This window comes from Bos indicus, chromosome 6, assembly GCF_029378745.1.
Source record: "Bos indicus isolate NIAB-ARS_2022 breed Sahiwal x Tharparkar chromosome 6, NIAB-ARS_B.indTharparkar_mat_pri_1.0, whole genome shotgun sequence".
Classification (NCBI taxonomy): Eukaryota; Metazoa; Chordata; class Mammalia; order Artiodactyla; family Bovidae; genus Bos; species Bos indicus.
The window spans coordinates 111,633,437-111,777,615 of NC_091765.1; the positions used below are offsets into that span (position 1 = coordinate 111,633,437).

Here is a 144,179-nt window from a genome sequence, read left to right on the forward strand (position 1 = left end):
GAGCTTACTCAAACTCATGTCCACTGAGACAGTGATGCCATCCAACCATCTCATCATCTGTCATCCCCTTCTGCTGCCTTCAATCTTTCCCAGCATCAGGGTCTTTTCAAATGAGTCAGTTCTTTACATCAAGTGGCCAAAGTATTGGCCATTCATTCCTTCCAATGAATATTTAGCACCACAGTTCAAAAGCATCAATTCTTTGGCACTCAGCTTCCTTTACAGTTCAACTCTCACATCCATACATGACCACTGGAAAAACCATAGCCTTGACTAGACGAACCTTTGTTGGCAAAGTAATGTCTCTGTTTTTTAATATGCTGTCTAGGTTGGTCATGGAGAAGGCGATGGCACCCCCACCATCGCCACCATTTCCATTTTGCCTGGAAAATCCCATGGATGGAGGAGCCTGGTAGGCTGTAGTCCATGGGGTCACAAAGAGTCGGACATGACTGAGCGACTTCACTTTCACGCATTGGAGAAGGAAATGGCAATCCATTCCAGTGTTCTTGCCTGGAGAATCCCAGTGACGGGGGAGCGGGGTGAGCTGCCGTCTATGGGGTCGAAAAGAGTCAGACACGACTGAAGCAACTTAGTAGCAGCAGCAGCAGCAGCAGCAATTTGGTCATAACTTTTTTTTCCAAAGAGCAAGCATCTTGTAATTTCATGGCTGCAATCACCATCTGCAGTGATTTTGGAACCCCTCAGAATAAAATCTGTCACTGTTTCCACTGTTTCCCCATCTATCTGCCACGAAGTGATGGGACCAGATGCCATGATCTTAGTTTTCTGAATGTTGAGCTTTAGGCCAACTTTTTCACTCTCCTCTTTCACTTTCATCAAGAGGCTCTTTAGTTCTTCTTCACTTTCTGCCATAGGGTGGTGTCATCTGCATATCTGAGGTTATTGATATTTCTCCTGGCAATCTTGATTCCAGCTTATGCTTCTTCCAGCCCAGCATTTCTCATGATATACTCTGCATATAAGCTAAATAAGCAGGGTGACAATATACAGCCTTGACACACTCCTTTCCTGATTTGGAACCTGTCTGTTGTACCACGTCCAGTTCTGACTGTTGCTTCTTGACCTGCATACAGAATTCTCAGGAGTCAGGTCAGGTGGTCTGGTGTTCCCATCTTTCAGAATTTTCCACAGTTTATTGTGATCCACACAGTCAAAGGCTTTGGCATAGTCAATAAAGCAGAAATAGATGTTTTTCTGGAACTCTCTTGTTTTTTCCATGACCCAGCACATGTTGGCAGTTTGATCTCTGGTTCCTCTGCCTTTTCTAAAACTAGCTTGAACATCTGGAAGTTCATGGTTCAGATACTTTTGAAGCCCGGCTTGGAGAATTTTGAGCATTACTTTGCTAGTGTGTGAGATGAGTGCAATTGTGCAGTAGTTTGAACATTCTTTGGCATTGCCTTTCTTTGGGATTGGAATGAAAACTGACCTTTTCCAGTCCTGTGGCCACTGCTGAGTTTTCCAAATTTGCTGGCATATTGAGTGCAGCACTTTTACAGCATCACCTTTTAGGATTTGGAATAGCTCAACTGGAATTCCATCACCTCCACTAGCTTTGTTTGTACTGATGCTTCCTAAGGCCCACTTGAATTCACATTCCAGGATGTCTGGCTCTAGGTGAGTGATCACACCATCATGGTTATCTGGGTCATGAAGATCTTTTTTGCATAGTTCTTCTGTGTATTCTTGCCACCTCTTCTTAATATCTTCTGCTTCTGTTAGATCCATACCATTTCTGTCCTTTAATGTGGCCATCTTTGCATGAAATGTTCCCTTGGGATCTGAAATTTTCTTGAAGAGATCTCTAGTCTTTCCCATTCTATTGTTTTCCTCTATTTCTTTGCATTGATCACTGAGGAAGGCTTTCTTATCTCTCCTTGCTATTGTTTGGAACTCTGCATTCAAATGGGTATATCTCTCCTTTTCTCCTTTGCCTTTTACTTCTTTTCACAGGTATGTGTAAGGCCTCTTCAGATAACCATTTTGCCTTTTTACATTTCTTTTTCTTGGGGATGGTCTTGATCACTGCCTCCTGTACAATGTCATGAACCTCAGTTCATAGTTCTTCAGGCACTCTGCCTATCAGATCTCATTCCTTGAATCTATTTGTCACTTTCACTGTATAATTGTAGGGGTCTTGACTTAGGTCATACCTGAATGGTCTAGTGGTTTTCCCTACTTTTTTCAAGTTAAGTCTGAATTTTGAAATGAGTTCATGATCTGAGCCACAGTCAGCTCCGGGTCTTGTTTTTGCTGACTGTATAGAGGTTCTCCATCTTTGGCTGCAAAGAATATAATCCATCAGATCCAGTCCATTTTAGTTCGTTGATTCCTAAAATGTCAATATTCACTCTTGCCGTTTAGGAAGTGAACGGCTCTAGGCTTTTTAAGACCTTGAGATCCTTACTGGTCTAGCGATCGCCACTGAGGGACTTCGAAGGAGGGGGGAGGAGTAGGAAAGGAAGCGAGAGAAAAGGCGAGCGAGCGCTAAAGGGGAAGTGCAGTTTGAGAAACGGGCTAGCGCTCTCCTCCCCGGCCGCTCAGACTCCAGCGGCCGCTTCTACAAATTGGTCCGGGAGACCCTCATCGGACCCCATGGCCGACTGCTGCACGCCGAGAAAGAAGCTTTGCTGGTGCGTTCTTCTGTTCTTCCTGGTGGCGGGGATCACCGGGGGGGCGATCGGCATCTACAAGTGGCACTACTCCGGGCTCAACAGGTGGCACGGGGCAGGCAGCACCGCCGATTTTCAGAAAATCATCCAGGAGCGATGCGACACCTACACCCAGACGATCCGGCCGGGTTCCAGGTGAGTGGGAGTCTTAGGCGCCCTACGGGGCCCCACGCGCGGTGGGGACGGCACTCGGCGGGGCGCGCTGGGCACAGCTGGGCACAGCTGGGCACAGCTGGACGCCGCGCGCCACACAGCAGCCGTCTGGATTTGCTGGCAACAAGGCACCTACTGTCCCGAGTCAGCTGAGAGCCCGCCGGGCGGTGCCGAGTAGGCAGTGCAGGCGCGCGTTTGCGCGCGCCACTCCCAAGAGGTGCGGGCGGCCGGTGGTCTCAGGGAGCCCGCCGACAGCACGCGGCTACTGGCGCGTCCGCTCGGCGGGTGAAAGTTGTCCGAGACGCCCTGGGCTTCCATTTGGGGCCGCAGCTCCCCTGGGCGCCCACCGCCCGGCGACTGGTTCGGAAAGTCAACGGGAGGCCGGTGAGTTGCGCGGGGTTTCTGTTCGCCATGTCTTGCCTCCCAAGTCCCCAGAGTGTTGCAGATGACACTGGATTAAATGGTTTGCGGAGCCTGGGGCCGGGGAGGACAGTGTCTGGGGGGCCGGATCACCGACATTCATTTCATTCATTAATATACCAGCCTCGAGATTCTTGTGCGCCCTGAAATAAATGTGACCAGAGCTCCCAGTAACGACAGAAAACAAAGTAACAGCAAGGTTAAAAATTAAGATTCTAACAGCCGCAAAAGTGCATCTGCTTTATGAATCTGTAGGGACCCTGGGAACACCCAGTCTATGGAGACTTTTGTGAAGGTTTCTCCGTCCCTATCCCAGCTAGCCACTAATCTCTCCCCAAAGTGAACAGATTTCCTGACTTCCATTACCAGGGCTTAGTTTCACCCGGAAAACTCAGTTTTGAAAGTGTACATGAAGTAGAATAAGCTGGGAAGTGAAAAGGTGCTGGCTGGCTGGCTTGCTGCCTTTTCCAGGCTGCCAAGGGCGGGCAAGCTAGCTGCGATGTTCACCTGTGTGATTCAAACCAGTTCTGCCTCCAAACACACTTGACCCCGGGCTGGGGAGAGAGGAAGTGGGCAGAGAGACTCCCCCACTTTCCTGCCCCCCAGCCTCCCTGCGGGTGCCCATGAGTTCAGGTTCTAGCACAGCGACTGAAGTTTCTTATTTGCAAATTGTTCTAGTCCAAAGATTGCCATGGTGTCAAATGTTTTGCTTACAATTAGTTAATTGAGAGAAAATGTAGAAGTTGAGCCATTCCTTTAGATTTCAATTAATGTATCACTTAAATCAAGTGATGTGCTGTGCTTAGTTGCTCATTCATGTCCGACCTTTTGCAACCCCATGGACTGTAGCCCACCAGGCTCCCCTGTCCATGGGGATTCTCCAAATAAGAATACTGGAGTGGGTTGCCATGCCCTCCTCCAGAGGATCTTCCCAACCCAGGGATTGAACCCAGGTCTCCCAAGTTGCAGGCAGATTCTTTACCATCTGAGCCATCAGGAAAGCCCATGAACACAGGAGGGGGTAGCCTATCCCTTCTCCAGGGGATCTTTCCCACCCAAGAATCAAACGAGGGTCTCCTGCATTGCAGGCAGATTCTTTACCAGCTAAGCTACCCTGGAAGCTCAAATCAAGTGATATGCAATCTGAAATGGTAATGATAAAAGCGATCATTTTATTTTCAGTTAATTTAATAGTCTTTAAATTGCTGTTGTTTGATCATCTTTGGGGCGTTCATATCCATATAGCAAGCAAGATGCCATAGAGACCAGGTGGCTTTTTAGTGCTTGTCAGGACACCTAGTCAATGTTAAATACACACTCAGTATTCAAAACACACAATATCAAAAAGACATATCCGTTGGCGAATGTGTATGTGAATATATATATATACTTAAAATATTAATGGGGATATCTCCTGTTACTATTTTTTGAACATCTTTCGAGATATCTCACAATACACATACACTCACACTTTGCATAAACAGGTTAATAATTAATCTGGTACTTCCTGTGTGCCAGGCACTTAAAAAATGGCAAACCATTTAGCCCTTTCACAGCAATCTGAGGCATTACCAGTGCTATCTCCATGTTACATATAAGCAAACTGAACTGGAGAGTTTGAGCAAACTGCCCCAAATCTAGCTCCAGAAACTGAACTCTTAACACTCTGCTACCTATGTACGTTCTGTAGGTAGAGGGACCATAATGCACTGACTGTGTCTGGAACTTTTTGGAAAGAAAGGGGATACTACCAGTATGAGGTACCATTTCACGCCGGTCAGAATGGCTGCGATCCATAAGTCTACAAGCAATAAACGCTGGAGAGGGTGTGGAGAAAAGGGAACCCTCTTACACTGTTGGTGGGAATGCAAACTAGTACAGCCACTATGGAGAACAGTGTGGAGATTCCTTAAAAAACTGGAAACAGAACTGCCTTATGATCCAGCAACCCCACTGCTGGGCATACACACTGAGGAAACCAGAAGAGAAAGAGACACGTGTACCCCAATGTTCATCGCAGCACTGTTTATAATAGCCAGGACATGGAAGCAACCTAGATGCCCATCAGCAGATGAATGGATAAGAAAGCTGTGGTACATATACACAAAGGAGTATTACTCAGCCGTTAAAAAGAATACATTTGAATCAGTTCTAATGAGATGGATGAAACTGGAACCTATTATACAGACTGAAGTAAGACAGAAGGAAAAACACCAATACAGTATACTAACACATATATATGGAATTTAGAAAGATGGTAACAATAACCCTGTGTACGAGACAGCAAAAGAGACACTGATGTATAGAGCAGTCTTATGGACTCTGTGGGAGAGGGAAAGGGTGGGAAGATTTGGGAGAATGTCATTGAAACATGTATAATATCATGTATGAAACGAGTTGCCAGTCCAGGTTCGATGCACGGTACTGGATGCTTGGGGCTGGTGCACTGGGACGACCCAGAGGGAGGGTAGGGGAGGGAGGAGGGAGGAGGGTTCAGGATGGGGAACACGGGTATACCTGTGGCGGATTCATTTCGATATTTGGCAAAACTAATACAATATTGTAAAGTTTAAAAATAAAATCAAATTAAAAAAAAAAAAAGAAAGGGGATACTATTAATAATTATGCTGGGCTTAAACAGAATATACGGTCACTTTATCCTTGGGTAGTTTAAGAGCAGGAACTCTGCACACTGGGTTCAAATCCCAGCTCTGTCACAGTGTAACTCTGGGCAAATTACTTTCTTTGAGCTTCAATGTTCTCAGCTATGGAATGGAATGGCAGTACTTACCACATGGGGGGAATGATGAGAATAAGGAGGAAAGATCCTGAAGTATTCTAAACGTTCAACATGCTATTTTTGAGGGAAGTGCAATATCACAGGCATCTTTCAGTGATAATAAACATGGACCAAGGCCAGCATCAAAACAGATGTTCCTTTGCCGTAATCAGCCTAAAGGTGACCTCTAAAAACCATTTGCTGCTGGTGCAGGACTTGCAGAGCTCATGGTCAGATCAACCCATACATGAGTTCTCCCAGCCACACTGAGATGATCTTCACTGAAAAAGAACAGATTATTCCTAAATCAGAAGAGGAGGTTGCACGAAAGAAAAAGATATCCCAGAAGAAACAAAAACTTATGGCCTGGGAATAAATGCCGCCAAAAAAAACATCCAAATAAAAGTAAAAGCAGAAAACAAAAAAAGAGGTGCCTAAGATTACATTTATTTAAATCACAATCCACTAAATCGGTCCTCCAATGATGAAAAAGCTTTTCTACTGTAATTATCATTATTATTATTTTTAATTTATAATTGGTCCTGGAGATCTCTCAGTGTCATTCACTACACAGGTTGTGCAGGTTAAGTCGCTTCAGTCATATCCGACTCTTTTGAGACCCCGTGGACTGTAGCCCGCCTGGCTCCTTCGTCCATGGGATTCTTCAGGCAAGAATACTGGAGTGGATTGCCATGCCCTCCTCTAGGGGCTCTTAAGGACACAGGGATCAAACCCCCATCTCTTATGTCTCCTGCATTGGAAGGCAGGTTCTTTACTACTAGTACCATCTAACAGCTAACAGTATTCTGTAGAGTGGATGTAAACATTTCCTCTGTGTGTGTGTGTGTGTGTTAGTCACTCAGTTGTGTCTGACTTTGTGACCCCATGGACTATAGCCTGCCAGGCTCCACTGTCCATGGGATTTTCCAGGGAAGAATACTGGAGTGGGTTGCCATTTCCTTCTCCAGGGGATCTTCCCAATCAAGGAATCAAACCTAGGTCTCCTGCATTGCAGGCAGATTCTTTACTCTCTGAGCCACTGGGGAAACCACCCTTCTGTAGGATGGATGTGGATATTTCCTACTGATAGAAAATTAGTTTCCAGTGCTCATTCAATAAATATTTGTTGAGCATCTTCTATGTTTCAGAAAGTGATCTAGTTCTGACAATACAGGATTGAAGGATAAAGTGCCCACTCTCATGAAGCTACCATGCTGGTTGGGGAGAAACATGCTGCAATGAATATTTTTGTCAAATATATAATTTTTGTTATATATATATATATATATATATATATATAGTTGTTATATGTATATGTAGCTACCCAGGTGTCTCAGTGATAAAGAATCTATCTGCAATGCAGGAGACACAGGAGACAAAGTTTCGATCCCTGGGTCAGAAAGATCTCTGCGAGGAGAAAATGGCAATCCAATATCTACCTGGAGCATCCCAAGAACAGAGCCTGGGGCCCTACAGTCCATAGGGTTGTAAAGAGTTGGACACAACTTAGAGACTAAACAACAACATATATTTGTGTACATATGGGAGTGTTTCTATAGGATAGATTTCTACTGGGCCAAAGGGAGAATTAGGCATATTTTAAAATTTGATAAATATTTCTGAATTCTCTCCAAAGTAACTGTATCATTGTATACCCCCATCACCATCCATCAGAGGTCATACTTCCCCACAATCTTGTCATTGCTAACTAGAACAACAATAGCAACTAGAAAAACAATGGCAACTAATTGTTCCCTGACTGTTGATGATTCTCAGTATATTGTGTATGGTTATTGGCTGTTTATATTTTTTCCTGTGAGTTTCCTATTCAGATCCTTGTTAATTTCTACTGAGTTGCTTGTTTATTTCTTTCTGTGAGAATTCTCCATATATTGTAGATTATATATGTGATGTTTTCTTTCTCTCTTCCTGTTGTTCTTGTAGCTCTTCTACCTTCTGTTCCCCCAGAGACTTTAACTTCAAGGTCATGGTTCTTTGATTAATAACTTCCTCCTTCTATGTTGTCGAAAGTCTAGCAGGCTATTTCCCTGGTAGTCATACCCTCTTCTCCCTGATGAAAGCTGAGACCATTTCTGCGATCCTCCTTTGCACCCATCTCTTGCCTAGACTGCTCTCTCCTGCCTTGGTCATTGATAGTGGGCCGAAGCAGCGATTTATGCCAACTGTTCACCTTGGGATTTCTACTCTGATCTAGCTCTTCCTACCCCTGCAGTACTTTATTCAAACTATGTCTAACATACAAAAATGTGATAAGTAATATCATGCAAAACAAAACCATCATAAAAATTATGAGTATAATAATTGCAGCTATGTAAAATTGAGTGTCGAGGAAGAAAGAATGTGGCAGTGCTAGGTAAAGGGACTTGTTAGCCACTGGTAATTATTACTGCCATCAGTAGGTTTATGGTAGGTCTCTTGCCTTACAACTCTTCAGTTTCAAATGATCTGTAATTGGTATCTTGCTTATCTATTACCATGTAACAAACCACCCCCAAACTTCGTGTCTTAAAACATAAGCCATTTTACTATTTTGCATGACTCTGAGGATTGATGGGGCTTAGCTAGGTGGTTCTTCTGTTCCTTGTGATGTCGGCTAGAGCTGAAGTCACTGGGGGGCTTAGCTAAGCTGGAGCACCCCAAACAGCTCAGACATCACTTCCATGAATGGCACAGCGGCGGGGTCAGCTGAAAGGCTGGTGTCGCCTGGGGTGCTGGACATGCTGAGTTTCTTCTTCTCCATGACGTCTCAGAGCCTCCCAGTCACACCTCTGACGTCTTGACCCTGTGAAGGTGTTTTATTGGCAGTGCCCTGGGCGTGATCATTGCCTTGAGGCCATTTCTTGCTTTGAAATTCTTTTACTAGGAAAGACTGGGAATGAAAAGCAGTTTTATTTCAAACCTAACAAATCTTGACTTGGAAATGCTTGCTCTTGAATCTGCTTAGAAATGAACAGTTCTCTTTTGGTTTATTTCTTTCTCCCTGAATCTTTCTCACAGACAGCTAGAAGAAATGAGTTGGCACTTCCAACATTCTGCCTGGAAATCTCCTTAGCCAAAACCCGAAGTTCACTAGGTCTGCTTCTGTTAGCTCCATTTTGGCAGATGACAGGTCTTCAGAGCACAGATTTCATTTTCCCAGCCTCCAATAACAATTTCTGTCCTGTCTGTTCAGCCTTCACAAATAGTCTTCTTGAGGCCTTTCTATTAATAACTGTAGCTTGTCACCCAGCGCTAAATGCTAAAGCTATGTTGTAATCAGGAAGAGAGAAAGACAGAGATAGAGAGATAGCGACAGAGGGAGAGAAAGAGAGAAAGTGCTCATTTAACCTATTATTGACTGGAGACGTGGCAATGTGCTTTTAAGAGTGATACAATTTACATCACCGTGCAAAGTTGTTAGAGCTAAAAATTGATCAAGGGTTCATCATACACCCTGTGTTTGTTATCATTCACATTTTGCTCCATTAAGCTTTTGTTCCAACCTTATGTATGTCATAAGCAAGTGTATTACCATAAAATTAAAAAAAAAGACACATCATGAAATTTTAAGTGAAGAGGCATTTTTTGGTGAATTTTATGCAGATACTTTCTCTGATTGTCCAAGCAACATAAATACTAGGATCTCAGAAGATGATAGTTCTTCAGAATATACTTCTGATTCAGACGATGTGACTATTAGGCCAACAAAAAAGAATAAAATCCTTCGTGATTCAGTATTCACTTACATAACAAATCGCTGGCCATAGGCATTAGTTTCTGCAAAAATCCTCCAGTCAATAATGTTTGAGGAATTGGCTCACGTGATTTGGCGTCTGACAAGGCAAAATCTTCAGGGTGGGCAGGCAGGCTAGAGATCCAGGGAAGAGTTGATGCTGCAGCTCTAATCTGAAGGCCTCTGCTGGCAGAATTCCCTTTTCCCTGGAGGAAGTCAGTCTTTTTCTTAAGGCTTTCAGCTCACTGAATGAGGCCCACCTAGACCGTGGATGGTCACCTGCTTTACTCAGAGTGCATCCATTTAAATGCAACACATATCCAGATGCATCTGACTCAATCTCTGGGTACCATGGGCTAGCCAAGCTGACACAGAAAAGGAACCATTGTACACATGGTGGACTACAAGGAGGTCCAACCAGTCCATCCTAAAGGAAATCAGTCCCGAATATTCATTGGAAGGACTGATGTTGAAGCTGAAACTCCAATACTTTGGCCACCTCATGTGAAGAGCTGACTCATTTGAAAAGATCCTGATGCTGGGAAAGATTGAAGGTAGGAGAAGGGGATGACAGAGGGTGAGGTGGTTGGATGGCATTACTGACTCAATGGACATGGGTTTGGGTGGACTCTGGGAGTTGGTGATGGACAGGGAGGCCTGGCGTGCTGCAGTTCATGGGGTCGCAAAGAGTCGGACAGACTGAGCGACCGAACTGAACTGAACTGAACGTGTGTTCTAGGTTTCCATCAGGCCATGCCTCGCTTCCAGGTGCGCTTTCTGTTTTGGTTATATTTTGCTGCATCAAAAATTACTCTAACACATAGGGGCTTAAAGACTCAGCCATTTGTTATCTTTCCCAATTGAGTGGCTTGTCTGGGATCAGCTGGATGGCCTGCTTCACACGGTGCCAGCTAGGGCTGTAGTCAGGAGCGACTGACTTGGAGGGAACGTCCAAAACGTGGCGCTTGCAAGATGGCGCCATGGCACGTGGTGTCAGCTGGGGTGGTGGCCTCGCTTTCTCTCTCTATTCTTCTCAGGGCCCCTCTTCACCTCGTGGTGTCACCATACGATCTTTTTGTGGTGTGGCTGGAGTTCTTCCAAGTTCCCAAACTTTCAGAAGAGCCCTTCCTAAAGCTTTAGACCTGTAACCAGCACAGCATCACTTCTACATTGGTTAAGTCACCCCTTCAACCCAGATTCGGGAGGCAGAGAAACAACACCGCCCACTCCATGCAAGGAGTGACAGAGGTATTGTGGGCAGCTGCACCCTTTGTGTATCTTTGTGTTAGCTTTTAAATGTTCGTTTCGTTATCATCTTTTTTGTTCTTCTGTTACATCTCTTTCTACTTTATTGCTTTTTTTAAAAAAAAACTAGATTTTAAAATGTTAAAAATCTAGCAGATGCTTCATGAAATATACGGTCATTTAGTCTAGAGACATTCTGTTGAGGGATATATCTCGAGGATCTAAAAGAGTGCCTGTTATATAATAAGCAAAAGTATTTAGCTGGATTAAATGAGTGACGTACAAGCTATCAAGGGCTACTCAGGTGGCTCAGTGGCGAAGAATCTGCCTGGAATGCAGAAGACATAGGTTGGATCCTGGTCCGGGAAGATTCCCCTGGGGAAGAAAATAGCACCCTTTCCAGGATTCCTGCCTGGGAAATCCCATGGACAGAGGAGCCTGGTGGGCTACAGTCCATGGGGTTGCAAAAGAGTCAGACATGACTTAGTGACTAAATAACAACAATATACAAGCCAGTATATTACAAATAATAGAAATGAACAAAATCGTAATAAATGCCTTTTTTTGTCCCTGTCCCGAGACAAGCTAGGGTCCTGGCTGGAGGCTTGTTTGCTTGCTCATGCTGTCGTGTCCAACTTTTTGCAACCCTGTGGACTGTAGCCCACCAGGTTCCTCTGTCCATGGGATTTTTCAGGCAAGAATACTGGAGTGGGTTGCCATTCCCCTTGGATGGAGCTGTTACTGTTAAGTCGCTTCAGTCGTGTCCGACTCTGTGCGACCCCATAGATGGCAGCCCACCAGGCTCCCCCGTCCCTGGGATTCTCCAGGCAAGAACACTGGAGTGGGTTGCCATTTCCTTCTCCAATGCAGGAAAGTGAAAGTGAAGTCGCTCGGTTGTGTCCAAGTCTTCAGGACCCCATGGACTGCAGCCCACCAGGCTCCTCTGCCCATGGGATTTTCCAGGCAAGGGCACTGGAGTGGGGTGCCATTCCCCATGGATGGAGAGGGGCTGTTTAATTCATCTCTGCATTCCCTGTGCTCCAGCACGTCCTTCATCCCTTTACAGAGTCTTAGTCCGTGCTTGCTGAATTGAACCTGCTTAAGTCCACACTGTGCTTGTTGATACAGAAGCAATGAGAGCCTTAATCAGAGAAGATTCTTCTTTGATCTTTTCCCAGCTGCTAATGATCCCTTCTGTGACCGCATCCACTGTCTTTTCTGATACCTTTATCTCTAGTTCATCATTTGTTTTGGCTTCTCTTTCCTTTTCAAAATTTCCAATAAGATTTCTCAGGGCCAGCGCTTCATTTTTACTTCCCCATGCCTCCCATTTTAATGACTTTAGCATTTCTTTAACTTCCACTTCCCATAAAATGTATGACAAAAAATTGTACCCAATAGCAGATTCATACAAACTCTTAGTCAAGGCTTTCATGTATGTGTGTGTATACCTGGGGCGAGACGTGGAGGATTCAGGGAGGAAGAAAACATGGGTCCTGCTCTCTGGGTCCTACAAGGCAGGTTTAGGACGACTGGCCTGGAAACAGTAACGCAAGACAGGTACAGCAGCTAAGAGAATTGTACCCAGACGAGAGGGGCCCTGAGCAGGGAGGGGCCGCTTCTCTGCTATTAGCCATTTGCTGGATTCTCCAGGGCCATGTGGGATGTACTCAGGTGCCCATCAAACGAGAAAATATCAGTACATGAATTGCCATGTACCAAGGGTCACAGCAGCACCACCGAGATTCAGCAAACTGAACCCACCTGGAGCGGCTGAATCGGGAAGGGCTTGATGAAAGAGGTCATGCATGAAGTCTTCCTTCAGTGGTAGGGTTTCCACAAAAGGCTGTTCCCAAGAGTGTGTATCAACCCTGTTGAACAAAGTCTGGGAGATAGATAAGATGCTACTGCTTGCGGCAGATTGGTCAATCCGTGGACCAAAACTCTTTGACGGCTGTGGGCCCTCTGGAGGATCTTGCTGGTTAGAGGGTCATGTTGGCCCGTGTACAACCTGAACTTTCTCAGCACACGAGACTGTGAGAGGGTGACCGTCCTTGCATGGGCCAGAATGGCAGTGTGGTTTCCCTTTGCAGTGATGGAATGGCCACCTGCTCATCGTCCCTCTTCCCTCTTCAGGTCCAGTTGGACCTTGAACTTCATCAGCGCACCGCAGGGCCTTGGGTTCACCCATGTGCTCTCTGTGATTATCAGGTTTCCTTCACGCCTGTCTTTCTTTCTGGGCTTCTGAGGCCGGGACCAGTGGCCAGAGAGTCTCAGGTGAACCCTACTGAATGTGGAAAGTGGAACAAGGATCCAAGCTGCTGCTATGGTTACGAGGAGGGAAGTCAGACCCTGCAGCTGAGTTATCTGTGGAAGGAAGGGTGGAATGGAGTACATATGCAAATAAGCTGAGTGTGGGGCCTGTGGGGCTTGGGGTGCTCCCAGCATATCTGGGGAAAGGTAGCTGGGGGTGGGTAGAATCTTCTAGAAGGAGGGGTTAATTGGATGCTCTGGGAGCCCATTAGATGGCTGAGTGAGAGAGGACAGGAACAGAGGAGAGAGAGAAGGAGAGAGGTCACTTCCAGGCTCTTTGGCCTCAGGCTTTGCTTCTGTTGTTCTCAGAAAGGTTGGTGCTGTTTGCATCTGCCTGCCGGCCAAGCTCCCGCCCTGGTATTGTTATTAATAACCCAAGGAAGTGGCCATGAAAAAGGAAACCTTTATTCAGTACCACAGTGAGCGCTCACGGCCTCTCTGCTTCCTCCTTTCCTCTTTGGAGGGAAAAACCCTTGGAAAACAGCCCAAAAGCCTGTTTAGAAATTTCGATGGAATAAAGGTTGGGAATCCATGTGTATGGGTTGTCTGCGTGCACTAGGAGCTTTATCTCGGGTGTTCTTTCTCAACTTATCAGCATCCTGTTGGGGAAGTCTCAGGACACACATTATAGGGATGGAGCCAAGACAGTTATTACAATCAATCAAGTGATTTCTGACAGTTAGAGCTTGCAAGGTAACTTGTGGGGTCCTCGTACAAATAAAGATGACTTGCTCGTTGTTCAAAAAGCAGGAGGAAGATTTCCTTTTATTCTGTGGTCTTGAGCTTCCTAGGTGGCACTAGTGGTAAGAATTCCCGTCGATGCAGGAGACATAAGAGACATGGATTCCATCCTGGATGGGGAAGATCCTCTGGAGGAGGGCATGGCGACCCACTCCAGTATTCTTGCCTGGAGAATTCCATGGACAGAGGAGCCTGGCAGGGTGCAGTCCATGGAGTCGCACAGAGTCAGACAAGGTGGTTTATCATTATTATTTTATGTGATTTTTCTGGCTGCGCTGGAAAGTGTAGCTTGGTTGCTACACTTGGGCTTTCTCTAGCTGCGGCCAGAGGAGGCTCCTCTCCAGTTGTGGTGCCAGGGCTTCTCGTTGCAGTGGCTCCTCCTGTCAGGGACCATGAGCTCCAGAGTGCTGGCTCAGGAATTGTGGAAAATGAGTTTAGTTGCCCCCAGCGTGTCGGATCTTCCCAGACCAAGGATGGAAGTCATTTCTTCTGCATTGGCAGGCGGATTCTTAACCACTAGACCACCAGGGAAGCCCTTCCAGGTGGTCTTTGCCTGCTCTTGGAAGTCGGGTTGTTACCGAGTCCAAGCTCACCGTGATGAATCCGAGATAAGGCCCTGCAATCAGGACTTTATCTGGGAGGCAGCTGACCGAGAAGATGGCAGGCTAGCTCCTCAAAAGAACCATATTGTGGGGACTGGAAGCCAGGTTCTTTAATGGATCAGAGATGAAGGGAGGTGAGGAAACTAAATAAAAAGACTATTAGTCCTTACAAATGTCCCCCACAATGGCAAGTCTCAGGCAGGGAGATGTGTTAGTTTCACTTCCTTGCAGACCTTCACAGGTGGGTGGCTCAGCTCATCTCCCTGAGGCCGGCCATTGTGCATGCAGATAATAACAAAATGGGCAAGATGCGGGTTCCAGTCACAGAAACAGATCCAGCAGAAATTCAAAATTAACCTTTCCTGGTTGCAGGGTCCCCTTGAGCATAGGGGTTACTGGCAGGGAGAGTTCAGACCCTCACAGGTGCTGGACTGCTCCCCACAACTTGGTACACAGGGAAGGGGCGCCTGACTCCACTGGACACTCCTGCTGGTGGGCAGAGCGAGGAAGGGTCCTCACAGGCAAGATCCTGCCCCAGGGAGGTGGAGAAGCAGCGGATGGGGAACAATATGTGAGCCAAGGCTTCAAGGCCCTGGCGCCCCTTCCAGTGTCCTATCGGGCTTCTCTTGTAGAAACACGAAAGCAAAGGTAAAGTTTTTAAAAGTTTCCAGACAGTGACTTCAGAGCATTAAACTCTAGGTGCAGTCTTTCTGAGCCCCGGGCTCTCTGTGACTGTATCAGTGCATGAAGACAATCTTGAAGTTAGTCCACGGCAGAGTGGGGATCGAAACTCATCTCTTTCTACCCTTGGAATCATCAGGCCCATTCAAACGAAGAGGAAACAGAGACAGAGAGAGCTTTTCCCATGGTCGGTGGTAGAACTGCTTTTGAACTGACTGCGTTCCCATTCAATGGTTTCCAAAAGAGGCTGTTCTAAGCAAGTCTGAGGCCAGAGGCAACCCGTTCCCAGTGTGTTAGCGTTTCTGCTGTCTCTAGACGGAGGTGTTCTCCTCCGTCATCTCAAGGTGAGTCATTAAGCTGCTGGGTGAGGTCACAGGTCTCCATTTAGTGAGGCAAGGTCCTAATGTTTGTGCTTTGGGACATACTGCAAATTTCTGCAGGAAAGGCAGCGGAGTGCCACGCCTGCGCTAGTTATCAGCCGCAGGCTTTGTGGTTTATTTCACGTCTTGAACCATCACCTCTTGGAACTGGGTCAAGAAGGATGTGGTTCACACCAAGCACTCTAATCCTGGGTACCTGGAAGCCACTGCCGACTGATCACAGCACGTTAGGGCGAGCCTGGGTTCAACCTCAGCCTGCCCTGTAGATAGATAGCAATTGGTTAGAATAGTCCGGAGAGATGACGTCTATTTGTGATTCTGCAGCAGAATCACGTTGCTTATAGGTAGATAAGTATAAAATATTATTTATTTCACCTGGGGATATTCTTCCCCTTCACTTTCAGATATGGACTTTCAGATATGGATGCTTAAGTGCACTAGTGAGTAACAAATGAGAGCGGTCCTGGAGTAGGGGCAGCTGGAGGGGACACAGGATAAAGGGCCTAAAGTTGTGCAGTTAAGACAAATCTGATGGGAGGGACCGTAGGTGACCAGATGTCCTCTACCAGTTGAAAAAGAATCTTGAGTGAATGGACCAGATGTGTGTTGTATAGCTCAGCAAGGCAGAATCAGAGCCTCAAGAGGCAAAAAAAAAAAAAAAAAAAAAAGCCAAGAATATCTGCCAAGATTTGCACAGCTCATCACAACCTTTTTGTTGAGCATTTTTTGTTGTTATTGTTGTTGTAGTTGCTGCTACCACATGGCATGAGGGATCTTAGTTCCCCAAGCAGGAATTGAACCTGTGCCCCCTGTAGTAGAAGCCCACGAGTCTTAACCACTGGACCACCTTGGAAGTCCCACAACTTATTTGAACTGAATAATTTATTTGAATTCATTTGTCAAAGCAGGAGTTTCAAAATGCTTAGAGTATGACTTTTATAATGTACAGAATCAACACATGTCAAAGATTTATTTATTCATTTATGAGGGAATCTGCAAAATGATAAAGTCCACTCAGAGAACACTGGGAAGCACTGGATCACTTATAAGTATTTTAAAGGAAATATTAGAATAGATTGGCAGGTTAGATATAAACTGATCAATGTTCTGCAAGGCAATAAGAAGCCATAACCTTTGGGAATATCTTTTCTATCAGACAGAAATTATTTGCAACTCTAACGGACAAGATCTATAAGTTACCATCAAACTTCATAAGATTTGAGAGTCAGTAGAAAGGACAAAGACACAACCTGCTAGATAATTAACTCATTCTGGAGTAAACGTGTCAAGAAAGAGGAAAGTGAGAAAGCTGGTTCAAAACTCAACATTAATAAATTAAGATCATGGTATCTGGTCCCATCACTTCATGGCAAATAGAAGGGAAAAAAGTAAAAGCAGTGGCAGATTTTATTTTCTTGGGCTCCAAAATCACTGCAGATGGTGACTGCAGCCATGAAATTAAAAGACGCTTGCTCTTTGGAAGGAAAGCTATGACAAACCTAGACAGCCTATTAAAAAGCAGAGACATTACTTTGCCAACAAAGGTCCGTATAGTCAAAGCTGTGGTTTTTCCAGTAGTCATGTACGAATGTGAGATTTGGTCCATTAAGAAGGCTGAGTACTGAAGAAATGATGCTTTCAAATTGTGATGCCAAAGAAGACTCTTCAGAGTCTCTTGGACTGCAAGAGATCAAACCAGTCAATCCTAAAGGATATCAACCCTGAATATTCATTGGAAGGACTGATGCTGAAGCTCCAACACTTTGGCCACCTGATGCAAAAAGCCAATTAATTGGAAAAGACCCTGATGCTGGGAAGGATTGAGGGCAGGGGGAGAAGGGAGAGGCAGAGGATGAGATGGTCGGATAGCATCACCAATGTAATGGATGTGAATTTGAGCAAACTCTGGGAGATGGTGGAAGACAGATGAGCCTGGCTCCAGAGGGTTGCAAAAAGTTGGATATGACTTAGCAACTGAATAACAACAAGCTTGTTGAACAGTGACCCCAAAGGACAATGAAAGGATGTGTGCCCACCTTTTGGCTTTATTTCCAAATTGTGTCTACTTTTCGTAACACAGTTATTCAGTAAGTTTTTATTGAGATTCTGTTATGTCTCATAAACTCTGCTAGGTCCTGGGGATATAGCAGTGAACAAAACAGACTAAATTCTTGCTCAGATGCAACAGATATTGTAGTGGGAGGTGGGGCACAGACTAGAAAGCAAAAAATATGTCGTGGGACGGGTGGTGACAAGTGCTGGAAGGAGTGCTTAGAGTTTTAAGTACGGTAATAAAATAAGGAAGGCTTTGGTGAAAGATGACAGGTTTGTAAAGACCTGAAGAAAGAGGGACAGCAAAAACTAGAAATGTCTGCAGAAGAACATTCTAGGCAAAAGAAAGGACATGTGCAAAGGCACTGAGGCAGCAAGGACATGCATAGGATCAGAACTTTTTGTTACAGAAATCTTTAAACATTTATAAAACTAGAGAAAATAATAATCAACCCCCTTTTGACCATTCAGTTCAGTTCAGTTCAGTCACTCAGTCGTGTCCGACTCTTTGCAACCCCATGAATTGCAGCACACCAGGCCTCCCTGTCCATCACCATCTCCTGGAGTTCACTCAAACTCATGTCCATTGAGTCAGTGATGCCATCCAGCCATCTCTTCCTCTGTCGTCCCCTTCTCCTCCTGCCCCCAATCCCTCCCAGCATCAGGGTCTTTTCCAATGAGCCAACTCTTCGCATGAGGTGGCCAAAGTATTGGAGTTTCAGCTTCACCATCAGTCCTTCCAATGAACACCCAGGACTGATCTCCTTCAGAATGGACTGGTTGGATCTCCTTGCAGTCCAAGGAACTCTCAAGAGTCTTCTCCAACACCACAGTTCAGAAGCATCAATTCTTCGGTGCTCAGCTTTCTTCACAGTCCAACTCCCACATCCATACCTAACCACAGGAAAAACCATAGCCTTGACTAGATGGACCTTTGTTGGCAAAGTAATGTCTCTGCTTTTGAATATGCTGTCTAGGTTGTTCATAACTTTCCTTCAAAGGAGTAAGCGTCTTTTAATTTCATGGCTGCAACCACCCATTACTCAACCTCAAAAATTATCAACATTCTGCTATTCTTCTTTAATCTGTCTTCTCAAATTTTTTTTTCCCCTAAAGCAGAGGTCCTCAACCTCTGGGATCTAATGCCTGATAATCTGAAGTGGAGCTGATGTAATAATAAAAGACAAAGTGCACAATAAATGTAATTCACTCAAATCATCCTGAAACACCCCACTTCCACCTGTCCATGGAAAAATTGTCTTCCATGAAACCCATCCCGAGTGCTAAAAAGTTTGGGGACTGCAGCCCTAAAACACTTTCTTTAAAGCAAATTCCAGACTTCACATTACTGTGTCTGTAAATACTTCAGTCTGAATCTTGAATGAAAAATAACATTAAAAAAATTCAATGTAATACCATACTCTCATGTAACAAAATAAAGAGCATTTTTTCAGTGTTATCCAATATCCAACTTGCATTCAGTTTTCTATGATTTTCTTAAAAATCATGTAGTTTATGATTGATTTGTTCAAGTAAGGATTCACTCATTACATTCAGCTATCTGAAGTATCCTCTAAGTATCTTCAAGAATGGATTATTAGTATCCTTTAATTCATAATCATTTTTAAGAGCCTGTTACTGTGTTGAAGAGATTCGGTGATTTGTCTTGTAGAATTTCCTACCTGCTGGATTTGGCTCCTGGTTTCATTTTATGTTTTCCTCTAGTCCCTGTGGGCTTCCCTAGTGGCTCAGATGGTAAAGCATCTGCCTGAAATGCAGGAGACCCTGATTCAATCCCTGGGTCAGGAAGATCCCCTGGAGAAGGAAATGGCACCCACTCCATTATTCTTGCCCGGAAAATTCCATGGACTGAAAAGCCTGGTAGGCTACAGTCCATGAGGTCGCAAAGCGTTGGACACAACTGAGCAACTTCACTTTTCACTAATCCCTGTGGTGAGTGGGCTCAGTCACTTAGCTGTTTCCAGCTCTTTGTGACCCCATGGACTGTAATCAGGCTCCTCCACCCATGGGATTTTCCAGGCAAGAATACTGGAGTGGGTTGCCATGCTCTCCTCTAGGGGATCTTCTGGACTCAGGGATTGAACCCACGCCTCTTACATCTCCTGTCCCTGTATGACCTGCAGACAGAGTGCTAGATTAGAGTCAGATTACATTTGGGAGTGGTCAGGAATGCTTCATAGAGGGAGCTGTAGAATTCCTTGGGCATCACCTCAGGAGACACATAATGTCACGCTGTCTCTCATTTAGGGGCGTTAACAAGATTGGCCATTAACCGCCTAATTCATTCATTATAAAGTTCCACAACAACTTTTCATTGAATTAGTTTAGCAGCATTTGATGAGTGTTGCCAAGATTGATTATTTCCATAGGAGCTGTAAATGGATGTTTCCTTTTGAGAGAGTCAGTTCCTAGGCAGGTTGATAGGGAGTCTAGGGGTCCCCAAAGAGAGAGGGGTCTGGAATTCTCAAGGAGGAAAAAAGGACAAACTTTTTTTCTTTCTCCACATTCCTTAGGATTATATACCAATAATGTATCCTGCCTAAGGACAGTCTTTGGATTCAACCTTCTGTTATTTTAAAATGTTAATTATGGGAGTATACCTGGTCTTTACAAGGATGTATCTTGCCTGAGGACAGTGTTATCTTAAAATGTAAATTATGGGAGTAGGTCGGAGGAGGTCTTTACAACCTCCAGACATTCTTTGGATTATATAACCTCATTATTAACACTAGCAAGCGGGTACTCTTTCTGCCCCCTTCTGATGCCTATGTCAGAAGCTTTCTCTATCTCCTTTATACTTTAATAAAACTTTACTACACAAAAGCTCTGAGCGATCAAGCCTCGTCTCTGGCCCCGGATTGAATTCTTCTCCTCCGGGGGCCAAGAATCCCGGTGTATTCGCGTGATTCAACAACAACCTTTCACTTTCCTTTCTGTCAAAATGCTTTTACTTAGATCCATAGAAAATGTCCTATTTACTGTTCATCAGTTTCTCAACCTTAAAAAACTTAGCAAGTACAAACTAAACAGAAGAGTCTACAATGATGAATGTAATTTGAACAACAAAAACTAGAAATGGACAGAAAAGAAGATGAAAATTATAAATTTGAAAATACAATGTAATTTTTTGAAATTAAAAAATCTTAGGCTAGATATTATGTATACAATCACCAAGTAGCATTAAAAAATAAAAACATGTGCATTTAATAGTGATGAGTAAAATGGATATTATCCAATTGTAAAATTTCTTCTGCACTTATTCTGATTCTTACAAACAGAAGGCTATCTTTCACCAACCATTTGGTTGTCCTGAAATAGAGTCCATGAAAGAAAAACAGGATAGATGTTTGTTTCTTTACCTTTAAAAAAAAATCAATTTATGGAATAACAAATTGGTTAATGCTCTATCAACTTCTAGAGGTGACCTTTGAGTTTTTTAAAGTATCATTTTGAACTCATGATTTCTTATATGTTTAATGAGTATCATGACAGAAAGTGAAGAAGAACTAAAGAGCCTCATGATGAAAGTGAAAGAGGAGAGTGAAAAATTTGGCTTAAAGCTCAACATTCAGAAAACTAAGATCATGGCATCTGGTCCCATCACTTCATGGCAAATAGATGGGGAAACAGTGAAAACAGTGGCTGACTTTATTTTCCTGGGCTCCAAAATCACTGCAGATGGTGACTGCAGCCATGTAATTAAAAGATGCTTACTCCTTGGAAGGAAAGTTGTGACCAACCTAGACAGCATATTAAAAAGCAGAGACATTATTTTGCCAACAAAGGTCCGTCTAGTCAAGGCTATGGTTTTTCCAGTGGTCATGTATGGATGTGAGAGTTGGACTGTAAAGAAAGCTGAATGCTGAAGAATTGATGGTTTTGAACTGTGGTGTTGGAGAAGACTCTTGAGAGTCCCTTGGACTGCAAGGAGATACAAGCAGTCCATCCTAAAGGAGATCAGTCCTGGGTGTTCATTGGAAGGACTGATGTTGAAGCTGAAACTCCAATACTTTGGCCACGTCATGCGAAGAGCTGACTCATTGGAAAAGACCCTGATGCTGGGAAAGATTGAAGGTGGGAGGAGAAGGGGACAACAGAGGATGAGATGGTTGGATGGCATCACCAACTCAATGGACATGGGTTTGGGTGGACTCTGGGAGTTGGTGATGGACAGGGAGGCCTGGTGTGCTGTGGTTCATAGGGTGGCAAAGAGTTGGACACGACTGAGCGACTGAACTGAACTGAATTGAATGAGTATCAGTTACTTAGATCACTATTCAAACTACATCAGAGTGCTAATTGCCACTGGATAATCATTAACTATTTGGCCTTTTTAATAGATGATGCTAGAAAATATATCCTTTTCAAGAAAGAGAAGTTAAGAGCTCATACTGATTATTCCAATGTAAAGGATGCAAGGTTTTTAATCTAATATTTTTAAATTTATGTTTATATCTTTCTCTGATACTAAAAATCTTGGTTCCTAATAGCATTAACATAATCATGTATTTTATTTCATATGTATATAAGAAATAATTAAATAATTATATGTGTATTATTATTGTTATTAGCAAAATGTGTAAATATCTTTATGATTCTTTTGGTCCTTAGGATACAGGATGCATCCCACTAGTGATGAATAGTGATGTATAGAATGATGAATAGTGGTGTACAAGTGTCTGACACAGTACTAAAGGGATCCCTCTGGTTGCTGGGTTGAGAATAGATGGTAGGAAGAGTCATGGAAGCCATGGAGAAGTTCATGTAGTTGTTGAGGTGAGAAGTGATTGCGGAGTTGGTCTTGATGGATGGGGGTAAGAAGGGGATATATTCTGAAAACAGATTTCGTGTGATTTGCCATGGACTTGAATATAGGATATTAGAAAAAACGAATAAAAAAAAAAACAAAAAAACCTCTGAGGTTTGTGGGCTGAGTTACCAGAAAAATGCATTTCCCTATATTAACAAGGGAAAGACTCAGGTGAAGCAAGTTGGGCCAGGAACCACCAGCTTGGTTCTGTATGTATTAGCTTTGCATTGTCCGTTGTCACTGAAGTGCAGACATTGAATAGGATGCTGGTTGCTATGAATGAGGGTACTGGGGAGAGGTCTGGGCGAAGATATGAATGTGAAAGTCAACTGTGCATAGAAATTCAAGCTGATGTTTCATGTGGAGGAAGTGTCACTGGTCTTCTTCAAGTAATTCTGACTGGCTAAACAAGATGAAAACTGAAAATTGACCAATGGATCAATGACTTGACAAGATGGGTTTTAGAGGAGTGGTCATGGTGAAAGCCTGTCATACTGGACTGAAGAAGAAGAAGGGAAAAGAGGAATTGGAAATTGTAACTAGACAGCTCTCCCTAGGAGTCTTGCCGGAAAGGAGAGCAGAAGTGACATGGTGCTTGGATGGATAAGGGGGGGATCCAAGATGGGAGAAATTGGGGCTAGTTTGAGAGACAGCTTCTTTGAAGTGGACGGAGAAATTGTCTAGGTAAAGAATGCGTCTAAATTTCTACGGTTTTCTAAGGTCTTTGACAACTGACCTACCGATATCAAACTCAGCAACATTTTTAAAGTGACTCATCTTGGTCGTTTTTACCCAAAACTTCAACTTAGTTTTCACAGGAAAAAAGTTTTTCTTTTTTCATGCATCCAATTTATTTGCGAACAATTTAATGAAAGGGTATAATTAAAGCAAAAAGAATAGGCATACACCTACTTAAGAATAGGTAAATAAAGAACCAAATGAGTAAAAATGGAAGCTCTTGGGTATCCTAGGAAGTAGCCTAGTAATTGTGTAGAAGGCAAGCAACTTGTATAGAGGGAGTGAAAAATGCTGGTGGGTAACGCAGAGACTCAGTTAAATATGGGTCAGTTAAGAGTTTCTTTTTTCATTTTTGCAATGAATGATTTTAGAAATGGTCAGGCATTGCATTTTTTTTTTTTTTTTGCAATTAAATATCTTTTTCTTGCCTCAGTTCAGAAAACTACCAGGACAAACTTTTCCTTAAATGAATTGTGGTGTAAAGATCTGCCTGCAATGCAGGAGACCTGGGTTCGATCCCTGGATCGGGAAGATCCCCTGGAGAAGGCAAAGGCAACCTACTCCAGTACTCTTGCCTGGAAAACCCCAAGGACAGAGGAGCCTGGCGGGCTACAGTCCATGGGGTCACAAAGAGTCAGACACGACTGAGCGACTGTCACACACACACACACTCACGGTGTAAAGAACAGATGCAAGATGGTGAGACTGAAACATGAAACTCAGTGCTAGATGAAATCAAGAATTGCTTCCGTGTGTGCCTGGAAGGGAACGAGTGATTATATTCACAAGTTTTGTAGTTGATCTGAGTGGAGAGTAGTGACAGCTTATGGTGAACGATGCTGGATTCGTGATCTCTGAAGAAGATTTAGCTTCGGGACCAGGGACCAGGCTTGATCACTCAAGAGCTTTTGTGTAGCAGAGTTTTATTCAAGTTAAGAAAAGGCTCGGAGAAAGCTTCTGACATAGACATCAGAAGGGCGTGGAGGATGCCCCCTTGCTGGTGTTTGCAAGGGAGTCGTATATTTTTTAATTAATTATTACAATAAATCAAAAGAATGTCTCAAGGTTGTAAAAATTTTACTAGACCCACTCCCATAATTTACATTTTAAGATAACAGGATTAGCCAGAAGGTTTTCAGGAAGGAGAAACTGTCCTCAAGCAGGATACATTGCTGTTATATAATCCTTAGGACAGAGTTTAAACTGAGTCGTTTGTTGTGTAATCATCAGTTCCAGGCTTAAAGAAAAAATGTTTTATGTGACTAAGACCAAGGAATGTAGAGGAAAAAAAGTTTGTTCTTTCCTCCTCCTTGAGAATTCCAGACTCTTATCTCCTCCTTGGGAACCCTGAACTTCTTATCAACCTGCCTAGGAATTGACTCTCTCAGTAGGAGATCATGGTTTGTTTGTTTGTTTGGTTTAATATCACCAGTAAATACCTGCTCTGAAACTGGGAGGGATCATGAGAAGGTTGTTTTTAAAGATAAAAGAGAACGTGAAACCTGAGGTCAGAAGCTTGAATAAGTGGTGCATGAGAATGACATTCTTTCTCCTTGCAGTGACTTTTCTTCTAATTTTAAAAATAAAACATGCCCTTTTTAGAACACTTGGAAAAAAAAATTTTTTTTAATGTAGAGAAGAATACAAAATCACTTAACCCCCAAGTGAAGTCGCTTAGTCGTGTTCGACTCTGTGACCCCATGAACTATAGCCTGCCAGGCTCCTCCATCCATGGAATTTTCCCAGGCAAGAATACTGGAGTGGGTTGCCATTTCCTTCTTCAGGGGATCGTCCCAACCCAGGGATTGAACCCAGGTCTCCTGCATTGTAGGCTTTACCGTCTGAGCCACCAGGGAAGCCCCAAAGTGGAATTCTAAATACTAGTGGGGCATACCAGAAAAATTAAGGAGATTCAGAAAAGGAAGCTGTATACCTGCTTAAATGGGTGGCTTCAGCTAAGTAGTTTTATAGATAAAATTCAAATTTCCCCCATAATATGACATTGAAAAAATTGCTAATCTACATTCTACCTGAATGCATTTATATAGCAGAAAGCTATCTACCTCTTGAGTCTCTGGATGTTTTGAAGCAGTTAGGAAAGCTTGATTTGAAGTGATGTTAACAATTCCGCCCATGCTTTTACTTAGCCATGATCCACACTCGCCTTGCCATGGTTAAGATGTTTCTTTTCTCTTATTGTGACTATCAAACAAAGATTATAAAGTGGTTTCTGTCTTTGGCACCCCACAGTTTAAACATTGTAAAATGCATAATAAAATTTCTTCCTTCATTATCTTAGTTTTTCGGAGTAAAAGTCTGTGTATGAATTAGCTTGTCTACAGCAGTAATAAAATCTCCTTGGGGATTCTTTAAGAGTAAAGAAAGATGGAAAACATGCAGTTTTGTATGGAAACTTGGAGAGATTTAAAACTACAGAGGAATGTGTGAGACTGAGATCAAAGGTAACTGTATTTGGGGGATCTGATTTCATGTTTAAATACTTCTTGGTAAAAATTTTAAAAGGCTTGCATTTTTTTTTTCTTGTCTAGTGTAACTTCTTTGTTCCCACTCATATTTCATTTTGTGCAGCTTTTTGGAGCTCCTTTCTGTCTGCTAAATTGGGTGCTGTTCCATTCATGAATTGTTGATCTTTAAAATAAAAAATAATTTTAAAGGTTCGGAAACCAAGATTATGAACGTATCTGTTTATGCTGAACGTTGTACGTTTTGCATTTGACAGGTCCAGTTTTCTTCATGCTTCTCTTTGTTCAATATTCCTTACTCCTCGGTTCATATATCCTCTCAAGTCTTTTCTTTTAAACACGTTAAATCATGATAATGTTAAACACACTGAAATATCTGTGGAACAAACATGCAGAATTAACTGACAATAAAACTTTTGTCATACTTCCTTCCGATCTTTCCCCCCTAGTTTTCAAAGAAACAACATGTTAGAGATAAAAATCAAAGTACGTCTTCCCTCAGTTTTCTTCTTTCTCAGATGCAAGAAATACTTGATTCACCTATATCTTTCTAGAAATATCTTCTGAATATATGAGCGCATATGCATGTATTCTTTTTTTCTGCACACAGTCTTTCATCTGTGTCTCACTTTTTTTTTCACTTAATAGTGTATCTTGATTATCAATGTAGTTCTGTCTCATTCTATAATAGTGTTCCACTTTATAGATTTACCAAATTCTAGGAGAAGGCAATGGCACCCCACTTCAGTACTCTTGCCTGGAAAATCCCATGGACGGAAGAGCCTGGTAGGCTACAGTCCATGGGGTCGCTAAGAGTCGGACACGACTGAGCGACTTCCCTTTCACTTTTCACTTTCATGCATTGGAGAAGGAAATGGCAACCCACTCCAGTGTTCTTTCCTGGAGAATCCCAGGGACAGGGGAGCCTGGTGGGATGCCATCTCTGGGGTCGCACAGAGTCGGACATGACTGAAGCGACTTAGCAACAGCAGCAGCAGCAACAGACTTGTATTGATGGACATTTAGGTTGTTTTAAAACTTCCCTGGTGGCTCAGATGGTAAAGCGTCTGCCTCCAATGCGGGAGACCTGGGTTCAATTCCTGGGTCGGGAAGATCTCCTGGAGAAAGAAATGGCAACCCACTCCAGTATTTTTGCCTGAAAAATCTCATGGACGGAGGAGCCTGGTAGGCTATAGTCCATGGGGTCGCAAAGAGTCGGACACAGCTGAGCGACTTCACTTTAAACTTTTTAAACTTTTGCAATAGATTGCAAACTATGCTGCAATAAAATCCTTGGGTTTGTGAGACAGAATCCTAGAAGTCAAAATATTTACCACGCTACATTTTGAAAACATGGACACACTTCTCTTGATGAAGCAATCCTCTTCATGAGGCAGAAAGCTTTATTTCCCCATATGCCAACTACGCAGGATGTTTTAAAAACTTTCTGATTTTTGTCAATCTGATAAGGGAAGATGATACTACATTTGAAATCTAGTTTGTATTTGTTTTGTGTTTTTGCCCTGTAGAATGACCTCTGCTTTTTTCCACTTACCAATATGTTTTGGTGATTTCAATTACATTATTTTAATGATTTATTCATGTTGCTATATGAACACTAGTTCATTCATTTTAACTGTTGCATAGTAGCCTAGTGAATGACTGTATCCTACATTTATGAATAGATTTCCTTTTTCTAAAGGTATACATTTAATATATTTATTTTAAAATTTTTTCTTTCTTTTTTAACTATCACAGATTGTAATTGTACAGCATTGAGAAGTGTAGAACAAAATACAGTTATTGGAGGAGAGTTGCTCTACGGTGTTTTGTGTTGGTCTCTGCCCCAGATCAACATGAGTCAGCACAGGTACACACACGCCTTCCTCTGAGCCTGCCTCGGACTTCTCTTCCCATCCCGCCGCTCTAGGTGGTCGCAGAACACTGGGTTGAGCGCTCTGTTTTACACAGCAAATTCTCCCTTATTCTCAGTTTTCGCTGACCTAAACCATGCTGAAACACTCACGTCTACTTGTGCCTGTGTTTTTTCTCAGATGTTTAGCTAGAGACAGAGTTCCTAAGCCACAGACTGCCGTTTTCCCCCTTCCTGGGTGCATTAGCTTGCTAGAGCCACCCTAACAAACCACCACAAACTGGGTGGCTTGAACAATGGGAATTTCTTGCCCCACAGTTCTGGAGGCCAGAAGTCCGAAGTCAGAGTGTTAGAAGGCTTGGCTCTTTCCGAGGACCATGAGGAAGCCTCTGTTCCGGGCTTCTCTCCAGTTTCTAGACGCCTCAAGCATTCCTTGTCTAGCAGATGGCATTCTCCCTGGGTCTCCACATTTTCTTCCTTCTGTGTGTGTCTGTTTCTAGGTCCAAATTTTCCACCCTCTCTGAGGACCCTGGTCATACTGAGTAAAGGATCACCCTTATGCTCACCTCTACTTGATCATCTGCAAAGATCCTATTTCCAAATAAGGTCACCTTCTGAGGGACTGGCAGTTAGAACTTAAACATCTTTTAGGGAACACAGTTTAGCTCATAACAGTGGGTGTATCAGTGAAGATACTTTTGGTGACAAGAAAAAGCATACTCAACTATAAGAGGTCTAAAACAAGAGGTTTTTAATAGACACACATAATAGGACATACAGAAGTGGGGTGGTCCTTGGGTAGGTTCAGCAGCTCACGCATCACTTGGGACCTTCCATTCCTCCATCTCCCTAGGGTGGCTTTCATCCTTGTGCTTATTGTCACAAGACGGCTGCTGCGGTTCCAGGCATTATGTCCTTACACCATGATGCCCAGGAGAAGAGAGCAGGGGGATGGCAAGTCTGCCTTCCTTGCAAGTCTCCTTATCAAGGAATAGCATCCTTCCCAGAGCCCTCCTTCAATTGCCTCTGTGCTTCCTCCTTGAACTTCATTAGCCAGAATTGGTGTACATGGCTCCCCAAACTGCAGAGGAGGCTTGCAAAGTGAGTGTTTGATATTTGGAATCTCTATGATAGGAGACACGCTTTGTCAGTAGGGAAGAAGAGTGAAGGATATCTATTCGGGTTGGAAAGCAAAGTTGTCTGCTACATCACATATGGTCAAACTGGCCTCCAAATTTGTGGCATCAATTTCCCTTCACAAAAGTAGTGTGAATTTGCTTGTTACGGTGCATCCTCACCAGCACTTGGAAACTGTCAAAATGTTTTGCTCATCTTTTGTGGCTCTAATTTTTGTTCCCCTGATTACTAACACAATTGATCACTTTCCAATGTGTGTATCAGTCATTCTGGTTTCTTCTGTGAAATGCCTATTTTTATCTTTTGCCTGTTTTTCATATTGAATTTTTCCCTTCATACTGAATGTATAAAGATTCTAAACGTTTATCAGTTATGTGGCTTGCAAATAACTTCTCCCTATCTGTGGTCTGACCTGACTTTATTTATCAGGTCCCTTGTCTTACTGAAGATTTTAATATACTCATATTATCTTTTATGGTTGTGCATTTTTGCATCTTTAAAAAAAATGTTCATTTTTGAACAGTATGTTCAAAAGGCCATACTGCAGGGCATGTGGGATCTTAATTCCCTGACCAGGGATCGAACCCATACCCTCTGCATTGGAAGCTTGGAATTTTAACCACTGGACCACCAAGGAGGTCCCTCGTATCTTATTTAAGAACTTATTTTCTACCAGAGGCCCCAAAATGTCACATATAGTAAAAAAAATTTAAATATTTGATTTTATTAGTGTGTTATACTTTTGGAATATATTTTTGTGTGTGATATAATGTAGGAACCTAATTCATTTTTTTCCCTATAGTTGGATAGTCAGTTCTGTGAGTTCCATCTATTAAATGATCTATTATTTATGAAGGGCTTTATAATGCCACTTTGGTTGCATATCAGGTTTATTAGTTCATTTCTGGGCTCTAATATGTTTTATGATCTTTTTATCTCTAAACCACTGCACATTGTTTAAATTACTAATGTCTTGATATGGAGTAGGGTACCTCTACTTTCTGTTAGTTTACTTTTTTTCTTTGAAGTTTATGCATGCAGAATTACATACTCCACATCTTTGTCCCTGGTGTCCTTCGCGGCTGTGGCGTGGTGTTTTTTAATTCATCCGTGTTGTACTAATAGTTCCTTCCCTATTATTGCTGCACTGTGGTCGCTTGCGTGGTTATACCACACTGTGCTTATCCGTTCATCTGTTGATGGTATTTGACTTGGATTCACTTTTTGGATATTATGAGTAAAATTTCTATGAATATTAGTATACAAGTTACTGTGTAGACATGCGGTTTCATTTTTCTTGGGTAAGTTTCCAGAAATAAAATAGCTGAGCCATTGTGGTTCAGCTGTTTAAGAAACCGCTGCACTGTTTCACAAGGTAATGGCATAGTTTTATGTGTTCACTATCAGGCTGTGAATATTCTTGCTAGCACTCTTATTGTCGGGCTTTTATGTGTTAGCCATTCTAGCGGGCTTGCAGTGGTATTTAAATGGTGGTTTAAATTTGCATTTCCCTCATGACTAGTAACATTGAACATCATCTCATAGACTTATTGAAGTATGTATTCAAGTCTTTTGCCAATTTTTTAAAAATCAGATTTTTGTTCTTACTATTGAGTTGTAGGTGCTTTATTTATACTGAATACAAGTCCATTATCACTTCAGTTCAGTCGATCAGTCGTGTCTGACTGCTTGCAACTCCATGGACTGCAGCACGCCAGGCCTCCCTGTCCATCACCAACTCCCAGAGTTTACTCAAACTCATGTCCACTGAGTCGGTGATGCCATCCAGCCATCTCATGCTCTGTCGTCCCCTTCTCCTCCTGCCTTCAATCTTTCCCAGCATCAGGGTCTCTTCAAATGAGTCCTTTATCAGATGTGTCCTAAGCATGTTTTCTTTCACTTTGTAACTTGCCTTTTCATCTTCTTTAATGGAGTGTTTTAAGGACCAAAATTTTCTTTAAAAAAACCTTTATAAGATCCAATTTGTTCATTTTCTTTTATACAACTTGTGCTTTAGGTCTTTGATCAATTTCTAGTTAATTTTGTGTATGGTGTGAAGTGAGAGTCAGTTTTTTTTTTTTTTTTTCATATGAAAACTTCTTTGCTAAAGTATCATTTGGGCTTCCCAGGTGGTGCTAGTGGTAAAGAATCTGCCTGCCAAGCAGGAGACTCCGGTTCAATCCCTGGGTCAGGAAGATCCCCTGGAGGAGGGCATGGCTACCCCCTCCAGTATTCTTGCCTGGAGAATCTCCATGGACAGAGGAGCCTGGAAGGCTACAATCCATAGGGATGCAAGAGTCGGACACAACTGTAGTATCATTTATGGAAAAAGCTTTCCCTTGCCTTCTTTGACTCCCTTCCTGAAAGTCAGTTGACCATGTCTTAGTCAATTTCAGAGGCTATAACAGAATAGCATAGACTGGGTGGCTTATGGGCAAGAGAAATTTATTTCTCACAGTTCTGGAGGCTGAACATCCAAGACCAAGATGTCAGCAGATTCAGTGTGTGCTGAGAACCCACTTCCTGGTTCAAAGAAGGCCCCTTCTCACTGTGTCCTCACAGGGATTAAGGAGGGAGTTCTCTGGGTGTCTTTTATGAGGATGTTAATTCCATTCAAATGCCCCACTGCCAAATACTATCACCTTGGGAAACAGGTTTAACTTATGAATTTTGGGGGGACACAAACATTCACTCTATAGCATCAAGTATGTATGGGTTTCTTTCTGCCCTCTCTTCTACTTCTTTGATTTATATAAATTCTTTCATGGTTCCTACATTGTCTAGATCATTGAAGCTCTTTAGTAAATCTTGAAATCAAATAATGTAAGTCCTCCAGCTTTTTCCCTTTGATTGGTTTGGCTAGCTTGTATAATAACATTTAGACTCAAGTTGTCAATATTTTTAACAAAACATGCTGAATTTGTTACCAACTTAATATTGAGCCTTCCACCCCATAAATATGGTATATCTATTTCCTTGAAATGTTAATCACTCAGTTGTGTCTGACTCTTTGCAACACCAAGGACTGTAGCCTGCCAGACTCCTCTGTCCATGGGATTCTCCAGGCAAGAATACTGGAGAGGGTAGACAGTCCCTTCTCCAGGGAATCGTCCCTACCCAGGGAACCCAGGTCTTCTGCATTGCAGGCAGATTCTTTAATATCTGAGCTACCAGGGAAGCCCTTAGGCATTTGAAAATTTCTCACAGCAATGTTTTGTTTTCAGAGTACAAGTTGCATGCATATATTTTGTTAAATTTGTTAATATTTCCAATTTTTGCATTCCTATAGTTTAATATACATGTATATGTTCTACTTTGATATAATATGTGGTATATAGTTTTCATATAGTACATAATGTGTGGTATTTAATATATAGTTTATAGCATAATAGGGGACGACAGGGGATGAGATGGTTGGATGGCATCATTGACTTGATGGAATTGAGTTTGAGCAATCTCCAGGGTTGGTGATGGACAGGGAAGCCTGGCATGCAGTAGTCCATGGGGTCACAAAGAGTCAGACACGACTGAGCGACTGAACTGAACTGAACCGATACAATATATTACATATCCTGATCAATACCACCTCGACCCAAGGACTTCTCCATCCTAGTTCATGGCAACTCCATCCTTCCAGCGTCTCAGGCCCCAGACCCTGGAATTATTGACTCCTATTTCTCTAACACCACTTATCCTGTCTGTTAGGAATGGCAACTCCATCCTTCCAGCGTCTCAGGCCCCAGACCCTGGAATTATTGACTCCTACTTCTCTAACACCACTTATCCTATCTGTTAGGAACTCTGCAGTGAATCAAGAATTCATCACGTCTGCCACCCTGGTGCAAATCACCATTGGTACTTGTCCAGATTACTGGTCTGGGAGCGCAGCTCAGCCCAGAAAGCTGCCAACCTCTCTCTGCCTCTTCCGATTTTCAGACTATATTTAACAGAGCAGTCAGAGAAATGCTGTGAAACCTAAGTACCGTCACACGCCTCCTCCCCTGCTCAGCATCCAGTATGCCTCCTCAGTTCACCATGAGGAGACATACTCATGGCCCAGTGGGATCGCCTTTCTGACCTCGCTTCCGTCCACTGTCCACCTTGCTCGCTGCTCCAGCCACACTGGCTTCTCTGCTGTTTCTGGAACAACCAGGCACCAGGGCTATTGTGAACGCGGTCCCTTTTGCCCAGAGTGTGGTGGGTGTCTGTGCGACTAACTTCCTTTTTTCCTTTGATCTTTTGCTCAAATGTTATCTACTGTCCTCCCTGTTTAACACCCAACACAGACACTTCTTCCCCATGACTTCTGACTCTCTTCTCCTGTTCTATTTTCCCTTTCCCCCCCCCATAGAATTTATAAATTGCTAGGATACTCTGTAATACTCATTATCTTTATTGTCTATTATCAGTCTTGCTTTGGTAGAATGGAATTCACCCAGGACAGAGGGTCTTGTCTATTTTGTTCACTGGTGTATTCATAAATGTGCCTGGAACATAGCAGATGCTCAATAAATATTTGCCAGGTGACTGAATGAGTGATTTCTGAGCTTACCTTCCGCCTGAAGAGCCTTCTGATTTTGAGATTCTGCTGAGAAAATCCTCACCACCTCAGTGAATGCGGTCAATCTTTCTCCTCCCAGTAGGTGGCGGTCTTCACCTTCAATGCAGGCTTCCAAAAGCCTCAAATTTGAGAATCCACTGACTCCTGCATTGCAGGCAGGTTCTTTACCATCTGAGCCACCGGATCCTAATTTCTGTTAGGACTCAACTTCATTCTGGGGATAAGTTGTTATTGTTGTTCAGTCACTCAGTCGTGTCCGACTCTTTGCGACCCCATGGACTGCAGCACACCAGGCCTCCCTGTCCATCACCAACTCCCGGAGCTTGCTCAAGCTCATGTCCGTTGAGTCAGTGATGCTGTCCAACCATCTCATCCTCTGTCATCCCCTTCTCCTCCTGCCCTCAGTCTTTCCCAGCATCAGGGTCTTTTCCAATGAGTTGTCTCTCCTTGTCAGGTGGCCAAAGTATTGGAGCTTCAGCTTCAGTCCTTCCAATTTCCTTTAGGATTGACTGGGGATAAGTATGGAGAAGGCAATGGCACCCCACTCCAGTACTCTTGCCTGGAAAATCCCATGGATGGAGGAGCCTGGTAGGCTGCAGTCCATGGGGTCGCTAAGAGTCGGACACGACTGAGCGACTTCCCTTTCACTTTTCACTTTCATGCATTGGAGAAGGAAATGGCAACCCACTCCAGTGTTCTTGCCTGGAAAATCCCAGGGACGGGGGAGCCTGGTGGGCTTCCTTCTATGGGGTCGCACAGAGTCAGACACGACTGAAGCGACTTAGCAGCAGCAGCAGCAGGGGATAAGTAGGGACATGATTTAAAATTTCCTGAAGGGGGCAGCATTGTTTAGCAGAAAGAGAGAAGTTTGGCGGTAAGGCGCCTGTCCTGCCTGCTGTCTGTTGTTTGGCTTTGGGCAGGTGACTAAGCTCTGAGACTGCTGCTGCTGTCACTACATTCGAGTCCGACTCTGTGCGACACCATAGACGGCAGCCCACCAGGCTCACCCGCCCCTGGGATTCTTCAGGCAAGAACACTGAAGTGGGTTGCCATTTCCTTCTCCAATGCATGAAAGTGAAAAGTAAAAGGGAAGTCGCTCAGTCGTGTCCGACTCCTAGCGACCCCTTGGACTGCAGCCTACTAGGCTCCTCCGTCCATGGGATTTTCCAGACAAGAGTACTGGAGTGGGGTGCCATTGCCTTCTCCTAGGTAGCTCCAAAGCAGGGAAGAGGGTAGTCCCCCCGCCTCCCCCCGGCCCCCATACACACACAAGGAGGGCTGGTGTAAGAGTTAAATCGGATGCGTCCACGATGAGCAGTGGTGGTGCTGCGGTGTTCACACCCTCTCCTTGCTCCTTCTAACACTCGCCTGCCTCTGGGCACTGGAGAGACCTGTGTGAGTGGGTCAGAGGTAGGAAGAAGGGGCAAGCGATGAACAGGAGGGAATACTCATGGTGGGAGGGAAGCTGGTGGGAGTCTGTGGGAAGGAGCTGAGTGATACGAAGGAGGAGGACATCTTGGTGACCTTGAATCCTGACATTGGTGCCCAGCCTGCATGCATCAAGACTCCAGGTCAGCAATTAAGGAAGCAAATAGCAAACTGTTATCAGCCTGGGAGCCCAGCTCAACCCAGAAAGTTGCTTATGACAAATCACTTTTTTTAGAAGCTGCTCCTGGAACTTGTCAGGCATGAACACTGATGAAGCATGCTGATTTTTCATAGCCTTCCCTGGTGGCTCAGATGGTAAAGAATCTGCCTGCAGTGCAGGAAACGCAGGTTAGATCCCTGGGTTGGGAAGATCTGGTGAAGGGAATGGCTACCCACTCCAGTATTCTTGCCTGGAGAATCCCATGGACAGAGGAGCCTGGTGGGCTACAGTCCATGGGGTTGTAAAGAGTTGGACACAAATTAGTGACTGAACAACAACAAAAAAATACAGTTCAGATTGCTGGTTACCGTCAGTGCTTGCCCACCTACCCCCATCCCCCAAGAACACCCACACAAGAACACCTGTGTTGAACAAGGTGGGTTTATTGCTCTTTGCAAAACAACTGGACGCTTACCCTAGGGACCCACAGGGCAGGAGAGGGCTCCATCTAAGGATGTTGTGTGTTAGTTGCTTAGTCGTGTCCGACTCTTTGCAACCCCATAAACCACAGCCCATCAGGCCCCTTGGTCCATGGGATTCACCAGGCAAGAACACTGGAGTGGGTTGCCATTTACTTCTCTATCTAAGGATGTTAGAAGGGACTTAAAGGATTCGGACTTGTTTTATGAGATTTTGAGCAAGTTTCAAGGAGGCTGGTTTTCCCTGGATGCTGCCAGGAGGCAAAGGGAATGGGGTTAATCCTTCATGTGCTAAGTCTCTTCAGTCGTGTTCCATTCTTGCAACCCCATGGACTGTTGCCCGCCAGGGTCCTCTGTCCATGAGATTTCCCATGAGGCAAGAATATTGGAGCGGGTTGTCATTTGCTTCGCCAGGGGATCTTCCCAACCCAGGGATCAGACCCACGTCTGTTACATCTTCTGCATTGGCAGGTGGTTTCTTTACCACTGAGCCACCAGGGAAGGCCATAGGGGCTGGGCCTCACTGATATTCCCCGATTCCTGGGCTCATCAGGAGGAATGAGCCACTCGACTTGATATTCCCCGATTCCTGGGCTTATCAGGAGGAACGAGCCACTCGATTTGGCCAGCCTGAGTCAAGAAGGCAGAAGACCCTTGGAATGACTGCTTGGCTAGTGCCCTGCAGGGACAAAGCAGGCTCAGAGGGAATAAGAAACTGGAGGCTCGTCCTCACTCCCCTGGGTCCAGCTGTCTGATCTGATATTATACTTGGGATGCCAAGTCCAAAGGCCAGAGTTTGTCCTAATGACGATAGCTGAGCTCTGCCAATGGAAACCCACTCCCTGCCCCCCTGAAGGGCTCAGGTTCACTTGCAACACAAACTCACAAGGGAAGGTTCAGTTCCGTCTCCTTCAGCAGCAGCCCCCCCTCCATTTCTGCTGCCTTGCCTGCCTGCCTGCTCTCCACCAGGGGCTGTTTGGAGTGGGCCATGGGGTTCGAGTTTCTATTTCAAAGACTTCTCTCCATCTTTGAGGCCGGCACAGATTTTTTTCAAAATGATTTTTCAAAAAAAAAAAAAAAAAGAGTCAGCAGAGGCCACCTCCCTGCTTCCACCTATCCACCATCTTCCCCTAGTAATTAGGCAAGATTCAGAACCGTTTCCTTGGTCTAAAAGGCCTGCATGATCTCCTCTCAATTACTTTTCTGACTTGACTTCTCCCCTCTGCTCCCCTTGTTCTTCGCTTACTTTCTCAAAATCAGCAAGTTCTTTTCTGCCTCAGGGCCTTTGCACTTGCAGAGCCCTCTGCCTGGACCACACCCCTTCCCAACATCTAGTCTTAGGGAGCCATCTCCTGACCAGCCTTCCTAAGGTGGTCATTGCACCAAAATTTCCCACTGATTCCCTACACTCCTATCATCACCTGTACTTATTTTGTTAGCTTATTGCTTGTTTGTGTCCGATCTGTCTCTCTGACCAGAGAGGAACCTCATGAGGGCAGGGACCTTGTAGGGCGGGGAGGCTGTTGCTCATCCCAGAAGGATGCTGTACGCATGAGACGCAATGGTGTGGGTGAACCACTTGGCACAGAGTGACTCTCAGTGAAACTTCTTTGGTGTGTGTGTGCGCTCAGTCGTGTCCAACCATTTGTGCCCACCAGGCTTCTCTGTGCATGGGATTCTCCAGGCAAGAATACTGGAGTGGGTTGCCATGCCCTCCTCCAGGGGACCTTCCCTACCCAGGGATGGAACCCGTGCCTCCTGCATCTCTTGCATTCGCAGGCAGATTCATTACCGCTAGTACCACCTGGGAGGCTTTGTGCTCTAAACATATGTTTGAAATCGAATTATTCATCGTTTACTTTGCTTCTTGTCTTATCCCACAGAAGCAGAAACTGCCAAGCGATCAGGCAGGCATTCATGAGTGCCTTCATTTCCAAGGATCCCTGCAAAGCGACAAAGGAAGACTACAACTCCCTGATCAACCTGGCACCTCCCACTGTGCCTTGTGGCCAGGTAACTGGGGCCAAGTTATGGATTTAAAAACTGAGCATAAAAGCCAAAAGGAAGAGGTCATGATCAGGGTGAGGGAAGAGGAAAATTGGACATTAGGATGTAGGCTTTACTGGTGGGGAGGGAGCTTGTGGGCCTTTGGGAGAACAGGATGTCACCGGGATTCAGGACACCCCGGGGCATAAGAGATGAGAGAGAGGACTGGGGATGTAGAAAGAGGAAAGGAAAGTTGGCCAAAAATCAGGCAAAACAAACCTAGCGTAAATCCCAACCCAATCCAAACAAAAGTAATCCACCTGATAAAATTCAAAACTCTCCCTAACCTCTGGTGATAGTGATGATGGTAACAGCAATGCCTTTTTGAATTTTCTGAGTGTCCTTTTTGCTTATAAAGGACTCTCTGAGCCTTATCCTGTTAGGTTTTCACTGTGAACCTGTGAAATAGGCAGGTTAGGCACCAGTATCTCCATTTAACCAGAAAGAATACCGAGACTTCATGAGTTGGGGGACCAGTGATGACTGAGTTTGATGGTCTTGAGAGTGCTCAGCTTAAATGTACAGGGTTCAAGATTTAGAGCCAGACAGGCCTGAATTTTAATACACTAATTATACTGGAAAAGGTCTCTAACGGAGTGCATCTTTTCTTTTTGAAAAACTTTATTTAATTTTAGGATAATTACAGTATTGTGATGGTTTGTGCCATAAATCAATATGACTCGGTCATAGGTATACTTGTGTCCCCTCCATCATAAACCCCCCGCACCCATGGAGTGTATCTTTTCTACAATCGGCGTTTAAGGTGAAAATTCAGTGTGCCCCAAATCATCTTCATGTAGCCCTGAAGCCTTAAAGCCACAAATTACAGCGTCTCCTCCCATTGCTAGAGCTGCGGTCACTGTGGCACTCTGGCTGGCACAACATGCACGAGGCCTTTCATAGAGTAGATTAGCACCCAGGAGACGCTGGCTGAATTAGTGACGGGGCCGCTGACAGGGACAAGCACTTGGCCTGCATTGTCTCCTTTCATCTCAGCGTCTCAGAGCTTTCTCACCATCATTATGGATGGTGGCTAAGAGGTCAAGAATCCACCTGCCAATGCAAGAGAGGTAAGAGACCAGGGTCTCAGTGCAGGAGATGTAAGAGACCAAGGTCTGATCCCTGGGTTGGGAAGACCCCCTGGAGGAAGGCATGGCAAGTGTTGGTCAGTCAGTCATGTCCAGTTCTTTGTGACCCCATGGACTGTAGCCCACCAGGCTCCTCTGTCCATGGGATTCTTCAGGCAAGAATACAGGAGTGGGTTGCCATTCCCTTCTCCAGGGGATCTTCCTGACCCAGGGATCAAACCCGGGTCTCCTGCATCACAGGTGCACTTGTTACCATCTGAGCCACCAAGGAAGCCCCTAAGGCATGGCTGCCCATTCCAGTATTCTTGCCTGGAGAATCCCATGGACAGAGGAGCCTGGTGGACTACAGTCCACGGGGTCACAAAAAGTCAGATACGACTGAAGCGACTAAGTGCACACACACCATTTTACGGATGGGGAATGCAAGGCTTAGAGATACTTTAGTCGCCGGAGGTCAGAGAGCTAGTGAGCAGTGATGTTGGGTTTTATAAAGGCAGTGAGACTCCAGGGCCTGGCTGCAAAGTGCACCCTCCACTGCCTCCTACTGAGAACAAACAGATCCATCGAACAGAAGAAGGTTCTGACATTGAACTTTACAAGCGTCCCTGACAGAGTTCACTGTGTTCTTTTCCTTTGTTTGTAAGGGGCTAGGGGAGATTTGAGGGGGAAATCGGGGATTGTAGAGCTCTTTAAGAACCAACAAACACTTCTCCCAGAAAATGGCATGTAGAAAAAATTGTTTTGCCAAGAACTTTAGGAATTTGGAACTTCTTAATGCCTTCCCCAGATGTGTTTGGAGCTTTAAAAATTCTAAGATTTTTAAAACTTTTTTATTTATTTAACTTTGGCTGAACTTTTAAATTTATTTTATTTTTATTTATTTGATTTTGGGTCTTTGTTGCTGAGCTCAGGCTTTTCTCTAGTGCAGTGACTTTTCTTGTTGCAGAGCAGGGAGTCTGGGAGGTGCGGGCTTTAGTAGTCGTGATTCACGGGCTTCATTGTCCCTTGACGTGTGGGATCTTCCCACATCGGGGATCAGACCTGTGTCCCCGGTGTTGGCAGGCAGTTTCTTAACCATTGGACCAGCAGGGAAGTCCTATTATAAGATACCAATTAGTGGCTTTCAGGCTTTTTTCCTGCAGTCCAGAAAAACCACTTCACTTTACATTGTGACCTAGAGAACACACACACACACATGCACACGCACACACGCATACATATGCGCCCTCTCACTCACACACAGAAATTGATGATGCCCGCTGTCCTTATAGAGGTGATTTACGTGATGTTTCCCATGTTTTCTTTAATTTAAAAAAGATGCAGATTTGGTGTTTTTATTCAACTTAGTAAGTTGATCTCAATAATAGATTGTGTTTATTCTTTCCTAGCAAGTCTTCTGGAGCAAAACGAAGGAGCTGGCTCATGAATACGCGAAAAGGCGGCGCCTGATGACTCTGGAGGACACGCTGCTGGGTTACCTTGCGGATGGCCTCAGGTGGTGTGGAGAGCCAGGCTCTTCTGGTGAGATCTGGGGCCGCGTGGGGTGGCCCTGGGGAAGTGCAGGGCACAGGAGCCTGGTGCTCTGTGAGTGCTCCTTGGGCCGATGGAAGACAGCATTCTGTAGGCCAGTTCATGTTTTCTAGGAAAAAAAAATGACTTCAGGATTTGGGACTGTCCAAGCTTCCTGATTCTCTCCTTCCTGAGGGAAGGTTAGCCTGCTTTGGAGTGGTTGGTGGTCTGCTTTCTCTAAGGGCGTCATTCAGGACCAAAGAATTCTTGGGCAGGAGGAGCCTCCAAGAGAACCAGGCAGAAGTCCTTGATTTGCAGAACAGCCCCCAGGGGCCACATGCTGGGCTTCTCTGTCTCGGGCTGTGTGCAGCTCTGCCAGAGATGAGAGGTCCCTTTATTTCCTAGAAAGACCGAAAACACCTCCTTGTGGGAAGGTATTTCTGCCGAGAAAGTCTGACTGTGCTTTGACTTCTTTTTCTCCTTCTCTTTTTATTTATAATGTGGCCATTTTTACTTTATATCATTTTATTCTTTTACTTTATATATTTTATTCTTAATATTATTTTATTGCTTTTTACTTACAAAAAAAACACAACTTAGTGTGGTGGCTTCTTCAGCCCAGATGTGGGCTGTTTCCAAATACAAAAAGGATGCACTCTTTTTAAAAAAAAATGATTTTTTTAATGTATTTATTTTTGGCTGTGCTGGGTCTCTGTTGCTGTGCAGGCTTTTTCCCTCGTTGGGGCACATGGGGGCTACTCTCTAGTTGCCGTGTGCGGGCCTCTCGTTGCCATGCCGTCTGCCGTTGCGATCACGGGCTCCTGGGTGCATGGGCTTCCATGGTTGGGGTCCATGGGCTTAGCTGCTCCTTGGCATGTGGGATCTTCTTGGATCGGGCATAGACCCATATCTCCTGCATTGGGGGGTGGATTCTTCACCACTGAGCCACCAGGGAAAAAGTCGGCTTAAAGTTCAACATTCAGAAAACTAAAATCATGGCACCTGGTCCCATCACTTCAAGGCAAATAGATGGGGAAAGAGTGGAAACAGTGACAGACTTTATTTTGGGGGGGGGGCCTCCAAAATCACTGCAGATGGTGACTTCAGCCATGAAATTAAAAGAGATTTACTCCTTGGAAGAAAAGTTACGACCAACCTAGACAGCATATTAAAAAGCAGAGACATTATTTTGCCAACAAAGGTCTGTCTAGTCAAAGCTGTGGTTTTTCCAGTAGTTGTGTATGGGTGTGAGACTTGGACCATAAAGAAAGCTGAGTGCCGAAGAATTGATGCTTTTGAACTGTGGTTTTGGGGAAGACTCTTGAGAGTCCCTTGGACTGCAAGGAGATCCATCCAGTTCATCCTAAAGGAAATCAGTCCTGAATATTCATTGGAAGGACTGACATTGAAGCTGAAACTCCAATAGTTTGGCCGCCTGATGCAGAGAACTGACTCATTTGAAAAGACCTCCATCTGGGAATGACTGAAGGCGAGAGGAGAAGGGGAAGACAGAGGATGAGATGGTTGGATGGCATCACCGACTCAACTGGCATGAGTTTGAGTAAACTCCAGCCGTTGGTGATGGACAGGAAGGCCTGGCGTGCCGCAGTCCATGGGGTCACAAAGAGTCGGACACCACTGAGCGACTGAACTGAACTGGACTGAGCCACCAGGGAAGCTCCTCCAGTTTTTCAAATTGAAGTATCGTTGATTTACAGGGTTCTGCTGGTTTCTGCCGTACAGCAAAGTGACTCATTTAAACTCACATGTGCACTCTTTTCCATTCTGATTGATCCCGGGAGACTGAGTGTGGCCCCCTGTGCTACACTGTAGGACCTTGTTGTTTGCCTAGCTTTGATTTTGAGGCTCAGCATGTTTGCGTATTTAATGGTGGACATTTCTATTCCTGTTGTTAACTGACAGCTCATATGTATTAATCCTTTTATTGGGATGTTTATTGCTTTCTTAAAGAAGTTCGATATATGTCAACAGTGATTGCTACTATTTTTGGGGACTTACAATAGTCCCAGTCATTGCTCTATATGCTGTGTGAATATTTGCTCATTTAATCCTTCAGGACTCCTGCGATGATCCCATTGTATAGATGAGAAGTCTGAGGCCCAGGGCTGCAGAGTGAGTTGTCAGCTAGTGAGTGGTAGAGCTGGAGCAGACCCAGGATTACTGGCTGAAGGATCTGTATTCTTAACCACGTGACATCCTGCCTGTTTTCTGTCACATATCTATTTTTCTCAGCTTCTGTTTTTCTTTTAATACTGTTTATATTCTGTGTTTTGTCTACAGAAAGGCAGGGAAGTCTGTCAACCCTGTCCCATCTGGCTACTGGGTTGCCTGTTTTGCTGAGGTTTTCCTCAGGCGAGATTGAAGTCATCTATATTTTCATCTAGTGTTTTTATTTTGTAATTTTCAATTCATTTTTAATCTAGACTTTCCATCCAGAAATATGACATATAAATATGTGTCTCCATTTTTTTTTCTTTTTGGCTATCTTCCAGTTTTTGCCATATTTCTTGCTTTCCTTTTAAAATTTCCTTTATTGTAAGCTGGGCTTCCCAGCAGCACTAGTGATAAAGAGTCCACCTGCTTCAGCTTTTGATGATCATTCATTTAATCCTTTTAGCTTTTAAATGTGTTTCCTTAAAAGTTTTCAGCTTTTTTTTTTTTCAATTTACCACTTCAATTCTTTCTTAAAGTTAAAGGTATATAAACATCCACTTCTCATCCATTTACCATTTAGAGTTCTTTATTACTGCTTTCTTTTCAATTAAATCCCATATAGGTCATTTTATTTTGTCAGCTTCCTTCTTTGGCCTCAGTTTTTACTGATTTTAACCTCTTCCCCTTATTTTGTTTGCTGTCTTTCCATTCCTAAATTTATGTTTTATTGTTCTACAGTCTGGCTTAAATGCCTTTTCCTTATTTTTTGCTGCATTAATTTTGCCTTGTTGGTTTGCTTTATTATGAAAATGCTGCAGTCCATGGGATCGCTAAGAGTCGGACACAACTGAAGCGACTTAGCAGCAGCAGCAGCAGCAGTTTCCATTGTAACCTTCTAATTCCTTTTTTAAAAAAACTTCTTATTCTGCTTTTTAGGTACTTGATTTCCCTTTATTGTAAAATTTCTCTCGTTTTCTTTTTCCCTAAGACTTTAAACTTTTGTCTAATGAGCAGGTGGCAAGGGGGAGATATCCTTGTGGGCAGGGGGTAGGTGACAAACTCAGGAACTTCTCTCTGGATATGGTTGTGAAGATAAAAAAGCTTTATGTTCATGAAACCCTATGAACAGGGGCACAGTTGTAGCACCTTACAAAATGTATGTTCACTTCATTATCATCAACATTTCTGCCTCTATTAGAGATGATTCAAATTTATCTTTCGACTCCACAGTATTTATTTACATCTGTACGTGGAAAAGGTTTTGTTCTCATTTGTGTTATTTTGTTTTTAATACATTTAATTATTATGGAAACCCTCAGGATTACTTCCTCATCCCTGGAAGGTTTCTGATCTAGAGCTTTATTTTCTGTCATTGGCGGTCAAGCCCACATCTGTAGTTACGTTATTTTCCTGAGGCTGCCGTAATGAGGAACCACATTTTTGTTGTTGTTCAGTCACTAAGTCATGTCCAGCTCTTTGTGACCCCATGGACTGAAGCATACCAGGCTCCTCTGTCCTCTACTATCTCCCAGAGCTTGCTCAAATCCATGTTCATTGAGCATGTCCGGTGATGCCATCCAACCGTCTCATCCTCTGCTGCTCCCTTCTCCTCCTGCCTCCAAACTTTCTAGCATCTGGGTCTTTTCTAATGAGTCAGTTCTTCACGTCAGGTGGCCAAATGATTTGAGCTTCAGCACCAGTCCTTCCAATTAATATTCAGGACTGATTTCCTTTAGGATTGACTGATTTGATCTCCCTTCAGTCCAAGGGATTCTCAAGAGTCTTCTCCAGCACCACAATTCAAAAGCATCAATTCTTCAGCACTCAGCCTTCTTTATAGCCCAACTCTCACACCCATACATGACTACTGGAAAAAAACCATAGCTTTGACTAAATAGACCTTTGTCAGCAAAGTCATATCTCTGCTTTTTAATATGCTGTCTAGGTTTGTCATAGTTTTCCTTCCAAGGAGCTAAAGTCTATTAATTTTATCTTTGCATTTGCTCTCTGCAGTGATTTAGGAGCCCAAGAAAATAAAGTCTGTCACTGTTGCCACTTTTCCCCCTTCTATTTGCCATGAAGTGATGGGACCAGATGCCATGATCTTAGTTTTTTGAAAATTGAGATTCACGCCAGCTTTTTCACTCTCCTCTTTCACCCTCATCTAGAGGCTCTTTAGTTCCTCTTCACTTTCTGCCATTAAGAGTGGTATTATCTGCATGTTTGAGGTTGCTGATATTTCTCCTGGCAGGTGGCTCAGTGATAAAGAACCTGACTGCTAATGCAGGAGATGCAAGTTTGATCCTTGGGTCAGGAAGATCCCCGGGAGGAGGGCATGGAAACCCACTCCAGTATTATTGCTGAGAAAATCCCATGGACAGAGGGGCCTGGCAGGCTGCATTTCACAGAGTCACAAAGAGTCTGACACAACTGAGCGACTGAGCACACACACACACACACACACACACACACATACACACACACACACACACAATCTCGATTCCAGCTTGATTCATACAGCGTTTCTTATGATGTACTCTGAATATAAATTAAATAAGTAGGGTGAAAATATACAGTCCTGTCATACTCCTTCCCCGATTTGGAACCAGTCCATTGTTCCATGTCCTGCATACAGGTTTCTTAGGAGACAGGTAAGGTGGTCTGATATTCCCATCTCTTTGAGAATTTTCCACAGTTCGGCATGTCCACACAGTCAAAGGCTTTAGCGTAGTCAAGGAAGGAGTAGTAGGTGTTTTTCTGGAACTCCCTTGCTTTCTCTATGATCTAATGAATGTGGCATCAAACAATATAAATTTATTTTCTCATACCTCTAGAGGCTAGAAGTCCTCGATCAAAGTGTCGGCTGGGCCGTGCTCTGTCTGAAGGTTCCAGGGGGAGAGACTCTGATTCTTCCAGCTTCTGGTGTTTGCTGGAAAACCTTGCTCATGGATACATCACTCCACCCTCTGTCTCCATCCCCACTTGGCTGTCTTATTCCTGTGCGTCTCCACAGCGTCTTCTCCCTGTGTTTGCCTCTGTAGCCAAACCTCCCTTCTCATAAGGACCTCAGCCTTATGGGACTAGGACCCACCCAACCTAGCGGTCTCATTTTAAAAAATTAATTATTTTAATTGAAGTAGCAGTCTCATTGTGACTTGATTACATCTGCAAACACCCTTCAACACATCTTTTGGGGGGTACACGAGTCAACCTATCATGAGAGGGGAGCAGAAAGGTGGGTGTTTTTGTAGGGTTCACTGTGCACATACCTGCAGAGGAGACAGGCGGCTGCTATGTGCCTGACTTCTGGGGCACGAGAAAGGGTTCTGGGCTCTCTCCACACCCCCAGGACCTGCTTGCTGGTGCAAAGCCGTGGTGACACCATGCCAGATTGTGGCTTCACTCTCATTCTGCCCTCCGCTGCCATGCCCAATCAGTCCCCACCTAGTCATTTACCTGGCATTCATCCTTTCCTTCCTGTGTCTGTTACCACTGCCTGAATCCAGCTCACTAACATCCTCTCCTTTATTGCTAGACAGACTGCTTACCCCTGACCCCTTTAGGTCAGCCTCCATCTGGCCATCCCAATGGGATTGCTTCTGTCTCGTACCTAAAACCCAAACAGCTCTCTTTGCCTCTAAGATAAAGTCTGAATTCGGTCTTTCATACACCTGATCATCAGTCCAACCCCTCCCCCTCCCTTCTGCTCTGCCAAAATCATTCTAAATCCCACGCCTGTGCACTGCTCTCTCCACATGGAGCCCCTTTCTCTAGCTCATCTGTCTGAAGACTCTTATTCATCCTTCAAAACCAAGTTCAACATCACCTTCCCTCCTGCTGCTGCATACCACCCCCAACCCAAATTGACTTTTCTCTGATTTATTTGATTATAGCAGATCACTGGGGCCTCTGAAGGCAGAACTTTTATCTAATTCATCTCTCTGTCTCCAGGACAGAGATGCTTGTGTAGTTAAATGCGTTGGATAAAGAAAATGTGATATACACACACACAAAATGGGATATTATTCAGCCTTTGAAAAAAGAAAGTCCCATAATTTGTGACAATACAACGAAGCTGGAGGGTATTGTGCTAAGTGAAATAAACCAGACAGAAAAAGACAGATATAGTATGGTATCAGTTATAAGGGGAATCTTTAAAAAAAAAAAAAAAGGAATTCATAGAAACAGAGACTACATAAGTGGTTTCCAGGGGTTGGAAAGTGGAGGAAATAGGGAAAGAAGGGTAAAATTTTTCATGTATTAGACAGATAAGATCTGAGAATTTAATGTGTAACGTGGCGCCCGTAATTGTTAACTCCATATTATATAATAGAAATTTGATGAGACAGTAGGATTTCAAAGAAAGTGAAAGTCGCTCAGTCATGTCCAACTCTTTGTGACCCCATGGACTATACAGTCTGTGGAATTCTCCAGGCCAGAATACTGGAGCGGGTAGCTGTGCCCTTCTCCAGGAGATCTTCTCAATCCAGGAATCGAACCAGGGTTTCCTGCATTGGGGTGGATTCTTTACCTGCTGAGCCACCACAGAAGCCATCAGTTCAGTTCAGTCGCTCAGTTGTGTCCAACTCTTTGTGACCTCATGAACCACAGCACACCAGGCCTCCCTGTCCATCACCAACTCCCAGAATCCACCCAAACCCATGTCCATTGAGTCCGTGATACCATCCAACCATCTCATCCTCTGCTGTCCCCTTCTCCTCTTGCTCTCAATCTTTCCCAGCATCAGGGTCTTTTCAAATGAGTCAGCTCTTTGCATCAGGTGGCCAAAGTATTGGAGTTTCAGCTTCAACATCAGTCCTTCCAGTGAAAACCCAGGACTGATCTCCTTTAGGATGGACTGGTTGGATCTCCTTGCAGTCCAAGGAACTCTCAAGAGTCTTCTTCAACACCACAGTTCAAAAGCATCAATTCTTCTGCACTCAGCTTTTGCCATAAGGACTTCAAAGTTCTCATCCAAAAAAAAAAAAAAAAAAAGAATGTGAGGTGATGGATGCACTAATTAACCTGATGGGGGAGAATCTTTCCACAATATGTATGCATATCAAATCATTATATATACCCTTTATATATATATATATATATTATACCCTTTAGGTAGTTTACAATTTTATTTGTCAATTATTTGTTGTTGCAGCTCTTCAGTTGCTAAGTCGTGTCCAACTCTTTGCGACCCAATACAGTGCAGCTTACCAGGCTTCCCTGTCCTGCACTGTCTCCCAGAGTTTGCTCAAATTCATGTCCATCGAGTCGGTCATGCTGGCTAACCAGCTCATCCTCTGCTATACCTCAATAAAAAGCAATACAAATAAATGTCTGTGTTAAAGCAGGTATCCTTGGTAGAAGTAGCACAGAAACTGCGTGTTCCTGCATTATGTCTGTGGTTCCTCGCTGACAGCTGAGCCTGCCTGGATGTGGTGTGTGTAGGAAGACTCTGAGGGTATCTGAGCCTAAGGGTGTGGGGATGAAAGCGGTGAGGGAGGAAATGATCTCAAATTCTTCCTGGAACTGGAAATTCTACTGGGGGCTTGTCTCTGTCAGATGAGGTTTTGCTGCAGTTTCCCAGAATGATGACTCAAAGCTTGTCACTGTGCTCCTGTCTGGGGTGTGGAGGGTAAGCTGAGGACTTGGAAGGGATTCAGGGGTCCCTTAGTTAAATTGGGTCAAGAGGTGTCCATTCTCCGCCCTCCATCTTGGCAGTGATGCCACAGAAAGTGGCTCCACTGTGATCCGACAGCCCACAAAGAGCAGAGATGAATTACGCCTTTTCTCTCCCACTTTAAGTACTTTTCTGCAAACCATGTCTTTTAGATTTGAACATTTGGTCTTGTCCAGACTGGAGGAAAGACTGCAGAACCAACTATCTTTCTGTATTCTGGGAAGTGCTGTCTGAAAGGGTAAGAACCAGGGTGGGATGGGGGCAGAATGGGAAGGAGTTTCTAGAGGGAGGGGATATATGTATATTTGTGGCTGGTTCATGTTTTTTGGACTTCCCTGGTAGCTCAGACGGTATATATTTGTGGCTGGTTCATGTTTTTTGGACTTCCCTGGTAGCTCAGACGGTTAAGTGTCTGCCTGCAATGTGGGAGACCTGGGTTCAATCCCTGGGTTGGGAAGATCCCCTGGAGAAAGAAATGGCAACCCATTCCAGTCCTCTTGCCTAGACAATTCCATGGATGGAGGAGCCTGGTGGGCTACAGTCCATGGGATCTCAGAGTCGGACATGACTGAGCGACTTCACTGGTACTGGCATGTTGTGCTGTGTGAAACCTACCCAACATTGTAAAGCAGTTATCCTCCAGTTAAAAATATTAAAATAAAATAATCCACTTTATGAAGAAAAACAAACAAAAGGGTAAGTACCACACAGGAAATTCTAGAATTTGGAGACTAGAGAGCTTAGGAGGTCATCCGGTCGGTGGTTGGTTTTAATTCACTTGGAGAAGGGAGCATCCCAGATCCTTTTAGAAACAAGTTTAGGGTTTTTAGAAAAAAGTTTAGGGTTCTTTCCTGAGAAAAATGTTCGTAAGCACGTGCCAAAAGATTTTCACATGTACTTTGTGGCCATTCATGGAAGGTCTCAGGCTGTAGATGAAGATTCCCTGCTTCTGCCTTTTTTTGGAGCTTTGGCTGCCAGGCGCCTCTGGCTTGGTTGAATCCTCTGATCCAGGTATTGGCCCATCTTAGATTCCTGGAACTGTCTTAATAATCTACATTTGCAGATCATTCACTGTGTGCTAGGTGTAGTCCTCAGGGTTTTATGTGGATGAAAATCATGCATCTTCACAAGAACTCTGTGAAGCAGGCACCTTGAGTATCATACCCATTTTACAGATGACAAAATGGAGGTGCAGGTAAATAAGCATCCCACTAAAGAGACGCAGCAAGTGGCAAACGTGAGTGTTTTTTCCAAGGTGTCTGACTCCCAAGCCAGAATTCACGATGGGAAATACCATCTTCCTCTCTGTCTATATATTTCTGGCCTCACTCTAAGCTGCTTTTGTGCTTATTTTTAAAATACTTTTATTGATTTATTTATTTTTGGCCATTCTGGGTCGTCGTTGCTGCACCCAGGCTTTCTCTAGTTGCAGTGTGAGGACTTCTCACTGGTGTGGCTTCTTTTGTTGGGGAGCACAGACTCTGGCCTCAGGGGCTTCAGAAGTTGTGGTGCATGGGTTTCATTGCTCTGCAGCATGTGGGATCTTCCCAGACCAGGGATCGAACCTGTGTCTCCTACACTGATAGGCAGATTATTAACCACTGGACCACCACGTCAGCCCTGTCCTGGCCTTTCTGTGTGCACCTGCCCCAATCCCTACCAGGCGAAATCCTATTCATCCTCTAGCACTTGGTTCTGGTCCTCCTCTGTTGTGCCTTTGCTGGTTCCTCGCTGCTCTCCATCACAGGGTGTTTGGGCATCTTGCTCTCCTTCCCTGTTCTCCGTCCATGGACTTTCCTTGGGCGCCCACTCTGGACAATGCCCTGGCTGCAAGGCTCCAGCGCTGTGGAGGTGGGTGGGACGGCCAGGCTCACAACTCTTAGTCCCAGGGTCTAAACCCACGTTAAACTCATCATCACAATGCCCTAGAGCTGGATAATGTGAGAAGAGGATGCAAAGATAGTCCCAGGGGCCTGGGTGGGCCTCCTGGAAGAAATAGTATATTGCATAGTGTTTTAATTTTGTACTAGCATATAGCTGATTAACAAACAATGTTGTCACAGTTTCTGGTGAACAGTGAAGGGACTCAGCCATGCATATACATGTATCCATTCTCCCCTCCCTAGATCACATACTTTTGTTCATCTTATTTTCCCCAGCATCTAGCGAAGATTCCAGCTGAATCTTTGTTGCATGAAGAACTAAAACCCCATGTTCAAAAATATCCACTTGTTCATTCATTCTCCATTCCTCAGCATGCCCATGCATCGTTCAGGGCCACCGTCTGTCACAGTTTCTTTCTCCTTGGCATTTTCTGTTGTCTTTCTTCCTTTCTTACTGCTGAAGGGTCTGCTTCCACTGAATAAGAGGTATGGTGTCTACAGTGCGTGGTGTTAGGAAAGCAGTGTTACCGTCCTTCTCTGGTAATGATGCTGTTCTTACTCATCTGGACTTCTGCCTTCTGAACCGCCAACTTAGCAGCGATGAAGCTGAACTTCCATTGTTCAGACACAGATTGGAACAATGGCTTCCAGAAGTCTGGAGGGAAGCATATGCCCTCCAGTAATTTGGGGTGAACATTACTTAGACCTCACCTGTCCGAGGTAGAACCCTATGGGCAGCTGCTCTTTCACCAGCTGATGTTAAGAGCAGTTGGGGATGGACCTGCTGGGGACAGGCATTAAGTCTGCAAGCTGAGGAATGGTGTTCCTGTTTTTAAGTTTGCAGAAAGTGCCTGTAATACAGTCCGGGTGGTGCTCAATGGATCGTTGGAGAACGCCTTTGATAGCATGAGGTACTTGTCTCTTTGCCTCCGGTGGGTTAGGGCTAACACAGTCTCCTACTGGCTCTTTCGCCTTTAGAAGAATATACTTTTCATGTCGACCTCAGGACTGAAGATGTGGGCTACAAAAGGTAAAGTGTTGTATTCTATGGTGAGATTTTGTCTTTCTAAGTCAACACTTTTGTCCAGTGTCTCCGTTGTTTAAAATTCTCTAAAGGTCCTTGCATGGGGTCCAACGCTTCCTCTTAGCTTTTTGAGGCCTGCTCTCTCTCCTGTAGAGCTTCCCAGGTGGCTCAGTGGTGAAGAATCTGCCTGCCAGTGCAGGAGACACAGGAGACATGGGTTCAATTCCTGGGTTGGGAAGATCCCCTGGAAGAGAAAATGGCCACCCACTCCAGGATTCTTGCCTGAAGAATCCCATGGACAGAGGAGCCTGGCGAGCTACAGTCCATGGGGCCACAAAGAGTTGGACTCAACTGGCTGAGCATGCCCGCTCTCTCTCTCCTAACACCCAGTCCTGCCCATTTCCCTTTTGCTCACCCTGTTTCCCCACATGACCTGTCCCCTCCTTCCTTCTGCCTGTCTAAAGTCTTCTTGTCCACAAACATCTGCCCAGGACTCCTGTCTCCTTCCTGGACAGTATGGATCCCAGTGAATCTGCTGCTGAGAACAGCAGGAGCTCTGCCATGCCTTTGGCCTGCATTCCATCTTTGCAGGCAGTGTCAGCAGTTTATTGTCATGGTTAAAAGCAGGGACTCCAGAGGTCATGACATCTTACCTGGGTGACCTTAGTAGGGCCCCTCTAGTCTCTGTGTACCTGAGGAGGTGCTGGTGATGTGAAGATGGACTGGGAGGGTGTATGAAAAATGCTGAGCCACATGCCAGACAGAGGAAGTGCTGGTTGAGTACCTCCTTTCGCCCACACCAGTGACTCTGGTTTCACCCTTGCTTTCCTTTGCTGACCCCCTTCTGCACTTACAGGTTCTTCCACATTGCTTACCTTTCCAGTCTTGCTTCTCCAACCTTTCCCTGGATAAGGCTGATTGAGATGAGGGAACATATATTAATGTGCCCCAGGGGCTTCCCACGTGGCTCAGCAGTAAAGAATCTGCCTGCCAATGCAGGAGATGTGAGTTTGATCCCTGAGTTGGGAAGATCCCCTGGAGAAGGAAATGGCAACCCGCTCCAGTGTATTCCTCTCCATGGGCAGAGGAGCCTGGTAGGCTACAGTCCATGGGATCATAAGAGCGGGAATAACCGAGTGACTAACGTGCCACCGCCGGGCACTCCAGATGCCCCAGATGAATTTTCCTTCTTTCCTCTTTTTTTTTTTTTTTTTTAATATTTGGCTACCTCCTGTCTTAGTTGCAGTTGCCCACATGGCATGCGAGATCTTAGTTCCCCAACCAAGGTTTGAACCCACGTCTCCTGCACTGCAAGCGGATTCTTAACCACTGGATCACCAGAGAAGCCCCCTCTTGTCCTCTGTTAATGTTTGAGTCCACCAGGGAGCCTTTGTCCTCTTGTCTTCTTCTGACCCCAACCTTTCAGGCTTTTGGGTGCAAGTGTGAACAGTCCAGGATTTTGTTATCTGATATTAGGGGCCCAAGTACTTGTAACAGGAGTGGGGGAGCCTAATGAGGAGAGCTTAGGGCTGGGGTCAGAACAGGACATAGGGGTCTTTCAACGACATGCTTCTCAAACTCACTGTGCATGGGGATCACCTAAGAATTGTTGGGCTGCTGGCTCTGATTCAGCAGGTGGCGGTGGGCAGAGATTCTGCAATTCTAATGAGTTCCTTACCTTGGTCTAAGCGAGTGTAAGAGAATTGTATCTTCTTGGAATAGCAAGTGTGTAAAGAATCAGCATCAATGCACAGATGAAGACCCTTATTTTGAGAATCTTACTTATTTGAGGTCATCCTGAATAAGTAAAGGTGGCTGATTCTGATGCCAATCATGGGTCACTTCCAAACGGTAGGTTCTAACCAGTGACACCCGGCCCGATGACTTTTCACAGGGGCTGTGGGTGCTCCAACAATTCAGTCTGGGGTTAACAATGTTCTGTGTCTCTTCTCTCTTAGCACATTTGGACGAGTGGAAGCCCCTAACTTGAGGCCACAGGTTGAACTAGAGGCTTGGCTGGTACATGACACTGGAAAACCTCCCAGGTATGTGTTACTACTCTGTACTCCTGTATATTCTCAGGCTTATTTCAGGAATCAGCCCATGAAAGAATCCACAGTCACAGGGATGAATGCGCTGAGAAAAGACTGGCTCAGGAAATGAATGGGGCCTTACTCTACCTTTACCCTATCCCAACATAGCTCAGCTGGTAAAGAATCCGCTCAGCAGGAGGCCCAGGTTCAATTCCTGGGTTGGGAAGTTCCGCTGGAGAAGGGATAGGCTACCCACTCCAGTATTCTTGGGCTTCCCTGGTGGCTCAGCTGGTAAAGAATCCGCCTGCAGTGTGGGAGACCTGGGTTCGATCCCTGGGTTGGGAAGATCCCCTAGAGAAAGGAAAGGCCACCCACTCCAGTATTCTGGCCTGGAGAATTCCATGGACTAAGTCCATGGGGTGGCAAAGAGTCGGACACGACTGAGCGACTTTCACTCACTCAACAGTCTCTTAATTGTATCTCCGTGGTAGGTCTCTACCTAGTTCACACCTTTGACTCTGCTGCGGACCTGTGAGCTCTCTGAAGCTCCCTCCACTTCACGTCTTCATCCGATAGCCTTGCCCAGGGCCCGCCTCCTGGAAGAAATCAAGCCAGCTTGTGAGCTCTTGTTATTTTAACACTTTCTTTTTTTTTATTTCCCTCCAGTGACTCATGCTCTGGCTCCTCTATAAGGAAACTGAAGTCCATCTTAGATGGAAGAAATGTCAAATTTAGATGCATGGATAATCTCAGGTAACTGATGCTTTCCCACCATGTGCAGATGCTCTTCCCTTGGGCCTTGACGGCGGTCTGGGTGGTGACCTTCAGTGAACTCTGCCCCTCCCCCAGCTTAGCCGAGAAACCATTTCCAGCCAGTGGCCTTCTGATGTTCCCCCGCCCTGGTCCTCGTCCTTCCCCACGCAACTCTAGCAGTGATTTGCTTCTAAAGGTGCCCCAGGTTTGAGGGCATCTTTCCTGCTTTCCCATGTGAGAAGCGTGACCCAGAGCTCCTGACTTTCAGGGGTGTAGAAGCACATTTTGCCAAAAGCAAAGGATTTATAAAAGCCTTGTGACTTGCCGTATCTTGCAGGTGAGGTTTCTTTGGTTGGGTTTCAGCTGTAGATGCCTAACACTCTGTGGCTTACACACAGACACAAACAGCTCAGCTCACACCCAGGTCAGCTCCGTGGGTGCCTAGCTCCTCTAGACACCAACACTCAGATCTGCTCAGGGAGGCTTTAAGCAGACACTCACAACAGACAGGAGGCCTGACTTCAAGCCTCCACATTTATTCTCCTTAAAGCCCACCGCCCTTTCCAGGCTTCAATCCATCATCTATAACACTGGAATGGACTGGGTGATTTCTAAGACTTCCTAGCTTGGCCCCCCTTGACTCTTGATTTAGAGGGTAGAGGGTAGAGCAGCAGCTGCAGCCATAATCTCAAATCATAAAGAGCAAGCTTTATGGTTTTCTAATTTAAAAAATGTAGAATCCTAAAACTGTTTACCCGTAACACATATTCACTGGAGAAAAGTTTAAATTACAGATAGATATATATTTTTATTTTTTTTCCTGGTTTTCAAAAATTTTAGTTATTTGTTTATTTTTGACCGTGCTAGTCTTCGTTGCCATGTGGGCTTGTCTCGAGCTGTGGTGTGTGGGCTTCACACTGCAGTGTCTTCTCTTGCTGTGGCTCCCAGGCCCTAGGGTGTGCAGGGCTCAGCAGTTGGCGACATGAGGACTTATTTGCTCCACGGCATGTGGGATCTTCCCAGACCTGGGATCGAACCCATGTCCCCTGCATTGGCAAATGGATTCTTATCCACTGTACCACCAGGGAAGCCCCAAGTATATGTTTTTTAAAATCACATGCGACTCTGTTATCATAACTGAGACCCCTCACTATTTTTAAGATGGGTGGTCAATATTTAACTCCAGGCAGAGATCTGTGCCAAAGCATCTTTGGAAATTTTCCCGTATATGACAGATAGATGCAGGACAGACAGTTCCTGTTGAATAGATGCAGAGAGAAACACTTTCTCAAAGAATGCTGAAGCTGAGATGCTTCCCATCACTTCCCTGTCACCACCCTTTCCCACCAGCCATGTCAGAAAGGCAGGGGGACAGATTCAAGGAACATTCGCTGGTGCCTTTGTCTCTCCAATGACCTGAATTCCCCATCAGCCAGCTGGCTTCTCTCTGGAAACTGCCAGAAAATAACACAAGCTTTCTATAGTGGTTAGGTGGGAAAACAGAACAAAGGAACAGCCATAGAAGAGACATGGCAGACATCTGACCAGTCTGAGTTACTCAAAGATCTTTTGCATTGAGAGAATGGAATACGAAAACCCAAGACAAGATTAGGGAATGTAAGTGAGTCATTCACAAAACGCTTTTAATCTCTTTCTTACATTAGCCATTCACCTTTCTTTTTTTTTTTTCATGAAGAGCCCAAACTGTAGGTTCTGGGTGAGCTCACTCATCCTTCACCTTGCAAAAATAATTAAGCATACCTTCCCACCTGGACTTGTGGACTGGCCTGCATAGGAGGCCAGCACCTGTCACTCAAGCATCAGTTCATGTGACCTTAAACTTGGGGACCATATTTGAAATCACTGCTGGTTTGCTCCAACCATGAGGTCATGATATATTCAGCATAACCAGACCCTCAGGGTCCCCTGTTGTATCTAACAGTTCCCTATTGTATCGAACTGTTGTATCTAACAATTTGATGACTTTGCAAGAAACTTGCTTGTCTCTGCTGCTGCTGCTGCTAAGTCGCTTCAGTCGTGTCTGACTCTGTGCGACCCCATAGACGGCAGCCCACCAGGCTCCTCCGTCCCTGGGATTCTCCAAGCAAGAATACTGGAGTGGGTTGCCATTTCCTTCTCCAATGCGTGAAAGTGAAAAGTGAAAGTGAAGTTGCTCAGTATGTCTGACTCTTAGCGACCCCATGGACTGCAGCCTATCAAGCTCCTCCGTCCATGGGATTTTCCAGGCAAGAGTACTGGAGTGGGTTGCCATTGCTTGTCTCTAGGGGAGCTCAAAGTGAATGTCATGGATATAGATGTCAACTGTAGACTCCTTCCATAGCATTATTTCCTTGAGGATGAGGATACTTTTCCCACCTAGAATGTATTCATGTGGGTTTTCTGGGTGGTGCTAGTGATAAAGAACCCACCTACTAGTGCAAGAGACATAAGAGATGAGGGTCCAACCCCTGGGTCAGGAAGATCCCCTGAAGTAGGAAATGGCAACCCACTCCAGTATTCTTGTCTGGAATATTCCAGACAAGAATGGACAGAGGAATCTGGTAGGCTATAAGACATGGGGTCTCAAAGAGTCAGACACGACTGAGTGCGCACACACACACACATACACACGTGTATTCACGTGGGGGATCCCAGATCACAATGTTGATGAGGATGGATGACTCTACTTAGAGCCAGTGTGCCCAGCTGGTCACGACAGAGGGCTAGAGATGAGCCTGAGATGGTCCATCCTAGAATCCCAGGGATGCTGCTAGCTACTTCTAAGGCTCTCTCTCTTTCTTGACTCACATTTAACAAAATCAGATTTGACTGCAAGTTAAGGAACCACTTTACCCCCACTAGACAACCCCCTCCACTATGTGCCAGCCACTCCCATTGAACTCCGTTGCTTTGTGATTTGATTTTTACGAAAACTACAGCCATTCACCTGCTGATACTGTAGGAGGTATTCTGTGCAAAAACTCGGGGTCCCCTTGCTGATGGCAACCAGCCCTCTTCTAGAGTCTTTGACCTCTTGCTGCCTGATGCTTTGACCCAACACTTCCTCAGGACGTTTTTGAAGAAGAGAAAACCAATCCTCAATGGAAATATGGGGTCTCTCCTCTTTGGTTGCTGCTTCTGCTGTTTCTTGACCATCAGCTGAGGTTCACAGCAGCTATCTGTGACATGTGTGAGCCAGACAGTTGTTCCTGTCTCCACATATTATCATCAAACATCAGTTATCTATTTCTATGGCTTTGCACATGAAATGAAGCTACATTGGGCTGTAGTTTCAGTCATCCACTCTGGGACTTAACCTTTCTCGGCATTGTCACTGCCGCAGAAGGAACTCGTGTGGGTGCTAAGTGGTCCGTGCATACTTTTGCTGTTAATGAAGGGTCTTCTTTCATTGGCGAGTGGACCAAGGGGTGTATCGTACTGCTTCTTGACCTTTTTTCTTTCTCATCATAGCCGTGACCAGTTTCTTCAAAGATCCTGAGGATTCATCTTGCAGATGAGTCAGTCAGCATGGCTGAGCCCTGGCAGTGCAGATCAACACACACGATTCAGGAGACATGCTGGTGGAAAGTTGGGACTTTGGGGGAAACTTTCGTCATAAAATTAACACCAGAGATGGAAACCTTTTCCTCCGGGATCTTAAAATAACTTATGCTATTGACATAGTTTTTATCTTGATCTAATAGTCAAGAAAAATTCAGTTCAGTTCAGTCGCTCAGTCATGTCCGACTCTTTGCGACCCCATGAATCACAGCACACCAATTATTGTATAAAGTTAGAGTAGAAATTTTTATAGTTTTTTATTTTATTTTTCATATGATTCTTTTATATTGCTAATATGTTGGTAACATCCTCTCTGTTGAAGAATGACCCCTCCAAACCTGTTGGCCGGTCAAGAAAAATAAATGCCCAGACTTTTCAGCAAAGGTCACATATCAAAATGAATGACGTTACGCCCTGGATATATTTTTGTATCTTTCCTACAGATAAACTACAGATGCCGTGGTTATGGGTCATGTTACATTCTGTAGGGTGTAAGTTACTCCTGTGCTTGGTGTTTTATCTCTAATCCTTCCAACAGCCCTGTGAGGTTGATATTACTATCCTCCATTTGTTAAACGAGAAGAATAAGTTCAGAAAGTTTATATAATTTCCTAAAAGTCATACATTTAGGTCAAGGTAGAGAATGAATTTGAACTCAACTTTATTTCAAAAATTCATGTGCTTGCCCTTTCTAGGCAGATAATACTAGATTGATAGTCCTTATGTTCTCTTCTAATGAATGTACGTGGGATTAAATTGAATACAATAGAATCTGAAACGTGATTTTTCTGGATGGCTTCGAAACAGGTACAGTTTTTCATCCTCTCCCTTGCTTCTCCTCATCTCCGTGTCTTATGCAGGAGTCAGTTAAAATGTATTTATTTGTTCTTGATGCTGACAGTTTATTTCTCACTGGAATTTTACTTGATTAGTCTTGCTTGGGAATGATCATTTTTACTACTCTTAAAGAACCAACATTTAACTTTGTTGATTTTCTCATTCTACTTATTTAGGTTTTACTTTTCTCTGTATTATTAGAGATAGAGAGATTCTAATTTCTTTGCGTTTCCTTATGCAGCTTCTTAAGATGGAAGTTGAGATCACTGAGTTTGCAGTACTCAAACTCTGCATTTTAGTACGATAATTTTTCTTCTGAGTGCTGCTTTAGCTGTCGCTCTTAAAATTTTTGATATGTCTCTTTTCCTCATAATTTAAAAATATTTTCTGATTTAATTGTTATTTCAAAACGCGTTACTTAAGTTTTAAACATCTGGATATTTTCTAGTTCTTTGTTGTTCTTGTCAAAACATAAGATGCATTGAGTGGAGAATGAATAAACTCATTTGGAAACGCTTCTGGGAGCCCAGTAGGTTTGTTGAAAACAGCATACATTTTGGAGTCAGACGTTTCTGGGTCCATATTTTGGCATCACTCTGTGCTTTAGAATGAAATACCTGATCTCTCTGAACTTCAGCTTCTTTGTCACTTAAGTAAGGATTATAAATGTACCCTCATCAAAGTGTGGTGAAAACTAAAGAAGATGACAGAAAATGACAGTCTGACACAGTGAGTCATATGTAAGAAATCACCAGGACATAGTAGCCTCCCCTCTGCCTGCCCTTCGATTGACAATCCAGTTCCCGTCGGGAGTCCTTACAGCTACAGCCACTGCCATCAGAGCAGGGATTCTTCACCAGCCCATTCTCCACTTTCTCGTGGGATGTGGTCTTGGCTGGACATGAAAATACATGCAAGGGACCAGTTGTGGTTAAAGTTCAATCTTGCCTCCTGCCTACCTGCAGAACGTCTTCAGAAATAGGTCCCTGCTAATCCACTGGGTAACCCAGCTGTCTTTCTTCTCAAGACTCTGCCTTCTTGTTGGGCTAGCTTGCTGAGTTCCGGATCCTTTAATGTACCTTCCTTGTTTACCAGGATACCCCATGAGGTGGCTCCCTGTGTCAGGAAAATTTTGTCCTTAACATCTCCTTTCAGTGATGAAATGGATAGAGTAAAAATCAATTTGTGAGAATCTTCCCCTCAAGAAGACTCATTTGAGTGCTTAAGGTCAAAGCTGGTGGAGACCAAAGAGGAGGCTGGTCCCCAGGTAGTCACACCTGCTGCAGAGCGCCCTGAGGACCCTGGAGGTGGCTGGGGGCTGAGGTGCTACCTGCTCCTTACACCACCTTTGAGTCTCCGTTACCGCGATGTTTCATCCGTGACTCCGCTCTCCCTGTAGTTCTGATTTTGCATCTTTGCCATTGACCATGCATCTTGGGCCTTCCCTGGTGACTCAGCTGGCAAAGAATCCACATGCAATGCAGGAGATGCTGGTTTGATCCCTGGCTTGGGACGATCCCCTAGAGGAGGAAATGGCAATGCACTCCTGTATTCTTCCCTGGAAAATCCCATGGACAGAGGAGCCTGGAGGGCTACAATCCACAGGGTCAAAAGAGTCAGATATGACTCAGTGACTAAATCATGTGTCTCTAGCCCTAAGGACTTTTTCTGTAAGTAGATCTTCTATATCCCTCTTCTTATAAGTGACATCTCTACCAAATTACTGATTGCTCAGCAAACCTCATATTTTACTCGTAAACCTGCTATGCCTTGTCTCCCCACTTCATTCCTGTGTGCTCTAGAAAAATCCTGTTACTATCTCAAATTTTACACACCACCATATTCACCCAAAGGCTCTGGGAATGAACTATAACCTCATTTCCCTTTTCCAGCTCCTCAAGGATCACTGTTTTCCTTCTGTAATGGTTTATGACCTGATAACATTTGAGGCACACTTTCAAATACAGTTCTGATAGTTGAAAGGATACACGTATGCACATGTGTGTATATGTATATATGTGCACACACGCTTTTCTCAGTTCATAGGGATGCTGCATTTAGTAGGTCTTTCTTAGTCCCATTTGTGTTGACCTGTTTCGCACCACATCTGTGTCTCTTATATACTTGGCAGAAAAAGCCAAGTATATATCAAATATTTTGGCAAAAAACATTCTTTTCGGCTCGACAACTTTCTGTGCCTTTTAACTCTCGTTGGAAACAAACTCACCCAAGCCTGCACACTCCCTGCTGGAAGAGATGCCTTAGGAGCCGTGCTGACTGACTTCCTGGCATGCAGTTTCTCCTGAGGACCACTCCCAAGACTGTGACTTGGGCATCTCAGGTAGAATCCACATGGCGCAGAATGACTCTGTGTTTTCGTGGCTTTTTAAAGGGCAAGTGGTTATGTATATGGATACAAGTTTTGTATGGCAAATTGTATGAAGCAAAATGTTAGGATAAACCTACAGCATAACTTTAAAAGGCATTTGTATTTATTTATTTAATTGGAGGATAATTGCTGTATGATGTTGTGTTGATTTCTGCTGTAGGATAGCTTGAATTGGTCATAACTATGTCTCTTCCCTCCTGAGCCTGCCTCCCAACCCCCACCCCCATCCCATCCCCCTAGCTCGTCACAGAGCACCAGGCTGGGTTCCCTGTGTTAAATAGCAGCTTCCCATAAATAAAAATAAGATATTAAAAAAGAGGGACTATGTGTGTATGTATGGCTGATTCACTTTGCTCTACAACAGAAATGAATACAATATGTATAGCAACTGTACACCAATAAAAATTAATCAAAAAATAAAAAGGTATTAGAAAAAGACAGCATTTTATAAATGCAATGTTAGCCTAACATTTCCCCACAGTTTGTAAATAATGAAGCAACTAATTTCTTTTTGCTACATTAACCATCATTTTCTAAACTTTTTATTTCCTGTTGGAGTATAGCCGATTAACAATGTTGTGACAGCTTCAGGTGAGCCGTGAAGGGACTCAGCCACATATACGTGTACCCACTCTCTCCCACACCGCCTTCCCACCCGGGCTGGACACACATCAAGCAGAGTTCCCTGTGCTATACACAGGAAGACCTTGTTGGTTATCCATTTTAAATATAGAGGTAGTCTTCCCAAGTGGCTCAGTGGTAAAGAATCTGTCTGCAATGCAGGAGTCATGGGTTCAGTCCATGGGACAGGAAGATTCCCTGGAGAAGGGAATGGCAACCCACTCCAGTGTTCTTGTCTGGAAAATCCCATGGACAGAGGAGCTGGGCAGGCCACCGTCCATGGGATCCCAAAAGAGTCGGACACGACTGAGTGAATAAACAACAGGTCAACCCCAAACTCCCTAACTATCCCCCCCCCACCTGTCCCCAATAGCACATGATACACTCTTTCTCTCTGACTTACTTCACACAGTATGACAGATCTCTAGGTCCATCTATGTGGCTGCAAATGGCATTACTTCAGATTCTTTGTAATGGCTGAGTGATATTCCCTTGTATAGACATACCGCATCTTCTGCATCCATTCCTCTGCTGATGGACATTTAGGTTGCTTCTTTGTATTGTCTATTGTAAACAGTGCCAGCCATCATTTGAATATATGTTTTTCATATCAATCCATCAGGGACTCAATTTCTGGGTGCTACCCCAAGAGGCAGTGGTTAGCTGGCCCTCAGATCACACTCACAGAGCACAGAAGGGTTTGAATTGATCCCTAACACAGCATTTATCCTTTAACTTAATTCAAATTTGGCTCATCATGCTTTTTAAAAAAATCATTTACGCAAAGTGCAAATAGCACAAGGTAGAGAAAACAGTGGGATTAAGAGACAAGCGACCCAGTGAGAAAGTTCATTGACATCTGTGACTCGCCAGTTTGGAATATATTTACAACACGTATCAATGAATTATGCAAATCATGAATAATAAAGGACTGTGGAGTTATTCTTTTAAAAACAATTGTGTCTGGAAAAACTGCTTGCCCTCACTTATGTGTGGAATCTAAGAAAGTCAAACTCACAGCAACAGCAAGTGGAAAGGTGGCTATTAGAGCTGGAGGGGTGGGGAACAGGGCAGTGCTGGTCAAAGGGTGTTGTAAACTTCTGGTTATAAGATGAGAAAGTTCTGGAGACGTAGTGACTAGGGAAGCTGAAACTCCAATATTTTGGCCACCTGATGCGAAGAGCCGACTCATTGGAAAAGACGCTGATGCTGGGAAAGATTGAAGGTGGGAGGAGAAGGGGATGGCAGAGGATGAGATGGTTGGATGGCATCACCAACTCAATGGACATGAGTCTGGGCAAGCTCCAGGAGATGGTGGAGAACAGAGAAGCCTGGTGTGCTGCAGTCCACAGGGTCGCAAAGAGTCGGACGTGACTGAGTGTCTGAACAACAACAACAAAATAAATATCAAATTTTCTCACCACACACACACACACACAGAGGTGCCTGTGCAAGATGAAGAATGTGTTGATTAGCTGAATTGTGATCATCGTTGAGCGATGTGCATGTATACCGGAATGTCACATCACACACCTTAAATATATATCAATATTTATTCGTCAATCATACCTCGATAAAGCTGGGGAAAAACATGCCACAATTGTCTATGGGGTTGGAGGAAGAATCAAACAAGCTGGAGATGCTCTTCCAAAGACAGCATGGCCTCGCCAACCCCATCCCAAGGTTAAGTGAGTCGGGCAGCTGCAGAGAGGATGGACCTTCATTGTGGATGTCTTGGGGATGGGGGAGGTGGGAATAGATGCTCAGAGGGGTCCACACAGTCTGTTGAAGACCTGATAAGCCCTTACCATTCCTCTGTGCCATCAGGACATCGAAGAACGAAGAGTGCTGTTTGCTTTCCAGCAAGAATCTCAGCTTGGAAGTTTGGAGAATCACGTGATGACACACCTTTGTCCTGTTAAGAAACCTCACTTGAGACCTCCCAGGAGTCGATGTGATGAGATAGTGAAATGTGTGACTATTAATAAGGAACATAACTGTGAAACAATGTTTGGAATCTTGAACCACTGCAGACCTGCAGAGAAGAGAAACCAAGGAAGGTTCGTCAAACCTAGTCATGTGTATCAACTGCTGACCTTAGCTGCAATGCAGCTCTGGCCAGAAATACATTTTCTAGGGAAGCTCAGAGGCTGGCAGGCTTTCCAGGAGGGTAGGAGAACAGTTTGGAAGCCACTTAGTCAAGAGCAACCTTCCAGGACTTCCCCGGTGGTCAAGTGGTCAAAACTCCACATTGCAATGCAGGAGATGTGGATTCGATCCCTGGTCTAGGAACTAAGATCCCAAACGCCACGGAGCAATTAAGCCCACACACCACAGCTACTAAGACCGTGAGCCCCAAGTAGAGAATCCGTGCACTGCAACAAAACAATCCCGCATGCCAAACCAAGACCTGCCACAGCCAAATAAATAAATAATATTTTTCAAAAGGGCAACATTGCAAATGACTCCACAGACAGGTCAGGTCGAGGAGTCATCCTTGCCCCAAGGACACTCAGCTGTCACTTTGTCACTGTCAGATGTGGCCACTGTTGCTTCTGGGACTAGAAATAACTGAAGTGGGTGGCGCATGGTGAAGCACACGGAGCGTGGCCCTTGCCTCCCACGCCAGCCTCACGTTCACGGTCGCCCAGATCCATCTGACGTCCGGATCCTGAGGTGTATGAAATGCTTAGAACAGAGCTCAGTTTTTCTACCTGTAAAATGGGGTGATAGTGGTGCCCACCTCTTTGGGTTGTTTTGAGAGAGTCAGTTCCTAGGCACGTTGATAGGGAGTCTAGGGGTCCCCAAAGAGAGAGGGGTCTGGAATTCTCAAGGAGGAAAAAAGGACAAACTTTTTTTCTTTCTCCACATTCCTTAGGATTATATACCAATAATGTATCCTGCCTAAGGACAGTCTTTGGATTCAACCTTCTGTTATTTTAAAAAGTTAATTATGGGAGTATACCTGGTCTTTACAAGGATGTATCTTGCCTGAGGACAGTGTTATCTTAAAATGTAAATTATGGGAGTAGGTCGGAGGAGGTCTTTACAACCTCCAGACATTCTTTGGATTATATAACCTCATTATTAACACTAGCAAGCGGGTACTCTTTCTGCCCCCTTCTGATGCCTATGTCAGAAGCTTTCTCTATCTCCTTTATACTTTAATAAAACTTTACTACACAAAAGCTCTGAGTGATCAAGCCTTGTCTCTGGCCCCGGATTGAATTCTTCTCCTCCGGGGGCCAAGAATCCCGGTGTATTCGCGTGATTCAACAACAACCTTTCAGTCTGAGCTTTAAGCGAGAGAACAGACGCACAGTTCTCAGACTAGCTCTTCAGGTGGTGGTCCAGTGGTTAGGACTTGGAGCTTTCACTGCCATGGCCTGGGTCCAATCCCCTGTCAGGAAGCTAAGATCCTGTAAACGCATGGCCTAGGTGTGTGTATATATAAACAGTGCTTGGGCTGGGAGGTGGGAGGGAGGTTCAAGAGGGAGGCTAGGAACATACACCACATATACCTATGGCTGATTCATGTTGATATACGGAAGAATAAATAAAATAAAATATGTTTTAAAAAAAAACAGTGCTTGACACATAGAGTACCATCAAGTTTAGTTTTTTAAATTCAAAAAATACTGTTGGAACCTGTTTTTATCCTAGAGTAAATTGCTTGACAAGCCTACTTGGTTTGGAAGCTGAGACCCAGAGATCTCATGGACAGTGGGGGAGAGGGTAGGGAATGGCTCTCTTGACAACCAGCTGGGTCAGCCGCACTCATCTTAGGTGGCTTTGAGTCATGCCAGGTGGGTGCTACTTGCCCACCTGAAAGGACTGGCCAGAAATCCTCCTAAGACCTTTCACTAAGAGCTGGCTTCCACTCTTGGAAGATCTTTCTGACCCAGAGACCAAAATTGTGTCTCCTGCATTGGCAGGCGGGTTCTTTACCACTGAGTCACACAGCAAATGATAAATTGATTCACTGATTCATTCAGCAAGCTTTATTAAGTGCCCATTATCTACCAGTCAGCTACAAGAGGGCTTCCCTTGTAGCTCAGCTGGTGAAGAATCTGCCTGCAAGCAGGAGACCCAGATTCTATTCCTGGGTCAGGAAGATTCCCTGGAGGAAGGCATGGCAACCCTCTCCAGTATTCTTGCCTGGAGAATCCCATGGGCAGAGGAACCAGGCAGGCTACAGTCCTTGGGGTCACAGAGTCGAACACAACAATGACCAAGCACAGCACACCTACCAGTCAAACCACTACGACCCTTCAGCCTCCCTCCCTACCTCCAGGACATGGTTTATAATAATGGACTGGCCTTCCTTGATAGCGCTAGTGGCAAAGAACCTGCATGCCAGTGCAAGAGATGTAAGATGCATGGATTTGATCCCTGGGTCAGGAAGATCCCCTGGAGGAGGAAATGGCAACCACTCTAGTCTTCTTGCCTGGAAAATCCCATGGACAGAGGAGCCTGGTGGGCTATAACAGTCTGTGGGATGGCGAAGAGTCGGACACACCAAAGCGACTTAGCATGCCTGCTGTTTACACGTGTGTTTCCTCTACCATCTCCACCTCTAAAGTTTGAGAGACAGACAACGCTTTTCCATCACTTTAATTCCATGAGCCTAGTCCTTACGGGTTGAAACAAGTATAGCATATTAAAAACCAAAATTATATCATAAAGGATGAAAGAAAGCAGATCTTAAAATCAATACAAACAAGCAACAACCGACCCTAGTGTGCAGCTCATCGATAACTCAACTACCCAGGTGCAAGAAATTAACTCAAGTCTTGTTCGAACACAATGCACTGACCGTGCGCTATTATCGGAATGTATTCTAAGGATGAAAATAACCACAAATCAATCTTTAACTCTAATCAGTAGTTTGTTTTGACATGTATCCTGTTTTGCAGGTTAGACCAAATGACTACAAAGAATGAATATATAAACTGAGAGAAGATGAATGGGATGTTGAGTTTGAGTTGATGGGATCACTGTGAACTTATACATATTTGCAGATGCAATATTGTTTAGCTGCATTGCTATTTTGTCATGTTTTACTTTCTCTGAGGTCCTAATTTTACAACATATGTTGAATGCTTGCTGTAATCCAGACCCTGTACTCAGCAGTTTACATGAAATATTTCATTTAGTTTTCACCATTGCACTTTGTGATTTCTACAACTGTTATGAAAAGGTGACAAATTTGCCCACAAAAATGGAAGAGTTAGGTGTGATCAGACCCCAAATTGTGCTTATACTCACAGAGATGAGTAAGACAAGTCATAATCTACTCCATTTTAAAGGCCAGCATTCATTTTAACACTAAACTTGATCTGGTAACTGAAATAATTGTCTTACAGGAAAAGCTTTGGAATCACCTAATTTGTCAATAAAAGTATTTGTGCTCATTTGGCATAGAGCATATTTTGAGGGGTTTGGGAAGCAAGAACTGGGTTTTAGACCCAGTTCTGAAAAATCCCAGCTCCATGACCTTCTGCAAGTACACCAGACCTTTCTGGGTCTCTGTTTTTGCTTTTCTAATTGAAGGAGCTGGACGACATGTGGAGTCACAGACTCGAACGTCTGCAGATGTCGATGGGGAACATAAATTAGTAAAATGCCCTCAGGACCTGTATCCTGTCTATGCTGGTGGTGACCTCTCGGCTGCAGCCCCAACGTTGCCAGGCAAGAGAGCAGGCCTGCTTCAAGTCCTCTGAACTTCCAATTCCTCAAGAGAAACCAGCAGTCCAGGCTTTTATGACACTTTTCAAATCTTAAACTAATAACTAAAAAAGAAAAAAACAAGAAAACAAACAAAAAACCTTGTGTCAGAAAAACAAAAAAACCAACCCATATTGGCTCTCAGATCAACACCTTGTACATTTGTGGATCAGATAAACTCTGAAGTCCCTTCAGAGGGAGTCTTTGTAGAAAATGAAATGGTCACTCCAGTCATGGAGATGTTCCATGCCTTAAATTGTGAAACCCAAAGTGGATTACCTGGTTGACCTCAGAACTCTGAGGTACTGGACAAATCCTAGCACCTTTTGGGGCCACCATCTTCCTATGCTGCAATGAAGAGCCTGAGTGTCTCTGGGGATGCAGGGATAAACCCAATACCTACTGAGCCCCTGGTATATGTCAGGGACCTTCATGAATCATACCATTTGTATTAGCTGGGGTTGTGCTGAGAAACAGAACCATGAGTAGATAGATAGAGGAGGAGGTTGTTAGTCGCTCAGTTGTGTCTGACTCTTTGTGACCCCATGGACTGTAGCCTGGAAGGTTCCTCTGTCTATGGGATTTCTTAGGCAAGAATTCTGGAATGGATTGCCATTCCCTTCTCCAGGAGATTTTCCCAACTCAGGGATCGAACCTGGGTCTCCTGCATTGCAGACAGATTCTTCACCATCTGAGCCACATGGGAGATGATTAAATTGATGATAGATAGATAGGAGATGGATAGATTATAAATTAGATAGATGGATAATGATAGATGATTAGATGGATAAGTAGATAAATGATAGATGATAAATAGATCACTAATAGGTAATAAATGGATAGACAGGTAATAGATAGATAGAGGATAGATAGATAGAAATGGATTTTAGGAGGTTGGTTTGTGTGATTATGAAGGCTAGCAAGTCGAAAATCTGCAAGGAGGGCCATCAGGCTGAGACCCAGAAGAGATAATGGTATAGTTCTAGTTTGATGGTCACCTGCTGGCAGAATCCCCTCTTGTTCAGCAGAGGTCAGTCTTTGTTCTACTCCTCAGGCCTTCAACTTTTCAAATGAGGCTCACCCACATTATAAAGGCTAATCTGCTTTACACAGATTTCAATGTTAATCTCATCTGGGAAAAAAAAAAAAAAAAAACAGCCTCTTAGAGACATCAAGATAATGTTTGACCAAAAGGCTGGACAAAGTGACCTGCTCAGTTCAGTTCAGCCACTTAGTTGTGTCCAACTCTTTGCGACCCCATGGACTGCAGCACCCCAGGCTTCCCTGTCCATCACCAACTCCCGGAACTTGCTCAAACTCATGTATATCGAGTCAGTGATGCCATCCAACCATCTCATCCTCAGTCGTCCCCTTCTCCTCCTGCCTTCAATCTGTCCCAGCATCAGAGTCTTTTCCAATGAATCAGTTCTTCACATCAGGTGGCCAAAGTATTGGAGCTTCAACTTCAGCATCAGTCTTTTCAATGAATATTCAGGATTGATTTCCTATAGGATTGACTGGTTTGATCTTGCAGCCCAAGGGACTCTCAAGAGTCTTCTGCAACACCACAGTTCAAAAGCATCAATTTTTTGGTGCTCAGCTTTCTTTATAATCCAATTCTCACATCCATACATGATTACTGGAAAAACCATAGCTTTGACTAGACAAAATTTGTTGCTAAAGTAATGTCTCTGCTTTTTAATATGCTGTCTCAGTTTGTCATATCTTTTTTTCCAAGGAATAAGCGTGTTTTAATTTCATGGCTGCAGTCACCATCTGCAGTGATTTTGGAGCCCAAGAAAATAAAGTTTGTCACTGTTTCCATTGTTTCCCCATCTACTTGCCATGAAGTGATGGGACTGGATGTCATATTTTTTTTTTTTTTTTTGAATGCTGAGTTTTAAGACAGCTTTTTCACTCTCCTCTTTCACCTTCATCAAGAGGCTCTTTAGTTCCTCTTTACATGCTGCCATCAGGGTGGTGTCATCTGAGTATCTGAGGTTATCGATAATTCTTCCAGAAAACTTAATTCCAGTTTGTCCTTCATCCAGCCAGGCATTTCTCATGATGTACTCTACACATAAGTTAAGTAAGCAGGGTGACAATATACAGCCTTGATGCATTCCTTTCCCAATTTGGAATCAATCCGTTGTTCCACGTCTGGTTCAAACTGTTGCTTCTTGACCTGCATACAGATTTCTCAGGAGGCAGGTAAGGTGGTCTGGTATTCCCATCTCTTTCAGAATTTCCCACAGTTTGTTATAATCCACTCAGCCAAAGGCTTTGGCATAGTCAATGAAGTAGATGTTTTTCTGGAATTCTCTTGCTTTTTTTATGATCCAACGTATGTTGACAGTTTGATCTCTGGTTCCTATGCCTTTTCTAAATCCAGCTTGAACATCTGGAAGTTCACAGTTCACATACTGTTAAAGCCTGGCTTGGAGAATTTAGAGCATTACTTTGCTAGTGTGTGAGATGAGTGCAATTGTGCAGTAGCTTGGGCATTCTTTGACATTGCTTTTCTTTGGGATTGGAATGAAAACTGACCTTTTCCAGTCCTGTGGGCACTGCTGAGTTTTCCAAATTTGCTGGCATGTTGAGTGCAGCACTTTCACAGCATCATCCTTTAGGATTTGAACCAGCTCAGCTGGAATTCCATCGCCTGTACTAGCTTTGCCTGTAGGGATGCTCCCTGAGGCCCACTCGACTTCCTACTCCAGGATGTCTGGCTCTCGGTGAGTGATCATAGCATTGTGGTTAGCTGGGTCATGAACACCTTTTTTGTATAATTCTTCTGTGTATTCTTGCCACTTCTCCTTAATATCTTCTGCTTCTGTTAGGTGACCTGCTAAGCTGACACATGAAGTTAACATACCATTTAGCTTTCACCATGATCCATTGCCGGGAGCTGGCGAGAGACATTCCACTCGTGACAAAGGTCACGAGGAAGGAGGCTCGGCATACGCAAAGGCGGGATCGAGCCTCAGGAGTCCCCCCGGATATTCTCGAGCATCTACCCCCCAAAAACCAGAGTCTGCCTACTTTATTGCTTTGTGCTCTCACCTCTGACTTTACTGGGGGCTGTCCCCTACCACCATCTCACTCTCTCTGTCAAAGAGTTAACTTACAGCTCCAATTAATAAAAGTTCCTGGGCAAATAGGAGTGTTTAAATCCAAACCCCTCAGATGGCTCTCTAACTCGCCTGACAAGTTTACCCGGACTCCTACAGCTATGCATTCGATTGTTTACAGTCTCCCAGCCTCCAGAGGCGCGAGAAGCTTAAGGTATTCAAATAGCTTAGAGCCTCTCAGAGAGTTAGAAACTGTCAGAATAAACTAGTAAAGGATTCATTGATGAGCCAGTTTTTTTTGCCAAGTTTCCACATCCCCTGAATTGTATCCTTGAATATGTATTAATTAAAATAGTTGGTATATAGAAAAAATAAGTAGTGGCCTTGGTGTTAGTAACTTTAGACCCTTAAGGTAATAAATTCTTTCCTTTGTTGTAAACCCATTACACATCCGCCCTATAGGAATGCAATTTTATCCTCAGAAGATGGCGCCAAACCTTAAAATAATTACTCTTAGAGAAAATAAGTCTTTGTTGATAAGTCCTTGTCAAGAGTCATAAAATGTTAATAGGCCTTCTGGCCAGAAGATGATGTAAATCACCTAAACCATTTGTATACGATAAATTTGCGGGAAAGAAACCCTGGTTTTTGATAAGGATCAAAAACTGCTGACTTTGCATCCCCTATTATCCTCTATGTGTAACTTAGGGTATAAAAGCCCCTGTTAAAAATAAAGCTACGGGCCTTGCTCACCAGCGCTTGGTCTCCGCATGTCATTCTTTTCACATTCTGGCTGAAGTCTCCATCTGGAGCGCGGATATCCTCTGCGACCATTTATTTGCCTGGGCTTCTAAGACCCACTCGAGAAGGTGTCTAAGGTGGGGCACCTTCTGCTATTCGAGAGGGCGCCTGCGGCCTCCGTGGTCAGAGCTAACCTGGTGTCACAGGTTATATTGATTTTCCGCGTAAACCAAGCTACTCAGCCTCTTTTCTCCACTGAATTTTCCTACTGAGCTATCCTCATTCTATTACTCTTTATATCTCTAATTAATATATAAATAGTCGCCTAGGCTGTCTCTCCTTCGAATACCCTGGATCAGCCGGGGCTGGACCCCGGCAATCCATGAAGTAGATTACTATCCCCATTTTACAGATGAGGAAACCAAAGCTCTGAGAAGTTTAATGACTTATAAGCAATTAGGGGCAGAGCTGGCCTTCAAACCTGTATGTCTGACTTCAAAATTCATTTCTTCACCCAGTTCTGTCATGATTCTAGATACTTTTCAGTATTTTGTTGATTTTTGATCGTGCTGGTCTTCGTTGCTGCACAGGCTTCCTCCAGTCGTGGGGAGTAGGGGCTGCTCGCCTAGTTGCTGTGTGTGGCCTTCTCACTGCAGTGGCTTCCCTTGCTGTGAAGCGTGGGCTCTAGGCTCACGGGCTTCAGTAGCTGTGGCACACAGACTTAGTTGCCTCACTGCGTGTAGAATCTTAGTTCCCGTTCCAGGGATCGAACTCATGTTCCCTGCACTCTGGGGCCCTGACCTTTCCCTGGACTTTGTATCCTTGGAGGCTAGCATCCTGTCTGCATATAGTAGGTGCTTAATAAATGCTCACTGAATGTCTCCATGGACAGAGGGGTAAATAGAAATGATCTATTTACATATCTGTGTGCTTCTACCACACAGTTATCTCCTTAAGTGAGTGAAAGTCTCTCAGTCGTGTCTGACTCTTTGCAACCCCATGGACTATACAGTCCACGGAATTCTCCAGGCCAGAATACTGGAGTGGGTAACCTTTCCCTTCTCCAGGGGATCTTCCCAACCCAGGAATCAAACGAGAGTCTCCTGCATTGCAGGCAGATTCTTTACCAACTGGGCCACCAGGGGAAGTCCAAGAATACTGGAGTTCGTAGCCTATCTCTACTCCAGCGGATCTCCCTGACTCAGGAATCTAACCGGGCTCTCCTGAATTGCAGGTGGATTCTTTACCAGCTGAGCTACCAGGAAAGCCCTATCTCTTTAAGGACAGTAGCTAAAAATATGGGCTCAGGACTTGGACCATCTGACTTTAATGTCCAGCCACCCTCTTACTGACCCAGGCTCAATGTCTTTGATTGTGAACTATTGCTAAAAATAACTCTGCTAAAAAAAACTCTGTGCGAACCCATCGACTGCAGCAAGCTAGGCTTCCCTGTTCTTCACTATTTCCCAGAGTTTTCACAAACTGCTGCTGCTGCTGCTAAGTCACATCAGTCCTGTCCGACTCTGTGCGACCCCATAGACGGCAGCCCACCAGGCTCTTCTGTCCCTGGGATTCTCCAGGCAAGAACACTGGAGTGGGTTGCCATTTCCTTCTCCAATGCATAAAAGTGAAAAGTGAAAGTGAAATCGCTCAGTCGTGTCCGACTCTTAGCGACCCCATGGACTGCAGCCCACCAGGCTCCTCCATCCATGGGATTTTCCAGGCAAGCGTACTGGAGTGGGCTGCCATTGCCTTTGCAAACTGAGTAGGTGATAAATGATGAATGACTCACTTTATCCTGGGCCACTAGGGGGCGGAGAGGCAGGCAAATCCTCCCTCTCTTTTCTTCTCTGGGTTTTTTCATCTCAGCTCACAGGCATGTTCCCTTTAAATGTCCTGCCAGCCCTTGAAACTTTGGGCACCAGGGCAGTAGAATGTGAGGGTTTGGTGCTGTGAGAATGCAGACCCAGAGAACTTTCAGTGACCCTTTTCCTCATGAATTTTCACCTAAATTATTTACACCTAAAATGAGTTGAGAGCGAATGAGGAACTCGAGTTCTTCACAGCTATGCACTTCACACTTCCTAGTAATAGTTGTTATTGTTGTGCTTCAGCTGCTAAGTCCCGCCTGACTCTTTGTGACCCCATGGACTGCAGGATGTCAGGCTTTCCTGTCCTTCACTGTCTTCCTGAGTTTGCTCAAACTCATGTCCATTGAATCGGTGATGCTATCTAACCATCTCATCCTCTGGGATCCCCTTCTCTCTTTGCCTTCAATCTTCCCAGAATCAGGGTCTTTTCCAATGAGTCGGCTCTTCACATCAGGTGGCCAAAGTATTGGAGCTTCAGCTTCATCAGTCCTTCCAATAAATATTCAGGGTTGATTTCCTTTAGGATTGACTGGTTTGATCTCTTTGTAAAAGGGACTCTTGAGAATCTTCTCCAGCACCACAATTCGAAAGCATCAATTCTTCGGCACTCAGCATTCTTCATGGTCCAACTTTTACCTCTGCACATGACTACTGGAAAAACCATAGCTTTGAATATAAAGACCTTTGTCAGCAAAGTGATATTTCTGCGTTTTAATATGCTACCTAGGTTTGTCAAAGCTTTTCTCCCAAGGAAAACTATGAACACTCTTGTTTTCCCTAAAGTCCTTGCTACACTCTTATTTGTTCCAAGACCAGAGAAAATCGGAAACACTGTTAAAGGGATCTACATTGTGTCTCTGTGGAGAGATCTGCACTTCCGTCTCTGAGGTTACCCCACGTTAGAGCAGTTCAGATATGCCTTGGCGTGGAATCACCATAATGGCCAGACTCATAATTTTAGAAAGTGTCACCTTATCTTTGCCTCTTGCCCTTTATTCTGGCCTGGCAGAAACTTATAAACTACAGGAAAAGATTATGTAGCAATATGTCCATATTTCAATTACCCATTAGGTACTCTTGCTTGAATTCAATCAAAAAAATTTTTGCCTGAAAGACATAAATAAAATACACTTATTTGAGTCATGCACAAAAAAAAAAAAAAACAACCAAAACAAATGGATTTTGGAGACTTAATAGTATATTCTATATTATTAATAATAGAATATATTTTAAATTAATAATAACATAGAATAATATTTACATTGGGTTGACCAGAAAGTTTGTTCTGACCAACTCAATAATAATATATGCTGTACTGGAAGGACTATACGATATCACAATATAATATTATTAATATGATAATTATTAATAACATATATCTAAAAATTGCGCCTATATTTTGTCCTTTTAGTCTTAGAGTGAGGATATATTGAATTTTCTCTCTGAACTGAAGACCAAATATTCTCAGTTAAGCATATGTTCTAAATAGACATGTGGCCAAGAAAAACTAGAGGATACAATTTTTGAATGACAAATTAAAGATTGGATTGATAAAGAATATCAGGGCATTTAGGGTGTGGTCCCAAACTCTCAAGTCCAGGCTTTGCCTTTCTTCATGCCCGTAGTATCTTTCTCAAGACTTAGTGCTGGGAAAATTTTATGTTCCTTTTATCATGTATTCAGGAATGTCACATCATGTAATGAGGTCATCAGGAAGTACCTGAAAGTCCCCTTTTCTATCTTCAAAATGCAAATGATTCAGAAAGCACTCAGGCCATTTATTTCAGTATTGGAGAATTAACGACAACTAAGCATATCTCAGATTTTGAAATTTAAAATTTGCTCTTCAACTTCTGTCACATTGACACATTTTATTTTTGAAGGTATTGGGCTTTACAGAGAATAAAGAGAAGATTTGGGGTTACATGTAACATAAAAATTACAGTAAATGTTTATTGAAATACTTGATAAAATGAACCTTTATTTATGTAAGGTTGATATATAGTTTGTATAACTTTGTATTTAATTACAAAACAAAATTTGGGAAATATGCTATTAAGAAAAAGAAGAAGACAATAAAAATGACTTCTAATTCCATCACCCAGGGATAATTACCATTCTCCTATTTTTGGTGTAATGCCAAGCTTCATCCCTGTCAAAAAGAGGTCCTCAAGAAGTTTTAGTTCACTGACTATGTCCTTGATCTTTATTATTATGAATGTGTGTATTTATATATATTTAAAATTACAGTCATATCATGGGAACTGTTCTATAGTCTGTTTGTTAACACACACTTCCAAATTATAAGCACACACTTATTATAACACACACTTCCAAATGATAAAAAATGAGTTTTATGCTTCAAAACAGAAAACTCAGAAATACTTTCATGACTTCAAACAAGTTGAACAGGTTATCCTTGGGAAATAGAGGAAGAGGATGTGAGAGCAGAAAGTTTATCAGCATGCTCTTGGGATCAACACTTTAGGAGGGGAAGCAAAAGAAGCACTTTTGAGCAGAAGGAGAGATGAATCTGCCATGCAGCCTTAGAAAAGGTCCCCGCTGATCCCAAAGGGAGCTGGGATGGTCCGCCTGGGAGTCCCTCCTGGAGGTAAGGGCTGGAACAATGAATACTGAACAGTCATTAGAGGCAGGTTTCCTTACTTGTGGGTAAACTGGTCGCTTCATCAGAAACAATCCTGGAGCGGACTCAACTGAGAACCATCAGCTTCCAGCACTGACAGAACGCCGGGGAGATGAGTAATGAGGGTCTAGGGTTTGCAGGGCATCTGACCACCCACTGGGCTATGCCACATGTGCCAGGGATGCTGCGGGGCCACCTTAGCTTCTATTTATTTGGGTGTTCTATTTATTCATACCATCTGCATTCTGTCAGTGTATACCAGAAGTGGCATGTGAATAGGTAAGTACTTACTCCCCGCCCCCTTCAAACCGTCTTCTATTTGTGACTATATGGGCTTCCCAGGTGGCTTAGTGGTAAAGAATCTGCCTGCCAAGCAGGAGACACAGGTTCGATCGCTAGGTTGGGAAGATCCCATAGAGAAGGAAACAGCAACCCACTCCAGTATTCTTGCCTGGGAAATCCCATGGACAGAGGAGCCTCGAGGGCTACAGTCCATGGGATGGCAAAAGAGTCAGATACAACCTAGCAACTAAACAGTAACAAGTTGTGACTATAGCTCAAATGTTACTGGCTAATTCTTTTGAACATTCTTTGTGAGCTTGATTTTTCTAAGTTGTTTCACTCCTGGTTTGCTGAAGGAAGGTGACCATATTGGGCTCAAACAAAAAAATGAGATGGAACTTTCATTTCACACCAGTCAAAATGACAATCAACAAAAAATCTGCAAACAGTAAATGCTGGAGAGGATGTGGGGGAAAGGGAACCCTCTTACACTGTGGGTGGGAATGTAAATTGGTATAGCCACTGTGGAGAACAGTGTGGAGATTCCTTAAAAAAACTGAAAACAGAACTATCATATGACCCACCAATCCCACTCCTGGGCATATACCCTGAGAAAAACATAATTTGAAAAGATATATACACCCTAACATTCATTGCAGCACTATTTACAGTAGCCAGGACATGGAAGTAACCTAAATGTCCATCAGCAGAGGACTGAATAAAGAAGACATGGCACGTATATACAATGGAATGTTAGTCAGCCATAAAAGGAAAGAGACGTCGCTATTTGCAGAAACGTGGATGGACCTAGAGACTGCCATACAGAGTGAAGTAAGTCAGGAAGAGAAAAACATGTATCGTGCATTAACACATGTATGTGGAATCTAGAAAAATCCTACTGATGAATCTATTTGCCGAGCAGAAATGGAGATAAAGATAGAGAAAATGTAAGGCCACCAAGGAGGGGAAGTGGGTAGCAGGATGAATGGAGAGATTTATATTGATAAATATACACAACTAGGTATACAGCTGTTGACTACTGAGAAGCTACTGTAAAGCACAGGGAACTCTGTTCAGTGCTCTGTGGTGACCTAAACCGGAAGGAAATCCAGTAAAGAGGGGATATATGTATATGTGGGTTTTCCTGGTAACTCAGCTGGTAGAGAATCTGCCTGCAATGCAGGGGACCCTGGTGTGATTCCTGGGTCAGGAAGATCCCCTGGAGAAGGGATAGGCTACCCACTGCAGTATTCTGGGGCTTCCCTGATGGCTCAGTCAGGGGTGAGCCATCTGCAATGCGGGAGACCTGAGTTCAGTCCCTGGGTTGGGAAGATCCCCTGGAGGAGGGCGTGGCAACCCACTCCAGTATTCTTGCCTGGAGAATCCCCATGGACAGAGGAGCCTGGTGGGCTACAGTCCATGGGGTCACAAGTCGGACACAACTGAGCAACTAAGCACATCACAGTGAATTTTAGGGCAGGACATACGCAGCACTTAGTATACATATGGCTGATACACTTTGCTGTACAGCAGAAACTAATACAACGTTGTGAAGCAATAACATTTTTTTTAATATAAAGGGATATAAATGGCTGACTCTAATGATTTTCTTGGGCTCCAAAATCACTGTGGATGGTGACTGCAGCTATGAAATTAAAAGACGCTTGCTCCTTGGAAGGAAAGTTATGACCAACCTAGACAGCATATTAAAAAGCAGAGACATTACTTTGCAACAAAGGTCCATCTAGTCAAAGCTATGTTTTTTCCAGTAGTCATGTATGAACTGAACTAAACTGAGGGAAAATTATTAAGTTTAAAGGGACCTCAGCTGCACGAGACACAACAAAGAGGGCTTCATGTTTTGGCAAAACTATAGCCACGGTCAAGCCGGCCTGGAAAGGCTAGACCTGCTCCAAGTGGAGAGGTCTCTCTCGTAGCTCCCTTTCAAGGCGAGCTGTGAGATCAAAGTGCTCTTCTACCAGTACAATGCACACACCCACCCACTAGGTTGCCATGCCCTCCTCCAGGGGATCTTCCCCACCCAAGGATCGAGCTCACATCTCTTACATCTCCTGCATCAGCAGGCAGGTTCTTTACCACTAGTGCAGTCTGGAAAGCCCTCTAGTTGTTTACAAGAGAATACATTTAATAGAGGGATTTATTGCACCAGTAATGAAGGAAGCCAGGAAGAGAGACTGGGACTGGAGAAGAATAACAGCTGGAAGCCTTCACTACTGTAAGGCTGGGAAATCAAAGGGAGGAAAACCTATCACTAGATCCTAGGGGCCAGGTCACTTGGCTGGAGATGGGACCAGGCGGGCCTCTTGGGCAAGAAGTAGGGAGTCCCAGAGATGACCAACCTGCTGAGGGAAGGGCTACCTAAGCAGAGAGGGTGGGAGGGTAGCCCTCACGTTGTCCATTTCCTCACCTTCCTGTCTCCATCAACTTCTGCAGCTACTGAATTCATCAAGAGGCCAGAAGACACGGGAGTCCTCAGGGGTCAGCTGCCCTGAATACAGAGAAGAGCAGGACAAAGTAAAGAATAAATCTGAGGGTGAGCAGAAAGTGAAAGTGTTAGTTGCTCAGTTGTATCTGCTTCTTTGCAATCACATGGACTGTAGCAGGCTCCTCTGTCTGTGGGATTTCCCAGGCAAGAATCCTGGCGTGGATTGCCGTTTACTCCTCTAGGGGATCTTTGTGACCCAGAGATCGAACCCGCATCTCTTATGTCTCCTGCATTGCTGTGGGTTCTTTACCATTAGCACCACCCGGGAAGCCTGACGGTGATCAGGCCCAGTGCAGTCTACCAAGAGCAGGAAGGGGAACTTTGATGGAACCGATCTTCTCCCCATCAGTCATCTGAGAATCCCAATGGTCTTCTCTGGGAGGCAGTAACTCCTCAAAGGGATCCAACTCTTTGTCATACTTGGACAACAGGGCCCAGGCTCAGGCCCTCAAGGTGGAAACACTGTTGTTTAAATTTAAATGCTTAACAAGTCCTCAGCAGCATGATCTTGGTCCAAGCATGTTGGTTAAGGTGAGTTCCAGTCTTAGGCACATGCCTAACACAGCGGGCCTCTCCATCACAGGACCTTGGCTTGGAACCCGACATTCCACTTCCTCATTCCGAGTTCTCCACTGGAAGCCTAACCTCAGACAACATCATTGCAACCAACAAATATGTTCTGTTATCGCTGAGCCTCAAACAGGAAGGTTTTCAACTCTTTATCCCTGCTATCCCATGATCTCCCTGGCCTGTGAGAAAATTTCCACCTTTAACCCAGTAATCTTTTTGCCTTCTCATACTGTTCATGGGGTTCTAGGCAAGAATGTTGATGTGGTTTGCCATTCCCTTCTCCAGTGGGCCAGGTTTTGATGGAATCCTAGCTGAGCTATTTCAAATCCTAAAAGATGATGCTGTGAAAATGCTGCACTTAATATGCCAGCAAATCTGGAAGACTCAGCAGTAGCCACAGAACTGGAAAGGTCAGATTTCATTCCAATCCCAAAGAAAGGCAAGGCCAAAGAATGCTCAAACTACCACAATTGTACTAATTTCACATGCTAGCAAAATAATGCTCAAAATCCTTCAAGTTAGGCTTCAACAGTACTTGAACTGAGAACTTCCAGATTTACAAGCTGGATTTAGAAAAGGCAGAGGAACCAGAGGTTAAATTGTCAACATCTGTTGAATTATAGGAAAAGCTGGAGAATTTCAGAAGAACATCTGCTTCATTGACTATGCTAAAGCTTTTGATTGTGTGAATCACAAAAAACTGTGGAAAATTCTTCAAAAGATGGGAACACCAGACCACCTTGCCTGCCTCCTGAGAAACCTGTATGCAGTTTAAGAAACAATGGTTAGACCTAGACATGGAATAATGGACTGGTTCAAAATTGGGAAAGGAGTATTTCAAGGCTGTGTATTGTCACCTGCTTATTTAACTTATATACAGAGTATCTTATGAAAAATGCCAGGTTGGATGAAGCACAAGCTGGAATCAAGACTGCAGGGAGAAATATCAATAACCTCAGATATGCAGATGACACCACCCTTATGGCAGAAAGTGAAGAACTAAAGAGCCTCTTGATGAAAGTGAAAGAGGAGAGTGAAAAATTTGGCTTAAAACTCAACATTCAGAAAACGAAGATCATGGCATCTGATCCCATCACTTCATGGGAAATAGATGGGGACACAATGGAAACAGTCATAGACTTTATTTTCTTGGGCTCCAAAATCACTGTGGATGGTGACAATGGCCATGAAATTTAAATACATTTGCTTCTTGGAAGAAAAGCAATGACAAACCTAGACAGCATATTAAAAAGCAGAGACATTACTTTGCTGACAAAGTTTCATACAGTCAAAGCTATGGTTTTTCCAGAAGTCATGCATGGATGTGAGAGCTGGGCAATAAAAAAGGCTGAGCACCGAAGAACTGATGCCTTCAAATTATGATGTTGGAGAAGATTCTTGAGAGTCCCTTGGACAGCAAGGAGATCAAACCAGTCAATCCTAAAGCAAATCAGTCTTGTCTATTCACTGAAAGGACTAATGCTGAAGCTGAAGCTCCAATACACTGGCCACCTGGTGCTAAGGACCAAGTCATTGGAAAAGACCCTGATGCTGGGAAAGATTGAGGGCAGGAGGAGAAGGGGGCAACAGAGGATGAGATGATCCGATGGCATCACCGACTCAATGGACTTGAGTCTGAGCAGGGAGATAATGAAGGACAGGGAAGCCTGGCATGCTGCAGTCCACGGGGTTGCAAAGAGTCGGACATGACTCAACGACTTAACAACAACAAAATTCTACCACCCAAGATTCCCCATGTTGTATCACTGGAATTTCAACACTCACTCACACACACACACACACACACACAGTCACACACACACACATTTTAGAACTTTCATCAGTTTTGAGGCGCCTAGTCTTGTGTTCTACTCTCAGCTGTGCTAGTCCCTCTTTTTGGGACTTAAGCAAAAGTGAAAGTGTTCATCGTTCAGCCGTGTCCAACTCTTTGCAACCCCATGGACTGTAGCCCTGGGTCGGGAAGATCCCCTGGAGATGAGAATGATAACCCACTCCAATATTTTTGCCTGAAAAGTTCCATGGATGGAGGAGCCTGGCGACTAACACTTTCACACTTTTGTGACTTAGGGTAAGGTAATTAACTCATCTGAGCCTTGACTTTCTCAAAATTTAGTGGCTTGCACAATTACCATTTTCTTGTCCCAATTCTGAGCAGCTTCCAGCTGGAACAGCTCATGTCTGCCCCCATGGGGTCTCAGTATGGCTCCCCAAGACCTCAAGGTTCAAGACGGCCTCAATCACATGGCCAGAGCATTGGCTGGAGTAGCGGGAATGGCTGGGGACAAACCAGTATGAGTGGGCTTCTCTCTTCCTATAGTGTGGGCTGAAATCACTCAAATGTCTGGAACCTATAACCTAGATTTCTCTCTATGGTTGGTTGGATTCCCCTCTGAGTAAAAGAAGAATCCATGTGGCTCCTTAGGGCCGAGGCCCACAAGTCCCAGAACATCACATTGGCTGCATTCTATTTGTCAAATTGTTATAGCAGGCAGGTAGCTAGGGATAGGCAGAGAAATGAGCCAGGGGCCAGGTGGCAGGAAATCACACATCTTACAAATGGTGGGGATTGGGAGAGTTTATAGACAAAGAAAATCAGGAATTTCTAGACTGACAGGAAACCACACATTTTGGGGTGATAAGCGTCCAAGTAGCAGACAAAGAAAGGTGGGGAAAGCTGGGCACCTCCTAAGTCCAATGCAACCTGTTGTTTATTATGCTCTTGAGAGTGAAAGAAAGGGAAAGTCACTCAGTCGTGTCCAACTCTTTGTGGCCCCAAGGACTGTAGTCCACCAGTCTCCTGTGTCCATGGAATTCTCCAAGCAAGAATACTGGAGTGGGTTGTCATTGCCTTCTCCAGGGCATCTTTCCAACCCAGGGATCAAACCCGTGTCTTCTGCATTGCAGGCAGATTCTTTACCACTGTGAACCCCAAGGGAAGCCCACAGACACTAATAATCAACCACAAAGCTTCTAATGAGCTCCTCTTGCATTCGTACCATTTTTCTCAAGACTAGGTTTTAGACAAGAATCATCAATCTAAGTATTTAAAAAAGAAACGATACCCATCTACCACAATGGCTTATTTCCTGAGGGGTAGGAGGGATGTGAATATTTTGAATACACTCCCCAGGTCAATCCTGACATACCCTGTCCTGTCTTGGTGGAGACCACTGCCTTAGCCTTTTCATTTGGCATAGCAGAGTACCCTCAACAGTGACTTTCTAACAGGATCAGATTCTCACATCACATTCTCAAGCAAACAGGATTTGGGTCTCACAACTCAGGGGAAAGAAGATGCAACTGAGACTCAGAGAAGTTGAACAGTCTGTTCAAGTTCCATTAGTGGGTTAGCGGTGGCCCCCGTGTCTTTTTACTTCTCAACTAAAGTCTCAGAATCATAGACCCTGGAAGGTGAAGTGACGCCATCGGGTCTAAGCCCTTTGCTTCATGGATTAAGACACGGAGTCCCAGAAGATTGAGGGTCTTTCTGCTGGTCAGAGCCTTGTTGGCTATGATCTGTGGGGTCACAAAAAGTCAGAGATGACTGAAGCAACTCAGCATGTAGCCACGGGCCATGCCCGACAGCAGAGGTTAACCTCAGTGCTAGAACCCAGGGTTCCCTGTTTCTAGGGAACTGCCCTTTACTTCCATTTCAGCAGAGCTAAACATTGCCACTTGGCTGACTTTAGACTCTTGGTTCACCCATTTGGCTGCTCTGCCCTTTGAAATTAAGTAAGGAAGGAGGTGAATTCTCACAGATTCAGATCCATAGCCCAAAGCAGTTCCTGTACCTTAAGTTTGTTATCAGATCAGATCAGTCGCTCAGTTGTGTCCGACTCTTTGTGACCCCATGAATTGCAGCACGCCAGGCCTCCCTGTCCATCACCAACTCCCGGAGTTCACTCAGACTCACGTCCATCAAGTCAGTGATGCCATCCAGCCATCTCATCCTCTGTCGTCCCCTCCTCCTCCTGCCCCCAATCCCTCCCAGCATCAGAGTCTTTTCCAATGAGTCAATTCTTCGCATGAGGTGGCCGAAGTACTGGAGTTTCGGCTTTAGCATCATTCCTTCCAAAGAAATCCCAGGGCTGATCTCCTTCAGAATGGACTGGTTGGATCTCCTTGCAGTCCAAGGGACTCTCAAGAGTCTTCTCCAACACCACAGTTCAAAAGCATCAATTCTTCGGCGCTCAGCCTTCTTCACAGTCCAACTCTCACATCCATACATGGCCACAGGAAACACCATAGCCTTGACTAGATGAACCTTTGTTGGCAGAGTAATGTCTCTGCTTTTGAATATGCTGTCTAGGTTGGTCATAACTTTCCTTCCAAGGAGTAAGTGTCTTTTAATTTTATGGCTGCAGTCACCATCTGCAGTGATCTTGGAGCCCAGAAAAATAAACTCTGACACTGTTTCCACTGTTTCCCCATCTATTTCCCAAGAAGTGGTGGGACCGGATGCCATGATCTTTGTTCTCTGAATGTTGAGCTTTAAGCCAACTGTTTCACTCTCCTCTTTCACTTTCATCAAGAGGCTTTTGAGTTCCTCTTCACTTTCTGCCATAAGGGTGGTGTCATCTGCATATCTGAGGTTATTGGTATTTCTCCCGGCAATCTTGATTCCAGCTTGTGTTTCTTCCAGTCCAAAGTTTCTCATGATGTACTCTGCATAGAAGTTAAATAAGCAGGGTGACAATATACAGCCTTGATGTACTCCTTTTCCTATTTGGAACCAGTCTTTTGTTCCATGTCCAGTTCTAACTGTTGCTTCCTGACCTGCATATAGGTTTCTCAAGAGGCAGGTCAGGTGGTCTGGTACTCCCATCTCTTTCAGAATTTTCCACAGTTTATTGTGATCCACACAGTCAAAGGCTTTGGCATAGTCAACAAAGCAGAAACAGATGTTTTTTCTGGAACTCTCCTGTTTTTTCCATGATCCAGTGATGTTGGCAATTTGATCTCTGGTTCCTCTGCCTTTTCTAAAACCAGCTTGAACATCAGGAAGTTCACGGTTCACATATTGCTGAAGCCTGGCTTGGAGAATTTTGAGCATTACTTTACTAGCGTGTGAGATGAGTTTGTTATAAAAGCTGTGAAATATTTAAACTAGTCTTTATGTTTAGAATTTGCCTGTCAGACAGGATTCTAAAGATTTGGAAATATGCTGGTCTGACAGATTTTGTTATTGCCTTTGATTTAATATTGTCATCGGAGGTATTTCATGCAGAGTCCTGAGATGTTTTGTGGAGTGAAATGTCTAAAAAAAAATCTGATATATTATTTCTGGATAAACCTAGCCTCACTAGCTTCTTGAATTTATCTAATCAATGTACAACCTCTTCACTTAATTAATATATTTTCCTTGCCAGCTCCAGAGCGAGCGAGCTCAGTAGTTGAGATGCGTGGGCTTAGTGGCCCCACAGCAGGTGGAACCTTAGTTCTCTGACTAGAAACTGAACCCTTTTCCCTGCACTGGAAGATGGATTCTTAACCACCAGGGAGGTCCCATATGTACATCTTCTTAATAAAGAGATTTCCAGAGCTGGAAATTGTGTCTTAAGAACAATGAGACAAGGAGTTGTCATTTTAAAAAATATATTTTAACTTATTTGGCTACGCCAGGTCTTAGTTGCAGCACATGGGATCTTCAGTCTTCTCTGCTGCATGCAGGGTCTTTAGTTGCGGCATGCAGGATCTACTTCCTCCACCAGGGATCAAATCCTGGCCCCTTGCATTGGGAGCACAGAGTCAGCCACTGGACCACCATCCCAGCTGTCATTTTTTGAGTACAGCTGGGAACCAGAGGCTCACCTATATTCACTCATTCAGCCTCTACAGAGTCTGTGTGAGATGAGCATTGTAAAGTGAAAGTGAAAATGAAGTCACTCAGTCCTTTCCAACTCTTTGCAACCCTAAGGACTGTAGCCCTCCATTCTCCTCTGTCCATGGGATTTTCCAGGTGAGAATACTGGAGTGGGTTGCCATATCTGTCTCCAGTGGATCTTCCTGACCCAGGGATCAAACCCAGGTCTCCTGCATTGCAGGCAGACTCTTAATCATCTGAGAATCTGTGTGAGATGAGCATTGTAAGCCCCAGTTAAGTATAGATGAGGAAGCTGAGACCCAGAGCGGTTTTCCATCTACCAGCATCTGTATTGCACACTCACCATCTGGGCTAATGCCGCAGGTGATATCAGAAGCCGGTCACTTTGTGACCAGCTTCTCAACTCTGCTTGCCTCTTCAAGCACATTTTCCTAGACATTCCCCTCTGTTTTCTACAACCTCAGTTTTTTTGATCTTTGTTACATTATTCTCATCAGCACACAAACACACAGTCACTTCCACCATTTAACAAAAACAGGCATATAAATGTAAAAAAAAAAAAAAAAAAATGCTCTTTTTTTTCTGCCTGCATTGGTGATTTCATTTCTCAACTCCGCTTTGAAACAAAGTTCTGTGGAAAGATTGATCATATTTATTGATCCTTATTCCTTTCTTCCTGTTCTTTGACCTTACCCCAGTTGCTTTTTCGTCAACACTCTACCAAAAGAGGACTCAGTAATTGTGGCATATGGGCTTAGTTGCCCCACGGCATGTGGGATCTTCTTGGACCAGGGATTAAACCCATGTCCCCTGTACTGGCAGGTGGATTTTTCACCACTGAGTCACCAGGAGCCTTCAGGTTTACAGCTTGGGCTTCCCAGGTGGTAGAATCCAAGTGCAATGGAAGAGACCCTAGAAACTCAATTTTGATCCCTGGTCCAGGAAGATCCCCTGGAGGAGGAAATGGCAACCCACTCTGGTATTCTTGTCTGGGAAGTGGACAGGAGGAGCCTGGCAGACTACAGTCCATGGAGTTGCAAAGAGTCAGACACAACCGAGTGACCGAGCACACATGCTCTACCAAGACAGCTCTGGCCACATTCCCAGGGGGTACTAGTGCTAAAGATCCCGCCTGCCAATGTGGGAGGTGTAAGAGACTCGGGTTTGATCCCTGGGTCGGGATGATCTCCTGGAGGGCACAGCAACCCACTCCAATTTCTTGCCTGGAGAATCCCATGGACAGAGGAGCCTGGGGGTACAGTCTATGGGGTTGCAAAGAGTCAGACACAACTGAAGTACCTTAGCACGCATGCATGTTGTTAAACCCCTGGTCCTTCACCTGCGTTCACCTTCCTTGGCATTTGACACAGTCATGTGAGGAGGGTGATGTGGGCACGTGAAGCGCTAGTGGGGCCATGACCGGGGGAGCAGCTGTACTTTACTGCAGTCAGTCGTTGGGTTGTACCCTATGGTGTTGCTAGATCTTCAAGGATTTTCTGAGAAGCAAAGAGGGAAGGCATTTAGATTTTTATGCTAAATTTTTAGAATGCTTGTGACTAATTGCAAATGTTAAGAATACCGTGCAGGACTTGAAACCACATATCAGCTGGTCTCTGTTTCTTACCTTTGCACCAAGCTCAAGGACCTGCAGAAAACTCTGTTCTAGTTTCTCTCTAGACTCAAGTCCCAGAGACATGTGTTGGTAGTTTTAATATTCTTTTCTTCTTCCTGGTTTGTATGTATCATGTGTGTGTGTGTGTTCATGTTTCTTTTTTGGAGGAGAGTGGCTTTTTACTACAGTATAACACACATACAGAAAAGCAGTTAATCATAAATATTCACTTGAGGAGTTTTTCACAAAATGAGCATGCTTGTTCAAGAAACAACTCTTTTTACCATCCTAGAAGCTTCCTTCACACAGTTTCCAGTAACTACCCCCTCAGTTCAGTTCAGCCACTCAGTCATGTCCAACTCTTGGTGACCCCATGGACTGCAGCACGCCAGGCCTCCCTGTCTATCACCAACTCCCTGACTCTACCCAAACTCATGCCCACTGAGTCGGTGATGCCATTCAACCATCCCATCCTCCATCGTCCCCTTCTCCTCCTGCCTTCAATCTTTCCCAGCATCAGGGTCTTTTCAAATGAGTCAGCTCTTTGCATCAGGTGGCCAAAGTATTGGAGTTTCAGCTTCAACATCAGTCCTTCCAATGAACACCCCGATGAACTACCCCCTAAGGATAACTATATCTTGCCTGTTGCAATGAATAGGAAAAAAGAGGAAGGAGTTTTTATTTTTCCCTTTTCTAAGAACAAAGACAATAAAGAGGACAGTGAGCAGGCCTGAACATTCCTTGTTTTTCTTTTTTTTTTTTTTTAACTTTAACTGCTCCTAATTCTGCATGTCTGTAACTAAGTTTGCTTTTCTGCCCCCTAACACTGCAGGAGCTACAATTTACATTTTCTCCTTTGACTCTATACTAAATACATCCCCTCCCTGGTGTTTACCCTTACAACAGCTTTCCCCTTATAGTCGCATATCAGAAAGAATGCCTCAGAGCCACCTAACTGCCAGACTCAATTCCTGGATTACTGCTGAAAGTTTATACTGTCTTTGAAACAAGGCAAGTGGAAGAGGTCAAGATCCTGTCACCTGTGTTCCTCATCACTGGCTCCTGACTAGGAGCCTTTGCCTTATATAAGCGCCTCCCATCACTTCATGGGAAATTGATGGGGAAACAGTGGAAACAGTGTCAGACTTTATTTTTGGGGGCTCCAAAATCACTGCAGATGGTGATTGCAGCCATGAAATTAAAAGACGCTTACTCCTTGAAAGAAAAGTTATGACCAACCTAGATAACATATTCAAAAGCAGAGACATTACTTTGCCAACAAAGGTCCGTCTAGTCAAGGCTATGATTTTTCCAGTGGTCATGTATGGATGTGAGAGTTGGACTGTGAAGAAAGCTGAGCACCAAAGTATTGATGCTTTTGAACTGTGGTGTTGGAGAAGACTCTTGAGAGTCCCTTGGACTGCAAGGAGATCCAACCAGTCCATTCTAAAGGAGATCAGTCCTGGATGTTCATTGGAAGGACTGATGCTGAAGCTGAAACTCCAATACTTTGGCTACCTCATGCGAAGAGTTGACTCATTGGAAAAGACTCTGATGCTGGGAGGGATTGGGGGCAGGAGGAGAAGGGGACGACAGAGGATGAGATGGCTGGATGGCATCACCAACTCAATGGACGTGAGTTTGAGTGAACTCCGGGAGTTGGTGATGGACAGGGAGGCCTGGCATGCTGTGATTCGTGGGGTTGCAAAGAGTTGGACATGACTGAACTACTGAATTGAACTGAGATTCCTCATGGAGGGGGTGAGGAGGCACAGTTCTTCATGCATGAGCCTACAGTGTTCCCGTCTCCGCTGGCTGAGAATAAAAGCCACCTTTCTATTTCCTCCCAACTCTGTCTCCATGTTTTTCATTTGGCTTCAGTGTGCAGAGAAGGCCAATATTTTGGCTGGCAACATGCCTTCCTGCACCATAGAGTCTTTTTGTCTTTTTTTTTTTTTTAACTTTATATAAATGGAATTGTAGAACATACTTGCTTTTGTGTTTGGCTTCATCATATCAACTTTGTGAAGGTCATCCGTGTTGTTTCATGTTGTAAATTTCCTCTTTTTAATTAGTGTATAGTATTTCATTGTGTGACTAGACCATCATTTATTTGTGTGTGCTACTCTTGATGAGTAGTATTTGGGTAATTTCCAGTTTGGGGTTGTTGGGAATAATGCTGCTAGCTTCTCACACGTGTCCCTTGGTGGACCTGTGTCTATACTTCCCCTGGTATATATTTAAGGTGGATAGCCAAGTCATAGGTTAGGCATGTGTTCAGCATTAGTAGTTCCTAACAACAAAGTTTTGCAAAGTGACTGTCACAACAGACACTCTCCCAGTATGTGAGTTCCGGTTGCTCCATGTCCTTGCCAACACTGGGCATTGTCTATTGTTTCCATTTTAGCTATTCTGGTGGGTGCGAAGAGATACTGCATTGTGGTCTTATATCTGTTTTGTCTTCCTTTAAATTTGTGTGCTATGGCTATTACTGTCAGGGGTATCTCTATATAATCTATATACTACTTAAGGAGCCCAATTTATTATAAATTCTTTCAGGGTACAGCTAAAACTCTATAATCTTTTTTTCCCACTATAAATCCTAAGTGCTTTCACTCAAGTCACACTGAGCATCTGTTCATGTTTTTTTCTCTAGGTTTTCCCTCTTTTGTGCTTTTTCCCCAGATTTGATCTTTCCATGTGTTGTTCTCTCTGCTTGGAACCCCATTCTCTGACATCACTGCCTGATTAATAGCTTCTCATCCCTCAGGATTCAGCCCAAACTTTACCTCTTCTAGGAAGCCTCTCCTGACTTTTATAACTGAACTCCTCATATGGTGCCAAAATGGTCAATATGCTTATTAACATCCATCACTTCTTCATGAGTAAAGGCAATTTACATGGTTGTCATAGTGTATGAGCAGCAAGTGTTTATTGATTGAATGAAAGAACAAACAAGAGCATCAGTAAGAGAGATTTAGAAAGGGGAACAAACTTAGAGATTTGATAATGGTATTTATTCAACAGGAACTTCTAATAATAATAATAATTATGTCCTGTGACTCTTTTTTCTTCACTTCACTTAAGCAAAGCATTGGTTCTAGAGAGCAAGGCAACACATTCTTCATTCAATTCAATTCCAGTGTTGAAAAGATGCTTCAGGCTTATGCAAAAATGAGTTCCTATGTGAGACTTGGACTGTGAGGAAGGCTGAGCACCGAAGAATTGATGCTTTTGAACTGTGGTGTTGGAGAAGACTCTTGAGAGTCCCTTGGACTGCAAGGAGATCCAACCAGTCCATTCTGAAGGAGATCAGCCCTGGGTGTTCTTTGGAAGGAATGATGCTAAAGCTGAAACTCCAGTACTTTGGCCACCTCATGCGAAGAGTTGACTCATTGGAAAAGACTCTGATGCTGGGAGGGATTGGGGGCAAGAGGAGAAGGGGATGACAGAGGATGAGATGGCTGGATGGCATCACTGACTCGATGGGCGTGAGTCTGAGTGAACTCCAGGAGTTGGTGATGGACAGGGAGGCCTGGCGTTCTGCGATTCATGGGGTCGCAAAGAGTCGGACACAACTGAGCGACTGATCTGATCTGATCTGATCTGATCTTACTCAAGAAGCCACAGGGAAAGTGATTAAAGCAGATGAGTCACTACTGGGTTTAGTAAGAAGTTGTTTCAAGCCTGCCCTGAAGGTCTGATGGGTGGGGAGATTTGCTTCCTTTCAGCTGTCTTCAGGCTCAAACATGGTAATACAAGTTTGATCACTTAGTGTATCTTTCCAGATTTCCTGCATAGGGAAGCTCTTATAGTCCAAGAATCACCCATGGGAACAATAGGCCACCAATGCGTCATCTGATTCGTCTTTCAGTGTCATAGCTCTGTGATTCTTAGTGAACAGTAGAACATTGATTAGCTCCAGACTTGAAAAGTATTGATGGACAGGGTATTGACAAATGAGCCAGACTTAAGCATGCTCTTCTGAAGCAGTGAAATAAAAGAGAAAACCTTGAACCCACTGGTTGAGAGAAAATCACCAGCTAGTGGATCTCATTCATTCTTATTTTCTTACTCTCAAAAGTAAGATGGAGAAATTAATGTATAATCCTACAAAAATGCTTCTGTCCTGTGGGAGACAACTCACTCCCACCACATCCCTCCCACTCGTACAAGCTCCACACAGGGAGGGACCATGTCTTCATTTCTGTATTCCCAAGGTGTGCATCAGTGCCTGCATTTGATAGGTGCTCAGTGCTGCTGCTGCTAAGTCACTTCAGTTGTGTCCAAATAATCATTTGAATTAAATAGATTTATAACCTATACATTTACTGTCTCTGATCATACATTTTGTGTTTGCTTTGCAGCAACTTTGATGTACAACCCAACACTTTTTTACATTCCTTAAGAATTACCACATTAGCATCAGTTGTAGATTTTACTGAAGGGTTTTTAGGAGAAATAGAAAGATTTCCTTACAGAGCCTGTAGCATTTTCTCCCCTAGGTCCCCTTCAAACACATACTTCGAGTCTCTCTCTCTCTCTCCTTTTTTTTTTTTTTTAAATTTTGGGCACTGTATTCTCTCTCCTCAAACCTCCCTCAGGAGTCCATGTCTCCCAAGGAGTAAGGTATGAATCCATAAGAGACACTTTTTGGTTGTATGCGTAATGGTTTTAGACCATTCCCAGAAAGAGCATAGTAGCACATCTTATGATAAGAAAAAGTATTTCCTTTAAATTTTATTCTCAGTCCAATTACATCAAAAAGAATGATTTCAGTTTGCTCTATTGTATCTTCTTTTTTTCCCCCTAGAGCCCATCTTCTTTCTTTTATTTTCTTTTATCTGAGAGAAACAGGACTCACTCACATGAGACAGTGGTTTCTTACTAGACACTTTTTTTGTTGTTGCTGTTCTGTGTGGCTTTCAAGATCCTAGTTCTCTGACCAGGGATAAAACCTGGGCCCTGGCAATGAGAGCACCAAGTCCTAAGCACTTGACTGCCAGGGAATTCCATCTAGCTCGACTTGAATAACTTGAATTTTTTCACATTATATTTATTTTCATAATCACTTTCTGTATATATAAAGTTATATTAGCTTTTAGTTTAATGCACTGAAAGAAGCCTTCCTTTTAAAATGAACTTAAATTTAAAATTGAATCAATTTAAAGATAATGGTAACCGATAGCTGGTAACTTTAGAAAAGTAGAAAGTAGTAATATTTGGGGCTTGGGAAAATGACATAAATCAAGGTGGATTTGTTGTTATTGTTGTTTAAAACAGAAATTCGGGTTTGTGCTATGGCTAATTTTTTGTGTCAACTTGGTTAGGCCCTAGTACACAGGGAGTTGTTCAAACACTACTCTAGATATTGCTGGGAAGGTATTTTAAACACATGGTTAGGACTTAAATCAGTAGACTCTGAGTAAAGCAGATTACTCTTCACAATGTGGGTGGGCCTCATCCAACCAGTTGACATTTTTGATAGAAAAAGATTGACCTCTCCCAAGAAAGATGCTGTCCTTTGGACTCAAACTGGAACCCCTCTTTGGGCCTCCAGCCTGCATGCCTGCCCTGAGAATTTTGGACCCACTAAGCCTCCACTGTCATGTGAGCCATAATCATTAACCCTTGAGTCAGCATTTTGCTTTAAAAGACAAGGGCATAGGGGCTTATACACACCTTCAGAGGTGGCCTCAGAAAAGAGATCCGTAAGTTCAGCTGATCAGGAGAAAGCAGGTAAAAAAATAGGGGAAATGTATGTAGACAAAGAAAGACTCCACTTGGGTGTCAGTTTTCAGAAAGTCCCTGACAGCATGCAAGGGACACACACACACACCCCAAACACATACTCACAGAACCCAGGTCTAAGATTAGTTAGCTATTTGTATTTATTCTCAGGCCTTTCCCTTGCAGCTCAGCTGGTAAAGAATCCGCCTGCAAAGCAGGAGACCTGGCTTTGATCCCTGGATTGGGAAGATCCCCTGGAGAAGGGATAGGCTACCCACTCCAGTATTCTGGCCTGGAAAATTCCATGGTCTGTTTTATTTATTCTGAAGTACTTTTTCTTGGAAAATACCACTGAAATAACTGATTGATCGGTCAATCCAAATTTCTACCCTGACAAGGTCTTAATAGAGTCTCAGAGTAGAGAAAGCAAAGTTAGGATATTCAGATATTTATGAGTTTTGGGGTCTGGTTTAAGGTGGATCTTTCAATGCAGGGTCTTGATTAGCCCCAGGCAAGGATCATGTCATAATCATTTAGGATTAATGGACATAACGAGGCAGGGGTTCCCACGCACAGTTTTAGATGAGTCTTGTTATTTGCTAACCACCTACTGAAATATCAAGCAGTCTGATGTTCTCTTAAATCGATTTGACCTCAGGAAGTTCCTGACCCAAGGAGTAAGATCATTTGCAACTTCTTATCTTCCTGGGAAAACAGATGTCTCCTGGAATAGCAGTCAGATTGCTCAAGATGGTGATGGCACAATTTGTTTTTGCCGCTCAGCAACTTTGAAACCTGACTTAGCAGTTTTTTCCATTCATAAAGAATTTGTTGCTTTGCTGTACAATGATGATTTTAGTGAGAGCTTCTTTTAAGGCACAAAAGAGCAAAAGCTTTATCTTGTAAAGTCATGCTGAGGAAGACAGTAGAATATGAACGTCAGGTCAAGATTGACAGCTCGTGGGCATACATAAGTTTGGTTCCCATGATCAAGACCCCTGATTACAAATGACCAAAAAAAAAAAAAAAAATCCAAACTGGGTTTTCAGCACAAAGAGATTCCATTGACTCATGAAACTGCAAAGATTCCAAGTCCAGGCTTGGGTAGAAGGAGGGGCTCCCACGATTACATCATATAATATGGATCTATGATTAGAGAAAAGTATTCCACTACTGTATTTCTCTTTATTTCTCAAGTCTGCTGTCCCCTGTGCTGGCTTCATTCTCAAGCTCATAAAGTGAAAAGAAAGTGAAGTCGCTCAGTCCTGTCTGACTCTTTGTGACCCCATGGACTATAGCCTGCCAGGCTTCACTGTCCATGGGATTCTCCAGGCAAGGATACCGGAGTAGGTTGCCATTTCCTTCTCCAGGGGATCTTCCTGACCCAGGGATTGAACCCGGGCCTCCCACACTACAGGCAGACTCTTTACCATCTGAGCCATGAGGGAAGCCCTGAAGGTCCTAGGAACAGAGAAAAGGGATACGGTAGGTGATTAAATAGTTAATCCCACAGGGGATTGTAAGTAGAAAACAATATGGGCGACCCCTGTAAGTTAAGTTACTCAGGAAGCAGGTTTGCTTAACCACAAAACCAAGCAGGCTCGCTCAGCAACAAAACCATGAGACAGAAGCATGAGACATGCTCCCAAACAGTGAAACAGTGGTGGCATGAGACCCGCATCCAGCCCAGAGAGCTCAGTAAGTAACGATTCCTAGTACCTGCTCTCTGCCCACATAAAACATGATACTCTGTGGACCCAGCTTGACCACGCTGGGACAAGAAAACTCCCCTGCTCAACCAGGAGGAGGAGCTGATGATGGAAGCATAATATCTATTCAAGAAGGATGCAGGAGGTCCTCTGCGCTCCACTTTTCCTTTGATTATAAAGCTGTTACCAAGTTCCAAGTGCCTTGCACCCTCTCACCTGCCCGCGTTAAGCCTCATAAGCACCCATTCCAATAAATCGTTTCTTATCTATCACGTTGCCTCTTGCTGAATTCTACCTTTGCTGAAACATAAAGGACTGTGGTACTGGAGTTCTTTGGAGCCCCTGAAGTGACACTTAATGGTTTCAAAGCCAATTCTCCCTTCTCAAGGGGAACATGGAAAATGATGGATGGATGTTATTTTAGAGAGAGGGCTCCAGAATGCCTCTAGGAAGAGGTGAGTTAAATCATCCATATGAATATCTAGGGCAGGATTTCTTGGCAGAGGGGAAAGCAAGGAGCAAAGACCCCAAGTGGGGAGTAAGTTTGAGGAGTGTGGAAATGTAAGCAGGCCCATGTGGACTGGAACAGGGGCAGCAAAACAGAGCAAGGAGTCGGAGCTAATAGAGATTAGAGATGAGACCAGAGAGAGAAACAGATTATAGAGGGATTCACAAGCCATGGAGAAGAGGTTGTATTTTATCCTACCTGTAAGGAAGACTGGAGGGTACTGGGCAGGGGAGTAATGGGTTGGTTTTATGTTTTAAACTGTGCTCTGGGTACTAAGAGGAGAATTACTTGGAAGGGAGCAGAAGCAGAAGTCCAGTTAGACAAGGTATGCAGTGATGGTGGTTTGATGGTAGAACCAGCAGGGCCTGCATATGGATTTGATGTAAGACTAAAGGAGAGAAAAGGATCAAAGAGGGTCCTAGGTTACGATCCAAATAAATGGATAATCATGAGAGTCATCTACAGATCTGGGGGCCTGTGGGAAGGAGCCAGTTAGGAGTTAAGGGTTCTTTTTTTTTTTTTTTTAAATTTTATTTAACTTTACAATATTGTATTGGTTTTGCCATATATCAAAGTGAATCTGCCACAGGTATACATGTGTTCCCCATCCTGAACCCTCCTCCCTCCTCCCTCCAGTCAAGGGTTCTTGACATGTTTACTTTGAAATACTTACTAGGCACCCATGTCATGTATCAAGTAGACACTTGGGGCCAGAGGACAGAGTGGTCTTGGGAGGCTTTGGGAGGCAGGCGTGTAGATGACAAGAGCAGGGGTCCCAGGACTGATTCTTGGAACACTCCAGGAGAGAGAGGTTGGAAAGAGGAGATGAAGACAGCAAAGATGACACAGAACAAGCAATCTGTAAGGTAAGGCAGACTCAGAGAGCGATGCCCCACAGCCTGGAAAAGGGAGTATTTCCAGAAAGACTGATCCACGTGTCCTGAGTTCCCGAGAGTCTGAGCCATGAGCTCTGAGAACTGACAAATGGAAATGAGTGCTGTACTGCTTAGATCTGCAAAGCATCTGTGTTTCCTGTGGACTGAGGGTATTGTGCTTGGAAATCCCTGTTGCCGCTAATGATGGTGGAAGAGGGGCTTAGCAAGGTGGTTAAAGATTGCTTTCTCTTCTGGGATTTTAATTATTCTCTTTGGGGTTGCCTCAACCTCTCTGGGGTAGGAAGTTCAAACATAAGAGTATTCATGAGGTTATTTTCTCCCTCTCTTCAGCGGTTTCCTCACTCCTTAACCTCAAGAAGGCATCTGGGGACAGAAGGCAGTGCGTGGAGCTGGGTGGGGTCCTGGTCCTGGGTCTTTGCTGCCATGTATGGCTCCTGCTGGCTGGTTCCCAGTCCTGGCTCTGTTCCTGACCTCTGGGCCCTGTCACCGTCATCCCTGTCTGCATCCGTCACCCACCAGCTCTCTCAGCATTTTGCAGTCCTCTTCCTCAGGATGGGGGACCACAGGAACAGAGGTGACGGCTATCTCTGCCCTCACATGCCCCTCAGCCATGGGCCCTGGGAGGCAGGTACCAGGCTCAACAAAGGCATTGTCTTGGAGTCTCGTGATTTGCCTGAGTGATGGCAGCCCCTGCTTAGATTAGCTCCAAACCTATGCAGATGCTTCTACTCTCCTTCACTCCCCTCTGCCCTCGGGGCTTTACCCCCGGGGCGGGGGCAGCCGGGATACTTGGTTATGACACCTTTGTCCCATTCCTCCTGTACTGCTTCCTCCTTCACGGGGGCACATCACTCACATCAGATCTGGGGTCTTTCCTCTGGCAGGTGGTGTGATCCTTGAAGGTCCAGGTTAGATAAGTAACAGGGAACATTTCCAATACAGAAAAGCCCTTCTGAGCTTTTTTTTTTTTTTAAGTTTGGTATTTAACACAACTGTCTTCCTAGGAACACTAGAAAGACAACTTGGAGAGTCAAGGCTAAGAAATGATTTCTAATAGGCTAGGATTCCAAACCAGATCAGATCAGATTAGTCGCTCAGTCGTGTCTGACTCTTTGCGACCCCATGAATCGCAGTACACCAGGCCTCCCTGTCCATCACCAACTCCTGGAGTTCACTCAGACTCACGTCCATCAAGTCAGTGATGCCATCCAGCCATCTCATCCTCTGCCATCCCCTTCTCCTCCTGCCCCCAATCCCTCCCAGCATTAGAGTCTTTTCCAATGACTCAGCTCTTGGCATGAGGTGGCCAAAGTACTGGAGTTTCAGCTTTAACATCAGTCCTTCCAAAGAACACCCATGGCTGATCTCCTTCAGAATGGACTGGTTGGATCTCCTTGCAGTCCAAGGGACTCTCAAGAGTCTTCTCCAACACCATAGTTCAAAAGCATCAATTCTTTGGCGCTCAGCCTTCTTCACAGTCCAACTCTCACATCCATACATGACCACAGGAAAAACCATAGCCTTGACTAGACGAACCTTTGTTGGCAAAGTAATGCCTCTGCTTTTGAATATGCTATCTAGGTTGGTCATAACTTTCCTTCCAAGGAGTAAGCGTCTTTTAATTTCATGGCTGCAGTCACCATCTGCAGTGATTTTGGAGCCCAGAAAAATAAAGTCTGACACTGTTTCCACTGTTTCCCCATCTATTTCCCATGAAGTGGTGGGACCGGATGCCATGATCTTCGTTTTCTGAATGTTGAGCTTTAAGCCAACTTTTTCACTCTCCTCTTTCACTTTCATCAAGAGGCTTTTGAGTTCCTCTTCACTTTCTGCCATAAAGATTCCAAACCAGTCACTCCTAAAGGAATTTCTAATAAGCTAGGATTCCAAACCAGTCCATCCTAAAGGAAACCAGCCGTGAATATTCATTGGAAGGACGGACATGAAAGTTGAACTCAAATACTTTGGCCACCTGATGCAAAGAGACAACTCCTTAGAAAAGACGCTGATGCTGGGAAAGATTGAAGGCAGGAGGAGAAGGGGATGCCAGAGGATGGGATGGTTGGATGGCATCACCGACTCAATGGACATGAGTTTGAGCAAACTCCAGGAGACATGAAGGACAGGGAAGCCTGGTGTGCTGCAGTCCATGGGATTGCAAAGAGTTGGACACGAGTGAGCAACTGAATAACAGCAAGGAATTCAAAGCAGAGGAATCCATCTGTCCAGTGTTGTGTGGAGCCACAGGCATCATGCTCTAAAAGGGATGAAAAATACAACGATTTATCAGGCACGCTATTTTGTTTTTGGTTGTGCTGGCTCTTCACTGCTGTGTGAAGATCCTGTGCTGTGCTTTTCTCTAGTTGCCTTGAGCGGGGGTGCAGGGTGCAGGCTTCTCATTGCAATGGCTTCTCATGGGCTCTAAGGCATGTGGGCTTCAGGCGTGGTGGCTCCCAGGCTCTAGAGCACAGGTTCAACAGCTGTGGTGCACAGACTTAGCTGCCCTGAGGCACGTGGGATCTTCCCAGGTCAGGGATTGAGCACAGGCAGACTATTTTCATAACGTTTTTGTCTGTCCGCTTCCAACACCCCTTGGTTTAATCTCACGAATTGCATTGCTTTCCCTTCTCATGTGACTTTCAGCCACGTATGAGCAGTTTGTCTCTTGCTTAAACTTCTCCAAGTGTCCATTCCAGTTCTGCCACTCAGAGAATTCTTGGACAGTTGGGGGGACCTCGAAGCTCTCATATGCACAGATTATAGGACTCAGAACATGGACATCTTTGGGGGATGCAGCATTCTGCCAACTAGAAGTCCACGGCTACGTGGCATCCTATCAACAGTCCTGTTAGGATACAGTTGGAGGAAGGGTGGTGGTTTAGGACAGGAGTTAGGACAACGGTCCCTCTACTAGTTTCAGGGGGTATAAATTCGAATTGGAGAGGGAAGCCATTGCCAAACCTCTGTGTCTTCCTGGGTGTGTGTGCCAGGATGGGAGGGGTGGGGGAAGCAGATAAGAAATGTAGCTGCAGGGCCCCACCCCAGTGATTCTGATTGATTACATAAGAGTTGGTGGTGCTGTATTAGATCCCCCTTCCTGGTGCAGAAGGGTGTGAATTATACTTCCCCAAGCTTGTGACCCGCCTGTGAGAGACCACGGGTGGATGCTCCTTTTCTTATTCCCTTGCTGAAGTCTGGCCTCGCAAGGACACCCAAGTGGCTGAGTCATTTCCCGGTTGGTCAGCAGTCACCACCAAGAACGAGGATGCTGGGGAGGGTCAAAATGGATGAGCCTCCTCAGGTGTATGTTCCTGACAGATTTCCTTCCTTTAGGGAACAGTGGTATTATTCATCCAGGTCACCTGCCCCAAAAGGGGAGAGCTTCTCTGGTGGCCCAGTGGCTGGGACTCCACGCTGCTAGTGCAGGGGACCTGGGTTCGATTCCTGATCAGGGAAGTGGATCCCGCATGTTGCAATTAAAGATCTCACATACCACAGCTAAGACTCAGCACAGCCAAATAAATAAATGAAAGTTTTAAAAGAGAGGATGACAACAAGGGCTCCCTGCAAATCATTTTTGGGCAACATATAGTACTTCAATTATAGGAATATATTTCATTAAATTTTTAGTTGAAAAGGTAATAGAAATTGAAAAAATGCAAATGTATATAAAGTAAAAAGATAAACCTCCCTCCCTAGTTTTTCTCTCCCCTCAAACATTTGCTGTCAGTTTTTTGGTCCAGAAATATACACAAACATATTTATGTAGGCATGTCCTTTTTTCTCTTATGCAAATGTAACAATCTTGTGCACACACCATTCCCTATTGTGCCTTTCCCCCTTGGACCTGATTTCATATTCAGTTCAGTTCAGTTCATTTCAGTCACTCAGTCGTGTATGACTCTTCACAACCCCATTGACCACAGCACTCCAGGCCTCCCTGTCCATCACCTACTCCCTGAGTTTACTCAAACTCAAGTCCATTGAGTCAATGATGCCATCCAATCACCTCATCCTCCGTCGTCCCCTTCTCCTCCTGCCTTCAATCTTTCCCAGCATCAGGGTCTTTTCCAATGAGTCAGCTCTTCACATCAGGTGGCCAAAGTATTGGAGTTTCAGCTTCAACATCAGTCCTTCCAATGAACACTCAGGACAGATCTCCTTTAGGATGGACTGGTTGGATCTCCTTGCAGTCCAAGGGACTCTCAAGAATCTTCTCCAACACCAGAGTTCAAAAGCATCAATTCTTCGGCGATCAGCTTTCTTTATAGTCCAACTCTTACATCCATATTAGCGCGTGAAATCGGCTGCATGAGATCAACTCCTTTTCAGAACTGTATCCCTTACAGGGATGACTGTGACTGATCTTGACTCTTCCTTATTAATGCCTTTTTAGATTGTTTCCAGATTTTGCTACTACAAACACTGCTGTAATAGCTAGACTTGCATACATGTCATTTCCTGACCATCCGAGTCTATTTTAGGGCAAATATCTAGATTTGGATTTGCTGGGTTAAAGGGTTTGTTCATTTCCAAGTCTGATTCGATACTGGCAAAGTGCTTTACGAAGAGCCTTTGGAGATTTACTACCAGCAACAGACTGTGAGAGTGTCTGTTTCAAAACGCTCTGGTTTGTGCCTGCTCTGAGGCAATTGGAGTCTCATTTTGGAGTCTCCTTTAGAAGACGCCAGTTGTCCCAGCTCCAGCTGTATGAGGGTGGGGGAAAGGGCACCAGTCTAAAAACTGGAGCAACTAGATCCTAGTCCTGCCTCTGTAGTTCCCTAAAAGATCTCTGACCAGTTACTTATTTTCCCTGGGATCCAGGCTTCTCATCTGATGACAGGTCTCTGAAATAGACAAGTGCTGACACCATGATCTCAAATCTGACTGCCAGCTGACACAGCCACACACCATGTCAGTGGTCATTCACCACCATGTCCAAGAGCAGCTCAGTCAATAAGCTCTGATCAAGTCCCACTAAGAGCCAAGCTTGTATGTCACATACCCTGTCAAATACAAGCCATAAGACATGCAACTGCTGCTGCTAAGTCACTTCAGTTGTGTCCGACTCAGTGCGACCCCATAGACGGCAGCCCACCAGGCTCCCCCATCCCCGGGATTCTCCAGGCAAGAACACTGGACAGAGTTGCCATTTCCTTCTCCAATGCATGAAAGTGAAAAGTGAAAGTGAAGTCGCTCAGTAGTGTTCAACTCTTAGGGACCCCATGGACTTCAGCCTACCAGGCTCCTCTGTCCATGGGATTTTCCAGGCAAGAGTACCAGAGTGGGTTGCCATTGCCTTCTCCAGATAAGGCATGAGTACTCACCTTTTGAGAAAGATGGCTATCAAACCTCAAAGAAGTGGTGAATCACAAATGATGGCATGTGGTCAAGTGTCACACTGGGTGGCATAGATAATAAGGGTCAAGAGATTGATATCAGGCACTTAGTGTCAACAAAATGTACTTTGAAATGTGCCATTTACCTAAGATATAAAGATAAGTAGAAATTTACCTGGCAGTGGTGGTGGGAAGGAAGCTGGGGCATAAGGTGGTGAAAGCACCCGCCCTCGACATAATGAAACATCATGCTGGAGCACAGGCAAAGCTCCCACACCAAGTGTGGTTGTGCCTTATCTGTTGTTTGCACAGTGGCTGAAAAACAAGAGTGAACTCCTTGTCCCCACCACCAACATGTCTTCATAGTATCTCCTGTCTCAGGTGGAGTAACTCTACTCTTTCAGTTTGGTAAAACCTTCAGTTGCCTTTGACTCCTCTATTTCATGACTCACGTCCAGTCGGTCACCACATCCTACTGAGTCTATCTTCAAAGCGGATCCAGAATCAAGGTCCTTCTGTCCAGCTTCACTGCCCCCACCTTGGTCGTGGGCCACCATCATCTCTCAACTGCACAGCTATGAACGCCTCTTACCTGGTATGTTGCTTCCACCTGACTCCTCACACATTACTCTGGGGTAGAATGACCCTGTTCAAATGAAAGTCAAACCATGTGATACCTTGGATGGCCTCCGATGGCACCCAGGGTGAAAATCAGGCTTTATAATGACCTACAAGATCCTACATGATGTGACAAGTGCCCCCTCTTCCAGACCTCCTACCATCCCCTCCTCATTTCTCACTCCTTTCCCTGTTTCCAGCCCTACTAGCTTCCCAGTTGCTCCAGTTACACGCCAATCTCAGAACTATTGTGCAGTTTACACCCCCTGGCTAGAAAACGCTTTCCTAACACAGCAATAAGCTCACACCTCTGCTATCTTCTCAATGAATCCTACCCCGTGAGAAATGGAGTATTTCTTGCCATATCAGAAAACAGGAATGATACAGTCATCAGCAACTCCAGCCCTCCAGTGTGAGCTGGTGAGCCCTAAGGGAACTCAGGAAGAAGAGGAATACCTCTGATCCAGCAACAATCAGACTGCAGCCACTCCTACGGTAAGCCCAAGGGAGCCCAGGAAGTGAAACACATGGGATACTGGCCCCGATAGCTAAGATGCACATGAAGGGAATGAGTTCAGTGAGCCCAGACTCTTGCATCTTCCCATACATAGAAAAGTGCTAAAGGCCTTAACTTGGGATATCTGGTTTTCTTTAATTCACAGAAATATTTTTGACATTCATACTACCTGCCCTTTGTTACAAACTTCTATATAACCTCTCCCTGCCCCACTTCCTCTGGATCGGTTCTCTCAGGGTTACTTGAGATGCTGCCTCCCAAGCTTAAGTCCTAAAAATTCCCACCGGATAAAACATAACACTTAACTGCTCAGTTCAGCGGCTCAGTCATGTCCAACTCTTTGCAACCCCATGGACTGCAGCACGCCAGGTCTCCCTGTCCATCACCAACTCCCGGAGTTTACCCAAACTCACGTCCATTGAGTTGGTGATGCCATTCAACCATCTCATCCTCTGTCGTCCCCTTCTCCTCCTGCCTTCAATCTTTCCCAGCATCAGGATCTTTTCCAATGAGTCAGCTCTTCACATCAGGTGGCCAAAGTATTGGAGTTTCAGCTTCAACATCAGTCCTTCCAAAGAACTGTTAGCTTGTGGATATTTTTAAGTCAACATCCAAAAGCCCTATTTATAATTGCAAACTGCTCCCACTTCTTTGGCACTTTCAATCCCCTTATGCTCCACTTTTTCTCATAGCACTGATTTTACTGTACAATTAAATTATTATTTTCTTACTTTTATTGTTTATTGCCTATGTCTTCCCACCCCTCACTAAAATGTCAGCTCCACGAGGGCAAGGCTATATGTCTGATTCTTAGGACAGTGCCTGGCTCATAGAAGGGCTCAATGGATGTTTGTTAACTGAATGCCTAAATGAATCAGATGATTTTTGGATGTGCTGCTACAAAGGCCAAATGCTCTGGGCAGTTATCAACAAAATGGTATTTTTCTTTGTCTTGTCTTTTGTCCCCTGAAGGAAAAAATGTTGTCTGCCATATCAGCAAACAAAGAATGATGCAACCATCAAGCCAGCACTTCACAACCTCTCCGACACTGGGCACTGAGGGAACTCAGGACAGAAACAGGATGTCTGCCATCCAGCTGTCAGCCACTGCAGTCACCACCACCCCCTCAACAACACATCTTGAGGAGACTCAAGATGAGAAAACACAGTATACAGGCCTCAGATGGCTGAGATGTGTATCAAAGGAATGATTTCAGTAAGCCCAGACTCTCGCATTTTTCCATACATAGCAAAGCACTAAATTCCTTGACTTGAGATATCTTTCATTAATAATCTTGGTTTATAAGTAATTAAGGGCTTCCTTGGGAAGATCCCTTGGAGAAGGAAATGGCAACCCACTCCAGTATTCTTGCCTGGAGGATCCCATGGAGGGAGGAGCCTGGCGAGCTACAGTCCACAGGGTCGCAAAGGACTTCCTTGGTGGCTCAGATGGTTAAGAATTGCCTGCAATGCAGGCAACCTAAATGTCCATCAAGTTCAAGACCTGAGTCAATCCCTGGGTCAGAAAATCTCCTGGAGAAGGGAATGGCTACTCACTCCACTATTCTTGCCTGGAGAATTCTGTGGACAGAGGAGTCTGGTGGGCTACAGTCCATGGGGTCACACATTGTTGGACATGATTGAGGGACAAACACATTAATAATTAATACTCTTAGTTAATAATCTTTTGATGTTCTATCTGGTCTTTGTTGCAAAAACTCCTCTATACCCTATCTTCTCCCTTACCTCTTCAGAGTGGTCACTCAGAGAGATCTGAGACTCCTGTCTCCCAGGCTTGAAGTTCTCAGAAAGTCTGCTAAATAAGACATAATTCTCAACTTTTAAGCTCTGCAATTCTTTTCAGTCCACAGTCCTCTGCCCACCAAGCTGGTGTGTTCAATGACGGCTCCCTGCTGGATGTTAGCTGATCCATCACCGAGTAAAAGAGGTGGAAAGGTGGAGTGTTTGCACCAAGAGCTTTGCCCTCTGGCTTTGTCGCTTACTACTTAAACCATCATCCCAGGAGCTCAATTTCCTCATCTGCAAACTGGAGGCAATGATACAAATCTCTTCTAACTGTGGTGCTGGAAAAGACTCTTGAGAGTCCCTTGGACTGCAAGGAGGTCAAATCAGTCAATCCTAAAGGAAATCAGCCCTGAATATTCACTGAAAGGACTGATGCTGAAGCTGAAGCTCCAATACTTCGGCCACCTGATGCGAAGAGTCGACTCATTGGAAAAGACCCTGATGCTGGGAAAGATTGAAGGCAAAAGGAGAAGGGGACGACAGAGGATGAGATGGTTGGGTGGCATCACCTACTCGATGGACATGAGTTTGAGCAAACTCCGGGAGAGAGTGAAGGACAGGAAAGCCTGGCGTGCTGCAGTCCATGGGGTCACATGACTTAGGGACTGAAAAACAACAAGCAAGAAGATTAAATGGGATAAAAATGTAAAAAACATTTCTGCAGGACACCTGATGTTTAGTAAGTACTCAAGAGAACACCCAACAGGGACTTCATATCTTCCCTAGCTCTAAGGGGGAATTAGGTGAGGGTGGCCTGGCAGTCACACACTCCTTCCATTGTCTCCACATCCAGGTGATTTCCCCCAGGTTTCCAGTTCCTTCTCCGTGCAGTCACCTCCCCTTGACAATCTTTGCCAGCCAAGGGGGAAAAGCCAGTTTTGGTCTCGAGGGGGGGGGAGGAAAAAAATTAAAAGTTGGCTCAAGGCCAACCTTTCAAGAAATGCCCTGGTGAGGGTGGCTCTCTGCTCATTCAGCGAGCCCCACGCCCACCGGCTGACCCTGGCTGCTAAGGAATTAAGGATCCTGCCTTTTAAAGGAAGGGGGCCTTTAAAAGGAATGGGTTGGGCGAGAGCACACCAAAGGTGAGAGTCTAAGCCTCCCGAGAAGGTTGGCAGCCTGTAGGTTTGGGAGGGGCCGGAAGAGCGCTCCAGAGCATCCCAGCGGTTCGCTGCCAGGTGCTGGCGGGGTACCTGGCCAGCACTGCGGCTGCGCTGATTGGCCCCCGCGCGTGGGGCGACATCGGGCGATGGGGTGGGGCAGGGTGGGCCGCTCAGCTGGGTGTGTCCAGCCCCGCCCGTGTTCCTTTCCCAGGGTGTGTGTTTAGGTAAATGTGTGAGCCACCAAGGTCCCCACTGCTGCCAAGTGGGTGACTAAGTCAGCCCTGGGTGGGAAAAAGAATGTGCATTTAGAATGGTGCAAGTTTCCTAACAAAGAGAAGTTCGCCTCCAAAGACCCAACGCTCCCCACAGCCTCGCCCCTTAACAAGAGGCGGTTTACTGACCACCGTCTTGAGTACTTTCCCTGCCCTGGGGCTCACTGGATTTTCACAACAGCCCTGAGTAGGAGATGTTTTAATTCCCATTTTACAGATGGGGAAACTGAGGACCAGAAAGGCTCAGAACTGCACACCCACCGCAGTCAGTCAGTAGCAAAGTCAGGTTTATAATCCATAGCCCTTTGCCTTCAAGGGGACTAACTATTATCCTGCCCTTTCTATTTATTTTTAAAATAGCACAGTTTTTTGTGTTTTGTTTGTTTGTTTTTACCATACCGGATCTTAGTTGTGCAACGTGGGATCTAGCTCCTGCACCAGAGATTGAACTCCAACCCCCTGCACTCAGAGAGCGGAGTCTTAGCCACTGGACCAGCAGAGAACTCCTTGTCCTTTATTTTTAAGAGAATGGTAAGTTTCTACTAATAAAGCATCTTCTCTTCTTCAGTGAAATATAGTTGACACAGAAAATCATATTAGTTTCAGGTGTATAACATAATGAGTAGATATGTGTCTATTGCAAAATCATTACCGCAATAAGTCTGGTTAACATACATCACCACCCGTAGTTCGGAATTTTTTCTTTGTGATGAGAACTTTTAAGAGCTACTTTCTTAAGCATGGTCTTGTTAATCCGACTGGCTTGGGGGCTTGAAACCATTTTTCCACATCGTAGGTGGTTACAAGAAGACCACACGCCTCAGCCTCCACCTTCTGAAACCCAGACTTATCCTTCTATCCAAACTTGCTTTTCGAGAATTCCTTAGGTCACTGGAATCAGCAAGTCAGAAATTCAGAAACAGTCTTCACTGCCCACCCCTCCTGACTGCTCTGAGGGTGGAGAAAGTAGGCTCTCTAAGTGCCTTGTCAGCTGGCTCACCCTTCATTATGTCTTGGGCAGGGAATGGGGGCTTCCCTTGGTGGCCTGGGCGACCCTCCTAAGCCCTCTGCCCACCCCCCACTGCTGCCCCCAGCCCAGGCTGCAGCCCCGCCAGGCCTATCTAGTCCTTGTCACGTCCCTCTGGGTGGGCTTTGACCCTGCTCTCTTGACTGTCAAGCTCAGTGGTCAGAATATCTGATCTCAGGACCTCTTCACAATCTTCAAGATTATGGAGACATCCCAACAACTTCTGTTTCTGTGAGTCATAGCTGTTAATATTTACTGTATTAGAAATTAAAAATAAGATTTGAAACCATTATTTTTTTTTAAAGTATTTATTCATTTGGCTACATTGGGTCCTAGCTTGCAGTACATAAGATCTTTCAACTGAGGTGCATGGGCTTCTCTGGTTATAGGCTCAGTAGTTTTGGCGAGTGGGTTTAGTTGCCCTGTAGCATGTGGGATCTTAGTTACCTGACCAGGGATTGAACTCTCATCCTCTGCACTGGAAGACAGATTCTTAACCGTTGGACCACCAGGGAAGTCCCCTAAACCATTGTTTTGAACAATAATAAACCCACAACATGTTAATAGAAACATTTCTGTGAAAAATAATGATATTTTCCAAAACAAAAGATAATTAGAAGAATGGCATTGTTTTATACTTTAAGCCAGCAGGCTCCCCCATCTGCATTCAGTCTGTCACAATATTACTGCATCCTCTGGAAACCCCAGCTGTCCACTCCTTAGGGGTGTGTGAAAGGCAATGACATCTTAGTGTAGTAGGGCAGTAGCTTTGACTTTGTGAGCCCCTGAAAGCATCCCAGGGAATTCCCAGAAGTCTCTGGACCACGGTAAAGGCAGCTGACCACTTTAAGAATTCTTTGCCTTGTTTTGCTTTGTCCTGTACTGGTTGTTTTTCATTTCAAATTCATTTTCTGCCAGTTATTTCTGCTTGATGCCAAAAGCTATAGATACAGGCTGCCAGTGACCTAGATAGATATCCAATAATAGAACCAGGCAACTTCCTACACTGAACCAAATGGAGCCATTAAAAATTATTTTTTCTTATTGTAATTCAGTATCTTTTCAATCACAATGAAATCAGGTGATAGTGATTACCCACAACCTTATATGTCCAAAGACAATCATTGTTAATACTTGTATAGACACATTGACTTTAGACCCTAGACCCAGGAGGGGTCCCTGCCGGTGGCAGGCAGAATAACACCCCCCACATCTCAATATATTCTCATCCTCATGCCTGGAACCTGAAAATATGTCACCTTACCTGGCAAAAGGGACTTTGCAGATGTGGTTAATGTCAAGAATCTTGAAATCAGGAGAATATCCTAGATTATCCAGTTATTGTTGTGCAGTCGCTGCTGCTACTGCTGCTAAGTCGCTTCAGTCATGTCCAACTCTGTGTGACCCCATAGACAACAGCCCACCAGGCTCCCCTGTCCCTGGGATTCTCCAGGCAAGAACACTGGAGTGGGTTGTCATTTCCTTCTCCAATGCATGAAAGTGAAAAGTGAAAGTGAAGTCGCTCAGTCGTGTCCAACTCTTCGCAACCCCATGGACTGCAGCCTACCAGGCTCCTTCGTCCATGGGATTCTCTAGGCAAGAGTACTGGAGTGGATTGCCATTGCCTTCTCTGTGTTCAGTCACTAAGTCTGTCCAACTCTTTGTGTCCCCATGGACTGCAACACATCAGGCTTCTCTGTCCTTCACTATCTCCTGGAGTTTGCTCAAACTCATGTCCATTGAGTTGGTGATGCCATCCAACCATCTCATCCCCTGTTGTCCCCTTCTCCTCCTGCCCTCACTCTTCCCCAGCATCAGGGTCTTTTCCAATGACTCGCTCTTCTCATCAGGTGGCCAAAGTATTGGAGCTTCAGCTTTAGTATCAGTCCTTCCAATGAAGTACTGATAATTTCCTTTAGGGTTGACCTCCATGCAGTCTAAGGGACTCTAAAGAGTCTTCTCCAGGACCACAATTTGAAAGCACCAGTTCTTCAGTACTCAGCCTTCTTTATAATCCAGCTGTCATGTAGAAAGGAAGTTACATTTGTAGAACCTCTCTAAAGGCAGAGCTAAGACTCTTGCCTCTTGTCCTCAAGCAAAGCTATATCGATGTCTGTGCAACTCCAGAAGATGCTGGGAAGAGGAAAATGCACATTGATGATTTCCAAGCTCTTTCTCAAAAAAAAAAAAAAAAAAATGTTTGGACAATGCTGGTTTGCTTTCTTCCAAGGTTTTAGTAGCGAACTTCACAAGAATTTCCCCACAATATCTTGAATGAAATAAGACAGTAATGACTGCAGTTCAGCCTAGGTGGGTATTTTCTACCCAGGAAAGTCATAAAAGGGCAGCACACCTTCTCCCTTATTGTCACTCTATGAAAGAGTCACCTGGTCGACCCCGTAGCACTTGGCCATGGACCATCAGCAAAGTGGGGATCTTGATAGCTCAGGGCTCAGAACACCTCCAAATCTCCAACAATATCACTTTCAGCAGAAAGGTAGAAGTGGTGCAGGTAAGATCGAATGTTACTTAGAGGTGTACTAGATGGGAAATAAAGGCACAGTAGACATCTCCATAAGTATCTTGAAATTTTAAAGTTTCTACCATTAAAAAGATCACAGTTCTGGCTGGCCAAGTGAGGGATACCATCTCAACTTTTTAATAAAATTAATTTATTTGGCTGCACCAGGTTATGTGCACACCATACCAAGTTCTATCTTTGTGGCAGCATCTTTAGTTGTCCTACGTGGAATTTAGTTCCTTGACCAGAGATCGAACCCAAGCCCTTTACTTTGGGAGCTCAGAGTCTTAGCCACTGGACCACCAGGGAAGTCTCTTAACATTTGATGGAGGCTGAAATAACAGAGTGGCAGCCCCCTCTGCTCCGAGGTCTTATCTACTCTGATGGCCCAGATGGGCTAGATGCCAGTCCATCACATTGAGGCCACCTGTATTCCATGACCACCCTCTGAGTGACTGTTTCCCAAGACAACCTGGGACTTGGCTTGAGCACACCCCCACCCCCCCTGCTGCACACAGACCTCTGCTCCTTGGCCATCACTGTGTCCCTCTGGAAGTAGGCTCCCCAGACATGATAGTGCCTCTGCCATCAGGCCACCCGCCACACCTCACCTGCCTTCTCTGCAGCTTTAGCTCTCTTCCCCACCTCTCCCCTCTCCCTCCTCTCTGCCTCTCCATCTCCCTCTCCAACACCCTCCAACCTTCCCTACCTCCCTCTCTCCCTCCTTCCTGCTCCTCCCTCTTCCCTTCCCCCTCCTTCCTTCACTCATCCTCTCTCCATCTGCCTCAAGGGGCGGAGGGGATAGATTTGAAAACTAGCAGCTAGCCCATCATGGTTGGCCTGGCTTCTTGGGAATGTGCCGCTCTCTAGAACTCTTTCTTGAACACCTGCCCATGTTAGGTACTATGCTCAGGCCTAGAGAAACACAGGTGAATAAAACACTGTTCCAGCTTAAACTTACAGGATTTGTCAGATCAGAAGGGACTCCAAGGAGCCAATAAAGGAGCACCTGCCGTGATCAAGACACTGGGTGCACAGAGGTGAAGCCAGCTTTCCTCTGCCTTTGGGAAATTATAGCTAAATAAATCCTTGCAGGAAGCTGTCATAACAGAGACAGAAGGGCACTTGGGGATCTTCAATTCACCCGGGGAGTCAGGAGTCAGCAGAGGAATTACAAAGAGTTTGAAGCTCTGTTTCTAAAATGAGCTAACACCCATGAGAGTAGGCTCTCTCATCCACTCCAGTTAGGAGCATATATTGGGGTGCTTTTCAGAAGTGGAGATTTGGCACAGCCCACCAGTGTGCTTCCCAGATGGCTTAGTGGTAGAAGGATCCACCTGACAATGCGAGAGGTGCAGGTTCAATCCCTGGGTTGGGAAGACCCCCTGGAGTAGGAAATGGAACCTGTTCCAGTATTCTTGCTGGGAAATTCCATGGAAAAGGAGCCTGGCAAGCTACATACAGTCCATGGGGTAGCAAAGAATTGGACATGACTGAGCAACTGAGCACACACGCACACACATATGTGCACTGGTGTGCAAGCTACAAGTATCCTCTGACTCAGGAATCCACCAGATAGGAATTGAGCCTAGGAATTCACTGGCAAAAGTTTGCTCACATTCAAGTGTGATGGTGTTCCCTGCAGCCTTTGTTTGTAACAGTGAAATGTACCAACCAAGAGAAAGCTGATGTCTCATCACTGTCGCTGTTGTTCAGTGGCTAAGTCATATTCAACTCTTTGCCACCCCACGAAAAGCAGCATGCCAGGCTTTCCTGTCCTTCACTATCTCCCAGAGTTTGCTCCAACTCATGTCTATTGAGTCGGTGATGCCATCTAACCGTCTAATCCTGTCACCCCCTTCTCCTTCTGCCCTTAGTCTTTTCCAGCATCAGAATCTGGTTTCATTCCTTTTCATGTCTGTTAATTACCAAGAAGATGCTTCTCTGCTTTCTGGTTGGGGAGTCTTCCTCACCTCCTTCCCCACTAAGGGTAATAAGGTTCTAGGATGAGTTCTGTCCTGAGATGACATGAAACATACCTGCTTTGTTGTTGTTATTCAGTTGCTAAGTCATGTCCGACTCTTTGTGACCCCATGGACTGCAGCACATTAGGATTCCCTGTTCTTAAATATCTTGAAGAGTTTTCTCGGACTCATGTCCATTGAGTTGATGACGCCATCCAACCATCTCATCCTTTGTCATTTGCTTCTCCTCCTGTCCTTAGTCTTTTCCAGCATCAGGGTCTTTTCCAATGACTCAGCTTTTCACATCAGGTGGTCAAAGTATTGGAGCTTCAGCTTCAGCATCAGTCTTTCCAATGGATATTCAGGGTTGATTTCCTTTACATAGACTTCTGTTATTGTTGTTTAGTTGCTAAGTCATGTCCAACTCTTCTGATCCCACTCCTCTGTCCATGAGATTTCCCAGGCAAAGATACTGGAGTGGGTTACATTTCCTTCTCCAGAGTATCTTCCTGACCCGGGGATCAAACCCACGTCTCCTGCACTGGCAGGTGGATTCTTTACCCTGAGCCACCTGAGAAGGCTTTGGGTTCTGACAAACTTCATAGCAAAATGAGGACACACGGAAACCCGTACTAATTCTCTGTTTCGGGACCTGTCAGATTGTCAGTGACTCACCTCTCTGCCCTATGACTTATTTGGATTTTGTTAATCCAGTAAGACAGAAGTTTCAGGATGCCCAGAGACAGACACTAGTCACTGACCCTTTTTCCCCATCCAAGATAAAGCTATGCAACCTTTAGATACTGCCAACATCACTTCCAGCCCTCTGCCCATGGTGGATGTCTGAAAGTGTAAGTTTCATTGTTATTCAGAAATAGTAAGGTACACAGACCAGGAGATGACTGCTATTGAAAATTACCTGCCAGCCACAGTTCCCAGGGGAAGGGGACACATCATACCATGTAGGGCCACAGGGGGAAGCACCAGGGCTGGTCAGGAGGCAGACAGTGTGAGGAGAACACGGCAAGAGCCTGTACCAGGGTTCTGTGAGAAGCTATGGGCAAGGCAGCCTTAGCATTGGCTGCTCTGACTAATTTCATCAGGTTCTGCGGAGTAGAGACTGTCCTGGGTTGTCTGGTACCCAGCTCTTCCTGGGGGGGCAGAGATCAGGGTAGGAGAATGTTGGCCTGGAGTGTAAGAGTCCTGTGTGAGCCCAATAAGGGAGATGTTTGTGGTGTAGGCTTCAGGTTGGTAGGTTTGCATTTGAAAGGAAGACTTGCAGCTGGATTTTTTCCCTCCTTTTTCTTTTTTCAAATTAATTTTTATTGGAGTATAGCTACTTTACAATGTTGTGTTAGTTTCTGCTATACAGCAAAATGAATCCACTATCTTATACAGATAGGCTTCCCTTTTGGACTTCCTTCTCATTCAGGTCACCACACAGGGCATTAAGTAGAGTTCCGGTGCTATACTGTATGTTTGCTTTAGTTATCCATTCTATACATAATATCCACCGTGTACTAAGTATGGCGATCCCAATCTCTCAATTCCTCCCACCCCCACGTCCCACCTTGGTGTCCATACGTTTGTTCTCTATGTCTGTGTCTCTCTTTATGCATTGGAAATAGGATCACCTATACCACTTTTCTAGATTCCACATGTATGTGTTAATATATGATACTTGGTTTTGTCTTTCTGACTTACTTCACTGTTATGACACTCTCTAAGTCCATCAACTTAGATCCATCTCTAAGTCTCTATGAAGGACCCAGTTTTGTTCCTTTTTTATGGCCAAGTAATATTCCATTGTATATATGTACCATATTTTCTTTATCCATTCCTCTGTCTATGGATATTTAAGTTACTTCTATGTCCTGCCTATTGCAAATAGCGCTGCAGTGAATATTAGGGGTATGAATTTCTTTTTGATTATGGTTTCCTCAGGGTATATGGCCAGGGGTGAGATTGCTGGGTCATATATTAGTTCTATTTTTAGTTTTTAAGGAACCTCCATACTGTTTTCCACAGTGGCTATACCAATTCACGTTCCGACGATCAGTGCAGGAAGATTCCCCTTTCTTCACACCCTCCCCAGCATTTCCTGTTTGTAGATTTTTTTCATCTCTAGAAATTGGCTGGTCCTGGGAGTAGAAGTATCTTTTGGGGCCCAAGATATCAAAACGTTAGGAAATACAGAAAATAATAAAACATGATTAAACAGTGGGTGGTATCTAATCATCCACTGTTTGCTCAAGAATGGACTCAGGGCAATTTGGTCTGCAATGGCCAGCAAAGCTCATGACCTCAGGCCGGTGGTCACCTTTAAGGTGTGAGGTGTCCTGAGCCCTGTAATGCCCTCTGTGGACCAGAGTCCCAACTTCCCCATGTCATCTGCACCAGAGAAGCTTGGTTGGGTTTTCGTTTTGTCTCTAAGAGAAACACAGCACTCAGCCAGCACTGTCTCCTCAACAAGAGGGCTTTGTGTAGGAACTTCTGCACACGGCGCATTTTCTCCTTCCTCTTAGCCATCCTGGTTTTTGTTCATTTATTTTCCAGGAAAAGGACACACAGAGGCTGGTGGACTTGCTTCAAGCTTCTTTAGTTCTACTTGCTTCCCAAGAAGAGGAAGGACTTTGTCACAGGCCCTTCTCTAGGATCTGGGGAAACTTTAGAGACCCGACTGAGGTGAAGACAGGAGCCCTCTTCAAGGCTTTAGAGATGTGGGCCTTCTACATCCCCAGGACATGCTGGGGATGAGGCAGAGTCCAGCCAGCAGCTGTGAATCAGGACAAGGTGGAGGAAGTGATCCCAACATCATTTGGTGAATGGACACTGGTCATTGATACATTAGGTCATTCATTCAACATGGCTTTGGTTTTTTATATATTTAAAAACATGGGGACGTCCCTGGTGGTCCAGTGGCTAAGACTCCATGCTCCCATTGCATGGGGCCCAGGTTCAACCTCTGGACAGGGAACCAGATCCCATATGATGTAACTAAGAGTTCACATGCTGCAATGAAAGATCCCGCATGCTGCCAGGAGGATCAAAGATCCCACGTGCCACAACTAAGACCTGGCACAGCTAAATAAACAGATGTTAAAAACAAAAATCCCCTAGAAAAACAAAAACCACGAGCGTTATTTGTTAGTTGCTTAAACATTCTAGGAAGAATATTACTTTGCCAACAAAGGTCCATCTAGTCAAGTCTATGGTTTTTCCAGTAGTCATGGATGGATGTGAGAGTTGGACTATAAAGAAAGCTGAGCGCCAAAGAATTGATGCTTTTGAACTGTGGTGTTGGAGAAGACTCTTGAGAGTCCCTTGGACTGCAAGGAGATCCAACCAGTCCATCCTAAAGGAGATCAGTCCTGGGTGTTCATTGGAAGGACTGATGTTGAAGCTGAAACTCCAATACTTTGGCCACCTGATATGAAGAGCTAACTCATTTGAAAAGTGCCTGATGCTGGGAAAGATTGAAGGCAGGAGGAGAAGGGGATGACAGAGGATCAGATGTTTGGATGGTGTCACTGACTCAATGGACATGAGTTTGGGTAGGCTCTGGGAGTTGGCAATGGCCAGGGAGGCCAGGTGTGCTACAGTCCATGTGGTCACAAAGAGTCAGACAAGACTGAGCAACTGAACTGAACTGAACATATTCATCATTTAGTTTTATTTGGAATGCTAATTCTACTTATATGGCTGTGACGTTGGGAGCTGAATTTCCCTTTCTATGAGGGAGAAAGATCCATAGGAGACCCAGCAGGGACATCCATCCTCTTCCCCAAGTGCCTGGAATCCTAGCACTGCGGTGGAGAACCGGAGAGAGTTACAAATCCCCCGGCCATCAAGTTCAGTGGATTCTCCCATGGATCCAGGCCAACATGTTTCTGTCCTAAGTGACAAGGCAGAGCCAAAATGAAGAGGGAAGGTGTCTGCCAAGAAGCAAGAGGAGTCCCAGCAGAGGTGGAAGGCCTGCTGTGTCTTCTCAGAGTTCTCCAAGAAAAGATTGAGTCATAGATTAGCTCAAGCCACAGTTCTCTGCTCTGTAAAGGGTGTCAGGAAAAGAGATGGACTGAGGTGGAGAAAGCTGATGGTTGTCTTCACCACCTGTTTCCCCTTCTAAAGAGGAGGAGTTCCAAGGAGGGCTGATCCTCTGCTAGGATGGTGATGGAGACTCTGAGAGGCTGATGGGGAACACTAACTTGCTTTGCAAAAAGAAAAGAAAGAACATTACGGATATTGGAGGGGGTGTTAGTAACCCAGGACAAGAAAGTGAAGCAGCTTGTGGTAAGGGCACAAATGCGGGAAGAAGAGCTTTGGAGAATGGGGCTTGGTAACCTTGGTAGCCGTATTTTTTGTGTGTGTGCGATGGAGGACTCTTCCCAGATGCCCCGTGATATCTTCAGTAGAATGTGGACCTTTCACTAAAGGGTTGCATCTTTCTCTGAGGTGGGCACAGGGGTGAGAACAGAAACAGACAAGTGGCTCGCTCATTTCCACTTCTTTGGCCAAAGCAAGTCCAGTGGCCACATCCAAGGTCAAGTTTCATTAACTCCATTTGTTTCCTAAAAGGAAGAGTTGTTCATGTCTGTCCCACTCACCACGACTGGAAGTGTCTCTGCAGTCACTCTTGTCCATCTCTGTGCCTCCAGAGCCTTGCACAGTGCTTACACAGAGTAGATACTCTGTGAGTGTTTATTGCATAAAATGTCTCTGTAGAATTGCCTCCTCTTTCCATCAGCACCATCTGAAGTCCAGGCTGCCCCTGGATTGTTCCAGAATCTTTTCCATGGCTGCCATCTTTTCAGGTTCTCCCACTGCAAATACACCCTGCACTCCATCCCCTTTGTCTTTGCTCCAACACTGCTTCCATTGTTGTCTCCATTGACTTGTGGAACTTTAGCATTTCCAACCTTTCTTCTTAGGAGGTTTTTTCTCTTTTAAATTAATTTATTTTTAATTGAAGGATAATTGCTTTACAGTATTGTGTTGGTTTCTACCAAACATCAAAATGAATCAGCCATAGGTTTACCCATGTCCCCTCCCATTTGTCAGGAAATCTTAAAGGCTCCCAATTATTAGAATCATGTCTGCATTCTTCATCCTGAGGTTTAAAATCACACAGGGAGTTCTAAGTATGGAGAGGATTCAGGAATAGAAAGAGTTCTTATAGAACATTCAGAGTGATACAGTTATTATTTTTTGTGGGAGTCATTATTTGCAATTTTCTCCCATGCAGATATGTTGTAAGATGACATTTTCTACCCCCTTAAACTTGGGTGTGACCACTGGACTTGCCTTGACCAAAAAAGTGGAGGTGAGCATGTCCCTGAGCGGAAGCTCTAATAGCCACGCCTGGTTTATCACGCTTCTATTTTCCCATGAGGAAAGGGACCATGGCACCCCCTCGACCCATGTCCTGGGAGAGAATCTCACAGAAGATACTCCCTGAACTGATCTGTGACAAGCATATGGGAGGAACTACTATTTCCATTTATAAAACGAGAGCCGTTCCTATCTTGTTTGATAGAGGAGGAGAGGAAGGTAAAGGCTGAATCACTTGCTCATTTCACTTAGCTATTCAGGGGTAGAACAAAGAGCTCCCCAGTTCTAGTGCGAGAGCTCACCTCTTGCCCCCCCTCCCCCACCATGAAGATGCATAACTGGGGGTAAAGCACAAAGGCTTGTTATTAGGCAGACCTGGTTCAAAAATCAGTTTTGTCATATACCAAGGAGTCCTGCAGATGGTGACTGCAGCCATCAAATTAAAAGATGCTTGCTCCTTGGGAAAAAAAGCTATAACAGCTTTCCTATACAGCTAGATAGTGTATTAAAACCAGAGACATCACTTTGCCAACTAAGGCCCAAATAGTCAAAACTATGTTTTTCCAGTAGCCACGTATGGATTTGCGAGTTGGACCATAAAGAAGGCTGAGTGCCAAAGAATTGATGTCTTTGAATTGTGGTGCTGGAGAAGACTCTTGAGACTCCATAGGATTGCAAGGAGATGAAATCAGTCAATCCTAGAGGAAATCAACTCTGAATATTCATTGGAAGGACTGATGCTGATGCTGAAGCTCTAATACTTTGGCCACCTGATGTGAAGAGACAACTTATTGGAAAAGATCCTGATGCTGGGAAAGATTGAAGGCAAAAAGAGAAGGGGGTGGCAGAGGATGAGATGGTTAGACAGTGTCACCAACTCAATGAACATGAATTTGAGCACACTCCGGGAGATAGTGGAGGACAGAGAAGGCTGATGTGCTGCAGTCCATGGGGTTGCAAGAAGTCACACGTGACTTAGCAACTGAACAACAATGACAACAAAGGAGTCCTGGTTTCCAGCTGTAAAAGGGCAACAACAATCTGTCTCATAATTCTGTGGGAGGATGATGAGAAATGGGATTTCCTGCCATATCAGTAAACAAAGGATATCACAGCCATCAGCAATTAGTCACCACAGATGGTGAGTTGGTGAGCCCTGAGGGAACTCTGAAGGAAAGAGTATCTGCTGTCTGGCAACCATAAGATGCAGCCACTCCCTATGGTGAGCCCTGAGGAACTCAGGATATGAAAATACAGGATACTGGCTCCAGATAGCTGAGATCCAATATCAAAGGGATGATTTCAATGAGCCCAGACTCTTGCATCTTCCCATACATAAAAGAGCTCTAAATTCCTTAACTTGAAATGTCTAGCTTTTCTTTTATTAACAATAATCTTTTGATGTTCAGATTGCCTGCCCTTTGTTGCAAAACTTCTATATAACCTGGCTCCTCCCACTTCTCCTCCTTGGAGCAGTTCCTCAGGATTATGTGAGATGCTGCCTCCCAGGCTTGAAGTCCTAAAAATTCCCATCAAATAAAATATAATTCTCAGCTTTTAGGTTGCAAATATGTTGTTAAGTCGACAGTGAAATTAACTAGGGTGGAGACCCTTGACAGGCATGCAAGAGGTCATGGAAGACATGGAAGAGGTCAGTTAGCCTTGTCTCCTTCCCATGACCTGACTCTCCTCTTTGTCTTCTGGATTGACCACAGCCGTCCTCACCTCTGAGGTCTGGCTCATTCTGTTCCCTCCCCATTGCCTCCTTTCTCCCCTCCAGAAGCCCAGTTGAAGTCCCACTTTCCCCATGCTGCCTCCCTCCATATTCCTGCTCACACTCTCCTCCCCAACCATAGGACTTCTGATGTTTAATCAGCCATATGTATTTAACTGTTTCACAGATGAGTGGGTTTTCTCCCTAGTGACAGCAGACACACCCTGAGGCATTGACCAGCTTTGCACCTCTTGCATCTTAGCCCTGCCGCAGCTCAGTCTGTTATTGGGTGAGTGGTTTGGGGCACATCCCTCCACATCCCTGAGCTTAATTCCTCCCGTGTGCACATGGGGAGTCGCTGGAGGAGCACTGAAGGCACTCCTGCTCAGGGACAACACAGTTCAACTGGGCTGAGCCCTCAAACAGGAAGTGATCCACAGGAATCATTGGGTCCTGAGCATCTCCATGGAGCAGGCATTGAAGCCGTGCCTTGCACTTTCTTAATTGTCAGCAGGACCTTACGTCTTGGGATGTTGACAGATGGAGAGCACAAAATTTGAAGACATTCTGTAACTTAACTGGCAACAGTCAGTTGAGAATGATTTCTTATTAATAACTAAATATTTATGTGTGAAAGTCTGTGCTAGGGATTCAGAGAGGTGAATAAGGCAGAAGGGGTATCTGGATCCAGGCTTCCCAGGTGGCACTAGTGGTAAAGAACCCGCCTGCCAATGCAGGAGACATGAGACCTGGGTTCGATACTGGGGTAGGGAAGATCCCCTGGAGGAGGGCGTGGCAACCCACTCCAGTATTCTTGCCCAGAGAATCCCATGGACAGAGGAGCCTTGGGGATACAATCCATAGCTTCGCACAGGGTTGGACAGGACTGAAGCAACTTAGCAGGCATGCATGCACGGTATCTGGATTCATGGAGCATACAACCCAGCAGACAAATAAGATGTTCAACTCAACGACCATTCCATTAACCCTCCTCCATCCATCACATCCCTGTATTATTATATTCCATGTATGAGAAGCACCATCATCATTGTACTGACCTTTAAGTCAGCACCTTCCATGAATGGTCACCAGGAAATTCTATATATACTGTCTCATTTACTCCCAAAAGCATTCTGAAGAAGGTGTATTATTATTGTCTTTTGATGTTCTTTACGTACATAGAATAGTGCAGAGGCCAATCAAATTTCACAGGAATAAATTGCCATGTTAGAGGAGCTTCATGAAGGTTTTTCTGTCCAAATGGGAAATGTGAAGAAGCCAGAACCCAAGCAGTGAGTGAGTTTTGAGCCTTCCTATTACTTCTCAAAAGAAATACAAATTCTTTATTTTCCCTATTTACCTTCACTTTTCCCCCCTAAATGATCACAATTCTTGTTTTGGTTTTCAGCATCTTTTCAGCCAGCCCCCATGTAGGTGACTTCTCTGGTTGATCCAGCCAACTGCAAGCCCAAGAAGTTACTATTTCCAGAGAGAAGGCATGAATAATGGAGACCACAGTTCACAGAGACCTTGATCAGAGACGAGAACCCCTTCTTCAACTCTCTCTGTGAGTGACCAGGCCCTTAGTCACTCTGGGAGAGAAATCCAACTGAAAACCTAAAGAAATGTCTTGAGAAGAAATCTGACTATATCTCCCAACCAAGAGACAAAGCAAGACACACAACCACAGTAGCCTCTTATAAGTCAAAGTAAATGAGCTAATAAAAATCAGTGCTATTAAGATGTCCAATTAATTTAAACACAAAGATCATTGGTTTCTAACCTCTCTGATTCTAAGCCAGCAACTCTCACCAGAGGGGCCTTTATCCAGCATATTGTGGTTGGGGTTTGGTTTTTAAGTGTGTAGCTGTGAAGTCAGTCTTGGAGATTTCCTTACTGCTGATCATTGTCTTGCTCAGGAGATCTGGAGCTCTGTTGGATGAGTTCATGTTTCAAACCTTGGCCATCTCATGCAGATTGCTCTGATCTTATATATTTATGGCACCCAGCCATCCATGCACTCATTCCTTTACTCAGCAATGAGCACACCCATGTATCAGGCACTATCAGATATGAGCTCCCAGCTAACTAGTGGGGTTTGAGGGGATGGATACACATTTGGGCAATTAGAGTTCAAAGGCTGTTTGACTTTGTTCCCTCCTGGTCTCTCTGCTCTGGACTCCATCAGTGATCTTCCCTCTTCTGAAGAATCATCAGTTTCTCTCTCTTCTCTGCTTCTTCTCTACCAGTTCTTTCTCAAACTTCCTTCATATCATAAAATTCCACTGAGCTGGAGATCCTCCAAGGTATCATCTTATCCATCTCTCCCATCCAAACCTCTAAGTAATCTGCATTCTCTGTGTGTCTTTCACCTTCACCTCATTCCTCAACCCCTGACAACACATCCACCAATTTCAGTTATAACTGCTCTTTCAAAAGTCACCTGTTGCTGTTGTTCAGTCACCCAGTCGTGTCTGACTCTTTGTGACCCCATGGACTGCAGCACACCAGGCCCCCTGTCCCTCACCATCTCTCAAAGTTTGCCCAAGTTCATGTCCACTGCATTGGTGATGCCATCCAGCCATCTCACCCTCTGACTCCCTCTTCTTCTTCTGCCCTCAATCTCTCCCAGCATCAGGGACTTTGCCAATGAGTTGGCTGTTTGCATCAGATGACCAAAATACTGGAGCTTCAGCTTCAGCATCAGTCCTTCCAATGAGTATTCAGGGTTGATTTCCCTTAAGATTGACCGGTTTGATCTCCTTGCTGGCCAAGGGACTCTCAGGAGTCTTCTCCAGCACCACAGTTTGAAGGAGACATCAGTCCTTTGGTGCTCTGCCTTCTTTACCATCCAGCTCTTACCACCATGTATGACTGCTGGGAAGACCAGAGCCTTGACTATATGGACTTTTGTCGGCAGAGTAATGTCTCTGCTTTTCAACACCCTGTCTAGTTTGTCATAACTTTCCTGCCAAGAAGCAATCATCTTCTGATTTCATGGCTGCAGTCACCATCTGTTGTCATTTTAGAGCCCAAGAAGAGGAAATCTGTCACTGTTTCCGCCGTTTCCCCTTCTATTTGCCATGAAGTAATGGGACCGGATGCCAAGATCTCAGTTTTTTAAAATTTAGTTTTAAGCTGGCTCTTTCATTCTCCTTCTTCATCCTCATCAAGAGGCTCCAACAACCTCCTAATCCAACCAGCAGACATGCTTGTCTTTTTCTTTCTACTGTGTCTAATGCTGCTGATCACTCCAAGAAGCTGCATTCTCCTGGCTCTTGTCTTCTCCAATCTTCCTCCTTGTCTGTCTCCCCGGTAGGTGGCTTTTCCTCTTCTCACCTCTTAGAGCCCACGCTCCTCTGACAACTTGGCCCCCTTCTCCAGACACCCCTATCTCCCTGGAACTTCTTATTTACCCTCATCAATTTAACTGGAATTTGCCTACTGATGGCCTTAGAACCTAAACCTCTGGGCAGAGACTGCTCAATGTGCTGTGCTGTGCTTAGTTGCTCAGCCATGTCCAACTCTTTGCAACCCCATGGACTGTAGCCTACCAGGCTTCTCCACGGGATCTTCCCAACCCAGGGATCGAACCCAGGTCTCCTGCATTGCAGGTGGATTCTTTACCAGCTGAGCTACCAGGGAAGTCTGACCACTCAATATTTGGACTCAAATTAGAGTGTAAGCTAGATATCTACACTCTGATATTCCATAAAGAGTTTACATTCAACGTGTTTCAAAGAAAGCTCATTTGTTACCATTCTCTAAACTTGTTTGTTGTTCCTTCTATATATATATTTAAATCTCAGTTGCTGGTCCAAGTATTCAGTTGGTCATTCAAATATGAGTCCTGGTTTTTGTCTTCACTGAGACCCATCAGTTTCTTTCACCATCAAAACAACTTAAACGTCTAATGACAGATGAATGGATAAAGAAGATGTGGTAAATATATACAGTGGAATATTCACTTCAGTTCAGGTCAGTCACTCAGTCATGTCTGACTCTGCAACCCCATGAATCGTAGCACGCCAGGCCTCCCTGTCCATCACCAACTCCTGGACTTTACTCAAACTCATGTCCATCAAGTCGGTGATGCCATCCAGCCATCTCATCCTCTGTCGTCCCCTTCTCCTCCTGCCCCCAATCCCTCCCAGCATCAGGGTCTTTTCCAATGAATCAACTCTTCTCATGAGGTGGCCAAAGTATTGGAGTTTCAGCTTTAGCATCAGTCCTTCCAATGAACATCCAGGACTGATCTCCTTTAAAATGGACTGGTTGGATCTCCTTGCAGTCCAAGGGACTCTCAAGAGTCTTTTCCAACACCACAGTTCAAAAGCATCAATTCTTTGGTGCTCAGCTTTCTTCACAGTCCAACTCTCACATCCATACATGACCACTGGAAAAACCATAGCCTTGACTAGATGGACCTTTGTTGGCAAGGTAATATCTCTGCTCTTCAATATACTATCTAGGTTGGTCATAACTTTCCTTCCAAAGAGTAAGCGTCTTAATTTCATGGCTGCAACCACCATCTGCAGTGATTTTGGAGCCCGAAAATATAAAGTCCGACTTGGCCATAAAAATGAATGAAAGTGGGTCATTTGTAAAGATGTGGATGGACCTGGGGACTGTTTTGCCTTACAGGGTGAAGTAAGTCAGAAAAAGAAAAACAAAGATTGCATATTAATGCATGTATGTGGAATCTTGAAAAACGGTACAGATGAACTTATTTCCAGGGCAGGAATAGAGACACAGACATAGAGAATGGGCATGCAGACACAGCGTGGGTAGAGGAAGATGGGATGAACTGGGAGATTAGGATTGACATATATACACTACCATGTGTAAAATAGGTGGCTAGTGGGAACCTGCTGTATAACACAGGGAGCTCAGCGCAGTGCTCTGTGGTGACCTAGAGGGGTGGGATGGGGGGTGGGAGGGAGGTTCATAGGGAGAAGCTATATGTGTACATACAGCTGATTCACTTCGTGTACAACAGAAAGTAATGCAATATTGTAAAGCAATTATCCTCCTAATGAAAATGGATAACCAATAAGGACCTGCTTAGTATTATATAACAACCTAAATGGAGAGAAGGTTTTGATGAAGAATAAATACATGTACATGTATAACTGAATCACTTTGCTGTACAACTGAAACTAACACAACATTGTCAATCAACTATGCTCCAGAGTCACAGCCATCAGCAATTTCTGGCGTCCAGATGTGGATGAGGGCTCCCCAAACTATGATCCAATAGATGCCACCCCCCACCCCCCACCCCCCAATGGTGATTGCTGAGGAGCTGAGGGAATGCAAGAGGGAGCCATTTGCCACTCCTTAAGGTGAACAAGAAAAGATAAGAAAGCCTTCCTCAGAGATCAATGCAAAGAAATAGAGGAAAACAATAGAATGGGAAAGACTAGAGATCTCTTCAAGAAAATTAGAGATACCAAGGGAACATTTCATGCAAAGATGGGCTCGATAAAGGACAAAAATGGTATGGACCTAACAGAAGCAGAAGATATTAAGAAGAGATGGCAAGAATACACAGAAGAACTGTACAAAAAAGATCTTCACGACCCAGATAATCACGATGATGTGATCACTGACCTAGAGCCAGACATGCTGGAATGTGAAGTCAAGTGGGCCTTAGAAAGCATCACTACGAACAAAGCTAGTGGAGGTGATGGAATTCCAGGAATTTCCAAATCCTGAAAGATGATGCTGTGAAAGTGCTGCACTCAATATGCCAGCAATTTGGAAAACTCAGCAGTGGCCACAGGACTAGAAAAGGTAAGTTTTCATTCCAATCCCAAAGAAAGGTAATGCCAAAGAATGCTCAAACTACCGCACAGTTGCATTCATCTCACACACTAGTAAAGTAATGCTCAAAATTCTCCAAGCCAGGCTTCAGCAATATGTGAACCGTGAACTTCCTGATGTTCAAGCTGGTTTTAGAAAAGGCAGAGGAACCAGAGATCAAATTGCCAACATCTGCTGGATCATGGAAAAAGCAAGAGAGTTCCAGAAAAACATCTATTTCTGCTTTATTGACTATGCCAAAGCCTTTGACTGTGTGGATCACAATAAACTGTGGAAAATTCTGAAAGAGATGGGAATACCAGACCACCTGACCTGCCTCTTGAGAAATCTGTATGCAAGTCAGGAAGCAACAGTTAGAACTGGACATGGAACAATAGACTGGTTCCAAATAGGAAAAGGAGTCCGTCAAGGCTGTATATTGTCATCCTGCTTATTTAACTTCTATGCAGAGTACATCATGAGAAACACTGGGCTGGAGGAAGCATAAGCTGGAATCAAGATTGCCGGGAGAAATATCAATAACCTCAGATATGCAGATGACACCACCCTTATGGCAGAAAGTGAAGAGGAACTCAAAAGCCTCTTGATGAAAGTGAAAGTGGAGAGTGAAAAAGTTGGCTTAAAGCTCAACATTTAGAAAACGAAGATCATGGCATCTGGTCCCATCACTTCATGGGAAATAGATGGAGAAGCAGTGGAAACAGTGTCAGACTTTATTTTGGGGGGCTCCAAAATCACTGCAGATGGTGACTGCAGCCATGAAATTAAAAGATACTTACTCCTTGGATAGAAAGCTATGACCAACCTAGATAGCATATTGAAAAGCAGAGACATTACTTTGCCAACAAAGGTTCGTCTAGTCAAGGCTAAGGTTTTTCCTGTGGTCGTGTATGGATGTGAGTGTTGGACTGTGAAGAAGGCTGAGCACCAAAGAATTGATGCTTTTGCACTGTGGTGTTGGAGAAGACTCTTGAGAGTCCCTTGGACTGCAAGGAGATCCAACCAGTCCATTCTGAAGGAGATCAGTCCTGGGTGTTCTTTGGAAGGAATGATGCTAAAGCTGAAACTGCACTACTTTGGCCACCTCATGTGAAGAGTTGACTCATTGGAAAAGACTCTGATGTTGGGAGGGATTGGGGGTAGGAGGAGAAGGGGACGACAGAGGATGAGCTGGCTGGATGGCATCACTGACTCGATGGACATGCGTTTGGGTGGACTCCGGGAGATGGTGATGGACAGGGAGGCCTGGTGTGCTGCGATTCATGGGGTCGCAAAGAGTCGGACACGACTGAGCGACTGAACTGAACTGAAGCTGAACAAGGAAACAGGATTTGGCCCCGGAGAGCTGAGGTGCACAGGAAAGGAATGAATTCAGTGAGCCCAGAGGCTTGCTTCTTCCAATACACAGAATGCTAAATTCCTTAACTTGATACCCGATCTTTGATGTTCAGACTCCCTGCCCCTTTGTTGCAAACTTGGAACCAAGTTTCTATACTGACTCGCGGTCCTGCCTCCTTGGAGCAGTTTCCTCAGAGCTACTGAGATGCTGTCTCCTGGGCTCAGAGTCCTAAACATTCCCACCAAATTAAAAACTCTCTACTTTCAGGCTGTGACTATATTTTTTTCAGTTGACAATTTAAAGCAAGTTGATACTGTCTTGATCATCACACAGGCATCCTTGTGTGACTCTTTCTTCTGAAAGCACCGAGTTCATGAGACGCCAGTCTGGTTTTTCTAACTGAATTCTGAGAACTGTGAGATCCATCCTGGTGCTGGGTGGGGTGACATTATCAATGGCCCCCCTATCGTACCGAAAGTGTCATCTCCAAATTCACATACCAAGGTCACAGCTCTTACTGCTGATATTTTAAAAACTAGTTACTTGTTTCACATTAGCCTGGGTCATGAGGAAGTGCTGTTTTGTGGGTCAAAAATGACACCACGTTGGCAATTTCACAAGATTCCGTCTCATACAAAACACAGCAAACCAATTTTGAGAGTATAAAGGGTCCAAAGGTCTCTCTCCCATTCTAATCCCTGCTTCCTCTCCCCAAGGGCAACAACAGCTGCAGAATAATTGCAGACAATTTGAGAACTATTTTACTTGCATATTAATTTATCAGCATGTGGAAGCATGGCCTGCACCCTTTTTTAAAATTTTATTTTTAATCGAAGGATACTTGCTTTAAAATATTGTGTTGATTTCTGATGTACCTCAACATGAAAACATCATTTCTTTAGCTGAATCTCTTGAAATCATCCAACCAACTTGTTCATGTTTTTAATCAGATACCTATGGCTGTGTCAGTTCTTTCCAGTGTTGTGCTATTATGAACAATACCAAAATGAACACACACAGACACTCACACACACACACACACACACACTCCTTTATTATTTGCAAGTATATGAGGCCTGTATCTCTATGCGTTAATCACTCAGTCATGTCTGACTCATTGTCACCCCATGGACTGTCACCTGCCAGGTTCTTTTGTCCATTAGATTTTCCACGGAAAAATACTGGCGTGGGTTGCCACTCGCTTCTCCAGAGGATCTTCCTGACCTAAGGTTCAAATCTGGGTCTCCTACATTGCAGGCAGATTCTTTACCATCTGAGCCACCAGGGAAGCCTACATCTCTGGAAGGGAAATTTCTACGCTAAAGGGCTGGTGTTTTTAAATATTGAGAGGTATTGACAAATTCCCCCCCAAATGGGTCGAACTAATATGCCTTCTTCCCAACAGCATGTGTCTGTGGTCTACACTTTACGCTAGTCAATCTCATGCCTTCCCTCATGATGTGCAGATTATTTTTAAAATCGATTGGATATTATTATTCCTCTTGTTTATTTATTTTTTTGGCCTCTCTGTGAGGCATGCAGGATCCTAGTTCCCCAATCAGGGATCCAACCTGAGCCCTCTGCAGCAGAAGCACAGAGTCCTAACCACAGGACCCCCAGGAAGTCCCTTGCAGATATTTTTGACGCACACAGAGCTTGTGTTCATTAAGAAACTTCAACTAAAATGGCGATGCTCGGAGTGCTGGTCATTGGCTTATTGGCTCTCAGACGAGCTCCCGTATCAGTGATTGACGTGGGGGAAGGATGCGGTGTGAGAGCTGAAGCAAATTCATAGCCCAGACTCTCCTGTCCACTGACCTCAGGTTAGGAGTGGCTGGTGGAGCAGAGGGGCGGAGTCGGGAAACTGGGGCCTTGCTCACTGTTGGGGGCAGTGGAAAGGGAAGAAGAGGAATGAGTTTTTCTCTTTCCCTTTCCTGAAAACAAAGAAGATAAAGAGAACAATAGCAGGCCTGAACATTCCTAGTTTCTTTTTGTTTGTTTTTTCACTTTAACTGCTCCTATCTCTGAATGTCTGGAACTGAGTTTGCTTTTCTGCCCCCTTACTCTGCAGGAGCTGTAATTCACATGTTTTCCTTTGACGCTATGCTAAACACACCCCTATCTGGTGTTTACTCTCACAACACCCTTCGCCTTGTAGTCATATATCAGAAAGGAGGCCACCGAACTGCAGACTCAGTTACTGGCTAACGGATGCCAGTCTATAGCTGTCTTTGGAACAATGCAAGAGGAAGACACCCAGCTCCTAACGCCTTTGTCCTTACCACCGACTCCTGACAGCAAAGTGAAGTCTCTCAGTCGCGTCCGAGTCTTCGCGCCCCTGTGGACTTCAGCCCACCAGGCTCCTCTGTCCATGGGATTCTCCAGGCAGGAATACGGGAGCAGGTTGTCATTTCCTTCTCCAGGGGATCTTCCTGACCCAGGGATCGAAACTGGGTCTCCCATATTGCAGGCAGATGCTTTACCCTCTGAGCCTAAACCGCGCCAAAACCTGACTGCCACCCCTCATCTTATATAAGCCCCTAGGCTCCTCACGGGGTTTGGGGGGCACAGTTTTTGAGCCCCTGTGTTGCCTACAACACGAGCCTACTGTGTTGCCCTCTCCTCTGGCTGAAGATTAAAGCCACCTTTTTATTTCCATACACTCTGTCTCGTATTTTTTAATTCGGCTTCAGTGGGCAGAGAAGGCCAAGATGTTGGCCAGCAACACTCTGTCTGCTTCTGATGCATCTCCTGCAGGCACTGACTCTATCTCTCGGGTGGGGCGGGGGTGTTCTGGCTCCAGGTGGGTGTCCTGGCCCTTGGGCTCTGCTTGCTTCACCTGTTCCCTTTATCCCTCCATCCCACGGCTGCTCGTGGGAAGCTTCTGGCTCTCGGACTGTGTCACTCTACTTTGTTCGTCCTTGCAGCTTTTCCACTCTCCTTGTCACTGGCTCCCTATTCAAAATCACCTTTATTGAACTCTCTGCTTTGGCTTTGTGTGTTCCATATTTTTCCCCTGCAGGGGACACCGGTTGACAAAAGTGAGAAATCGCCACCTTCTTAAGCTGATGGTGGGAATGAAAATTATTGCAGAATTTGTTTTTGGCAGGCAGCTTGGTAATATCGCCCAGGAGCTTTAAAAACGAGACTGCTCTTGCCTCATGTTTCGGAGATACGTGTTGAAATATTTATGAATGGAATGATGTATGTCTGGGATTTGCTTCAAAACATGCCAAGGGAGAGGATAAAAGGAGATTAGCCCTGAGCTGACAGTTGTTTAATCTGGGTGAAGGGTGCTTACATGTCCGTGACACTCCTTGCTTTACTTGTGAGTGTTTGCATATTTCAATAAGAAAGGGTCTTTCCAAAGCAAAATCTTGGACTTTGCGATCTACTTTCTAAGAATTTATCCTAAAGAAAAAACCTTCTAAATGTTAAAAAGGAAAGATAAGGAAAAACTTCTAAATGTTAAAAAGAAAAGATTCATCATTAAAGATGGTTTCTAAGAGCATTGTTTATAATAACAAACAGTTGGCAACAATCTGATCTTCTGACAGTGGGTTGGTCCTATCCTAAGTTATACCCCACACTGGAAGTGGTTCAAGCTTAGGAAAAGTTGTGTTTCAGAAACAAGCATATTGTCAAAGATCTTCATAACTATTTTTTTTTGTTCATGATGATTTAAGTGAAAAAACAAGTTATAAGCATGTGATAATATAATTGAATTAAAATTATTTTTACACGTGTCTAAAGGAGGAGGTGAGGGGTATGCACACAAGTACAAACAGTGTCATGTGGATAGGGTTGTGTTCTTTCTTTCTTTTACTTGTTCACACGTTTTGGTTGGTTTGTTGTGTAATAGTTCTTATTATCATGTACAAGTATCAAAAAGTAGGACTTGTGACCTACTAAACACACAAGTGTTACTTTTGAATTATCAGAAATGAATGGCACATCCTTTTTTTCCTCACTCCCTCTTCCCTCTTTTAATGTCCCCTTTTAAACAGACCCTGCTCACACACTGCTATATTTAAAATGGATAACCAACAAGAACTTACTACATAGCATAGGGAACTCTGCTCAGTGTTACGGGGCAGCCTGGATGGGAGGGGAGTTTGGGGAGAATGGATACATGCACACCTTTGCTGTCCGCCTGAAACTACACAACATTGTTAACTGACTACCCCAATATAAAACGAAAAGTTTAGAAACACAAGCAACCAAAAAAATCAACACTGCCCTTGGCTGAAGGTTTGCATGCTGAAGCTGAAGCTCCAATAGTTTGGCCACCTGATTCGAAGAGCTGACTCACTGGGGAAAACCCTGATGCTGGGAAAGATTGAGAACAGGAGGAGAAGGGGACGACAGAGGATGAGATGGTTGGATGGCATGACCGACTCCATGGACACGAGTTTGAGTAAACTCTGGGGTAGAGTGAAGGACAGGGAAGCCTGGCACAGGTTGGGGGGAAAAAGGAAGAAGGAAAGGGGTGCCAAGGGAAGCGGGAATGGCCATCAACCTTCCCCGTGGGCTGACGCTGCGTTCACCCGTGATCAGGAGCATGGGGGACGGAATGTGGGTGACGCAGTGCACCGTCTGCCGTGGCCCCTTCACATGCCCCTGGCCGCCCTGCCCCCGTCCCCTCTTGCTGGTCCCCACCCACTGGACTGCTGGACCCCTCCTGGCCTCAGCCCCAGCCTTGCCCTCCCTTCCCATTCCTGCCGCCTGTCCTGCAGCCCCTCAGGGTTTTGACTGATAACTCTTGTTTCAAGGGATGCTCCCTTCTCACGTACCGTCGCAGCTGCTGACCCGTTTTTGGCCACATCATCTAATAATAAGGATAAGCAATCAAGCTCTGAACTGTGCACCAAACTGCTCTAAGGATCTTCATAAGCATCATCTCATGGAATCCTCCAATATTCTATAAGAATGACAACACCTGCCCCCTCACAGCCTCCCCTGCTGCCCCCAATTCTGCAGATAAGAGGCCGAGAGAATCAAAGGAATGAAATGACTTGCCCAGAATCCCACCCCACAGGCACTGGGGGGCGGGGGCAGAAGCAGGGTTCAAACCCAGGTCCCTGCTGTTTCTGCTACACAGTGGGTGCCTTCGTGTCTGTAATGATGCTGGGAAGACTGGACTCTGGAAGTGGCCTCTGCCTGGTGCCAACTCTCACTCAGGCCAGTGCTGAGTCTCCCTGTAGCCTGGTTCCTTATCTGTAGGACAGGCGTGACAATACAGCCATGCCCCGTCGCTCCAGTCGTGTCCAGTTCTGCAGACTGCAGCCTGCCAGGCTCTTCTGTCCATGGAATTTTCCAGGTAAGCTTACTGGAGTGGGTTGCCATGCCCTCCTCCAGGGATCTTCCTGACCCAGGGATCGAACCCACATCTTCTGCATTTCCCGAATTGCAGGTGGATTATTCCCTGGTGGCTGCAATGTGGGAGACCTGGGTTCCATCCCTGGGTGGGGAAGATCCCCTGGAGAAGGAAATGGCAACTCACTCCGGTGTTCTTGCCTGGGAAATCCCATGGACGGAGGAGCCTGGTGGGCTACAGTCCATGGGGTTGCAAAGAGTCAGACATGACTGAGCAACTTCACTATTTACCACTGAGCCATCGGGGAGGCCCAAGGATAGGACAGCGGTGAGGATGAAATCAGAGGGTGAAACGGAACAGGGACAGCACTTTGAGCAACGCCCTTCAGAGTGCAACCTTGTTACGCATCACAGCTCTTCTCAGAGCTTGAAAATCTCTGAGCCGCCTACCCCCGAGATTCTGATGTCATTGATGCGGGAGCAGCCTGGACATTGGGTTTTCTAAAACCCCCTCCTCCAGATGATTCTAACCTGCAGCCAAGCTTGGGTCCCACTGCCTAGCACACAGGACGCGCCAAATAAATAATAGATGCTTTGTCCTGTTTGGTCACGCCCACTTCTGCCCCTGGTCCTGCCTGGCTCCCAGATTCTGAGGTCTCCAGCCTCAAGCTTCCCTGACAACGATGCTGTCCATTCTGGGGTGGCCCCTCTGGGTTTCTGGGTTCCTAGGGCTCCTAGGCAGCCCTAGGGTGCCCTCAGGCTTCAGGTTTAGAGCAAACCCTGCGGCCAGTTTCAAGAAAGACAATTCCAGAACACTCATGCTAGGGGGAGTGGGTGCAGAAGGAGAGGCTTGAGGGGCCCTAGATGCTCTGGGGGCCCTCCTGTAAGAGGAGGAGCCCCCACCTAGGCTGATTTCAACGGGGGCTGTCACGTGTACAGGAGTGCCACTCCCAAGTCACATGGTGGCATGGTAGCCAGGGTCTGGGGTCAGGCCTGGGTTTGCAAAACCTGACTTTAGTCAAAATTGCCTAAATGGGAAGGAAATCCAAAAAAGAGGGACTATATGCACACATACCGCTGATTCACTTTGCGGTGTGGCAGAAACTAACACAGCATTGTGAAGCAACTACACTGTTGCTGTTGTCCAGTCGCCCAGTCGTGTCTGACTCTTTGTGACCCCATGGACTGCAGCACATCAGGCTGCCCTGTCCTTCACCATCTCCCGGAGTTTGCTCAAATGATGCCGTCCAACCATCTCATCGTCTGTTGCCCCCCTTCTCCTGCCCGCAATCTATCCCCGCATCAGGATCTTTACCAATGAGTTGGCTCTTTGCATCAGGTGGCCAAAGTATTGGAGCTTCATCATCAGTCCTTCCAATGAATATTCAGGACTGATTTCCTTTAGGATGGACTGGTTTGATCTCCTTGGAATCCAAGGGACTCTCAAGAGTCTTCTCCAGCACCACAATTTGAAAGTATCAATTCTTTGGAACTCACTCCAATAAAATGTTTTTTTAAAAATTGCCTTTATGACCTCTCTGTGGTTGAGTACCTGAAAAAGTCACTGGTTTGAATTTAGAGCAAAGTAAAATGTGTAACTTGAAACACTAGGAGACCAGGGATGGCTGAACAGCAGCAAGCTCTCATTCTCCATGCCGTGCTCAGCCTCGAGCACCCCAGCAGGTGGGACTGTCTGTAGAATTCACACCTTTGCACTTGTCTCTCTCCACCCACTCTGCCCCCAGCAGTATGCATGTTGTTTCATAAACCTGAGCGAATTGACAATGTGCTATGACTTCCCCCTAGTTCGGTTGTTCTGTATCAGAGTGATTTTGTCTCCAGGAGACATGTGACAACCTCTGGAGGTATTTTTGGTTGTCACAACGTGGGGAGGGTTGCTGCAAGCAGTTAGGGAGTAGAAGCCAAGGATGCTGTAACCATCCAAAATGCGCAATACAGGAAATCTCACCTGTGGAGTGGATGCAACTCCTAGGCCCCTCTCCCAGCTGGGACCCCAGACTGCTGTTAACAAGGGACTTCCCAGCACTGTTCTAGTCTGGATATGACTTGAACAAACCTGAATCCAAGCAGAGGAAGTCTATCCAGACTCCAGTGACTTAAAAGGTTTGACTTTGTGGGCACAGAAATGCGGACGTCTGGGACAAAAAGCAACATACAGACTATTCTTGGAAGTCTGCCCGTAATGTGGATTCATGCCTCAGCCTTCAAGGGTCTTCAGCTGGAGAAACGTGAACCAGACCCCAAATCAGCATACCTTCCCTGCCCAGAAAACATGGCCTGTTCTTTCTTGACTGTGAAGAGCTACGGACACAATTTACCTGTCAGATTACATGGGCTTCCCAGGTGGCCCTAGTGGTAAAGAACCCTCCTGCCAATGCAGGAGGCATAAGAGACATGGGTTCAATCCCTGGGTCAGGCAGATCCCCTTTAAGAGGGCATGGCAACCCACTCCAGTATTCTTGCCTGGAAAATCCTATGGACAGAGGAGCCTGGAGGGCTACATGGGGCCACAAGAGCCAGACATGACTTAGGGACTACACCCCCACCGCAACGTCAGAACCACATGAACTTAGGTGAACATATGACAAAGACTTTTTACAATTATTTACAGACTCAGTAATGTTTCAGTTGTTGTTCAGTCGCCCCCTCATGTTCTACTCTTTGCGACCCCACGGACTGGAACAGCCAGATCTCCCTGTCCATCACCATCTTCCAAAGTTTGCCCACATTCGTGTCCATTGCATTGGTGATGCCATCCGGCCATCTCATCCTCTGATGCCTTCTTCTCCTTCAGTTACACCAAAATAAATCCTTAACTGACATGTTTGATTGGACTGCTTGTTCGATGCAACTGTTATATTACCTTTTTCAAAAGGATAAGGCCTAAGGAATTGTAATGTCTGCTAATCCACGTGTGCTCAATTGCATGCTCAGTTGCTCAGTCGTGTCCTACTCTTTGTGACCCCATGGACTGTAGCCCACCAGGCTCCTCTGTCCATGGAATTTTCCAGACCAGAACACTGGAGTAGGTTTCCTCCTACAGGGGTTGAACCTGCATCTCTTGCATCTCCCACATTGGCAAATCGATTCTTTTACCACTAGGGCCACCTGGGAAGCCCCTACTAATACACATCATGGGAAAAAATTATTTAGAGACTGGGTTCCTGATGATCATTGGGTATTTATCCCTGAAGGCATTACTGAATGCACTGACACCTGGTACCAAGGAGCTCATACCATATAGTATAGTTAATATGAGTTTCATGTGCCAATTTTCATGTATTACCTATTGTTTTTGGAGAGGAATATTGGCTGCCTCTTTTCACTGGAAATTATTTGGACTTTCATAACTATACCCACTTTTTGACAGATTAAGATAAAGCTACCAAAGGACTGCTGTATGGATCTACTTCTTTTACTTGGGAGACCTACTTATTAGAGAATTCCATCCACTATTGCGAATTGACTTTTTCCTAAATCCTGTGATGTCTTTTTAAAGATAGCCCCTCAGTTTGTTTGTATTGTAACCTGTGATGTAGAAATGACCTCTTATCAGTTAGGAAACCCTTTTTCTGGATGCCTAACAGTTGTTGGATAATGGACTGCTTCCAAATTGGGAAAGGTACGCCAAGGCTGTATATTGTCACCTTGCTTATTTAACTTATATGCAGAGTATACCATGGGAAATACGGGGCAGGATGAACCATTAGTTGGAATCAAGATTGCCGGGAGAAATATCAACACCCGCAGATATGCAGATAACACCACCCTTATGGCACAAAACGAAGAGGAACTAAAGAGCCTCCTGATGAAGGTGAAAGAGGAGAGTGACAAAGCTAGCTTAAAACTCAACACTCAAAAAACTAAGATCACGACATCTGGTCCCATCACTTCATGACAAATAGATGGGGAAACAATGGAAAGAGAGGCAGACTTTATTTTCTTGGGCTCCAAAATCACTGCAGATGGTGACTGCAGCCTTGATATTAAAAGATGCTTGCTCCTTTGAAAAAAATATATATGACAAACCAAGATAGCATATTAAAAAGCACAGACATTACCAACAGGGGTCCGTCTAGTCAAAGCTATGGCTTTTCCAGTAGTCATGTATGGATGTGAGAGTTGGACCATAAAGTTGAGTGCCAAAGAATTGATGCTTTTGAATTGTGGTGTTGGAAAAGACTCTTAAGAGTCCCTTGGACTGCAAGGAGGTCAAACCAGTCCATCCTAAAGGAAATCAGTTCTGAATATTCATCGGAAGGACTGATGCTGAAGCTGAAACTCCAATATTTTGGCCACCTGATGGGAAGAATTGACTCATTGGAAAAGACCTTGATTGGGGGAAAAACTGAAGGAAGGAAGAGAAGGGGATGACAGATGATGAGATGGTTGGATGGCATCACCAGCTCGACGGACATGAGTTTGAGCAACCTCAGGGAGTTGGTGATGGATAGGGAAGCCTGGTGTGCTGCAGTCCATGGGGTTGCAAAAAGTCAGACACGTCTTAGTGACTGAACTGACCTGAACATTTGTTGATCTTTTATATTGGAAAAGTGTTAGTTGCTCAGTCATGTCCAACTTTTTGTGACCCCATGGACTGCAGCCCACCAGGTTCCTCTGTCCATGGAATTCTCCAAGCAAGAATACTGGAGTGGGTTGCCATGGCCTCCTCCAGGGAATCTTCCTGACCCAGGGATTGAACCTGGGTCTCCTGCATTGCAAGTGAACTCTTTGCCTTCTGGGCCACCAGGGAAGCCCACCTTTTAATCGGAAGGGGACCACTTATTACATTCCCCCATGAGACCTTGGGTATTGTGGACCCAAATGTTATTCCCTACTCTTTCTATTCTTGATATTAGCTTCCCCTTAGAATCCTTATGTAAGATTTTGCAAGGAACCAAAGAATTACAAAATTTCATCCATAAATGCAATCATACCTTGACAGAACATGCTGTTGTTCCTATTATTGCTGCCAATAAGTTAATGGCTTTAGGAGTTGATGTACAAAAACATTCATGGAGGGACGTTTTCTTTGCTAAATCCCCTACTGCTCAAAAATGGTTTTCTGCTTTGTTTAACGCATTACTCCTTTCTTTGAACAACTTATTTCTATTGATTATCTGGAATTGTTATTTGACTCATACAATTAAGAAGACTGCTTATGATAGAGACTCACAGACTTAAGAGAACAAACTTATGGTTGCTGTGGGGACAGTTGTGGGGGAAGGGATAGGTAGGGAGTTTGGATGGACATGTATACACTGCTTTATTTAAAATGGCTAAGCAACAAGGACCTACTGTATAGCACAGGGAACTCTGCTCACTGCTGTGTGACAGCCTGGATGGGAGGGGAGTTTGGGGGAGAATGGATACCTGGGTATATGGCTGAGTCCCTTCACTGTTCACTTGGAACTGTTACAACAGGATTATTCGGTGATGCCCCAATACAAAATTTAAAAATTTACAAAAAGAAGACTGCTTGTGTTATTTTGCTTTGTTCCTATGCTCTTCAACCTAAACAGGTTTCACCGAAGAAGTATATGTGGGAATTTTGAGTGGGCAGATGGTATATAAAACAGAGACACTGGGGGAGATGACCGGGGAACCAGGTGCTGGGCTGAGCCCCAGAGCCCTCAAGCGGTAGAACCGAAGGAGGGGAGGGGAGGAGCCTGGCCAGTGAGCTGGAAGGCTGGTAAAAAACTCCAAAGCGGTCCTAAAGAACCAGCTGTGTCTTCACTTCCTCCTACTCCTCGGAAAGTCCTCTCGTTCAGGCCGCAAATGTGAGATGCTCAAGCGCTGTTGGGGAGAGCGTGGTCCTTGGGAGTAGATTACGAACAGTCAGGCTGCCTTTGACAGTCAGACCTTTGGCACAGCAGATTTTGAGTCTTGTGCAACCTACTTTTTCTTTCTTTTTTTGGGGGGTGGAAAATTTTAAGTATGTTTTATTTTTTATTATATGTGCAACCTTCTTAGAGAATTGTCTCCTGGTCTCTTCCCTCAGTCAATTGCCTCATTCATTCATTCACTGATATAAAGTTTTAAGGATCTGTTTGTGTAAGGCCCATGCTCTAGACTTTAGTTCAGTTCAGTTCAGTCATTCAGTCATGTCCAACTCTTTGCGACCCCATGAATTGCAGCACGCCAGGCCTCCCTGTCCATCACCAACTCCTGGAGTTCACTCAGACTCACGTCCATTGAGTCAGTGATGCCATCCAGCCATCTCATCCTCTGTCTTCCCCTCCTCCTCCTGCCCCCAATCCCTCCCAGCATCAGAGTCTTTTCCAATGAGTCAACTCTTCGCATGAGGTGGCCAAAGTAGTGCAGTTTCAGCTTTAGCATCATTCCTTCCAAAGAAATCCCAGGGCTGATCTCCTTCAGAATGGACTGGTTGGATCTCCTTGCAGTCCAAGGGACTCTCAAGAGTCTTCTCCAACACCACAGTTCAAAAGCATCAATTCTTTGGCGCTCAACTTTCTTCACAGTCCAACTCTCACATCCATACATGACCACAGGAAACACCATACCCTTGACTAGATGGACCTTTGTTGGCAAAGTAATGTCTCTGCTTTTCAATATGCTATCTAGGTTGGTCATAACTTTCCTTCCAAGGAGTAAGTATCTTTTAATTTCATGGCTGCAGTCACCATCTGCAGTGATTTTGGAGCCCCCCAAAATAAAGTCTGACACTGTTTCCACTGTTTCCCCATCTATTTCCCATGAAGTGATGGGACCAGATGCCATGATCTTCATTTTCTGAATGTTGAGCTTTAAGCCAACTTTTTCACTCTCCACTTTCACTTTCATCAAGAGGCTTTTGAGTTCCTCTTCACTTTCTGCCATAAGGGTGGTGTCATCTGCATATCTGAGGTTATTGATATTTCTCCCGGCAATCTTGATTCCAGCTTGTGCTTCTTCCAGCCCAGCATTTCTCATGATGTACTCTGCATATAAGTTAAACAAGCAGGATGACAATATACAGCCTTGACGTACTCCTTTTCCTATTTGGAATCATACTTTAATTAAGTGATGTCTAATTCTTCTTGGATGGATATTCTCAGACCCATTTTATAGATGGAGAAACTGAGGCTGAGACAGAAAATATGACTTGTTTCAGGTCCCACACCTAGAAACTCAAGTTTTCTTTTACTCTGAAGTCTACTGTCTTTGTTCTTGCCTTCCTTTCTCTCCTCTTTTATTTACTCAGCCAAGATTTTTGGAGGGCTTCTTATGTGCTGGGCTGGGCCCTAAGGGCTGGGGCTGTAGTGACAGACAGGATGGAAAGCACCTTTGCCATGTTATTACCCACGTATCCAACTACCTGATGAGAAGTTCCTCCAGGAAAACCACCCCAAACTCACCAGCCCCCAACATCCAGAAGGAATCTTCTCTGCCCCCAGCATCCTGACACCTCACTTAGCAGGCCTCCAAATGAATATTTTCTTGTGTATTGCTCATGGAAGATGTTTGAGTGAGAGATCACCAAGCAGGCATTCAGCGTGGTGTGTTACGAGAACCAACCCCGTAGGTGATGCCTGCCTTTGCGTTTGTCAGCCCTGAACACTTTGCCTCCTTTGCATGTCCTGCCAAAAATGAGTTAGGAGGGAGGCCAGTGCAGAGGTGTCTGGGTAGGAGGCCAGGTCAGATGCGCTGGATTCCGGAGGTTCAAGTCGGCACTGGTTTCATCGTGGTTCACTGCAGCACGTAGCCAAGCCGCTGCAAGGAAGAGCTCCGCTTTCTTTTCTTTTTTTTTTCTGCTAAGATGTAGTTTTATAAGGAACCAGAGACATCCCCATGACTGAGCAGCTTTACGGGATGCAGAATTTCTATCTCACTGACTTGAGAGTGTCCAGTCTTTTGTTACCCAGAAAATCATTCCTTCAGGGACACAGCACAAGTACAAGCGTGCACACCCGCGTGCACACACACATACACACACACGCTGGCTCCTCCACTTTGAGAAAATGGGCTGTGCTGTGCTAAATTGCTTTAATTGTGTCTGACTCTTTGCAATCCCCCTGGACTGTAGCCCGCCAGGCTCCTCTGTCCATGGGGTTCTCCAGACAAGAATACTGGAGTGGGTTGCCATGCCTTCCTCAGAGAGAGAAAATATGGAGTGCCAAGTTAGATAGAAGCTAATGTAAAGTCTGTGTTGGCTTTTAAAATATTTTAAATTTGTTTTAAAAACATCCCCCCTCAGAATGTGACTATGACCAAAGACAAATGGAAGCTGGAGCTTCTAGCACTTTCTCTGTAAGAACACAGAAGGGGCTGCACACGTGGATCGGATGGATGCCTCCTGCGTATATCATGGCATGGTCCGTGTCTAGAGACCACAAATGCCCGTCTTCTCTCAACCAGGGAAGAAATCCTGAGCTGCGGAGGCAGAAAGGGCTTGGGGGCCTCTAGACGCAGCTTCCTCCCAGGCTCAGCCTGAGCCTGTTTCCCCATCTAGAAAATCAGGATGAAACACTTCCCAGTTAGTTGGTTGGGAATAAAAAAGAGAATGGGACAAAGCCACTGGCACCCACCACCCTTAAGTAAGGGTTGCTGGCCTTTGCTGATCATGTTAGAAAAAAGATCAACTTCCACTTTTAGGAGTTTACGTAAGGAAGTTCTGAGCTCCATCCACAAGCCAGTCTTGTGCTGTGGACTTTAGACAGTCAATGGTGCTAAACACCCACAATGTAAGCCATGGGGCACTGGGCACTTAAGATTTATTGACTAGTGCAAGTCTCTCAACATGTCTGAAGGTGATTTCATCATGCTGGTTAACAAAATTTTAATGATAAGTTGAATTCATTAACTCTGGTATTTGCAAATTCTGAAGGCAGAGCATCTTCTGGGTTGGTTTGGTTTAAGCAATCCAGTGGCACTATCAACAGACATTATTATTATTATTTGTCTCCTCCCCATTGCCTTCTTTTCTCCCTTCCTTCCTTCCTTCCTTTTCCTGTCTTACTCCTTTTTCCAGCAGTACTAGTTTCACCCAAATGGTCTTCATTGTTGAGATGACGTTATTGGAACTCAGTTGTTGTTCAGTCACTAAGTCGTGTCTAACTCTTCTGCGACACCATGAACTCTAGCCTACCAGGCGCCTCTGCCCGATTTCCCAGACAAGAATTCTGGAGGGGGTTGCCATTTTCTCTGCCAAGGGATTTTCCCAACCCAGGGATCGAACCCACATTCCCCTGCATTGGCAGGAAGATTCTTTACTACTGAGCCACCAGGAGAGCCCTACTGGAGCTCAGACAGTTGAATAATTGGCTCAGAGACCTTGGTCGGGAGGTGTCAGAGGCAAACCTTCAGCTCAGGTGCAATTGACTCTGCCATATCGGAAACAACCTCCTCCCAGCTCTGCCGGCTTTGAGTCAGGTCTAGTCGATTCTCCAATGTTTATGTCACCCAGACCAGATCAGAGTTGTTATTTAATGACCCTTGGAAGTGTCTAATTGTCCTTTCCTATCTTAGGACTACGTAGAATTGAGTGACAGAGGGGAGCCACACTCTGTTTATATCTTCAGGGGAAATGTTCTTCCCATGGTGTGGTGAGGAGGAGCTTAGGGAGTGTCTGGACGTTGGTTAAGTTCTCTTGGGAGTGGGGGACAAGTTCACAGGTCAGGTCCTGGGCTCTGCTCTGCAATGATATTGCAGTCTTTGATGTTTCTGAACACACCAACTGGGGTCCAGTCATTGGAATATAAACACCACTAAGACAGAAATATTTTTTCTTTCCTGTTTGCAGGTATTTTTGTCCTCCAGATCCATAGTAGGAGCTCACAGTCATTAATTAATTATAGAGTATTTTCACTGACTGTTTAAACATTCTTACCCAGGAGAGTCACCTGGCTTGATTCCTCACTGCATTTAGATCTAATCTCAAAAATCACCTCCACCGAGATGCCTCCCTTGACTGTATCACCTAAGGCTGGTTACTGTCCATTGATTTCACCCCTTTCTCCTCCTTGACTTTTCCTCTCTGTCACTTGTATATTTGTGCATTTTGGTTGCTTTCCCCACTGGGAGCTCCATGGAGGCAGAGTGTTCATCGCTGGTGCACTACTGTCTCTCTAGTCGCTAGGACAGAGGCTGCAAGAGTCTGTGCTCAATGAATGATGTTCTGGGTGAACTAGTGAATGAATAAATGAATGAACACATGCATACTCCATGGAAAGAACTTAGCATAGAGTCTGGGCCATAGAGAGTGAGAGAGAACTATTTGTGTTGATGCTGTTAAAGATGATATCCAAATGTACTCTGGGGCTGTCAGACTCTGGGTGGACTGCTGACAAACCTCTGTGTAGGTCCTGGTAGGCTGATGAGTGTGGGAGGCCCTCTTCCACCCCATTTGCCATTCCTCCCTGCCACCAACTCTAAAAAGACCCCAGAGATCAGTATTTCTGCCAACTTCCGCTCCTTACTTTTTGTTCATTGTGGAATTGTGACATGACTTTGGGGCTACATCCTTCTCTCTCCCCAACTCTTGAATTCAAACCCTTTCAGATCTTTCAGACTAGCATGTAAATGGCTAACAACAACATCATCCCTGCATTTCACCATCATCTACCCACGTGGCCTCTCCCATCTTTTAGGATCTTTCTCATCTCTTTGCTTTCATATATCTGTCAACTGGCGATCGTGCCTCCATTCTGCCCATTTCCTACCTAAAGATACTCTCCAAGCTCTAACTTTGGTATCACCTCTCCTGTTAAGCTCAGCCTGAGATCTCCCAGAAGTTTCTGCCTCTTTTCTCTGGGGTTCCACCCTGAGTTTCCCTCTTGCACTGGAATCTTCCTCTCAGGGCACTGTACCTATCCAGGCCCATCTCTCCAAGCTCAGGAGTCCTGTATATGGCGAGTGATGATGGAAGCCCTAACTTGAAGCCTTAGAGGATGTTGCTCCAGCTCATGGATGTGGTTTGTTGATGTCCTGGCTTTGAATCCTGCCTCCCCTCCTCCCATCTGTGAGCCCCTGACAGGTGTCTTCATCACATGATACTTCAGGTGACCCACTTGAAATCAGTTCAGTAAGCATCAAATACCACGGATCAAAGACTAAAATTGTGAAGATAGGGATTCAGGAATGGATCACTTTATGAGATGACCTGGGATGGCTGGTGAACAGGATATTTTTTCCACTGATATATGAGGACCTGTTTGCAAGTTCATTGAAACTAGGCAGAGAGAAATCAAACAAGAGTTGAACATATTTCTGAAAAAGGCACAGGGCTTTATTATCTTAATTGGGCAGAAAGTGCACTGTACTGAAATCACCACTCTGACTCATTCAGTTCAAAGACTGGTCCTTACTGCCCATAGAAACAAAGCTTTGTGGGCCATGGAAAAATACAGAGGACAATAGCCTCTTAAGATCACATCTAAGGAAATGAATACAAAACAAATTCCAAACACAGAGACAAAAATTGCAAAATCTGTTCAAATAGTCCATTGCTCACCCATAGCACAAATGTTCATCTGACAGGGAGTTAGGAGATCTTTACAGCATATGAAAAGGCTTTGACGTGACACCGCCTAAAGGACCCTGTTCTCTTTCAACCTCATTAGCATGAACTGCCCTGTACCATGGAGAGGAAGAAATTGCACAAAGAGCCCCAGGTCTCCCCACAGTACTCCAGGGCTGCCTTCCTTTGGTTTTTCAAGTCTTCCTCCTCACACTGAGGATCTTTGGTGGCCATGGTCTGGGTCTTTTCTGGGCTGGAGGAGGTAGTCACTTCAACCGTGTCCATGGGAGAGGGCTCCATTAACTCCTGGCTGGGTTTCTTGATCCTAATCAGAGTAGAGTTCACCAGCTTGAGATTCGATTCTGGAAACTTCTTTCTGCACACCCTGGTCTTCAGGACACTCTTGGCATCACCACAGATGACCTTCTGAGAACGCAGATTCTGGCCAATTTGTTTCCAATAGGCGTTGTTTTTGTGCAACTCTAGGCATGAGGTTGGATTGCCAGTGAAGAAACAGGAAAACGTGTTGTCCCGTTGGGTGCACTCGACCTTCAGCACGATGCCCTCCTCCTGCTTGGTCACCGCCCATCTGCAGTCAGCGTGGTCCGGAGTGACGAACTTGCCTTTGATCGGGTGATTGGTTGGCTGGCTCCTCGGCTCCTTCCCGGGCTTGCCCAGAGCAAGCGATTCATCTGCGCTGGCTTTGCTGCCATGTCTATTCCTTCCTTCCTTTTTGGCCTCCACCAAGAGCATCGGAACAGCCAGGAGGAGGAGGGAGAGCAGGGTGAGGCCGTGGGTCCTCATGCCTTCAGCTTGGTGGGAACCTGTTTGACAAAAGGCAGGTGAGTCAGCTCTGGGCTGGAGGAGGACCCTCCCCTCCACCTGGCATAGGTCTGCCTGCTTCAGGGTGAGATCCAAGAACCTTCTATTTCTTGGAATCAGTAGACAATGCTCTATTCGCATTTCTGCTTGAGCCTTGAATGCCAGAAACTTCATGCTCTTCGCTTACTCTTCTGCACCCTCTGAACCCCGTCAGTCCTCACGCCCGCATCCCCTCACTCAGTTACTCCAGCTCCATTCAACATTCAGTGCACTTTCATAGGGTACTGACTACTAGCCATGCCCTAGACTAGATGTTGAATTGATCAAGGTGAATAAGAAAGTCTCACATCTTAAAAACTTGGAGGCAACTCTTTGGGGGAATCTAATAAGCATTGACCTGGAGTTTGTCCCAACCATGTCCCCCAGCCTGATCTTGGGCAAGTCCCTCTCCCTCTCTGGGTCTCAGCTCCTTTATCTGAAAATCAAGATGTTGGGTGACATGATTGTCAACTCTCTTTCAGCTCCGGTGGGCTGAGTTTCTATCTCACCATTCCACATGGACTCAGATGATCACACAGTGAGAAAGGACATGTTAAGTGACACACAAGGTTATGTCTGACCCAAGGCTAAATATGCATGAGGTCTGGACGCTCTGAGATGAGTGGGTTGGTGAGCAGGGGCATTTGGGCTTCAGTAAGAGCCCAGGGAATGGCATGAAGAATGGGTGATCACACAGTTTAACTGGGCAAAGTCAACCAGGAGAACAGAGGTGAGTTTCCACCAGTGCATTTAGAACACTTTGTCACTGTCCTTACCATACAGAAAGTCCCCAGTCAATGCTTTTAAAAATAAATCATTAAAGACATAGGATGACTTTAACTGTTACACTAAACTGAAGAGATTTTACCATGTGGGCAACCAGCCCTCAAAGAGGAGAATTAGCATTTCTATTTGACACCAACTCCGTACTAAGCACATGACCTGTGTTTCACTTTCACCTTGTTAATTCACACAAGAGCCTTGCCTGGCGGGTCATAATACATCACCACCAGGTAACAGGCATGACAGTTAAGGTTCAGAGCGGCAAATAAATTGCTCAATATCCCATCGTGGGCAAGTGACGCAGTTGGGACAGGCAGCCGGAACCTCTCCTGGTCCTTTATACCACTGCGCCCGTCCCTGAATCCCTCTTGCTTTCACCTTACTCGGCCTTTCAGAAATAAAAAAAAGCAATTAGGAACAACTCACTTCGTCTGGCTTAGTTCTTGATGATAAGATCATTCATATTGCCAGTGCTCCATTTGAAAAGAATACAGACTTTTGTTTAAGAAGAGGCTAATTAGAGGAATAGTCTCAATCCCATTATCTACCCTGGGCATATGGCCTCTTGTTAGGACTGATAAAGGGACAGAGGGAAAGTGTCAGTCACTCGGTCATGTCTGACTCTTTGCAATCCCATGGTCTGAAGCCTGCCAGGCTCCCCTATTCACGGAATTCTCCAGGCATTAGTACTAGAGTGGGTTGCCCTTCCCTTCCCCAGGGGATCTTCCCGACCCGGAGATCAGACCCCGGTCTCTCTTACATTGCAAGCAGATTCTTTACCATCTGAGCCTCCAGGGAAGCCCTTCCTGATAAAGGGAAGACAGTCACAATATGTGGGCTCCCAAAATGAAGCTGGGCTGGGAGCTAGGTATGTCAGATAAAGACCTGCTCATTCCTCACAGCAGTGGGACTCAGCCCTTACTTGTCCCTGAGGAGATCCAGGTTCCAGGAACCTGAGGTCCTCAAGGGAGCTGGGGTGGGGGTGGGGGGTGGCAAGGAATGAACTCTTCAGAGAGCCAGCTCTTACCTAGTTCTGAGCGTGCAGGTCCAGTGGGACCCCAGATGGGAGAGGAAGCTTGCAGGCTTACCGTGGTCTCATCCACCGTGAGAGGCCGGGAAGGCCCTTTATATAAGAGCCCACACAGACAGGGTTTTTACACCTCACATACCTGTGTCACTTTATTCACACTCCTCCCAGCCACGCCCCTTCAGAGAGAGCCAGTTCCTGCAGGGAAAGTGCTTGGCGTAATCCTGTCTGTAAGTGTGGGAGGCGGGGAGTGTTACATGCGTGGCATTAGACCTGGTTCTTCCAAGCCAGTTTCTTTCCCCCAGTGGCCAACTGAGCACAGCCTTGCAAAGACCCTCTGTGATGGGAAGAGGATCCCAGGAGCAGAATCTTGGTGGGGTGGGGGGGAGTTATGAACAACTCATTCTACCCAAAGTTCTCCCTTAAATCTCATCAGAGCCCCTCCATGATATACCAACCTACACTCTTGTTGCTCAGTCACTAAGTCATGTCCAACCCTACGACCCCACGGACTGCAGCCTGCCAGACTCCCCTGTTCTTCACTATCTC

The 144,179-nt window shown here is 44.9% G+C and overlaps 2 protein-coding genes across 2 annotated transcripts; one reads left to right on the plus strand and one right to left on the minus strand.

Moving 5' to 3' along the window:
* The first annotated feature begins 2,480 nt into the window (after nucleotides 1-2,480).
* CD38 (CD38 molecule) lies at nucleotides 2,481-70,634 on the plus strand. The gene is made up of 8 exons (XM_019963120.2): nucleotides 2,481-2,831; nucleotides 37,369-37,498; nucleotides 40,008-40,140; nucleotides 48,133-48,218; nucleotides 50,701-50,774; nucleotides 52,846-52,932; nucleotides 53,587-53,673; nucleotides 57,145-70,634. The coding sequence occupies exons 1-8, from the start codon at nucleotides 2,620-2,622 to the stop codon at nucleotides 57,170-57,172; spliced, it is 837 nt and encodes a 278-aa protein (XP_019818679.2). The 5' UTR covers nucleotides 2,481-2,619; the 3' UTR covers nucleotides 57,173-70,634.
* A 70,072-nt stretch (nucleotides 70,635-140,706) lies between these two features.
* On the minus strand, nucleotides 140,707-143,757 carry LOC109560190 (fibroblast growth factor-binding protein 1). The gene is made up of 2 exons (XM_019962176.2): nucleotides 143,631-143,757; nucleotides 140,707-141,783 (listed from the first exon to the last, which is right to left on the minus strand). The coding sequence occupies exon 2, from the start codon at nucleotides 141,761-141,763 to the stop codon at nucleotides 141,059-141,061; it is 705 nt and encodes a 234-aa protein (XP_019817735.1). The 5' UTR covers nucleotides 141,764-141,783; nucleotides 143,631-143,757; the 3' UTR covers nucleotides 140,707-141,058.
* Nucleotides 143,758-144,179: the final 422 nt, after the last annotated feature.

Bases quoted from the DNA above. Each gene is read 5' to 3' on its own strand.
- CD38 (XM_019963120.2), top strand. From the start codon at position 2,620: ATGGCCGACTGCTGCACGCCGAGAAAGAAGCTTTGCTGGTGCGTTCTT. The intron at 40,141-48,132 runs GTGAGATCTGGG...CATGTCTTTTAG, and splicing joins TGGAGAGCCAGGCTCTTCTG to ATTTGAACATTTGGTCTTGT. The intron at 52,933-53,586 runs GTATGTGTTACT...ATTTCCCTCCAG, and splicing joins GACACTGGAAAACCTCCCAG to TGACTCATGCTCTGGCTCCT.
- LOC109560190 (XM_019962176.2), bottom strand. From the start codon at position 141,763: ATGAGGACCCACGGCCTCACCCTGCTCTCCCTCCTCCTCCTGGCTGTT.